The 144,179-nt window shown below is 42.9% G+C and overlaps 3 protein-coding genes across 4 annotated transcripts; 1 reads left to right on the top strand and 2 right to left on the bottom strand.

The window, feature by feature from the left end:
• Positions 1 to 43,678: 43,678 nt before the first annotated feature.
• Positions 43,679 to 54,578, top strand: LOC311231860 (prostaglandin E2 receptor EP4 subtype-like; the record flags this gene model as incomplete). Its single annotated transcript, XM_084318482.1, has 2 exons — positions 43,679 to 44,442; positions 54,231 to 54,578. Exons 1-2 carry the CDS (start codon positions 43,729 to 43,731, stop codon positions 54,576 to 54,578), a joined length of 1,062 nt encoding a protein of 353 aa, XP_084174608.1. The 5' UTR covers positions 43,679 to 43,728.
• A 3,171-nt stretch (positions 54,579 to 57,749) lies between these two features.
• slc35e1 (solute carrier family 35 member E1) lies at positions 57,750 to 124,182 on the bottom strand. The gene is made up of 6 exons (XM_084319331.1): positions 123,835 to 124,182; positions 120,365 to 120,435; positions 109,235 to 109,372; positions 73,783 to 73,908; positions 69,192 to 69,437; positions 57,750 to 61,404 (listed from the first exon to the last, which is right to left on the bottom strand). Exons 1-6 carry the CDS (start codon positions 124,163 to 124,165, stop codon positions 61,168 to 61,170), a joined length of 1,149 nt encoding a protein of 382 aa, XP_084175457.1. The 5' UTR covers positions 124,166 to 124,182; the 3' UTR covers positions 57,750 to 61,167.
• A 5,073-nt stretch (positions 124,183 to 129,255) lies between these two features.
• LOC311232661 (mediator of RNA polymerase II transcription subunit 26) lies at positions 129,256 to 135,810 on the bottom strand. 2 transcript variants are annotated; one of them, XM_084319524.1, is made up of 3 exons: positions 135,530 to 135,810; positions 131,296 to 131,373; positions 129,256 to 131,179 (listed from the first exon to the last, which is right to left on the bottom strand). In XM_084319524.1, exons 1-3 carry the CDS (start codon positions 135,599 to 135,601, stop codon positions 129,353 to 129,355), a joined length of 1,977 nt encoding a protein of 658 aa, XP_084175650.1. In that variant the 5' UTR covers positions 135,602 to 135,810; the 3' UTR covers positions 129,256 to 129,352. The 2 variants fall into 2 exon arrangements, with proteins under 2 accessions (XP_084175650.1, XP_084175651.1); XM_084319525.1 differs by having other exon boundaries at positions 131,296 to 131,370.
• Positions 135,811 to 144,179: the final 8,369 nt, after the last annotated feature.

Genomic DNA, 144,179 nt, shown 5'->3' with positions numbered 1-144,179 from the left:
CAGACGTAGCTGACCTCGAACCCAGCACCCCAAGCGACTCCTTGATGGGGCGGCCGGAACCGGCCCCTCCTCAGACGGGGTACAGACCAAACAAGAGAAACAGATGGAGGAGGTGGAGGCACAGCCAAGCACAGATCAAAGCAGTCTCAGGCCCGCTTCCTCCTAACCCCCCTACCACCCCTTCCAGCCCGTCAGAAGCGAGTCAAGGACGGGGACAACTAAAAAGTGGACACAATCGTCATGATCATAGACCAGTCACCACCCGAGCTGCGTGGCCGGCCGGCCGCGTAAGCAAAGTGATCACTGGTGCCGACGGAAAGGTCAGAGCGGCAGAAGTGCTCGTCCAGGGACGGACATACACCCGACCCGTGGCGAGGCTGATAGAGTTGCCAAGGCTCCCCGACTCGCTTAATGACGACCATGACCCACTGACTTTGTGAATTGCCCTACTCCTCACAACGGACATTGAGTAGTGGACAAGACGGTTAATCTGTCTCTGCTTATCTAATTAGGTGCGGACTAATTAGGAGGCGGCTGTTACAAAGGGTCAGATTAAACCGAATATATATATTTATTGCCTGAGATCCCATGTATAATATTTGTATATCGTTTGATATCCCTTGTATATTCTTTGTACATATACACGGAATATCCCTTTACCTGGTACAGGACAGACCATAATATTCATTCTCCTATTGGAAGCGATCCCCTAGGCGCCACGGCCATACCCCCCAATGCCGAGTTCAAAGCCACCGCCAAGGCTTGTCTCAACATGCCCAGTTTTGCGCAGGAATACGAGACAGAAATGAGGTTGGCACTAGATTATTCACTGTACGTATAAATACGGCGCAGGTGGATACAGCAGCACTTAGCCTAAAGTCAAGTTACCCTCAAACGAGTTAACCCAACAAGTTGAAGCCTTCATCACGAGTCAACGACCAAGTGAAGTGAGCAACCTTGCGTCTAAATAGAGCAATTATAACCGCGTGCGAATAGGATAGTAAAAGTGTCAGAGCTTAGTGAAATAACGTCAAGTTCGACCTAGTTAAATGTGAAGTACCGTGCACCGGAGAATCTACACCGGTGAATGCAGAGCCTTTTCCGGCTGGATTATTGCTTTGGTACTGTGGCTGCTGGAGCATAGAACCGTCTACCCCGCTGCTGTGTGGGATTTACCCGTGAGGAGCATCACTCGAGCCCGTCTCTAGGAGAGGCTGGCTGGCTTTCACCTATGCTGTCGCGCATACTTGGATTATAGCTGCTGCTTTCGTCTGCCGATCAAGGGAGTAATGTACCGCCTCCCGTAGCTGGAGCTTATTGATTCCCCGTTGATCCAGACTTTTGCATTCGAACATTCCTCCCCCCTGCTGGCTTACAACCGGAGGGAACCCCCTTAGTATCTCCAGCTGACCTACTAGTGTACCATATATAATTCTTATGTTACAGGTGGTATTAATTACCCCCTGCGTAATATGCTCATGGACTTACGCTCTTGACCTATTCATGCACATTCTTCGCCTTACAAGCGCAACTCTCAATCTTGATAAGTAATGTAAGATAATCTTGGTGCTCTTCTAATAAATATTATTCTAAACAGTATTTTCTTGTGAAGCCGTGTTATTGTGGGGGTGTTCATCACATATACCTGTGTACTGTATGGCCAGTAGTAATGTACATAACGCAGTAGTGGTTTAATGATACCATACTTATTCAATACAGTCAGGGAATTGTACCCCTCAGTTACACTTACTCTGGAGAAGAAAGTAAGCGCATTTTCCGTAATGTTGGCACGCTCCTCTAAGTACATGACAAGGATGTTCCACAGTTGGAGCCAGGTATCAAGCGTGAAGTGTGTGGGTCGGACGGTTGGAGCCAGGTATCAAGCATGAAGTGTGTGGGTCGGACGGTTGGAGCCAGGTATCAAGCATGAAGTGTGTGGGTCGGACGGTTGGAGCCAGGTATCAAGCATGAAGTGTGTGGGTCGGACGGTTGGAGCCAGGTATCAAGCATGAAGTGTGTGGGTTGGACGGTTGGAGCCAGGTATCAAGCATGAAGTGTGTGGGTCGGACTGTTGGAGCCAGGTATCAAGCATGAAGTGTGTGGGTCGGACGGTTGGAGCCAGGTATCAAGCATGAAGTGTGTGGGTCGGACGGTTGGAGCCAGGTATCAAGCATGAAGTGTGTGGGTCGGACGGTTGGAGCCAGGTATCAAGCATGAAGTGTGTGGGTCGGACGGTTGGAGCCAGGTATCAAGCATGAAGTGTGTGGGTCGGACGGTTGGAGCCAGGTATCAAGCATGAAGTGTGTGGGTCGGACGGTTGGAGCCAGGTATCAAGCATGAAGTGTGTGGGTCGGACGGTTGGAGCCAGGTATCAAGCATGAAGTGTGTGGGTCGGACGGACACAGTGCCGCCTATTCTCGGTCCTTCCCCCACAATGGTGGAACGAACGTCCCACCACAGTTAGGACAGCCCAAACCTAATATATATATAATAACAATAACCCTAACTAACCTTACTGTCATGCACTTGTCCTAATATACTAACCTGTAACACTCAACACTTTGATGAACATTGTTACTCAGTTGATAGAGTTGTGCCCTTCCTGATGACTTGTCGTACAGAACTTGTAAGTCACTTTGCATAAAAGCGTCAGCTAAATGACTAAATGTAAATGTAAATATATCGTCAGAGCCTTTGGGATTAAGGGCTTATAAGTATATATGTTTGTTTACATTTGTAATGTTTATAAATCTGTATTTTGAGTATCGAGGGGCTTATTTTCCATCTACAAATAAAACATAGGCGACATTTACATTTAGTCCTTCAGCTGATGCCTTTATCCAAAGCGACTTACACATTGTGTACGGCAAGTCAAGTCAGCAGGGGGGGGGGGCGGGGGTACACATCTGCCGGCTGAGGAATATATCTACATGGCCAATTCAATTGCGGGTTGTATCTTTAATTTCGTGGAGAATGTGTTGTGCAAACGCTGGAGGCTGCTGTCTGAGGTTATTACACTGACATACTGTAATGGAGGACACCGAGATCCAACACATCTGGTATGGTCGTCTCTGTCTCCTGTCCTTGTCTATACCTCCCTGTGAATATTAGGGTTAAAGGACTTTGTTGTAGCAATGTAGAAACGATTTTTGGAGAAGAGCATCATAAGTTATACCACATGTGGAAATTAACTGTTTTTCTTGTCCCATATAAAACCTGATGAACATTAGCTCACTTCTCTTCACTTCTTCTCTTTACTATCTTTCCTGATGCTTATTCTAGTTGTAGTGGGCCTAGTACTAATAAACATCTGTGTTGAACTATAGTCAATGCCTCCTGGTTATTACATATTGTGATTAAATAATCCTTTTTTTGGCCAGGCGTTGTGGCGTGAGGACGTGTTTCACAAAGTCCGTTCAGCGGTTCTCGAGTTACATGGCCATATGTGAGGCGTGCGCCAAAGTACACGGCAGACTTAATTATTTCTTTTAATACCACAGCGACTCCCGAGGCTCTAGCTCAGTCAATCATTTGGCGATCTCGAAGATTATTGGACAGGTTTGTAACCAATGACCCAGTGTGTTTTTCAGCCATACCAATTTCTTGGGAAATATACTTTTGTATATTGCAACTACTACAGAAAAACGTGAGTACACAAGTTCAAGTTCAACTCAAGTTCAGACCTATGTTACTCTATTTCATTAGCACTAAAAGCACTTCTTTCAATCTTTCAAAAGAGACCAGGCCCATGCATGTGCTATAAGTATAAAGTATAGTATTTTGGTTTGCAAAAAAAGAATGCAGTCCTCAAGTTCAAGTTTAAAATGGCCACTTTTCTGGGCACTTGTTAAGAGGTTAAGGTCATTAGAAGATTGTTTTTGATCATATGTTTTGCAGGAGCCGGATCTGTCCATCTTGTAGTCCCAGCACGCATTGAAATCACCACTCACTATGAAAGCATATTCATTAAGTTTATTAACATAATTTTGGTGATTGTTTTGTAGAACACTGCATCAAATGTATTAGGGGCATATAATGCGATTAGTGCTATTTTCCTGTGAGAATATTCAACCTTTGCCATTGTTATCCTCCCCCCGTGTCCGACCATACATAAGACCCTGATATCTAGATTGCGTCTCGTCACTATAGCGACTCCTTTTGTTTTGTTGTTGGCAGAGGATGAGGAAATTACATGATATTGGCGGTTCGCCAGCCTCGCTACGTCAGCTGACAATAAATGTGTCTCACTGAGAAGAGCTATGTCAATTTTCCTTCTTTTTAATAAGCAAAGGACACTGGTATGCTTATGTGGTGTGTTCAGCCCCCCTGTGTTCCATATTAAAGTGTTTAATTTAGCCATGGTTGTACTTGTTTATGTGTTTAAAAACATACCAATGCAGCCAGGAGAGAGCCGGGGAACACTGGTCCCGAGGAGTCCAGACGGTCAGCCTCATCAGTTTGGTGGAGGAACAATTACACAAACACAGGACAACAACACAGAAAACACAGAAACATGCAACAGTAATACCCTGACCCCCCCCCCCCCTTACTATTCTGTCATTCACTAAGACTAGCCCATCCCCGCTCCCCCTTAATTAAGTTACGATTAAACCCCCCATTAGTCTTGAAGTATAACATTTAAATTAAAATAAAATTAAATGGTCAGTACATTCTTCAGTACGTTCTCTGATTAAAGTGAATAAGGTCAATCGAGCATCTCACAGTCCATCTGTCACATTGGTTGGAGATAACAGTAATCCCACAACAGCTGACCGCCTAGCCCCACAACAGCTGGTGGATGAGACCCCCCGGGCTGACCGCCTAGCCCCACAACAGCTGGTGGATGAGACCCCCCGGGCTGACCGCCTAGCCCCACAACAGCTGGTGGATGAGACCCCCCGGGCTGACCGCCTAGCCCCACAGCAGCTGGTGGATGAGACCCCCCGGGCTGACCGCCTAGCCCCACAGCAGCTGGTGAATGAGACCCCCCGGGCTGACCGCCTAGCCCCACAACAGCTGGTGGATGAGACCCCCCGGGCTGACCGCCTAGCCCCACAACAGCTGGTGGATGAGACCCCCCGGGCTGACCGCCTAGCCCCACAACAGCTGGTGGATGAGACCCCCCGGGCTTCAGGAACACATACACCATGAACTAAATCAATCGACCTATTTGATAAATGTAATTGTAATTGCGTCCGATGGCGGTATATCCACAGGCAATAACAAAGTGTTCCCTCCACCCCCACCGACCGCCCGGCCAACCCTTTAACATCCAACCATTAAGATCAATAGTTCAAAAACCATGAACGCTATAGGCTTATGGTCGGTTAACAACCAGCCACACATAATAACAATACATTGAATACAAAATAATACCGATCTACCATCGGCGCTACCAGCATATTAACATAAACATAATTGTGGACCCACATTAAACATAGGCTAATTGCCAAACATTCTCAACCTTCAATCACTACACCATCCTGAGATAACAACACCGGTCGGTGTCTAGTGCAACCATAGCTTATATATGCTCATATACAAATAAATTAATTGAATCAGTTGAAATTGTAAACATGCCAACAGGGTCCCCTGTCGCTACAGCCGGCCGTCCCACAGGGAATCAAACAGCAACCACGGTCACGCTGTTCCATGTGGTCCGAACATCACACATCCCACACAGCTATTCATTTAGGCATGAGCTGGCCTCAGCTGAAACATTGTAGAAAGATATTGATCAAGCAGCAAAAAAATTAAACAGAATAAATCTAAACATTAACAGTCACAGTCAATAGGCTTGTAGCCGGTATGTCAGGCCAAATTGCACTAGTTGCGTCAATTCAATGTCAATTCACGGGCCTGCCCAGTCAGGGCGGTAGGCCAGCTAGCTTGAATAAGCACGTGTAGTCCTGTGCGCATGTCCAGCAGTGGGGATGCTGCATACAAGAACCTTGGGCTAACGTCAAAGAGATAGCCTCTCTCACTGGGGAAGCCTCGAGACAGAGCGACCGGCTGCGGCGCCTGGAAGGGGCCCTGTCCGACAAACAGACAGAGTTGACCAGAATGCAGGTCAGAATCAGCGAGATACAATCTCGGGAGAGACGCCTCAATATAAGAATAGTTGGAATCCCTGAGGGCTCTGAGGGGAACCGTTCTTCAGACTTCATACCCGGCTTACTGGTCAAAGATGTTCTTTCTAAACCACCGGAATGTGATGTAGCACATAGAGCTAACCTAGGGAGGCCCGGTAAGGATCAAAGACCAAGACCCATTATTGTAAAACTCCACAGACTGCAGACGAAGGAGCTAATCGTCCGAGCAGCCCACTCCAGGAGGGGAGATCTACATTTTAGAGACCACAAAGTTGCCATCTTTGAGGATTATACCCCTGAAGTGTTGGCGCAGAGAGGGGAATATTGAGACACCATGTCCAGTCTATGGAAGCCAGGTTGCCGACCAATGTTGCTTTTCCCAGCCAGATTGTCCATGAAGCTGAAAGATGATGAACGGAGGACGTTTTGGTCGCTTGCCTTGGCCAAAGAATATCTGAAGAAAGAGAACCTAGACATCTTAACCTGGAGAATGGCCGAGAGTGATTGCTACCGCCGTGGGTATGGAACCGGCTATGGAACCGGCTATGGAACCGGCTATGGCCGGGCTGAGCGGAGCTAGGTTGGCTAACAAACCTTGAACTTTTGTCATGCTAAGCTAAGCTAGGCTTAGTTTACATAAGCTATTTGGCGATCACACAAGCTAACCTCGTGCTCATTTAAACTAGATGGCTTTTAACTCATCCTTGTTAAAAAACTAAGACTTCTGTACAAAATTCTGAGAAAAACTAACATTTTTGAGGATTACCATTGGTGGTACATTTACATTTACATTTAGTCATTTAGCTGACGCTTTTATCCAAAGCGACTTACAAGTTCTGTACGACAAGTCAATCACAACTACTGGTACGGTGGAAGACCCTAGAGTCCTGTGGAATACAGTAAAGGGCTTTGTTAGAAGTCATGTCACACTTTTCGCTTCCAACTTCCAAAAAAAACTAGAAATATATATCATTATTACCGGCATCCATACAACAAAAAATAATCATTCTGGCGGGTGTCACTGCAGCCAAGAAGATGATAGCCATGAGGTGGAAAGAACCTGAGAAGCTCACAATGATTAATTGGTCTCTGACACTACTGGATGTCATTTATATGGAAATCTCTACTGCACGTGTAATTGGGGTTGGACAGGCCAGTATTGAGCTGTGGGTCTCAGCAGCCGAGAAGGTTAAAGGTCATGTGTCTTATAAATTGCCTTTTCCAGTGTTTAGCATTGTTTTCTAGCAATGGGGGTTTGTATCAATGGGGTCTGTGTCTCTAATTGGCTCATCAGTCTAGTCTCGAATTCACGAGATCCTCCCTCACTGAACTAAGCCATTCTGATTTGACTGTTTTGCTGACGTGAGTAAGGCACTGGTTGTAGTCACCGCCCACAATCAACAATTCGCTCAACAGAGCGAGTGGAAATACTGACACTTCCTCAAATGGGTTGACATGCGCGGGTGCCGACAGAGACAGCAGAGAACGAGCGAGCGAGAGAGAGGGAGAGGGAGAGAGATAGAGGGAGAGAGAGAGAGGGAGAGAGAGAGAGAGGGAGAGAGAGAGGGAGAGAGAGAGATAGAGAGAGAGAGAGAGAGAGAGAGAGAGAGGGAGGGACACGGAGCATTTACACAACCTCCCGACCGCGCCTCAAGCTGCCTCACGCTACGGAAACAGGAAATAGGCTCCTGCCCCATGTGCCGTTACGGCTCAAGAACCATTGTTTTTTTTTTTTTTTTTTTTTTTTAACCTTACAGATGTGTTTCATAGACTCACAGGAATTGTGTAAAGTTGCCCAAATAGTGAAAGGAATAGCAAGACATGTCCCCTTTAAAGCCACTATCTAGCAGCGGAGCGGGGTTGGGGTGTTGGTCCCGGGGTCCTGGGGTGGGGGGGCGGGAGTGGGTTTGTGATCTTTTTATGTTCTGTATTTATTATTTTTGTTATTTCTATTATAATTTCTATTGTCATTATTGTTATTGTTAGTATTATTATTGTCCTGTGAAGTCATGTCTATTATTATTATTGTATTATGTGCTGTCATGTTTTGTTTTATATTCCATGTATAAAAAAAAAGAGAAAGAAAATAAGATTTGATCACAAAAAAATATTCATTTTTTTATATTATCATCATCCACATTCAAGAAAAGCATCATAACACATTCTCACAAATTGCAATGGAAATCAGTGTGTTCTATTAACTCATTATGTTTATCAAAATGTCAGCGCTAACATTTCACAATGCTTCAAATCAATAAACGATAGTGTATATTGTAGATGATAACAAAGCAGTCCAAACAAATAACACATAATGTGTCTATCATACGTTACAAGGGTAATAATAATAACAGCTGCAGTAAACTACACAGGCCAAATATTTGAAAACTCACGGCACAGAGATCCCTGGGAAGCTATCAGCCGCCTGGCCAGAAAGAGGAGCAGCAGGGGAATCCCTTCATGCACTAAAGTAACTCTTTACATAATAGGTCAAGTACGTCATTTCTCAGTCCATAATGTAACGGTTTCACTAAGAGAGCCAAAACACAGGTGCAGACACAAACAAGCAGAGACTGTGTGGAATCAGAGTATAACCCAAATGTCGGGTGTATTTAACACAATCCCGCCCAACAACGTATATATCCGTGTTTCGAATCCATGCTTAAAGGACCGACCACGGATATATCCGTGGCAAGTTGTTTTGGCTTTTATTCCATTTTAATAACCTATTCAAGGTCGCCGAGCTGCACTGCAGATGTACCCTACACTTTGAATTCGAGAAAGTGCATTACCGGCCAGATCCTCTTAGGGGCGCTATCTCGATAATGCAGTGTTCCCTGTGGCAGAAGCTGTCGTTTTTTTTTTGGATCTCTAATGTAGTTTTCTACTGACCTGAAGCGATCGCTATTGTCTGTTGCACGGAATACGTTTTGGATCGCGGATTTCAGTGTGCAGTAAGGGGATTTATCATCAGCCAATGGACATATCGATCTACCAGATGGCGATTGATAACGGGGAAATGCTCGGGTGGATCCAACCGGCTCATGGTAAGATCTTTTTCACGTAAATTACATGCTGATCAGGCATTGTTATGATACTCAACCAGGCGATCAGCGTATGTGGCTACTTAGACGAACACGGTTATTGGTAATCAATAATAAGAAACGACGCCCCCCCCCCCCCCCCCCCCATTTCATGCATACATGCTTGAGGATCGTACCGATCATATGCAGTTTGAGTTTTAACTGTAGCTTCTGTATAACGGAAATGCCATTGGATATAACGTTAGTAGCTATTAGCCCTTTATCCAGCCTTCCAGGAAATATACTAGACCAAATCCCGTATAACGCTTATATTCACGGTAGGGCTGGGCGATAAAACGATAACGATAACTATCGCGATAAATTATTTCCTCGAAATAAACATGAAACGTGGTCGCAAAGTTTCGATATATCGATTTTCCAAGCTTGGATATGAGCACACGCACTAACAACCAGTGAAGGAGATGGCCGACAGCGGAAGGAGACGTAGAGCTCAAGTAGCAAACGAGGCTGGCTAGGATAATTAGCTTGCACGGCGCTATTTTATAGTTTACCTGCCGAGTTGGTGTGTGTTTTGAATTCTGAGGGTAACTGTTATAGTAGTGTGGGGTATACGGTGGACGTCGTTGCAATGTATTGGGGCGGAACAGAGTATTTTATGGTCATATTTAGTACATTGTCATGGAATACACCGCTTGGAAACGAGGCTGGCTAGGATAATTAGCTTGCACAGCGCTATTTTACAGTTTACCTGCCGAGTTGGTGTGTGTTTTGAATTCTGAGGGTAACTGTTATAGTAGTGTGGGGTATACGGTGGACGTCGTTGCAATGTATTGGGGCGGAACAGAGTATTTTAGGGTCATATTTAGTACATTGTCATGAGATACTCTGCTTGCTCTGGCTAACTGCTAACGTGCGCGGACTGATGACGACATCAACTCGACTCTCGAGACATTCGCAGCAGCAAAACAAGTCTATTAATAGCCCGTCCATCGGCGCCGGGCATAAGAAGTTAATTAAACTTGACAGACATTATATCGACGATAATTATCGATATCGAGTTATATGAAAATAATTTTATAATTTTATCGCGATAACGTTTTTGGCCATATCGCCCAGCCCTAATTCACGGCGCTATAAAATGAGAACGTATTGATGAAAGAATTATTTCTTTAAGCCATTTTGAAGGGACGGTTTATGGTCTCAATTGACAATGAGAATGGACAGATAGCAATACTATAAAGTATAGATTTAGCTCTACAAACAGCCCCACGGACTGTGCAAGTCTGTTTACATATGCTGGTCGTCTAGAGGGATATTAGATGCATCCCAGTGGCCGCCAATGTGTTAATGAGAAAAGAAGAGTAACAGAATCCAGTCGCTAGACAGTCCAGGGAGTGAGTGGGTACAGGGGGCAGTCAGTCCAGGGAGTGAGCGGGTACAGGGGGCAGTCAGTCAGTCCAGGGAGTGAGCGGGTACAGAGGGCAGACAGTCCAGGGAGTGAGCGGGTACAGGGGGCAGTCAGTCCAGGGAGTGAGCGGGTACAGGGGGCAGTCAGACAGTCCAGGGAGGGAGCGGGTACAGGGGGCAGTCAGACAGTCCAGGGAGGGAGCGGGTACAGGGGGCAGACAGACAGTCCAGGGAGTGAGCGGGTACAGGGGGCAGTCAGTCCAGGGAGTGAGCGGGTACAGGGGGCAGTCAGTCCAGGGAGTGAGCGGGTACAGGGGGCAGTCAGTCCAGGGAGTGAGCGGGTACAGGGGGCAGTCAGTCCAGGGAGTGAGCGGGTACAGGGGGCAGTCAGTCCAGGGAGTGAGCGGGTACAGGGGGCAGTCAGACAGTCCAGGGAGGGAGCGGGTACAGGGGGCAGTCAGTCCAGGGAGTGAGAGGGTACAGGGGGCAGACAGACAGTCCAGGGAGGGAGCGGGTACAGGGGGCAGTCAGACAGTCCAGGGAGTGAGCGGGTACAGGGGGCAGTCAGTCCAGGGAGGGAGCGGGTACAGGGGGCAGACAGACAGTCCAGGGAGTGAGCGGGTACAGGGGGCAGTCAGACAGTCCAGGGAGTGAGCGGGTACAGGGGGCAGTCAGACAGTCCAGGGAGGGAGCGGGTACAGGGGGCAGTCAGTCCAGGGAGTGAGCGGGTACAGGGGGCAGTCAGTCCAGGGAGTGAGAGGGTACAGGGGGCAGTCAGTCCAGGGAGTGAGCGGGTACAGGGGGCAGTCAGACAGTCCAGGGAGTGAGAGGGTACAGGGGGCAGTCAGACAGTCCAGGGAGTGAGAGGGTACAGGGGGCAGTCAGACAGTCCAGGGAGTGAGAGGGTACAGGGGGCAGACAGACAGTCCAGGGAGTGAGCGGGTACAGGGGGCAGTCAGACAGTCCAGGGAGTGAGCGGGTACAGGGGGCAGTCAGTCCAGGGAGTGAGCGGGTACAGGGGGCAGTCAGACAGTCCAGGGAGGGAGCGGGTACAGGGGGCAGTCAGACAGTCCAGGGAGGGAGCGGGTACAGGGGGCAGTCAGACAGTCCAGGGAGGGAGCGGGTACAGGGGGCAGTCAGACAGTCCAGGGAGTGAGAGGGTACAGGGGGCAGTCAGTCAGTCCAGGGAGTGAGCGGGTACAGGGGGCAGTCAGTCCAGGGAGTGAGCGGGTATAGGGGGCAGTCAGTCCAGGGAGTGAGCGGGTACAGGGGGCAGTCAGTCCAGGGAGTGAGCGGGTACAGGGGGCAGTCAGTCCAGGGAGTGAGCGGGTACAGGGGGCAGTCAGACAGTCCAGGGAGTGAGCGGGTACAGGGGGCAGTCAGACAGTCCAGGGAGTGAGCGGGTACAGGGGGCAGTCAGTCAGTCCAGGGAGTGAGCGGGTACAGGGGGCAGTCAGACAGTCCAGGGAGTGAGCGGGTACAGGGGGCAGTCAGACAGTCCAGGGAGGGAGCGGGTACAGGGGGCAGTCAGACAGTCCAGGGAGTGAGCGGGTACAGGGGGCAGTCAGACAGTCCAGGGAGGGAGCGGGTACAGGGGGCAGTCAGACAGTCCAGGGAGTGAGCGGGTACAGGGTAGTCGTAGCGAGGGGGTCGTAGCCAGGAGAGGGTCCTCATACAGTCCAGGGAGTGAGCGGGTACAGGGGGCAGACAGACAGTCCAGGGAGTGAGCGGGTACAGGGGGCAGACAGACAGTCCAGGGAGTGAGAGGGTACAGGGTAGTCAGAAGAGCGGGGGGGGTCGTAGCCAGGAGAGGGTCCTCATACAGTCCAGGGATGTTCACGGAGAGAGTGGTCAGGCAGGCAGAGGTCATTCATGGGAATCCAAGACGGGGGAAACAGGGAGTGGAGCCAGGAAGGAACTGTGAGCAAAAGGAGGACAAGGACGTTAGAAGCACAACAGAACACGGACTGATTGATAGAACAACAAGGCACGAGAATACGGACTGACTGGAAATAAGGAGCTAGGATCTGGCAGCCTCATGACATCTGGGGCCAGGTCTAAGTAGGGTTGGTAATCAGCTGCTCCTCCGGATGACACACACACACACACCTGCACCCCATCCTGTAATCAGAGACAGAGGGAGAGGAAGAGAGGGCGAGTAGCTAGGTCGGGATAGAGTGGGAGAACCGAGGGTATTAGAGGATGGGACGCCTGGAGGACTGGAGGGGCATGACACATAAGTTCCAGGAAGTGAAGGCATTGGAGTTATTCCATTGAGATACTGTGTGCATTTAAACATAACTGATTGACTTGCATGAACAGGGCCCTCTCTCACTTTATCAGTGCATGACAGTCGGTGTAATACGTTTTACTACTTTTTGAATCAAGTTTGCAAATATTTTATCCTGGGACAGGAGTTAACTCACAGCAAAATTATTTATTAAATATTGCAGTAAAAGTGCCAAATGGTCATTAACACATTGGTTGCCGTTCACGTAGAGCTACGTTTCTGTGGCCCAGCGGTTGAGTGCCGGAAACGTAGATCTATGTTTTTTTGGTCTCAGTTTTCCTTTTATTCGCTATTGCCATTCATAATCCATCAAGGCACCTTGTGCATGCTGTACTGAATGTGTCTGAGATCGCAGACGGTTTGGGATTACTCAGAATCACTCAAACTATACTCATATTCACCACGGTATAAAACGGAAATGTATAAATGAAAAAATTGTCGGTTTTTTGCATGTTGACCGGAAGAAACCCACTGACAATCGACAGCGTTATTAGATCCATAGCTATAATATAAAATATAGGTTTAGCTCTACAAACAAGGTGAGCGCTTACATGGGGTTAATGGGCGGCAAGGCCTATGCACTTCCCGGAAGGGGCGTGGCACCCAATGTGTTAATGCATTTGCGCCCTTAAATAACATTCCTATTTGTTATATATATATTGTATATTATACGGAAAAGTCTATATAGATATTTTTTTCCTTTTTCTTTTTACTAATACTTCACATTTCAAAGGTTCCACCATGCCTTTCTGTGCAAGGCACACCAATCACTATGTTCAATAATTCCACAATCACAAAAGTGACTCAAGTAGATTTCTCAACACTTGCACTGATTATATGGCAAGCTTTTGCCAAAATTATGCCTGATGTATCACCACCTTTAGAATAATAATGACCTTTTTAGGATGAAAACGAAGACAAGTTCTGGGCTCATATTATAGCTTGGCTGGAGAGTGGCCACGACAAACAACAGAACAGAACACAGAACATGAACTGGTTGAGGTTCATTTCTACGGGGGAAGGGATGGGGACATTATACAGATCCCATACGGTTCTCTCTCTTATACTGTTTATACAGATCCCATACGGTTCTCTCTCTTATACTGTTTATACAGATCCCATACGGTTCTCTTATACTGTTTATACAGATCCCATACGGTTCTCTCTCTTATACTGTTTATACAGATCCCATACGGTTCTCTTATACTGTTTATACAGATCCCATACGGTTCTCTCTCTTATACTGTTTATACAGATCCCATACGGTTCTCTTATACTGTTTATACAGATCCCATACGGTTCTGTCTCTTATACTGTTTATACAGATCCCATACGGTTCTGTCTCTTATACTGTTTATACAGATCCCATACGGTTCTCTTATACTGTTTATACAGATCCCATACGGTTCTCTCTCTTATACTGTTTATACAGATCCCATACGGTTCTGTCTTATACTGTTTATACAGATCCCATACGGTTCTCTCTCTTATACTGTTTATACAGATCCCATACGGTTCTCTCTCTTATACTGTTTATACAGATCCCATACGGTTCTCTCTCTTATACTGTTTATACAGATCCCATACGGTTCTCTCTCTTATACTGTTTATACAGATCCCATACGGTTCTCTCTCTTATACTGTTTATACAGATCCCATACGGTTCTCTGTCTTATACTGTTTATACAGATCCCATACGGTTCTCTCTCTTATACTGTTTATACAGATCCCATACGGTTCTCTCTCTTATACTGTTTATACAGATCCCATACGGTTCTCTCTCTTATACTGTTTATACAGATCCCATACGGTTCTCTCTCTTATACTGTTTATACAGATCCCATACGGTTCTCTCTTATACTGTTTATACAGATCCCATACGGTTCTCTCTTATACTGTTTATACAGATCCCATACGGTTCTCTCTCTTATACTGTTTATACAGATCCCATACGGTTCTGTCTTATACTGTTTATACAGATCCCATACGGTTCTCTCTCTTATACTGTTTATACAGATCCCATACGGTTCTCTCTCTTATACTGTTTATACAGATCCCATACGGTTCTCTCTCTTATACTGTTTATACAGATCCCATACGGTTCTCTCTCTTATACTGTTTATACAGATCCCATACGGTTCTCTTATACTGTTTATACAGATCCCATACGGTTCTCTTATAGTGTTTATACAGATCCCATACGGTTCTCTCTCTTATACTGTTTATACAGATCCCATACGGTTCTCTCTCTTATACTGTTTATACAGATCCCATACGGTTCTCTTTCTTATACTGTTTATACAGATCCCATACGGTTCTCTCTCTTATAGTGTTTATACAGATCCCATACGGTTCTCTCTCTTATACTGTTTATACAGATCCCATACGGTTCTCTTATACTGTTTATACAGATCCCATACGGTTCTCTCTCTTATACTGTTTATACAGATCCCATACGGTTCTCTCTCTTATACTGTTTATACAGATCCCATACGGTTCTCTTATACTGTTTATACAGATCCCATACGGTTCTCTCTCTTATACTGTTTATACAGATCCCATACGGTTCTGTCTTATACTGTTTATACAGATCCCATACGGTTCTGTCTCTTATACTGTTTATACAGATCCCATACGGTTCTCTCTTATACTGTTTATACAGATCCCATACGGTTCTCTCTCTTATACTGTTTATACAGATCCCATACGGTTCTCTCTCTTATACTGTTTATACAGATCCCATACGGTTCTCTCTCTTATACTGTTTATACAGATCCCATACGGTTCTCTTATACTGTTTATACAGATCCCATATGGTTCTCTCTCTTATACTGTTTATACAGATCCCATACGGTTCTCTCTTATACTGTTTATACAGATCCCATACGGTTCTCTTATACTGTTTATACAGATCCCATACGGTTCTCTTATACTGTTTATACAGATCCCATACGGTTCTCTCTCTTATACTGTTTATACAGATCCCATACGGTTCTCTCTCTTATACTGTTTATACAGATCCCATACGGTTCTCTCTCTTATACTGTTTATACAGATCCCATACGGTTCTGTCTCTTATACTGTTTATACAGATCCCATACGGTTCTCTCTCTTATACTGTTTATACAGATCCCATACGGTTCTCTTATACTGTTTATACAGATCCCATACGGTTCTCTCTCTTATACTGTTTATACAGATCCCATACGGTTCTGTCTCTTATACTGTTTATACAGATCCCATACGGTTCTGTCTTATACTGTTTATACAGATCCCATACGGTTTTCTCTTATACTGTTTATACAGATCCCATACGGTTCTCTCTCTTATACTGTTTATACAGATCCCATACGGTTCTCTTATACTGTTTATACAGATCCCATACGGTTCTCTCTCTTATACTGTTTATACAGATCCCATACGGTTCTCTCTCTTATACTGTTTATACAGATCCCATACGGTTCTCTCTCTTATACTGTTTATACAGATCCCATACGGTTCTCTCTCTTATACTGTTTATACAGATCCCATACAGTTCTGTCTTATACTGTTTATACAGATCCCATACGGTTCTCTCTCTTATACTGTTTATACAGATCCCATACGGTTCTCTCTCTTATACTGTTTATACAGATCCCATACGGTTCTCTTATACTGTTTATACAGATCCCATATGGTTCTGTCTCTTATACTGTTTATACAGATCCCATACGGTTCTCTTATACTGTTTATACAGATCCCATACGGTTCTCTCTCTTATACTGTTTATACAGATCCCATACGGTTCTCTTATACTGTTTATACAGATCCCATACGGTTCTCTCTTATACTGTTTATACAGATCCCATACGGTTCTCTCTCTTATACTGTTTATACAGATCCCATACGGTTCTGTCTTATACTGTTTATACAGATCCCATACGGTTCCCTCTCGTATACTGTTTATACAGATCCCATACGGTTCTCTCTCTTATACTGTTTATACAGATCCCATACGGTTCTCTCTCTTATACTGTTTATACAGATCCCATACGGTTCTCTCTCTTATACTGTTTATACAGATCCCATACGGTTCTCTCTTATACTGTTTATACAGATCCCATACGGTTCTCTCTCTTATACTGTTTATACAGATCCCATACGGTTCTCTTATACTGTTTATACAGATCCCATACGGTTCTCTTATAGTGTTTATACAGATCCCATACGGTTCTCTCTCTTATACTGTTTATACAGATCCCATACGGTTCTCTCTCTTATACTGTTTATACAGATCCCATACGGTTCTCTCTCTTATACTGTTTATACAGATCCCATACGGTTCTCTCTCTTATAGTGTTTATACAGATCCCATACGGTTCTCTCTCTTATACTGTTTATACAGATCCCATACGGTTCTCTTATACTGTTTATACAGATCCCATACGGTTCTCTCTCTTATACTGTTTATACAGATCCCATACGGTTCTCTTATACTGTTTATACAGATCCCATACGGTTCTGTCTCTTATACTGTTTATACAGATCCCATACGGTTCTCTCTCTTATACTGTTTATACAGATCCCATACGGTTCTCTCTCTTATACTGTTTGTACAGATCCCATACGGTTCTGTCTTATACTGTTTATACAGATCCCATACGGTTCTCTTATACTGTTTATACAGATCCCATACGGTTCTGTCTTATACTGTTTATACAGATCCCATACGGTTCTCTTATACTGTTTATACAGATCCCATACGGTTCTCTCTCTTATACTGTTTATACAGATCCCATACGGTTCTGTCTTATACTGTTTATACAGATCCCATACGGTTCTCTCTCTTATACTGTTTATACAGATCCCATACGGTTCTGTCTTATACTGTTTATACAGATCCCATACGGTTCTCTTATACTGTTTATACAGATCCCATACGGTTCTGTCTTATACTGTTTATACAGATCCCATACGGTTCTCTCTCTTATACTGTTTATACAGATCCCATACGGTTCTCTCTCTTATACTGTTTATACAGATCCCATACGGTTCTCTCTCTTATACTGTTTATACAGATCCCATACGGTTCTCTCTCGTATACTGTTTATACAGATCCCATACGGTTCTCTCTCTCTTATAGTGTTTATACAGATCCCATACGGTTCTGTCTTATACTGTTTATACAGATCCCATACGGTTCTCTCTCTTATACTGTTTATACAGATCCCATACGGTTCTCTTATACTGTTTATACAGATCCCATACGGTTCTCTTATACTGTTTATACAGATCCCATACGGTTCTGTCTTATACTGTTTATACAGATCCCATACGGTTCTCTTATACTGTTTATACAGATCCCATACGGTTCTCTCTTATACTGTTTATACAGATCCCATACGGTTCTGTCTTATACTGTTTATACAGATCCCATACGGTTCTCTCTCTTATACTGTTTATACAGATCCCATACGGTTCTCTCTCTTATACTGTTTATACAGATCCCATACGGTTCTCTCTCTTATACTGTTTATACAGATCCCATACGGTTCTCTCTCTTATACTGTTTATACAGATCCCATACGGTTCTCTCTTATACTGTTTATACAGATCCCATACGGTTCTGTCTTATACTGTTTATACAGATCCCATACGGTTCTCTTATACTGTTTATACAGATCCCATACGGTTCTCTCTCTTATACTGTTTATACAGATCCCATACGGTTCTCTCTCTTATACTGTTTATACAGATCCCATACGGTTCTCTCTCTTATAGTGTTTATACAGATCCCATACGGTTCTCTCTCTTATAGTGTTTATACAGATCCCATACGGTTCTCTCTCTTATACTGTTTATACAGATCCCATACGGTTCTCTCTCTTATACTGTTTATACAGATCCCATACGGTTCTCTCTCTTATACTGTTTATACAGATCCCATACGGTTCTCTTATACTGTTTATACAGATCCCATACGGTTCTCTCTCTTATAGTGTTTATACAGATCCCATACGGTTCTCTCTCTTATACTGTTTATACAGATCCCATACGGTTCTCTCTCTTATACTGTTTATACAGATCCCATACGGTTCTGTCTTATACTGTTTATACAGATCCCATACGGTTCTCTCTCTTATACTGTTTATACAGATCCCATACGGTTCTCTCTCTTATACTGTTTATACAGATCCCATACGGTTCTCTCTCTTATACTGTTTATACAGATCCCATACGGTTCTCTCTCTTATACTGTTTATACAGATCCCATACGGTTCTCTCTCTTATACTGTTTATACAGATCCCATACGGTTCTCTCTCTTATACTGTTTATACAGATCCCATACGGTTCTCTCTCTTATACTGTTTATACAGATCCCATACGGTTCTCTCTCTTATACTGTTTATACAGATCCCATACGGTTCTCTCTCTTATACTGTTTATACAGATCCCATACGGTTCTGTCTCTTATACTGTTTATACAGATCCCATACGGTTCTCTCTCTTATACTGTTTATACAGATCCCATACGGTTCTCTTATACTGTTTATACAGATCCCATACGGTTCTGTCTCTTATACTGTTTATACAGATCCCATACGGTTCTCTCTCTTATACTGTTTATACAGATCCCATACGGTTCTCTCTCTTATACTGTTTATACAGATCCCATACGGTTCTCTTATACTGTTTATACAGATCCCATACGGTTCTCTTACACTGTTTATACAGATCCCATACGGTTCTCTCTCTTATACTGTTTATACAGATCCCATACGGTTCTCTTATACTGTTTATACAGATCCCATACGGTTCTCTTATACTGTTTATACAGATCCCATACGGTTCTCTCTCTTATACTGTTTATACAGATCCCATACGGTTCTCTTATACTGTTTATACAGATCCCATATGGTTCTCTCTTATACTGTTTATACAGATCCCATACGGTTCTGTCTCTTATACTGTTTATACAGATCCCATACGGTTCTCTCTCTTATACTGTTTATACAGATCCCATACGGTTCTCTCTCTTATACTGTTTATACAGATCCCATACGGTTCTCTCTCTTATACTGTTTATACAGATCCCATACGGTTCTGTCTTATACTGTTTATACAGATCCCATACGGTTCTCTTATACTGTTTATACAGATCCCATACGGTTCTCTCTCTTATACTGTTTATACAGATCCCATACGGTTCTCTTATACTGTTTATACAGATCCCATACGGTTCTCTCTCTTATACTGTTTATACAGATCCCATACGGTTCTCTTATACTGTTTATACAGATCCCATACGGTTCTCTTATACTGTTTATACAGATCCCATACGGTTCTCTCTCTTATACTGTTTATACAGATCCCATACGGTTCTCTTATACTGTTTATACAGATCCCATACGGTTCTCTTATACTGTTTATACAGATCCCATACGGTTCTCTCTCTTATACTGTTTATACAGATCCCATACGGTTCTCTTATACTGTTTATACAGATCCCATACGGTTCTCTTATACTGTTTATACAGATCCCATACGGTTCTCTCTCTTATACTGTTTATACAGATCCCATACGGTTCTCTTATACTGTTTATACAGATCCCATATGGTTCTCTCTTATACTGTTTATACAGATCCCATACGGTTCTGTCTCTTATACTGTTTATACAGATCCCATACGGTTCTCTCTCTTATACTGTTTATACAGATCCCATACGGTTCTCTTACACTGTTTATACAGATCCCATACGGTTCTCTCTCTTATACTGTTTATACAGATCCCATACGGTTCTCTCTCTTATAGTGTTTATACAGATCCCATACGGTTCTCTCTCTTATACTGTTTATACAGATCCCATACGGTTCTCTCTCTTATACTGTTTATACAGATCCCATACGGTTCTCTCTCTTATACTGTTTATACAGATCCCATACGGTTCTCTCTCTTATACTGTTTATACAGATCCCATACAGTTCTCTCTCTTATACTGTTTATACAGATCCCATACGGTTCTCTCTCTTATAGTGTTTATACAGATCCCATACGGTTCTCTCTCTTATACTGTTTATACAGATCCCATACGGTTCTCTGTCTTATACTGTTTATACAGATCCCATACGGTTCTCTCTCTTATACTGTTTATACAGATCCCATACGGTTCTCTCTCTTATACTGTTTATACAGATCCCATACGGTTCTCTTATACTGTTTATACAGATCCCATACGGTTCTCTTATACTGTTTATACAGATCCCATACGGTTCTCTCTCTTATACTGTTTATACAGATCCCATACGGTTCTCTCTCTTATACTGTTTATACAGATCCCATACGGTTCTCTCTCTTATACTGTTTATACAGATCCCATACGGTTCTCTCTCTTATACTGTTTATACAGATCCCATACGGTTCTCTCTCTTATACTGTTTATACAGATCCCATACGGTTCTCTTATACTGTTTATACAGATCCCATACGGTTCTCTCTCTTATACTGTTTATACAGATCCCATACGGTTCTCTCTCTTATACTGTTTATACAGATCCCATACGGTTCTCTCTTATACTGTTTATACAGATCCCATACGGTTCTCTCTCTTATACTGTTTATACAGATCCCATACGGTTCTCTCTCTTATACTGTTTATACAGATCCCATACGGTTCTCTCTCTTATACTGTTTATACAGATCCCATACGGTTCTCTCTCTTATACTGTTTATACAGATCCCATACGGTTCTCTCTCTTATACTGTTTATACAGATCCCATATGGTTCTCTCTCTTATAGTGTTTATACAGATCCCATACGGTTCTCTCTCTTATACTGTTTATACAGATCCCATATGGTTCTCTCTCTTATACTGTTTATACAGATCCCATACGGTTCTCTTATACTGTTTATACAGATCCCATACGGTTCTGTCTCTTATACTGTTTATACAGATCCCATACGGTTCTCTCTCTTATACTGTTTATACAGATCCCATACGGTTCTCTTATACTGTTTATACAGATCCCATACGGTTCTCTCTCTTATACTGTTTATACAGATCCCATACGGTTCTCTCTCTTATACTGTTTATACAGATCCCATACGGTTCTCTTATACTGTTTATACAGATCCCATACGGTTCTCTCTCTTATACTGTTTATACAGATCCCATACGGTTCTGTCTCTTATACTGTTTATACAGATCCCATACGGTTCTCTGTCTTATACTGTTTATACAGATCCCATACGGTTCTCTCTCTTATACTGTTTATACAGATCCCATACGGTTCTCTGTCTTATACTGTTTATACAGATCCCATACGGTTCTCTCTCTTATACTGTTTATACAGATCCCATACGGTTCTCTCTCTTATAGTGTTTATACAGATCCCATACGGTTCTCTCTCTTATACTGTTTATACAGATCCCATACGGTTCTCTGTCTTATACTGTTTATACAGATCCCATACGGTTCTCTTATACTGTTTATACAGATCCCATACGGTTCTCTTATACTGTTTATACAGATCCCATACGGTTCTCTCTCTTATACTGTTTATACAGATCCCATACGGTTCTCTCTCTTATACTGTTTATACAGATCCCATACGGTTCTCTCTCTTATACTGTTTATACAGATCCCATACGGTTCTCTCTCTTATAGTGTTTATACAGATCCCATACGGTTCTCTCTCTTATACTGTTTATACAGATCCCATACGGTTCTCTCTCTTATACTGTTTATACAGATCCCATACGGTTCTCTTATACTGTTTATACAGATCCCATACGGTTCTCTTATACTGTTTATACAGATCCCATACGGTTCTCTTATACTGTTTATACAGATCCCATACGGTTCTCTCTCTTATACTGTTTATACAGATCCCATACGGTTCTCTCTCTTATACTGTTTATACAGATCCCATACGGTTCTCTCTCTTATACTGTTTATACAGATCCCATACGGTTCTCTCTCTTATACTGTTTATACAGATCCCATACGGTTCTCTCTCTTATACTGTTTATACAGATCCCATACGGTTCTCTTATACTGTTTATACAGATCCCATACGGTTCTCTCTCTTATACTGTTTATACAGATCCCATACGGTTCTCTCTCTTATACTGTTTATACAGATCCCATACGGTTCTCTCTCTTATACTGTTTATACAGATCCCATACGGTTCTCTCTCTTATACTGTTTATACAGATCCCATACGGTTCTCTCTCTTATACTGTTTATACAGATCCCATACGGTTCTGTCTCTTATACTGTTTATACAGATCCCATACGGTTCTGTCTCTTATACTGTTTATACAGATCCCATACGGTTCTCTCTCTTATACTGTTTATACAGATCCCATACGGTTCTGTCTCTTATACTGTTTATACAGATCCCATACGGTTCTCTCTCTTATACTGTTTATACAGATCCCATACGGTTCTCTCTCTTATACTGTTTATACAGATCCCATACGGTTCTCTCTCTTATACTGTTTATACAGATCCCATACGGTTCTCTCTCTTATACTGTTTATACAGATCCCATACGGTTCTCTCTCTTATACTGTTTATACAGATCCCATATGGTTCTCTCTCTTATAGTGTTTATACAGATCCCATACGGTTCTCTCTCTTATACTGTTTATACAGATCCCATATGGTTCTCTCTCTTATACTGTTTATACAGATCCCATACGGTTCTCTTATACTGTTTATACAGATCCCATACGGTTCTGTCTCTTATACTGTTTATACAGATCCCATACGGTTCTCTCTCTTATACTGTTTATACAGATCCCATACGGTTCTCTTATACTGTTTATACAGATCCCATACGGTTCTCTCTCTTATACTGTTTATACAGATCCCATACGGTTCTCTCTCTTATACTGTTTATACAGATCCCATACGGTTCTCTTATACTGTTTATACAGATCCCATACGGTTCTCTCTCTTATACTGTTTATACAGATCCCATACGGTTCTGTCTCTTATACTGTTTATACAGATCCCATACGGTTCTCTGTCTTATACTGTTTATACAGATCCCATACGGTTCTCTCTCTTATACTGTTTATACAGATCCCATACGGTTCTCTGTCTTATACTGTTTATACAGATCCCATACGGTTCTCTCTCTTATACTGTTTATACAGATCCCATACGGTTCTCTCTCTTATAGTGTTTATACAGATCCCATACGGTTCTCTCTCTTATACTGTTTATACAGATCCCATACGGTTCTCTGTCTTATACTGTTTATACAGATCCCATACGGTTCTCTTATACTGTTTATACAGATCCCATACGGTTCTCTTATACTGTTTATACAGATCCCATACGGTTCTCTCTCTTATACTGTTTATACAGATCCCATACGGTTCTCTCTCTTATACTGTTTATACAGATCCCATACGGTTCTCTCTCTTATACTGTTTATACAGATCCCATACGGTTCTCTCTCTTATACTGTTTATACAGATCCCATACGGTTCTCTCTCTTATACTGTTTATACAGATCCCATACGGTTCTCTCTCTTATACTGTTTATACAGATCCCATACGGTTCTCTCTCTTATAGTGTTTATACAGATCCCATACGGTTCTCTCTCTTATACTGTTTATACAGATCCCATACGGTTCTCTCTCTTATACTGTTTATACAGATCCCATACGGTTCTCTTATACTGTTTATACAGATCCCATACGGTTCTCTCTCTTATACTGTTTATACAGATCCCATACGGTTCTCTCTCTTATACTGTTTATACAGATCCCATACGGTTCTCTGTCTTATACTGTTTATACAGATCCCATACGGTTCTCTTATACTGTTTATACAGATCCCATACGGTTCTCTCTCTTATACTGTTTATACAGATCCCATACGGTTCTCTCTCTTATACTGTTTATACAGATCCCATACGGTTCTCTCTCTTATACTGTTTATACAGATCCCATACGGTTCTCTCTCTTATACTGTTTATACAGATCCCATACGGTTCTCTCTCTTATACTGTTTATACAGATCCCATACGGTTCTCTCTCTTATACTGTTTATACAGATCCCATACGGTTCTCTTATACTGTTTATACAGATCCCATACGGTTCTCTCTCTTATACTGTTTATACAGATCCCATACGGTTCTCTCTCTTATACTGTTTATACAGATCCCATACGGTTCTCTCTCTTATACTGTTTATACAGATCCCATACGGTTCTCTCTCTTATACTGTTTATACAGATCCCATACGGTTCTGTCTTATACTGTTTATACAGATCCCATACGGTTCTGTCTCTTATACTGTTTATACAGATCCCATATGGTTCTCTCTCTTATACTGTTTATACAGATCCCATACGGTTCTCTGTCTTATACTGTTTATACAGATCCCATACGGTTCTCTCTCTTATACTGTTTATACAGATCCCATACGGTTCTGTCTCTTATACTGTTTATACAGATCCCATACGGTTCTCTCTCTTATACTGTTTATACAGATCCCATACGGTTCTCTCTCTTATAGTGTTTATACAGATCCCATACGGTTCTCTCTCTTATACTGTTTATACAGATCCCATACGGTTCTCTTATACTGTTTATACAGATCCCATATGGTTCTCTCTCTTATACTGTTTATACAGATCCCATACGGTTCTCTCTCTTATACTGTTTATACAGATCCCATACGGTTCTCTCTCTTATACTGTTTATACAGATCCCATACGGTTCTCTCTCTTATACTGTTTATACAGATCCCATACGGTTCTGTCTCTTATACTGTTTATACAGATCCCATACGGTTCTCTCTCTTATACTGTTTATACAGATCCCATACGGTTCCCTCTCTTATACTGTTTATACAGATCCCATACGGTTCTGTCTCTTATACTGTTTATACAGATCCCATACGGTTCTCTCTCTTATACTGTTTATACAGATCCCATACGGTTCCCTCTCTTATACTGTTTATACAGATCCCATATGGTTCTCTCTCTTATACTGTTTATACAGATCCCATACGGTTCTCTCTCTTATACTGTTTATACAGATCCCATACGGTTCTCTCTCTTATACTGTTTATACAGATCCCATACGGTTCTCTCTCTTATACTGTTTATACAGATCCCATACGGTTCTCTCTCTTATACTGTTTATACAGATCCCATACGGTTCTCTCTCTTATACTGTTTATACAGATCCCATACGGTTCTCTCTCTTATACTGTTTATACAGATCCCATACGGTTCTCTTATACTGTTTATACAGATCCCATACGGTTCTCTCTCTTATACTGTTTATACAGATCCCATACGGTTCTCTCTCTTATACTGTTTATACAGATCCCATACGGTTCTCTCTCTTATACTGTTTATACAGATCCCATACGGTTCTCTCTCTTATACTGTTTATACAGATCCCATACGGTTCTCTCTCTTATACTGTTTATACAGATCCCATACGGTTCTCTCTCTTATACTGTTTATACAGATCCCATACGGTTCTCTCTCTTATACTGTTTATACAGATCCCATACGGTTCTCTTATACTGTTTATACAGATCCCATACGGTTCTGTCTTATACTGTTTATACAGATCCCATACGGTTCTCTCTCTCTTATACTGTTTATACAGATCCCATACGGTTCTGTCTCTTATACTGTTTATACAGATCCCATACGGTTCTCTCTCTTATACTGTTTATACAGATCCCATACGGTTCTCTTATACTGTTTATACAGATCCCATACGGTTCTCTCTCTTATACTGTTTATACAGATCCCATACGGTTCTCTCTCTTATACTGTTTATACAGATCCCATACGGTTCTCTCTCTTATACTGTTTATACAGATCCCATACGGTTCTCTGTCTTATACTGTTTATACAGATCCCATACGGTTCTCTCTCTTATACTGTTTATACAGATCCCATACGGTTCTCTTATACTGTTTATACAGATCCCATACGGTTCTCTCTCTTATACTGTTTATACAGATCCCATACGGTTCTCTCTCTTATACTGTTTATACAGATCCCATACGGTTCTCTTATACTGTTTATACAGATCCCATACGGTTCTCTTATACTGTTTATACAGATCCCATACGGTTCTCTCTCTTATACTGTTTATACAGATCCCATACGGTTCTCTTATACTGTTTATACAGATCCCATACGGTTCTCTCTCTTATACTGTTTATACAGATCCCATACGGTTCTCTTATACTGTTTATACAGATCCCATATGGTTCTCTCTTATACTGTTTATACAGATCCCATACGGTTCTGTCTCTTATACTGTTTATACAGATCCCATACCGTTCTCTCTCTTATACTGTTTATACAGATCCCATACGGTTCTGTCTTATACTGTTTATACAGATCCCATACGGTTCTCTCTCTTATACTGTTTATACAGATCCCATACGGTTCTCTCTCTTATAGTGTTTATACAGATCCCATACGGTTCTCTCTCTTATACTGTTTATACAGATCCCATACGGTTCTCTCTCTTTTTTTTTTTTTTTGATCAAATTTTTTTTATTATTATTAATTACATGAAACAGGACAACACAATAACCACAGTAACAAAAAACATAACTTCACAGGAGAATAACAAACAATAATAATACAGAATAATAAATTATAAGACAAAAAGAAAAAGAAACAGCGTCCAACCTATCAAATATAGGTGGCTACTTCAATAACAAAAAGGGGTCTTCAAGACATGGCAACCTTTCCCCACCTTTACAAAGTGGAGTGACTTAAAAGATTGTTTATGAGAGTGTTGTCGCAGATTTACTGTAGATAGCCTAGGTCCCTTACACATGTTCAAGACTGCCAAACTCGCAGACGGTAAAGTGTAAGAAGAAAGAAATTCCTCTTCCAAGTTGGTTGACAGGTCAATCAGTCTGCCAATATTAGTCCCTTGGGGAGATGGCATGTGAATTGACATATAGCGCAGAATAGCTAAATACCAACCCCCCCTAAAATCCCCCCAGCCAAAGTTAAGAAGGACAAGACAAAAACCAAGACAGACAAGACATTTCCTCCTCCCCCTCCCCAGAGACCGCCGGACCCCCCCGATCAAGCGCCCCAACCCCGCTCAGCCGCACACGGCGGTCTTTACCTTCTCAGCTGCTGCGAACCACAGGTCAATGCCAGCCTGCCCTACCCCAATCACCCGAGCCGTGGAAATCTCAAGATAAATCACATCCAATAGAGTTAGGGACCAGTTGATCATTGTCAGCTTCTCAGGCTCCTTCCATCTCATTGCTATAAGCTTCTTCGCTGCTGTGACGCCCGCTAGGACAACCCTTTTCAGTTGTACGGACGCGGGTAGTGTCGTTATATCGTTCAGGAGTAGCGTAACAGCTGTGAATGGGATAGTTAAGCCACACAGATCTGAAAGTTTGTCCGTTATTGACCTCCAGAAACGGGCCACTGGTGGGCAATCCCAATACATATGCATATAAGTGCCAGTGGCCTTTTGAGAGCACAAAGTGCACCGAGAGTCGGTTATCAGTCCCATAGCAAATAGCTTCCTAGGTGTAAGATAGGTCCTATGAATATAATTAAAATTAATTTGCTGGTGATTGGGGTTGCGGGAAGATAATGCCACATTTGCCCAAACATCATCCCAGTCAAACTCGGGGTCCAACTCCGGGATATCCACACGCCAGATTGTATCCAATGATAAATTTTTATACGTGGATTGAATTAAGAGCGTATAAAAGTCTGAGACAAACCCTCTGGATGTCGTTCTGTCCACTATGAGCCTGAGGAAGGGGTGTGGTTGCAAAGCTTGAGCCCACGGTACGCCATGCGCCCTCAGTGCTGACCTTAGTTGAAGGTAAAGAAAGAAGGACTCGCCGGGAAGATCATAAAATTCTCTTAAGTCCTGAAACGCACGGAGGCCGTTCTTATCATAAATATCCTCCAGAGTATGCACTCCCCTCCTTTGCCATTGAGGAATATTAACCGGCTTGTGTCCAACAAGTAATTGCTGGTTATTAAAAATTGGAGAGTCCAGGTGCCAAGGGCATTTAACCCCACACGACCTCTGTACATTACGCCACGTTTGGATCACGTGAGTTATGATCGGTCCATACCTCAGCCGGCATTTCGCAATAGAGACAGTGGAGTACACTACATCCTGCAATCTTAGCGGAGACACCGCCGCCGCTTCTAAGGAGCGCCACGATACAGCCTCTACAGGGTCTAGCCAGCACATCAGAGGTCTCAGTGAAAAGGACCAGAAATAAAGTTTAAAATCAGGGATTGCGAGGCCCCCATCTTGTTTCCTACGTTGAGTAGTAGCCCTTTTGATTCTCGGGCGTTTGTTATTCCAGACAAACTTAGATACCATCGATTGTACCTTGCGCCAGTGGTCTATTGGAGGGGGCAGGGGGAGCATTGAGCTAATAAAATTTATCCTAGGCAGGATGTTCATTTTGATTATGGAAGCCCGGGCTTGTAAGGAGTTAGGAAGGGACGACCACCTGTCTAGATCCTGGCGTATTTTATCATAAGTACCCGTGAAGTTGTACTTAGTAGTTTGGTTCAGCGTGGGGAATATCTCTATGCCCAGGTATTTAAAATGTTCTACTATGGGGATATCAGCTGGTAGTCGTACCGCCTTGGCCAGTTCATTAAGAGGTAGGCAGGCTGATTTGTTCCAGTTAATCTTAAAACCTGACAATTTACCAAAGTCGTCGATTATCCTCAATAATTTTGTGGCCGACCGGGAGGGGTCGTCCATGAAAATCAGCAGGTCATCCGCATAGAGAGCAATTTTGTGTGGAGTATTGTTGACCATTATGGGGACGATGTCCTCCGATTGCCTAATAAATTGAGCCAAAGGTTCGAGGGAAAGCGCGAACAGTCCCGGGCTCAGAGGGCAACCCTGTCTAGAAGATCTGGAGACTGGAAAGAGTGTGGAACAGTTTTTGCCTGTCAGTATCATCGCAGACGGCGAGGCATACAGGACTTTAATCATATGAATAAAACTCTTTCCAAGACCCATGACCTCAAGTACCTTCCACAGGTATGACCACTCAAGTCTGTCAAACGCCTTCATGGCATCCAAAGACAGAACTGTGGATGGAGTTGTATTGTCTTTACTGTTATCGATTACATGCAACAGCCTCCTAAGATTATCTGCAGCCAGACGCCCCGGGATAAAACCAGTTTGATCGCAGTGTACCAATACAGACATAAATCTCTGCAGGCGACGGGCCAGCACCTTGGCAAACACCTTTAAATCGGCCCCGAGAAGACTCAAGGGTCTATAGCTACCACAATCATTGGGATCTTTGTCCTTTTTGAGAAGTAAAGAAATCAACGCCATATTGACATCTCTTGAGAACTCCCCTTGTTCGATAGCGTAATTGATCATATCGAGCATCAATGGACCCAGTTGGTCCCAGAAAGCTAAATACACTTCGGGTAGAATACCATCCCAGCCTGGCGCCTTACCCCCCTGCATTTCAACAATAGTCTCCCTCAATTCTACGAGAGTAATCGGTCTCCCCAGTTCCTTGGCCTCTTCCTCAGAAATGTGGGGTATCTCAAGCCCGCCAATGAACGATTCAAATCTAGAGTCATCCAGATTACCCTCTGAGCTATATAACTGTGAGTAAAACTCTTTAAAAGTGTCATTGATCTTTTTCGAATCAGTAGTGACTGCACCCTGGCTCGTCCTAATCGAGGGGATATCTGAGAAATGATCATTTGAGCGTATTTTCATTGCCAATAGATGGCTAGGTCTGGAGCCGTGAAAATAGTAATTTTGTCTTGTCCTATGTATTAAGAACTCAGACTGTTGTTTAAGTATGGAGTTTATTTCTTTTTTGACTATCTTACGTTGTGTGTTTAGTCGTTCATTATAGTCAGATTGCAAGGATGCGTATAGGTCCGCATATAATGATTCCAGTCCTTCTAGCTTTTTTGACCGGGATTTTCGCAAATTGGAGGCAAATAGTGTGACATGACCCCTGATGAATCCTTTCAATGCGTTCCACAGGACCCTAGGGTCTTCTACCGTGCCAACGTTGATCTGCAAAAATTCAGCTAGTTTACTCCTGAACTCAGAACAGAAGTCATCGTTCCTTAGCAAGGTCGAATTAAAACGCCATCTGGGAGCTCTTGCGGAGAGCCTGCCAAAGGTTGCCGTAAGGAAAATCCCCTTGTGGTCTGAGAGAGCCAAGGGAACCAATGAGACATCGAAACTATCAAACATATTAGGGGACGCGAATGCATAGTCAATTCGAGAGAAGCTTTTGTGTCTGGCTGACAGGTGAGAGTAATCTCTGAGGGTGGGGTTGCATAAGCGCCAGAGGTCTGTGAGCCCCGTGTCTTTGGCCCACATCCTGAGGGCCTTAGAGGCCCGTTTCTGGTCGCTCGTTTCAGAGGGCCCGGACCTATCCATCTCCGCATCCCAGCACGCATTAAAATCGCCACCCACAATGAGAGCGTATCCATTAAGTTCCAACATATTCTTCGTGATTGTATTATAGAACGCTGAATCAAATGTGTTAGGAGCATACAATGCTATTATAGCCATCTTCCTATGCAAGAATTCAACTTTTGCTATAGTAATCCTTCCCTCCGTGTCCGACCATACATCCAAGATTTTGATATCAAGGTTACGTCTTGTAACTATGACTACTCCTTTCGTCTTATCATCGGCTGAGGATGAGGAGATAACGTGATATTGCCGATTTGCCAGTCTTGACACGTCACCTACCATTAAATGCGTCTCACTAAGGAGAGCAAGGTCAATATTTCTCCTCTTCAATAGCCAAAGGACACTGGCACGCTTGTGTGGGGCGTTAAGCCCTCCTGCGTTCCAAATTAAAATATTCAATTTAGCCATGGTCGAGCTTGTATAAGTGCGTAGAGAACATACCCGTGCAGCCAGGCTGAGTACAGAGGTGCCGATCCCGGCGGGCCCGGACGGTCAATCCCAGGAGTTCAGAGGAGGAACACTTACACATATATAAGACAACAGTACATAGAACACATAAAAATACCACCCCAGCTACAGCCCCCCCTCCTTCTACTCTACACCCTAACCCACCCGTCCTACTATAAGTTCCTCTATACCCACTCTCCAATCCCCACCCTATGCCCCATCCACTGAGGATGGTCATCTTCCTATCACTTCCCACTAGAGACATGGATCAATAAGACGCTTCCCACTCCCACCCCCCTCTAGATAAACCCCTGAGTAAACCCCCACTAGTCCAATAAACACAAATAATAATAAAATAAAATTCAATAAAGATATCGGTCGAAACCCACCTGAGCCCTGGCCCCAACATGAGACAACCATAATGGTAAAAATAGCCATTATTAAATAATAACTCCGCATCAACCTGCAGCCCTCTATTTCCGAATCTGCGCTTCAGCATCACATTGTTATAGCCCAAAAAGGTATAGGAAAATTCAAAACAAAATTAAATTAAAGCATCCCAGCCGATAGTCTAAGGCAGGTTCGGGTCACAGGTTAATTGTGCAAAATTGTGTGAACAGTGTCAATTAAACAATGACAAAAAAAAAGGAGGAAGGGGAAAAAAAAAAAGTTATGGTCAAAGTGCACCCCTTTAGCCGTCCCTCTGAACAGGCACAACGGCTGAATTGACCTAACCTATGTAAGAATAGAATTAAACACAATCATTCATTAATCAATCCGGGGATGGTAATAGGCAACACCTGACACCACCTGTCATCATACATTGTTTCAATAAAGATATCGGTCGGAGCAGTTAGTCCAAGGTAGGATCGAATCACAGTTAAATTGCTCATTCAAATGCCCTTAAAACAGCGACACTAATTATTATACAATTACTCAGCATCAACCCTGTAACCAACTACCCTGGAGTCTGCATATTAATGTCGCAACGTTATAGCATAAGTGGATCACGGAAAATTCAAAACACATTTAAGGCCGATTAGCAGTTAGTCCAAGGTAGGATCGGATCACAGTTAAATTGCTCATTCAATTGCCATTAAAACAGCGACAATAATTATTATATAATTACTCAGCATCAACCTGTAACCATCTACCCTGGAGTCTGCATATTAATGTATCAACGTTATAGCATAAGTGCCCCACGGAAAATTCAAAACAAAATTAAGGCGAGTCAGCAGTTAGTCCAAGGTAGAACCGGATCACATTTAAATCGCGCATATAGATGACATAAAAACTGCGACAATAGGAAAGAAAAAAGAAAGGAAAAGAGGGTAATGGCTAGAGTGCAAGCCATATAACCATATAGCCATGAAGTGCAAGCCATACCCGACCCAACCTGTTATCAAATATTGTATATGCATATTCAACCGACCTTGGCATCTACTTTGGATCACCAAAGCTCAAAACAACCTGGATATAAAAATAAAAAGCATACCAGAAGTTAGTTAGGGACTCGGTCACTCTTGAACTGTGCAAACCAATGTCCCTTTGAACAGCAACAGCGACCAAAATACGTAACCATTAACGGGTCTCGAATGTCTCGGCGCAGACCATAGTCGAAGCCCGCTGGCTAGCCCGAGGCTAGCGCGTAAGCTAGTGACGAATCCGGATAGCACGTTAGCCTACTATGTACATTGTTCAGCTAGCTCGTTAGCTTCCAAAGAGGCGATACACAAGTACGACCATGAGGTCAGCTTTAGCAAGTAACAGAAGTCATTGGGAAGCCCCGCTAGTTGGATGGGCAGAGGACAGTTAGCATGTCTGGGCATGACAGCAAGTGTTTGTGAATAGTCGACCTAATCAATGTATATAGGCCCAAACCGCCAAGTCACTCACCCTCCATAGATATCAAGCAACAGACTCGGGTGTCTCCGCGAGATATTCCTTCGCTTTAGCCAACGACCAAAACAAACGCTGACCACCGACCTTCTCCAACACAGATAGTTTCGCGGGAGCGAATAACGTGGGCCTCAGGCCTAGTTTCCATAGCTTAGTCAGGACCACCTTGTACTCGGCTCTCTGAGCTTGAACCTCCGGTGTAAAGTCCTCGAAAATGGCCACTTTGTGATCGCCAAGCCTCAGAGTACCCCTTCTGGTACGAGCCGACCGCATGATGATTTCTCTCTGTTGGAGTCTGTTCAGCTTGACTATGATGGGCCTCGGTTCTTTGTTCACGCCGGGAGAAAACCTGCCCGCTCTGTAGGCCGACTCACAGATAGGAGGCGAGGGGAGGACGTCCGTCCCTAGTATCTTCTGCAGCAGTTCGGGCATGGTCTCAGAGAGACGGCCTTCACCGCTGGTCTCCGGTACTCCAACAATCCTGACGTTGTGGCGTCTATCCCGGGACTGCATCTCCTCCATCGCCGACTGTAGTTTGTTGACTTCAGCCTGCCTAGCCAGCAGGGCGGATTCAAGACCCGCCATCTTCTCACACTGTGATGATACCTCCGTCGTTAGCATGGCTAGTTCGTTAGCATTAGCCGAAGAGGCAGCGTGTATCGTCTCCATCTTGTCTGTCAGCGGGACTACCGCCAGCCGTATTTCTTCTGATATCTCACGACGGAGGCTGATACAGAAATCCGCCAACACTTTCTTCTGTGCTTCAGCGATGCGTGCCTCAGAGTCTGCGTGTACTCTCTTCTGTGCTTCAGCGATGCGTGTCTCAGAGTCTGCGTGTAGCTTGGTCATGACCAAGAGCACAGCTTCGCTTAACTCCCCGACAGCGGGAGACGGTGCGGCCATGCTCGGCGGCGCCGGTGTCGTGCCTAATTCTTTCATGGCTCTGGTTTCCACCCCCGCCATCGTAGAAAGTCGAAAAAAGTTGATGAATGTATACTAAACACGACGACCTAGCAAACAGATAAAAAACAAATAAAAATAAAATAAAGACTAATGGGGAGAAACGTATATTCAGCACGGTAGAAGGGAGCTCATGTGAAACACGTCTACTCCATGATCGCTCAGCTCCGCCCCCCTCACGGTTCTCTCTCTTATACTGTTTATACAGATCCCATACGGTTCTCTCTCTTATACTGTTTATACAGATCCCATACGGTTCTCTCTCTTATACTGTTTATACAGATCCCATACGGTTCTCTTATACTGTTTATACAGATCCCATACGGTTCTCTCTCTTATACTGTTTATACAGATCCCATACGGTTCTCTCTCTTATACTGTTTATACAGATCCCATACGGTTCTCTCTCTTATACTGTTTATACAGATCCCATACGGTTCTCTTATACTGTTTATACAGATCCCATACGGTTCTCTCTCTTATACTGTTTATACAGATCCCATACGGTTCTCTTATACTGTTTATACAGATCCCATACGGTTCTCTTATACTGTTTATACAGATCCCATACGGTTCTCTCTCTTATACTGTTTATACAGATCCCATACGGTTCTCTTATACTGTTTATACAGATCCCATACGGTTCTCTCTCTTATACTGTTTATACAGATCCCATACGGTTCTCTTATACTGTTTATACAGATCCCATATGGTTCTCTCTTATACTGTTTATACAGATCCCATACGGTTCTGTCTCTTATACTGTTTATACAGATCCCATACGGTTCTCTCTCTTATACTGTTTATACAGATCCCATACGGTTCTGTCTTATACTGTTTATACAGATCCCATACGGTTCTCTCTCTTATACTGTTTATACAGATCCCATACGGTTCTCTCTCTTATAGTGTTTATACAGATCCCATACGGTTCTCTCTCTTATACTGTTTATACAGATCCCATACGGTTCTCTCTCTTATACTGTTTATACAGATCCCATACGGTTCTCTCTCTTATACTGTTTATACAGATCCCATACGGTTCTCTCTCTTATACTGTTTATACAGATCCCATACGGTTCTCTGTCTTATACTGTTTATACAGATCCCATACGGTTCTCTCTCTTATACTGTTTATACAGATCCCATACGGTTCTCTCTCTTATACTGTTTATACAGATCCCATACGGTTCTCTCTCTTATACTGTTTATACAGATCCCATACGGTTCTCTCTCTTATACTGTTTATACAGATCCCATACGGTTCTCTTATACTGTTTATACAGATCCCATACGGTTCTCTTATACTGTTTATACAGATCCCATACGGTTCTCTTATACTGTTTATACAGATCCCATACGGTTCTCTCTCTTATACTGTTTATACAGATCCCATACGGTTCTGTCTCTTATACTGTTTATACAGATCCCATACGGTTCTCTCTCTTATACTGTTTATACAGATCCCATACGGTTCTCTCTCTTATACTGTTTATACAGATCCCATACGGTTCTGTCTCTTATACTGTTTATACAGATCCCATACGGTTCTCTCTCTTATACTGTTTATACTGATCCCATACGGTTCTCTCTCTTATACTGTTTATACAGATCCCATACGGTTCTCTTATACTGTTTATACAGATCCCATACGGTTCTCTCTCTTATATTGTTTATACAGATCCCATACGGTTCTGTCTCTTATACTGTTTATACAGATCCCATACGGTTCTCTCTCTTATACTGTTTATACAGATCCCATACGGTTCTCTCTCTTATACTGTTTATACAGATCCCATACGGTTCTGTCTTATACTGTTTATACAGATCCCATACGGTTCTGTCTCTTATACTGTTTATACAGATCCCATACGGTTCTCTCTCTTATACTGTTTATACAGATCCCATACGGTTCTCTTATACTGTTTATACAGATCCCATACGGTTCTCTCTCTTATACTGTTTATACAGATCCCATACGGTTCTCTTATACTGTTTATACAGATCCCATACGGTTCTCTTATACTGTTTATACAGATCCCATACGGTTCTGTCTCTTATACTGTTTATACAGATCCCATACGGTTCTCTCTCTTATACTGTTTATACAGATCCCATACGGTTCTCTCTCTTATACTGTTTATACAGATCCCATACGGTTCTCTCTCTTATACTGTTTATACAGATCCCATACGGTTCTCTCTCTTATACTGTTTATACAGATCCCATACGGTTCTCTCTCTTATACTGTTTATACAGATCCCATACGGTTCTCTCTCTTATACTGTTTATACAGATCCCATACGGTTCTCTCTCTTATACTGTTTATACAGATCCCATACGGTTCTCTTATACTGTTTATACAGATCCCATACGGTTCTCTCTCTTATACTGTTTATACAGATCCCATACGGTTCTCTCTTATACTGTTTATACAGATCCCATACGGTTCTCTTATACTGTTTATACAGATCCCATACGGTTCTGTCTCTTATACTGTTTATACAGATCCCATACGGTTCTCTCTCTTATACTGTTTATACAGATCCCATACGGTTCTCTTATACTGTTTATACAGATCCCATACGGTTCTCTCTCTTATACTGTTTATACAGATCCCATACGGTTCTCTCTCTTATACTGTTTATACAGATCCCATACGGTTCTCTCTCTTATACTGTTTATACAGATCCCATACGGTTCTCTCTCTTATACTGTTTATACAGATCCCATACGGTTCTCTCTTATACTGTTTATACAGATCCCATACGGTTCTGTCTCTTATACTGTTTATACAGATCCCATACGGTTCTGTCTCTTATACTGTTTATACAGATCCCATACGGTTCTCTCTCTTATACTGTTTATACAGATCCCATACGGTTCTCTTATACTGTTTATACAGATCCCATACGGTTCTCTGTCTTATACTGTTTATACAGATCCCATACGGTTCTCTCTCTTATACTGTTTATACAGATCCCATACGGTTCTCTCTCTTATACTGTTTATACAGATCCCATACGGTTCTCTCTCTTATACTGTTTATACAGATCCCATACGGTTCTCTCTCTTATACTGTTTATACAGATCCCATACGGTTCTCTCTCTTATACTGTTTATACAGATCCCATACGGTTCTGTCTTATACTGTTTATACAGATCCCATACGGTTCTGTCTCTTATACTGTTTATACAGATCCCATACGGTTCTCTCTCTTATACTGTTTATACAGATCCCATACGGTTCTCTCTCTTATACTGTTTATACAGATCCCATACGGTTCTGTCTTATACTGTTTATACAGATCCCATACGGTTCTGTCTTATACTGTTTATACAGATCCCATACGGTTCTCTCTCTCTTATACTGTTTATACAGATCCCATACGGTTCTCTCTCTTATACTGTTTATACAGATCCCATACGGTTCTCTCTCTTATACTGTTTATACAGATCCCATACGGTTCTCTCTCTTATACTGTTTATACAGATCCCATACGGTTCTGTCTTATACTGTTTATACAGATCCCATACGGTTCTCTCTCTTATACTGTTTATACAGATCCCATACGGTTCTGTCTTATACTGTTTATACAGATCCCATACGGTTCTCTCTCTTATACTGTTTATACAGATCCCATACGGTTCTCTCTCTTATACAGTTTATACAGATCCCATACGGTTCTCTCTCTTATACTGTTTATACAGATCCCATACGGTTCTCTCTCTTATACTGTTTATACAGATCCCATACGGTTCTCTCTCTTATACAGTTTATACAGATCCCATACGGTTCTCTCTCTTATACTGTTTATACAGATCCCATACGGTTCTCTCTCTTATACAGTTTATACAGATCCCATACGGTTCTGTCTCTTATACTGTTTATACAGATCCCATACGGTTCTCTCTTATACTGTTTATACAGATCCCATACGGTTCTCTCTCTTATACTGTTTATACAGATCCCATACGGTTCTCTTATACTGTTTATACAGATCCCATACGGTTCTCTCTCTTATACTGTTTATACAGATCCCATACGGTTCTCTTATACTGTTTATACAGATCCCATACGGTTCTCTTATACTGTTTATACAGATCCCATACGGTTCTGTCTCTTATACTGTTTATACAGATCCCATACGGTTCTCTCTCTTATACTGTTTATACAGATCCCATACGGTTCTCTCTCTTATACTGTTTATACAGATCCCATACGGTTCTCTCTCTTATACTGTTTATACAGATCCCATACGGTTCTCTCTCTTATACTGTTTATACAGATCCCATACGGTTCTCTTATACTGTTTATACAGATCCCATACGGTTCTCTCTCTTATACTGTTTATACAGATCCCATACGGTTCTCTCTTATACTGTTTATACAGATCCCATACGGTTCTCTTATACTGTTTATACAGATCCCATACGGTTCTGTCTCTTATACTGTTTATACAGATCCCATACGGTTCTCTCTCTTATACTGTTTATACAGATCCCATACGGTTCTCTTATACTGTTTATACAGATCCCATACGGTTCTCTCTCTTATACTGTTTATACAGATCCCATACGGTTCTCTCTCTTATACTGTTTATACAGATCCCATACGGTTCTCTCTCTTATACTGTTTATACAGATCCCATACGGTTCTCTCTCTTATACTGTTTATACAGATCCCATACGGTTCTCTCTTATACTGTTTATACAGATCCCATACGGTTCTGTCTCTTATACTGTTTATACAGATCCCATACGGTTCTGTCTCTTATACTGTTTATACAGATCCCATACGGTTCTCTCTCTTATACTGTTTATACAGATCCCATACGGTTCTCTTATACTGTTTATACAGATCCCATACGGTTCTCTGTCTTATACTGTTTATACAGATCCCATACGGTTCTCTCTCTTATACTGTTTATACAGATCCCATACGGTTCTCTCTCTTATACTGTTTATACAGATCCCATACGGTTCTCTCTCTTATACTGTTTATACAGATCCCATACGGTTCTCTCTCTTATACTGTTTATACAGATCCCATACGGTTCTCTCTCTTATACTGTTTATACAGATCCCATACGGTTCTGTCTTATACTGTTTATACAGATCCCATACGGTTCTGTCTCTTATACTGTTTATACAGATCCCATACGGTTCTCTCTCTTATACTGTTTATACAGATCCCATACGGTTCTCTCTCTTATACTGTTTATACAGATCCCATACGGTTCTGTCTTATACTGTTTATACAGATCCCATACGGTTCTGTCTTATACTGTTTATACAGATCCCATACGGTTCTCTCTCTCTTATACTGTTTATACAGATCCCATACGGTTCTCTCTCTTATACTGTTTATACAGATCCCATACGGTTCTCTCTCTTATACTGTTTATACAGATCCCATACGGTTCTCTCTCTTATACTGTTTATACAGATCCCATACGGTTCTGTCTTATACTGTTTATACAGATCCCATACGGTTCTGTCTCTTATACTGTTTATACAGATCCCATACGGTTCTCTCTCTTATACTGTTTATACAGATCCCATACGGTTCTGTCTCTTATACTGTTTATACAGATCCCATACGGTTCTCTCTCTTATACTGTTTATACAGATCCCATACGGTTCTCTCTCTTATACTGTTTATACAGATCCCATACGGTTCTCTCTCTTATACTGTTTATACAGATCCCATACGATTCTCTCTCTTATACTGTTTATACAGATCCCATACGGTTCTCTCTCTTATACTGTTTATACAGATCCCATACGGTTCTCTTATACTGTTTATACAGATCCCATACGGTTCTCTCTTATACTGTTTATACAGATCCCATACGGTTCTCTCTCTTATACTGTTTATACAGATCCCATACGGTTCTCTCTCTTATACTGTTTATACAGATCCCATACGGTTCTCTCTCTTATACTGTTTATACAGATCCCATACGGTTCTCTCTCTTATACTGTTTATACAGATCCCATACGGTTCTCTCTCTTATACTGTTTATACAGATCCCATACGGTTCTCTCTCTTATACTGTTTATACAGATCCCATACGGTTCTCTCTCTTATACTGTTTATACAGATCCCATACGGTTCTGTCTCTTATACTGTTTATACAGATCCCATACGGTTCTGTCTCTTATACTGTTTATACAGATCCCATACGGTTCGCATTGCGTTCACCATACGCTTGGTAATCCACGGTTTATATCCCCAGAGGTTAATCCACGGTTTATATCCCCAGAGGTTAATCCACGGTTTATATCCCCAGAGGTTAATCCACAGTCTATATAATATATTTCCAACAGTTAGCCTGGGGGCCCGGCCCTCAGCGCCCTGTCTGTCAACCTGTGATGCTGCCAATTGAATTACAAAGTCCTGGGAATCACAGAGTGGTTCGCAGATGTTTTACGAGATGTTTTACGAGAGCTCCCCTTTTGTTTTGAACAGAGCGGTGAATAGAAGTCTACCTTGGATTGGGTTTTTGATGAGGCTGCAAACTTCGAGCTGGTCCTGAATGTAAACATCCTGTGTAATTAAGGTCTCTGGCGTCCTTCATGTCCCTCTCTCTCGCCCTCCATCAAGTGGGTCCTGTTCTCACAGCCACGTCCTTCATGTCCCTCTCTCTCGCCCTCCATCAAGTGGGTCCTGTTCTCACAGCCACGTCCTTCATGTCCCTCTCTCTCGCCCTCCATCAAGTGGGTCCTGTTCTCACAGCCACGTCCTTCATGTCCCTCTCTCTCGCCCTCCATCAAGTGGGTCCTGTTCTCACAGCCACGTCCTTCATGTCCCTCTCTCTCGCCCTCCATCAAGTGGGTCCTGTTCTCACAGCCACGTCCTTCATGTCCCTCTCTCTCGCCCTCCATCAAGTGGGTCCTGTTCTCACAGCCACGTACAGCTCTGTGTTTGGAACACAGCTCTAGAGTGTTCTCTGGATAGACTGTCTGTGTCACTGGGAAAGTATGCTCCACAACGATATGGCAGCTCTTCCTATTGTATTGCTATTATATTGTACAGTTGAAATGTGAGCTGCATATGGGTTGACCAATTTGATGTATGCTAACAGATTAAATGTTGTATGTTTGACTGTATAACGCCTCACTGCCTCACTGAGCACAGAGTAACAATATCTATCAATGCGATTTTTTTCTGCACCGCAGTTTTTTTTGCACCGGACTGTATAAATCCCTGTATATATTCCTGTACATTTTACTGTACATTTTGGACTGTATATTTTAGAACTTTAGAATGTATATCTTTGACTGTGTATTCTTATTTTTGAAGTTGTTTATTGTGACTTGTGAGTGATGATCTGTGTTGCTGAATTTCCCTCTGGATTAATAAAGTACTTCTATTCTATTCTATTGTGTCATTTTCATTTGAATAAAAGGGGTAACTGCTGCTCGTCAGAAGTCGATAAGGTGGTAGTGTGTTGGGAAGTCTCTATCGTTTCTGTGTGTTGACCTTCGACAGCAGCGCCGCGCATCAGGGGCGACATTTTGGTATGGCAAGGTATGGCACTCGCCATACCTTGGCAAATAAAAATATATATATATATTTATAATTACATTTTATTTTTTACTTTCTCCCTGTCCCAATTAGTCATTGTGCCAATTCCCCCCCTCCCCTAACTGGCTGCTGTATGCATGTTCTCCTATGAGTCGGTACAAGGGCGTCCCGAGTCGATCGCACGCTTCCTCCGATACGTGCGGCGACAGCCAGTGACGTCTTTTCACTTGGCAGCGAGGACTCTCATTGGTGAAGTGTAACACGTGGGAGGGCACGCTATCTCCACCAAGTCCTGCCCCCGCTGAGCAAGCACCGAGACCTGACCTGTAGGCGTCGCTGTCCACAACGCCAGATTCCCACCCACCAGCTTCCCCACCCCCTAATACTGCCAATTGTATTAGTATGAACGACCAGCCAAGCTGGTAACAACGCCGAGAGCTGGGCACGAACTCAGCGTCTCCTGCATTGGTGACAAGCGCAATCTCCGCTACGCCACCTGACCGCCCTATAATTACAATTTTTTATGTTGATTTAGAATTCGAATGTCAACATTATGAACGAAGCTTCGAACTATTCGGTACAGCCCTAGCATGTTTTGATATTGTCAATTATCTCACTTTTACTAGGTGACTTTTACTGTGACTAACTGAAATATGGGAAGTTTTTTAATCAGAGGGCAGCAGAGACCAGTGATACAGGGACACAGGTAAGGTCTGGCTTAGTGATTATAACAGTGCAGTTCAGCATTCAGTAACCCATACTTTTTGTGAACGTGTTTTTGATACTACATTCTGTTGAACACACACCTCAGAACCGTACCTAAGGAAAATTGGCTCAATTGCAAGAAAAATAATAGACAGTTATGATATTACATTCTGCATAATTTGTATGCAAAATATTGTGGTTCCCTGCTTTAGTCTGTTGACACATTTCTATACTAAAAATGCTTGTGTAGTCCTGTGTCATACCTGAATGTCATATAACTGAATTGTATAGAAACAACTCACCAAAAGTGACTATTGCACAACTGATTTGGAAACCCCCCCTATCCCCCCCCCCCCTCCCTCCTCGCCATACCTTGGCTTTTACTGAAATGACGCCACTGCCGCGCACATTACGCACGCGTCTGGTGACGCCATCGGCTGCTGATGAGAAACGAACAGGAATCCCGCTTGTTTCCTCCCCTCCTCTGTGGCTCCTCCGACCCTCCGTGAGGAGGATCCCTCCTTCAAGAGGAGTCTGGCCGCGGGGCCGCACGCTGAGCATCAGCAGCCGCGTCCGCGTTCAGGGACCGCGCGTAACGGGCGCCTCTGTGTCTGTGTCGCTCTATTGACAACAACAACTTGGAAAGCGCGTGGATTTGAACGGCAGTTTTTATTTTCTTTACCAAGAAAGTTATTCTTTCTTTCTTTCTTATGTTACCTGCTGAAGTGATCAACTGACTGGACTCGGAAACGAGCACTGGGACAAACATCGGACAATGGACACGTTTATGATGGAACATAGTGTGAACTTTACGCACGGCTCTACCTCTATGACCGAGGCACAGAACGCGTCCTCGTCGCCCAGAGAGGACATCGCCCTGCCGGCCTTCATGTTCGCCGGCGGGGCCGTCGGGAACATCATCGCAATAGTGGTTCTTTCGATGTCGAGGCAACAGCGCAAGTCGTCCGCGTTCTACACGCTGCTGTGCGGCCTGGCGGTCACCGACCTGCTGGGCACGCTCCTCGCCAGTCCGCCGACCATCGCCAACTACCTGGACGTGCACGTGCTCACGGACACCACGCTGTGCGAGTTCCACTCCTTCGTGCTGCTGTTCTTTGGCGTCGCGGGACTCAGCATCATCTGCGCCATGTCTGCGGAGAGATACTTGGCCATATGCTGCCCTTACGCTTATCAGAGGTGGGGCGTGGGCCGACGGTTCGCACAGAGGTTCTTGTTGCTCATCTACGTCAGCGACGTGTTGTTCTGCTGCCTCCCGGTGATGGGCATGGTGCGCAGCGAGCTGCAGCCCTCCCTCACCTGGTGCTTCATCGACTGGCGGGCGCAGGAGCCGCTGCCCGCGGGGTACTCGCTCCTCTACGGGGCCGTCAGCGTGCTGCTGATCCTGGGCACCGTGGTGCTCAACTGCGCGGTGTGCGGCGCGCTGCTGCTGATGCGCCGCAGGACCGCGCTGCGCCCGGCGGGGACCCGGGGCGGCTCCGTGAGGGACCGCTGGAGGGCGCTGTCCTCGGCCGCGGAGACCCAGATGATCGCCGTTCTCGTGACGACGTCCATCGCGGTTTTAGGATGCTCGGCGCCGTTAGTGGTAGGTGACGTTTCTTTTATCTTGATTTCTATTATTATTATTATTATTATTATTATTATTATTATTATTATTATTATTATTATTATTATTATTATTATTATTAATTATTATTATTATTATTATTATTATTATTATTATTATTATTATTATAAAAAATTGAGCGATGAATAATATCTTTCAGAATGGTTCGGTCGTCTTTTTTGGACAAAAGTACAAATTGTATTTGTATTCTTTATTGTCTTCTGTTATTTTCTTACTGTTACTGTCTTATTTAGCTATTTTTACTCTCTTATCTAATTGTTTTATTACCATTTTTATCATTTTAATGTCTTGTCATTTCCATCCTTATTTTATGAGTGTTTATAATTATTTTCTTTATTTTGTATCCAGAGCTGCAATCTGTATGAATGGTGCTATATAAATAAAGTTATTATTATATAAATAAAGTTATTATTATTATTAACACTTTGAGTGCCGACGACGCTAATTGTCGTTTAATTTTTTTATTCGCGATCTGAATTCATATTTCATCAACCGAATCTCCCGTTGGTACAGCAGACCCTCTAGGAGCTCAGATGGGAAAATACCGCCCCCTATCGTCATTGTCGAAACGGATAGTTTTTTTTTAATCGGTTCATTTCCGTTTTATAGCATTTTGAAAAGCCCTAGTTTTTCAGGAAAATATATAGATTCTGTGATAATCTGCATTTACTGGAATATTCTGGCATACACAAAAACTGTCATTTTTCTGCCTATTTATGAATCATTTTCAAATAAACGCTAGATTATCGATAGTATATGTGTACTTATGCACGCTATAGAAGCGGGCTGAAATATGGTTATCTTATTTCCTGAACAGCGCGCACACACACACACATATGGGACACGTTGATATCTCTGTGAAAAAATATCTGATTATCCTAAGACTGGTCAAATAGATTCCTTACCTCAGATGAGATGTTCTCCAAAAAGATTATTCCAATTCCTGATCGACATTCCAAATATTGATCGCGTTTATTAATTCAGCGTTGGGTACTGTAAATATATATTCCACGTGTTTTCCGGGCCGGCGATCAACTTGGGTCTCTTCAGTTGGCTTGACAGAAAAGTAAAATGAGGAAACTGACCACCCCCCCTTCATCAGTGTAATGTAATGGGGTGCAGTTACACAGGGAGAGACGATAGGGGGCGGTATCTTCCCAATTGAGCTCAGAGAGACTCTGCAACACTAGCGTGAGGCTCGATTGATGAAACATGAATTAAAATCGCCAATAAAAAAAAATACGACAAACAAACGCTATATGTCGTTGGCGGCACTCAACTGGCGGCATGAACTAACGACAAAACGCGTCGTTGGCATCCAAAGTGTTAAGAGTCTAACTGTATGAATGGTGCTATATAAATAAAGTTATTATTATTATTAACACATCCTGCGCCATAAACGTCATACAACGTGATTCAAGTTCATACTAATTCTGCCATTCCACGGCGTACGACGTTATTGAGATCATATTTAATTTTTTCGCCATGTTATTCATAATTCCCTCACGGAGCCTGGTCTGATGCAGTGGGAGCCTGCACAACTCTGCAACGCTTCAATACTGCCGCCTGGTGGATGACCGGCGAGTTACAACCGGAAATGGATCTCACGTGATCTCGGTGCGTCTGGGAAATGCGTCCGGCACTCACATAATGTTGCGGGACTACAGACACACACTGGCGTGCATGGATCGCTGCCATAACTCTAAGCCACTAAAACTCTAAGCCACTAAAACACTAAGCCTCTTCAACTCATTCAGAACGCAGCGGCCCGCCTGATCTCAAACCTACCGAAGTCGGCCCATGTCACCCCACTTCTTAGGGACCTGCACTGGCTCCCCATTGCTGCACGAATCCGCTTCAAGGCCCTCGACCTGGCATACCGTGCGGCAAAGGGAACCGCTCCCGCCTACCTCCGGTCAATGGTCTCTAACTACACACCCTCAAGACCCCTACGCTCTGCATCTTCTGGCCGCCTCAGACCTACTCCTATCCAAGCTCCCGGAGGGACAGGGTCATCAAAGAGAAGCCGCCTATTCTCAGTCCTTGCTCCACAATGGTGGAATGAACTACCCACCCCAGTTAGGACAGCCGAAACACGTCCAATCTTTCGCCGTCGACTAAAGACGCACTTCTTCAACCATTATCTGAATAAAAAAATTTAAAAAAGATCTAACCCTGACTAACCTTACTGTCATGCACTTGTCCTAATAAACTAACCTACACTGTAGCACTCAACACTTGATGAACATTGTTACTCAGCTGATAGAGTTGTGCCCTTCCTTCCTGATGACTTGTCGTACAGAACTTGTAAGTCGCTTTGGATAAAAGCGTCAGCTAAATGACTAAATGTAAATGTATAACTCAATAATCGACATGATTTGGGCGTTTATTATCATTATACAAACCGGAAATGGATCGAGTCGATCGCCGTCAAATAAGTGGGATATTTTTTATCCAGTCTCGTTGATGAACAGTAAGAGGACGCTGACGTCATTTTCAAGGCAATTGTACATTTCTTTGTTTACAAACCAACTGATCAATAAATCAACCCATACTACATAAAGCATTTACTGACGGTCACGGAATTATAAACGACCCCCCCCCCCCCCCCCCCCCCCCGTTCATCCGCGCATGATGAGTCATAACGTTTAGGATCGTATTCAGTTGGATTTTTTAATATAGCGTGTATCACGAATAAACTGCAATCGATAATCTATATTATGCATTTAGGCCTATAACTAGCGTTCTAGGAATTACTGCAGAAAACGATAAAAACATATTTATATTCTAGGCGGTATTTTCGTATGAATCTATGAATGAAAAGGTACAACGTTCCTACATCCTGAACGATAGATACTTGATGTTGAATGGGCCATAGTAATGTCAATTTAACAATACAATTTAAAAAGTTATAGCCCTGCAAAGAAGGTGAACATCTCCATAGACTTATAGCGCTGGCAGAGATCATACATTGATGGATAGAAGCGTGGCAGGGAATGTGTTAAGAGTCTAACTGGTATCTGTATGAATGGTGCTATATAAATAAAGTTATTATTATTAAGTCTAACTGGTATCTGTATGAATGGTGCTATATAAATAAAGTTATTATTATTAAGTCTAACTGGTATCTGTATGAATGGTGCTATATAAAGTTATTATTATTATTAACCCTTTCAGTGCCACGGATGACATATCTCATTTTATCAGCCCCCCCATTGAGTGCCCACGACGACAAATATAGTTTTATTTTTTTATTAGCGATCTGAATTCATATTTCATCAACCGAGTGTCCCGTTGGTACACCTGCCCCTACAGAAGCTCAGATTGGAAAAAAGCGCCCCCTATCGTCTATCCCTGTGTAACTGCAGGTCAGTCGCTTAGACTGACCTGGGATCTGTAGATATGTAGGGGTGGAGCCAACTGGCTCCTTGTGCTGGCGAGCAGTCTGCTCAAGAGGGATCTGATCGCGGGACAGAAATCGGCCGGGAATATATATTTACAGCAGCCAATAATCAATCAATAAGCGTGATCGATATTTGGAATGGCGATCAGGAATTGGAATAATCTTTTTGGAGAACATCCGAGTCTAAGGAATCTATTTTACCAGTCTTAGGATAATCAGACCCGTTTTCACGGAGATTTCAGCTTTTGCCCTATGTGTGATGTGGCTGTTTGGCTGTGATCGCTGATGAGGAAATAAGAGAATCGATTTTTCAGCTTGCGTCTATAGCGTGCATACGTACACATATACTATCGATAATCTAGCGTTTATTTGAAAACGATTCATGAATAGGCCGAAAAATTACAACGTTTTTGTGTATTCTAGAATATTCCAGTAAATGTCTTTTATCATGGAATCTTTATATTTTCCTTGAAAACGAGGGCTTTTCAAAATGCTATAAAACGAAAATGAACCGATAAAAAAAAATTCGTTTCGACAATGTTGACTGGAAACGAGTCATTGATAAGCGACGGGCAGATTAGACACATAGCCATAATTTAGACAGAGATTATGCGTTCACAACGCTATCATTGAAGTGGGTGGTGGCATTTAACGGGTAAATCAAGGTCAATCAAAGGCACTGAAAGTGTTAAGAGTCTAACTGGTATCTGTATGAATGGTGCTATATAAATAAAGTTATTATTAAGAGTCTAACTGGTATCTGTATGAATGGTGCTATATAAATAAAGTTATTATTAAGAGTCTAACTGGTATCTGTATGAATGGTGCTATATAAATAAAGTTATTATTATTAAGTCTAACTGGTATCTGTATGAATGGTGCTATATAAATAAAGTTATTATTATTAAGTCTAACTGGTATCTGTATGAATGGTGCTATATAAATAAAGTTATTATTATTATTAACCCTTTCAGTGCCACGGATGACATATCTCATTTTATCAGCCCCCCCATTGAGTGCCCACGACGACAAATATAGTTTTATTTTTTTATTAGCGATCTGAATTCATATTTCATCAACCATATTTCATCAACTATTGTGGACTTCAGGAGGTCGGGGGTCAAGGACTACAGCCCCCTCAGCATCGACGGGGCACCGGTTGAGAGAGTCAACAGCTTTAAGTACCTCGGAGCCTACATATCCGAGGACTTGACATGGACCACACACATTGACAGTGTTGTGAAGAAGGCACGACAACGCCTCTACTTCCTCAGGCGCCTAAGGAAGTTCCAAGTCAGTCAGAAGATCCTTAAGAACTTCTACTCATGTACAATAGAGAGCATCTTGACCGGCAACATCACCTCCTGGTTTGGGAATAGCACTGCACAAGACCGAAGCAGACTACAAAGAGTGACACGTTCAGCCGAACGCACAATTGGAGGGGGGCTCCCCACCCTCCAGAACATTTACAACAAGCGTTGCACGGGCAAGGCTAAGAGAATCATTAAAGACTCCAGTCACCCGAACAACTGCCTCTTTGAACTGCTGCGGTCAGGCAAGCGATACCGGAGTCTCAAGGAGAGCACAGAAAGACTCAGAAGAAGCTTCTATCCCCAGGCCATCAGGCTGCTAAACGAACAATGAATGAACACTACACAACAACAACCACCAAACGCACATAGCACACACATCCACACGCACACAGCACACACATCCACACGCACACACTCACTTTAAACAAACACACTGTAGCACCCACTCCACACACTTTATAGCACACACCCACTTTAAACAAACACACTGTAGCACCCACTCCCCACACTTTATATTTATTGATGAAGGATTGCACTACAACTCGTACACCTTACTGTAAATTGTACCTAAAATTGTACCTCATCCCATTTCTGCTTTGCACTAGATAGTACTGTACATTAGTACACTGCATAGTATTGTATATTATATGGTAACTCAGTTACGTCTATTCTGCATCGAACATTGTACATATGTCTATACCGAACACTGTGACCTCATTTTTCTTCTTCTAAATTACATGCTATATTATGTTATTTGATACTATCTTGTCTAGCACAGTCTCTGGAGCGTAACAGTAAGAAGCATTTTGTATGAAAGTATTCTGTACTTCTGTATGACAACTATTAAAGAACTTGAACTTGAACTTGGTATCTGTATGAATGGTGCTATATAAATAAAGTTATTATTAAGAGTCTAACTGGTATCTGTATGAATGGTGCTATATAAATAAAGTTATTATTATTATTAAGAGTCTAACTGGTATCTGTATGAATGGTGCTATATAAATAAAGTTATTATTATTATTAAGAGTCTAACTGGTATCTGTATGAATGGTGCTATATAAATAAAGTTATTATTATTACTAAGAGTCTAACTGGTATCTGTATGAATGGTGCTATATAAATAAAGTTATTATTATTAAGAGTCTAACTGGTATCTGTATGAATGGTGCTATATAAATAAAGTTATTATTATTATTAAGAGTCTAACTGGTATCTGTATGAATGGTGCTATATAAATAAAGTTATTATTAAGAGTCTAACTGGTATCTGTATGAATGGTGCTATATAAATAAAGTTATTATTATTATTAAGAGTCTAACTGGTATCTGTATGAATGGTGCTATATAAATAAAGTTATTATTATTAAGAGTCTAACTGGTATCTGTATGAATGGTGCTATATAAATAAAGTTATTATTATTATTATTATTAAGAGTCTAACTGGTATCTGTATGAATGGTGCTATATAAATAAAGTTATTATTATTAAGAGTCTAACTGGTATCTGTATGAATGGTGCTATATAAATAAAGTTATTATTATTAAGAGTCTAACTGGTATCTGTATGAATGGTGCTATATAAATAAAGTTATTATTATTATTATTAAGAGTCTAACTGGTATCTGTATGAATGGTGCTATATAAATAAAGTTATTATTATTAAGAGTCTAACTGGTATCTGTATGAATGGTGCTATATAAATAAAGTTATTATTATTAAGAGTCTAACTGGTATCTGTATGAATGGTGCTATATAAATAAAGTTATTATTATTATTAAGTCTAACTGGTATCTGTATGAATGGTGCTATATAAATAAAGTTATTATTATTAAGAGTCTAACTGGTATCTGTATGAATGGTGCTATATAAATAAAGTTATTATTATTATTAAGAGTCTAACTGGTATCTTGTATGAATGGTGCTATATAAATAAAGTTATTATTATTAAGAGTCTAACTGGTATCTGTATGAATGGTGCTATATAAATAAAGTTATTATTATTATTAAGAGTCTAACTGGTATCTGTATGAATGGTGCTATATAAATAAAGTTATTATTATTATTAAGAGTCTAACTGGTATCTGTATGAATGGTGCTATATAAATAAAGTTATTATTATTAAGAGTCTAACTGGTATCTGTATGAATGATGCTATATAAATAAAGTTATTATTATTATTAAGAGTCTAACTGGTATCTGTATGAATGGTGCTATATAAATAAAGTTATTATTATTAAGAGTCTAACTGGTATCTGTATGAATGGTGCTATATAAATAAAGTTATTATTATTATTAAGAGTCTAACTGGTATCTGTATGAATGGTGCTATATAAATAAAGTTATTATTATTATTAAGAGTCTAACTGGTATCTGTATGAATGGTGCTATATAAATAAAGTTATTATTATTATTAAGAGTCTAACTGGTATCTGTATGAATGGTGCTATATAAATAAAGTTATTATTAAGAGTCTAACTGGTATCTGTATGAATGGTGCTATATAAATAAAGTTATTATTATTAAGAGTCTAACTGGTATCTGTATGAATGGTGCTATATAAATAAAGTTATTATTATTATTAAGAGTCTAACTGGTATCTGTATGAATGGTGCTATATAAATAAAGTTATTATTAAGAGTCTAACTGGTATCTGTATGAATGGTGCTATATAAATAAAGTTATTATTATTATTAAGAGTCTAACTGGTATCTGTATGAATGGTGCTATATAAATAAAGTTATTATTATTATTAAGAGTCTAACTGGTATCTGTATGAATGGTGCTATATAAATAAAGTTATTATTATTAAGAGTCTAACTGGTATCTGTATGAATGGTGCTATATAAATAAAGTTATTATTATTATTAAGAGTCTAACTGGTATCTGTATGAATGGTGCTATATAAATAAAGTTATTATTATTAAGAGTCTAACTGGTATCTGTATGAATGGTGCTATATAAATAAAGTTATTATTATTATTAAGAGTCTAACTGGTATCTGTATGAATGGTGCTATATAAATAAAGTTATTATTATTATTAAGAGTCTAACTGGTATCTGTATGAATGGTGCTATATAAATAAAGTTATTATTATTATTAAGAGTCTAACTGGTATCTGTATGAATGGTGCTATATAAATAAAGTTATTATTATTATTAAGAGTCTAACTGGTATCTGTATGAATGGTGCTATATAAATAAAGTTATTATTATTATTAAGAGTCTAACTGGTATCTGTATGAATGGTGCTATATAAATAAAGTTATTATTAAGAGTCTAACTGGTATCTGTATGAATGGTGCTATATAAATAAAGTTATTATTATTATTAAGAGTCTAACTGGTATCTGTATGAATGGTGCTATATAAATAAAGTTATTATTATTAAGAGTCTAACTGGTATCTGTATGAATGGTGCTATATAAATAAAGTTATTATTATTACTAAGAGTCTAACTGGTATCTGTATGAATGGTGCTATATAAATAAAGTTATTATTATTATTAAGAGTCTAACTGGTATCTGTATGAATGGTGCTATATAAATAAAGTTATTATTATTATTAAGAGTCTAACTGGTATCTGTATGAATGGTGCTATATAAATAAAGTTATTATTATTACTAAGAGTCTAACTGGTATCTGTATGAATGGTGCTATATAAATAAAGTTATTATTATTATTAAGAGTCTAACTGGTATCTGTATGAATGGTGCTATATAAATAGTTATTATTATTATTATTATTATTAAGAGTCTAACTGGTATCTGTATGAATGGTGCTATATAAATAAAGTTATTATTATTATTAAGAGTCTAACTGGTATCTGTATGAATGGTGCTATATAAATAAAGTTATTATTATTATTAAGAGTCTAACTGGTATCTGTATGAATGGTGCTATATAAATAAAGTTATTATTATTATTAAGAGTCTAACTGGTATCTGTATGAATGGTGCTATATAAATAAAGTTATTATTATTATTAAGAGTCTAACTGGTATCTGTATGAATGGTGCTATATAAATAAAGTTATTATTATTATTAAGAGTCTAACTGGTATCTGTATGAATGGTGCTATATAAATAGTTATTATTATTATTATTATTAAGAGTCTAACTGGTATCTGTATGAATGGTGCTATATAAATAAAGTTATTATTATTATTAAGAGTCTAACTGGTATCTGTATGAATGGTGCTATATAAATAAAGATATTATTATTATTAAGAGTCTAACTGGTATCTGTATGAATGGTGCTATATAAATAAAGTTATTATTAAGAGTCTAACTGGTATCTGTATGAATGGTGCTATATAAATAAAGTTATTATTAAGAGTCTAACTGGTATCTGTATGAATGGTGCTATATAAATAAAGTTATTATTAAGAGTCTAACTGGTATCTGTATGAATGGTGCTATATAAATAAAGTTATTATTAAGAGTCTAACTGGTATCTGTATGAATGGTGCTATATAAATAAAGTTATTATTATTATTAAGAGTCTAACTGGTATCTGTATGAATGGTGCTATATAAATAAAGTTATTATTAAGAGTCTAACTGGTATCTGTATGAATGGTGCTATATAAATAGTTATTATTATTATTATTATTAAGAGTCTAACTGGTATCTGTATGAATGGTGCTATATAAATAAAGTTATTATTAAGAGTCTAACTGGTATCTGTATGAATGGTGCTATATAAATAAAGTTATTATTATTATTAAGAGTCTAACTGGTATCTGTATGAATGGTGCTATATAAATAAAGTTATTATTATTATTAAGAGTCTAACTGGTATCTGTATGAATGGTGCTATATAAATAAAGTTATTATTAAGAGTCTAACTGGTATCTGTATGAATGGTGCTATATAAATAAAGTTATTATTAAGAGTCTAACTGGTATCTGTATGAATGGTGCTATATAAATAAAGTTATTATTAAGAGTCTAACTGGTATCTGTATGAATGGTGCTATATAAATAAAGTTATTATTATTATTAAGAGTCTAACTGGCTGTTGTTTTACTGCAGGTGCGTGTGTTTTCCAACCACGTGACACGCGAACACGACTACAAAGCCGATCTGGCGGCGATCCGGATCGCGTCCGTCAACCCCATCCTGGACCCGTGGATCTACATCCTGCTGAGGAGGTCCCTGTTCTGGCGGATACTGAGTTTGTCCAAAACTATTTACAACGGTCGCAAAAGAACCCCGTTACCCACCGCACCACGGACACTGCGTTACCATGGAGATGGGCCTACAACAGACAATCATGTGTTCACGCAACTTTTGTGCAACACCAACGTCATCACTCACCTCCCTGCCAGCAGGGAGACCTTCACTCTGTGTGACGGTCCCAGAGAACCTGCAGTAACATGAACTCCCACTGGCCGTCTAGAAGCCAACATTAATGGACACATGAGTCACGACACTGTGAATGAACAAGCCTGTCTTTTGTTTTTACCTACTTTTTCTTTCTCCTCCTTTTTCTGTGATTTCTTCTCCCATCCCAATTTCCTCTCGTGCCAATTCTCCCTCCCCTGTCCTGATCGTTGCTCGCATGTGCCCCCCACTGGCCAGTTGTAGGGAGGATAGAAGCCCATCACATGTCCCCTCCGATACATGAGGAGGCAGCCAGCCACATCTTTTCACCTGCCAGCGCGGACTCTCATTGGCGAGGAGTAACGTGTGGGAGGCTCACACTACCCCTCGCCATTTCCTGTCTCTGCTGTGCAGGCGTCCCCCAACCGACCTGTAGGGGTCACTGTCCACAACGTCCAGATTACCACCCATCGACTCCTCCCCCGCTGACTCTGCCAATTGAGTCAGTATGACGGCCGGCCCAAGCCGGAGGCAACGGCGACAGCAGGATTCGATACCGGTGTCTATTGCGTTGGTGACGAGCGCAATGTCCGCTGCGCCACCCAGGCGCAAGAACAAGCCTGTCTGGAGTCAACCGTTCTGGGTTCACTTTCCATAAAAACCTCTTTCATGACAAATTTGATCTTTGGCCTGGACTGAAGCATGCAGGCCATTAACTGATTTATTTAACAAGCTAAATGTCAATGATAGATGGGTTTAGTAAAGCTTTTCTCTATTTATTTTTTTACACCGAGACCTTCAAATCTCACAAGTGTTTTCAATTCAACCTGTGCAATTACATTTACTATTTGAATAAAATGCTCTAAATAAAAGCCCATTCCGTTTTTTTTGTTTCTTAGGGGCAAAAGCACCTATGGCATTCTTTGACCATTTTACAAGAAATATGCAGGCTACTGTCTATAATGACGGTCCTAAAAGGGTTAATCGATTGGTCTGGAGTGTTCCTTGTAAGATCCATGTCCCTGTGATCCTAGAGAACAGGAGGAGCGCCCTCTGCTGGTAGTTCTGTTGCACTTCACTCCTTGAACATCTCAAGCTTCGAGTCAATAATTGAAACATATACTTATTTTCAAAGAAAAGATGTAGCCCTTTGTGGGGTTATGGGAGACGATGTGCCATCAGCGCTCAGCCACTGCAATGCAGCTTTGCTCTACGCTAGCTTTCTGTTTATATAGAATGTTCTCAGAAGTTAGCTTGTGATTGGAAGGTTGGAGGTTGGATCCCCAGACCAGCAGGAGATCTGGGCGGCTGGACGTGTGGTGCACACTGCACCAGTAATGCTGCCCTCCCTCACCAGGCAGCTGGACGTGTGGTGCACACTGCACCAGTAATGCTGCCCTCCCTCACCAGGCAGCTGGACGTGTGGTGCACACTGCACCAGTAATGCTGCCCTCCCTCACCAGGCAGCTGGACGTGTGGTGCACACTGCACCAGTAATGCTGCCCTCCCTCACCAGGCAGCTGGACGTGTGGTGCACACTGCACCAGTAATGCTGCCCTCCCTCACCAGGCAGCTGGACGTGTGGTGCACACTGCACCAGTAATGCTGCCCTCCCTCACCAACTACTGCTTTGCCTTAACACATTGGGCGCCGGGGGTTGTGCCCATCTTATACCACTCTCTGCCACCGTTGAAAGCCTATGGAGATGTTTACCTTCTTTGCAGGGCTATAACTTTTTAAATTGTATTGCTATATTGACATTACTATGGCCCATTCAACATCGATTATCTATCGTTCAGGATGTGGGAACGTTATATTTTTTCATTCATTAATACCTTCAAGAATATAAGTGTTTTTAATCTTTTCTGCTGTAATTCCAAAAACAGTAGTTATAGGCCCTGAAGCATAATAGATTATTGATTGGCGTTTCTTTCCCATACAGGCTATATAATTTTTTTTTAATGTATATGATCGGTATACATTATGCTTCATCATGCGTGAAGGAAAGGGGGGGGGGGGTCGTTTATAATTCCTTGATCGTCAGTAACGGCTTTATTTAGTATGGGTTGATATATTGATCAGACTGTTTGCAAACAAGGAAATGCACAATCGGGCTGTAAATAACGTTACTGTTCTCTTACTGTGCGCCGATGAGACTGGATGAGAAAGATCCCAATTATTCGACGCCGATCACCTAGATCCATTTCCGTTTTGTATGGCGCATTAAACGCAGAAATCATATCGATTATTGCGTTATGGCAGCGATCCATATGCACTATTGTGTCCGTCTGTCTGGACCCACAGAGAGATGTGACTGGCGGAGGAATTTCCTCGACGCACCGATGACACTTTCCGGTGTAACTCGCCCGACCATCCACCAGGCGGCGGTATTGAGGAGTTGCAGTCCCATCTAGGGTCCCGCTGCAGCACCGGAGGTTGGGTGGATGAATTATGAATGCCATGGCGCTAAAAATTATATATTGATCTAAAAAAAAAACGCTGTACAGCGATGTTGGCGGTCAATGCATGGCTGCCAATATCGCTGGACAGCGTTTTTGCCGCTGGATGTGTTAATGTGCCCTTCAGCAAGGCACTGAACGCCAAATTACCCACCCCCCCCCCGCTACGACTCCCCCAGTAGTTATTGTAAATAATTGTGTGTATAATCCCCCCCCCCTCAACTTGCCTGGTTAAATAAGGGGTTAACATGCAGCCTGTGTTCACAGTGGGGCATGGTGGCCGCACCAACATGTAGTTTGAGCAACTCGCTTTTGGTCGCTTTAAAGCATCATTAAAGAAGTGGGGCCTGGCAGACAGCGCTGCATGTGAGTGTGGAGACCCTGAGCAGACTGTTGACCACATCCTGACCATCTGCCCCCTATACAGAGCACCCTCGGAAGCCAGCCTCTTTGACGTGGGACCAGAGTTAAGGGCATGGCTACAAGATACGGAGTTGGACCTCTGACGTTACACGAAAGAAGATGGTCATTATTCCACAATGCATTTATTTTTTTCTTCTGACATTTAAAAATAGTATTTACTAAACATAAGCAGACAAGACTGTGCATAGTTGCACTTCTGTACACTGTTTTTTGTACCTTGACACCATAAATAAAAATCTATAAACACTTGCTCAGTAAAAATTCTGTTTCAAGATCCTTACACACAAAATAATTGAATTTGTACAACTTTTACAAAGTGGCCCCGCCCACTCCCACCCCACCCACACAGATTTACATTCCAGTTAATCGTCTTACAGCAAAACATCCCAAATGGATCCGACTCCAGAGGTTCCACACTCGGCCTGTTGCCGGTTAGCTCACTGTACACAGAACCCGCTCACGGTTAGCTCACGGTACACGGAACCCGCTCACGGTTAGCTCACTGTACACAGAACCCGCTCACGGTTAGCTCACTGTACACAGAACCCGCTCACGGTTAGCTCACTGTACACAGACCCCGCTCAGCGTCAGAGGAAAACACAACACACATGGGATTCTCTTACACTGTGCTGCTACTGCATCAAACAAGGCTCAGATGAATACTGTGTTGTGTTTTAAACAGGTGGATCAAACTATTTGGCAACATGAGTCCGGACACAATGCAATGAATTCCTTAGGACAGAAACGTATGTATACATCTAAATAAAAACGAGAAAAAAAAAACACATACACTTCAGTATTCGATAGTGTTACACCACACTGGCTACATGTGAATGCACTCTTACAGCCTCACAAATGTCCAACAGAATCTCCAGCATAAGGCCCGATTCATTTAGAAATTACTTTTAATTTGAAGTAGACCCCCCTGGTTGGGTTCCTGTGGCGCTGGTCTCCAGACTGCAGGCCCTGGCAGCAGTGTTACTGGCTTCAGCGTTTAGCAGAATCTGAAAAGCTAAAAAAAAAAAAAAAAAAAAAGACAAGAGGATGGACCTTTTTCTCTCCTCTTTCTCAGATATGAGATGGACCCATCGGACAACATAGGAAAGAAGTAGAAATGATATCATTTAGCAAAAATAGCACACATTTATTGCTCTAAAATCTTTTACTGTTGCAATGATATATGGAGATGCTTAAGAGTGCAATAAGTTACTTTGTAAACGGTTACTAAACCCTACAAGCAGAAAGTGGCTGATTCTATTAGGCTTAATTATTTTGACGAGAGATAATTTCAAAAGCCCCCCCCCCCCCCCCCCCCCTTTAATCCCAGTGGGACATTAAGAGGGCAGGTCTTTCTAGTCCCATCTCCAATTAGTGTCAAATCCTTTAACGCTCACAAATCATCACTTCTGCGCCCAAGTCTCGCCTCAAATCCAGCCGATAGAAATACAAACGCAAACCTTATTGTGTGCAAAAATGGGACGACATCGTTCCACAAAGCCACTGGAAGAGACGGACAGTCGGACACAGTACCTGCGTCACATGATGTTTATGTTTTTGATTCATAGTGGGGGGGGGGGGGGGACCTCTGAGCCGGACGTAATATACAGGCGTCGCCCCCAAACACATCTGGCTCACTGTTTTAAGTGACAACAGAGGGAATGACCCCACAATCTTAAACAATGCACATACATTTCTTGTAAAAAAGAAAAAAAATAAAAGGCTAAAGAATACATCCAAACAAGGAATATAAGTAGGGCTGCAACGATTAGTCGACATAATCGACGACGTGGATCATAAAAACTTGTCGACGACGAATTTTTGCGTCGATGCGTCGTATACATTTTTTTAACTTTTTTTTGCACCACCTATCTTTGTGAAAGTGGCTTCTCAGCTCTGGTCCAGCTGAAGACGGAGCAGAGGAACAGATTGGACATTGAGCATGACCTCAGAGTTGCTTTGTCTACCATCACCCCAGACTCTTGTCAGGAGCAAACAACATCCCCAGTTATCCCATTAGTTCCCTGGGATGTTAAGCTAAGAAGTCTGCTAAGAAGGATATATTATTTATTATTATTATTATTATTATTATTATTATTATTATTATTATTATTATTATTATTATTCTTTTATTTTATTTCATTTTGTTTTTAGCCCTAGTTGCACTTTTGTTGCAACCCCAGTTATCCCATTAGTTCCCCCAAACTTACTGTAGGTCTTTTATGTTAAGCTAAGAAGTCTGCTAAGAGCCCGGAAAAGGAGCCGCGCCCACAGGAAGCAGAGGTGGAGGGTGTGACAGAAATAATCGTTAGATTAGTTGACTAATCGAAAAAATTATCAACAGATTAGTCGACTACCAAAATAATCGTTAGTTGCAGCCCTAAATATAAGCATGATTTTTTTTTCTTCTTTTCTTCCCCTAGAACTAGTATCACTATATCCATATCTCTAGGAGGTGCGTGCCTTCACACGGAAACCAAAGGCCCTGTTTCCTGAAGCCTACAAACATGCGTTATTTGGAAAAGCCAGTTCCAAAAAAAAGCATCTTTATTTGACGTGGCACTTAAAAAAAAAAAGAAAAAAAAAAAAAAAAAAAAAAATCACAAGCTGATAACAAGTCTCAATCAATCAATCAATCATCCTGTGGACTTTACCCTCAAACTTGAGCATGACGGTTTCGAAGTGCGTTTGGCCTTTTTGACGAAATACAGTAAATGTTACGTTTGGTTCTTTAGAAGGTGTATGGTGCGGTTGTGGTTTTCCCACGCCAGTAACAATTACAACCATTAACCCCGTCTTCTAACGCAACTCACAACAGTCATTCGTGGCTCGATGCCAAGACAAAATTCATCAGCCATTATCAGATGGTAAGGTGCATGTCATTTCTGTAAAAAAAAAGAAAAAAGAGAATAATACACCAATATTAAATGCAATAGCCGCATTTAGAGGATATGGTTTAATCCACCAACACCCCTGCAATTAGAGGATATGGTTTAATCCACCAACACCCCTGCATTTAGAGGATATGGTTTAATCCACCAACACCCCTGCAATTAGAGGATATGGTTTAATCCACCAACACCCCTGCATTTAGAGGATATGGTTTAATCCACCAACACCCCTGCAATTAGAGGATATGGTTTAATCCACCAACACCAGAAAATGACTGCTTTAGTTCAATCCATCCCATACAGTCTGTAGCAAAGTAATAAATAAACAAAGATACGCAGCTAAGCTGTTAGAAAGCGACATTTAGGGAGATAGAGGTAAGGTGCATGTCATTTCTGTAAAAAAAAAGAAAAAATAGAATAATACACCAATATTAAATGCAATAGCCGCATTTAGAGGATATGGTTTAATCCACCAACACCCCTGCAATTAGAGGATATGGTTTAATCCACCAACACCCCTGCATTTAGAGGATATGGTTTAATCCACCAACACCCCTGCAATTAGAGGATATGGTTTAATCCACCAACACCAGAAAATGACTGCTTTAGTTCAATCCATCCCATACAGTCTGTAGCAAAGTAATAAATAAACAAAGATACGCAGCTAAGCTGTTAGAAAGCGACATTTAGGGAGATAGAGAGAGAGGGGGGGGTGGGGGGGGGTCGTGAGTCGGTCAAGACACTGGCCTTTTCATGATTGCAGCGTCTCGCATCTCAATCCTGCAACAGCAGCACCTGTCTTCAGTCTCTTTAGCTCGTAGTGCGCTTTGAAGAAGTGCTGCAGGGGGGGAGGGGCCTGGGGGGGAGGGGCGGAGTCTAGACCACATACTGGTGGTTCCCGCCGTAGTTCGTGGTGTAGGCCTGCCGGCTGTACTGGAAGTGGTCGGTGAGGACACTGTTCCTGGCCAGCTGTGGCTGCGGCTCCGAGTCGTGGGAGAAAGGCACTGAACCGTTGGGCTGCTGAGTCTTCTCCAGGCCAGGGCTCTCGAAGGACATCAGGTCCTGCTTGGAGCTGGGCAGCAGCTTGGCCTCCTTGTTGTCATCGTACTTCGCCTGTTAGAGGAGAGACACGGGTTTAGAGGAGAGACACAGGTTTAGAGGAGAGACACAGGTTTAGAGGAGAGAGACAGGTTTAGAGGAGAGACACAGGTTTAGAGGAGAGACACGGGTTTAGAGGAGAGACACAGGTTTAGAGGAGAGACACAGGTTTAGAGGAGAGACACATGTTTAGAGGAGAGACACAGGTTTAGAGGAGAGACACATGTTTAGAGGAGAGACACAGGTTTAGAGAGACACAGGTTTAGAGGAGAGACACAGGTTTAGAGGAGAGACACAGGTTTAGAGGAGAGACACAGGTTTAGAGGAGAGACACAGGTTTAGAGGAGAGAGACAGGTTTAGAGGAGAGACACAGGTTTAGAGGAGAGACAGGTTTAGAGGAGAGAGACAGGTTTAGAGGAGAGAGACAGGTTTAGAGGAGAGACACAGGTTTAGAGGAGAGACACAGGTTTAGAGGAGAGACAGGTTTAGAGGAGATACAGGTTTAGAGGAGAGACTGGTTTAGAGGAGAGAGACAGGTTTAGAGGAGAGAGACAGGTTTAGAGGAGAGAGACAGGTTTAGAGGAGATACAGGTTTAGAGGAGAGACTGGTTTAGAGGAGAGACACAGGTTTAGAGGAGAGAGACAGGTTTAGAGGAGAGACACGGGTTTAGAGGAGAGACAGGTTTAGAGGAGAGACAGGTTTAGAGGAGAGACAGGTTTAGAGGAGAGACACAGGTTTAGAGGAGACACAGGTTTAGAGGAGAGACACAGGTTTAGAGGAGACACAGGTTTAGAGGAGAGAAAGGTTTAGAGGAGAGACACAGGTTTAGAGGAGAGACACAGGTTTAGAGGAGAGACACAGGTTTAGAGGAGAGACACAGGTTTAGAGGAGAGACACAGGTTTAGAGGAGAGACACAGGTTTAGAGGAGAGACACAGGTTTAGAGGAGAGACACAGGTTTAGAGGAGAGACACAGGTTTAGAGGAGAGACACAGGTTTAGAGGAGACACAGGTTTAGAGGAGAGACACAGGTTTAGAGGAGAGACACAGGTTTAGAGGAGAGACACAGGTTTAGAGGAGAGACACAGGTTTAGAGGAGAGACACAGGTTTAGAGGAGAGACACAGGTTTAGAGGAGAGACACAGGTTTAGAGGAGAGACACAGGTTTAGAGGAGAGACACAGGTTTAGAGGAGAGACACAGGTTTAGAGGAGAGACACAGGTTTAGAGGAGAGACACAGGTTTAGAGGAGAGAGACAGGTTTAGAGGAGAGACACAGGTTTAGAGGAGAGACACAGGTTTAGAGGAGAGACACAGGTTTAGAGGAGAGACACAGGTTTAGAGGAGAGACACAGGTTTAGAGGAGAGACAGGTTTAGAGGAGAGACACAGGTTTAGAGGAGAGACACAGGTTTAGAGGAGAGACACAGGTTTAGAGGAGAGACACAGGTTTAGAGGAGAGACAGGTTTAGAGGAGAGACAGGTTTAGAGGAGAGACACAGGTTTAGAGGAGAGACACAGGTTTAGAGGAGAGAGACAGGTTTAGAGGAGACAGGTTTAGAGGAGACACAGGTTTAGAGGAGAGAGACAGGTTTAGAGGAGAGACACAGGTTTAGAGGAGAGACACAGGTTTAGAGGAGAGACACAGGTTTAGAGGAGAGACTGGTTTAGAGGAGAGACACAGGTTTAGAGGAGAGACACAGGTTTAGAGGAGAGAGACAGGTTTAGAGGAGAGACACAGGTTTAGAGGAGAGACACAGGTTTAGAGGAGAGACACAGGTTTAGAGGAGAGACACAGGTTTAGAGGAGAGACACAGGTTTAGAGGAGACACAGGTTTAGAGGAGAGAGACAGGTTTAGAGGAGAGAGACAGGTTTAGAGGAGAGACAGGTTTAGAGGAGAGACACAGGTTTAGAGGAGAGACACAGGTTTAGAGGAGAGAGACAGGTTTAGAGGAGAGAGACAGGTTTAGAGGAGAGACACAGGTTTAGAGGAGAGACACAGGTTTAGAGGAGAGACACAGGTTTAGAGGAGAGACACAGGTTTAGAGGAGAGAGACAGGTTTAGAGGAGAGAGACAGGTTTAGAGGAGAGAGACAGGTTTAGAGGAGAGAGACAGGTTTAGAGGAGAGACACAGGTTTAGAGGAGAGAGACAGGTTTAGAGGAGAGACACAGGTTTAGAGGAGAGACACAGGTTTAGAGGAGAGACAGGTTTAGAGGAGAGACACAGGTTTAGAGGAGAGACACAGGTTTAGAGGAGAGACACAGGTTTAGAGGAGACAGGTTTAGAGGAGAGACACAGGTTTAGAGGAGAGACACAGGTTTAGAGGAGAGACACAGGTTTAGAGGAGAGACAGGTTTAGAGGAGAGACACAGGTTTAGAGGAGAGACACAGGTTTAGAGGAGAGACACAGGTTTAGAGGAGAGACTGGTTTAGAGGAGAGAGACAGGTTTAGAGGAGAGACACAGGTTTAGAGGAGAGAGACAGGTTTAGAGGAGAGAGACAGGTTTAGAGGAGAGAGACAGGTTTAGAGGAGAGAGACAGGTTTAGAGGAGAGAGACAGGTTTAGAGGAGAGACAGGTTTAGAGGAGAGAGACACAGGTTTAGAGGAGAGAGACAGGTTTAGAGGAGAGAGACAAGTTTAGAGGAGAGACACAGGTTTAGAGGAGAGACAGGTTTAGAGGAGACACAGGTTTAGAGGAGAGACACAGGTTTAGAGGAGAGACACAGGTTTAGAGGAGAGACAGGTTTAGAGGAGACACAGGTTTAGAGGAGAGACACAGGTTTAGAGGAGAGACAGGTTTAGAGGAGAGAGACAGGTTTAGAGGAGAGAGACAGGTTTAGAGGAGAGACACAGGTTTAGAGGAGAGACACAGGTTTAGAGGAGAGACACAGGTTTAGAGGAGAGAGACAGGTTTAGAGGAGAGACACAGGTTTAGAGGAGAGACACAGGTTTAGAGGAGAGACACAGGTTTAGAGGAGAGACAGGTTTAGAGGAGACACAGGTTTAGAGGAGACACAGGTTTAGAGGAGAGACACAGGTTTAGAGGAGAGACACAGGTTTAGAGGAGAGACACAGGTTTAGAGGAGAGACACAGGTTTAGAGGAGAGAGACAGGTTTAGAGGAGAGAGACAGGTTTAGAGGAGAGAGACAGGTTTAGAGGAGACACAGGTTTAGAGGAGAGACACAGGTTTAGAGGAGAGACACAGGTTTAGAGGAGAGACACAGGTTTAGAGGAGAGACACAGGTTTAGAGGAGAGACACAGGTTTAGAGGAGAGACACAGGTTTAGAGGAGAGACACAGGTTTAGAGGAGAGACACAGGTTTAGAGGAGAGACAGGTTTAGAGGAGAGACAGGTTTAGAGGAGAGAGACACAGGTTTAGAGGAGAGAGACAGGTTTAGAGGAGAGAGACAAGTTTAGAGGAGAGACACAGGTTTAGAGGAGAGACAGGTTTAGAGGAGACACAGGTTTAGAGGAGAGACACAGGTTTAGAGGAGAGACACAGGTTTAGAGGAGAGACAGGTTTAGAGGAGAGACACAGGTTTAGAGGAGAGACACAGGTTTAGAGGAGAGACACAGGTTTAGAGGAGAGACTGGTTTAGAGGAGAGAGACAGGTTTAGAGGAGAGACACAGGTTTAGAGGAGAGACACAGGTTTAGAGGAGAGACACAGGTTTAGAGGAGAGACACAGGTTTAGAGGAGAGACACAGGTTTAGAGGAGAGACACAGGTTTAGAGGAGACACAGGTTTAGAGGAGAGAGACAGGTTTAGAGGAGAGAGACAGGTTTAGAGGAGAGACAGGTTTAGAGGAGAGACACAGGTTTAGAGGAGAGACACAGGTTTAGAGGAGAGAGACAGGTTTAGAGGAGAGAGACAGGTTTAGAGGAGAGACACAGGTTTAGAGGAGAGACACAGGTTTAGAGGAGAGACACAGGTTTAGAGGAGAGACACAGGTTTAGAGGAGAGACACAGGTTTAGAGGAGAGAGACAGGTTTAGAGGAGAGAGACAGGTTTAGAGGAGAGAGACAGGTTTAGAGGAGAGAGACAGGTTTAGAGGAGAGACACAGGTTTAGAGGAGAGAGACAGGTTTAGAGGAGAGACACAGGTTTAGAGGAGAGACACAGGTTTAGAGGAGAGACAGGTTTAGAGGAGAGACACAGGTTTAGAGGAGAGACACAGGTTTAGAGGAGAGACACAGGTTTAGAGGAGAGACAGGTTTAGAGGAGAGACACAGGTTTAGAGGAGAGACACAGGTTTAGAGGAGAGACACAGGTTTAGAGGAGAGACAGGTTTAGAGGAGAGACACAGGTTTAGAGGAGAGACACAGGTTTAGAGGAGAGACACAGGTTTAGAGGAGAGACTGGTTTAGAGGAGAGAGACAGGTTTAGAGGAGAGACACAGGTTTAGAGGAGAGAGACAGGTTTAGAGGAGAGAGACAGGTTTAGAGGAGAGAGACAGGTTTAGAGGAGAGAGACAGGTTTAGAGGAGAGACACAGGTTTAGAGGAGAGAGACAGGTTTAGAGGAGAGACAGGTTTAGAGGAGAGAGACACAGGTTTAGAGGAGAGAGACAGGTTTAGAGGAGAGAGACAAGTTTAGAGGAGAGACACAGGTTTAGAGGAGAGACAGGTTTAGAGGAGACACAGGTTTAGAGGAGAGACACAGGTTTAGAGGAGAGACACAGGTTTAGAGGAGAGACAGGTTTAGAGGAGACACAGGTTTAGAGGAGAGACACAGGTTTAGAGGAGAGACAGGTTTAGAGGAGAGAGACAGGTTTAGAGGAGAGACACAGGTTTAGAGGAGAGACACAGGTTTAGAGGAGAGACACAGGTTTAGAGGAGAGAGACAGGTTTAGAGGAGAGACACAGGTTTAGAGGAGAGACACAGGTTTAGAGGAGAGACACAGGTTTAGAGGAGAGACAGGTTTAGAGGAGACACAGGTTTAGAGGAGACACAGGTTTAGAGGAGAGACACAGGTTTAGAGGAGAGACACAGGTTTAGAGGAGAGACACAGGTTTAGAGGAGAGACACAGGTTTAGAGGAGAGAGACAGGTTTAGAGGAGAGAGACAGGTTTAGAGGAGAGAGACAGGTTTAGAGGAGACACAGGTTTAGAGGAGAGACACAGGTTTAGAGGAGAGACACAGGTTTAGAGGAGAGACACAGGTTTAGAGGAGAGACACAGGTTTAGAGGAGAGACACAGGTTTAGAGGAGAGACACAGGTTTAGAGGAGAGACACAGGTTTAGAGGAGAGACACAGGTTTAGAGGAGACACAGGTTTAGAGGAGACACACAGGTTTAGAGGAGACACAGGTTTAGAGGAGAGACACAGGTTTAGAGGAGAGACAGGTTTAGAGGAGAGACACAGGTTTAGAGGAGACACAGGTTTAGAGGAGAGACACAGGTTTAGAGGAGAGACACAGGTTTAGAGGAGAGACACAGGTTTAGAGGAGAGACACAGGTTTAGAGGAGAGACACAGGTTTAGAGGAGAGACACAGGTTTAGAGGAGAGACACAGGTTTAGAGGAGAGACACAGGTTTAGAGGAGAGACACAGGTTTAGAGGAGAGACACAGGTTTAGAGGAGAGACACAGGTTTAGAGGAGAGACACAGGTTTAGAGGAGAGACAGGTTTAGAGGAGAGACACAGGTTTAGAGGAGAGACACAGGTTTAGAGGAGAGACACAGGTTTAGAGGAGAGACACAGGTTTAGAGGAGAGACACAGGTTTAGAGGAGAGAGACAGGTTTAGAGGAGAGAGACACAGGTTTAGAGGAGAGAGACAGGTTTAGAGGAGAGACACAGGTTTAGAGGAGAGACAGGTTTAGAGGAGAGACACAGGTTTAGAGGAGAGACACAGGTTTAGAGGAGAGACACAGGTTTAGAGGAGAGACACAGGTTTAGAGGAGACACAGGTTTAGAGGAGAGACACAGGTTTAGAGAGACACAGGTTTAGAGGAGAGACACAGGTTTAGAGGAGAGACACAGGTTTAGAGGAGAGACAGGTTTAGAGGAGAGACACAGGTTTAGAGGAGAGACACAGGTTTAGAGGAGAGACACAGGTTTAGAGGAGAGACACAGGTTTAGAGGAGAGACACAGGTTTAGAGGAGAGACACAGGTTTAGAGGAGAGACACAGGTTTAGAGGAGAGACACAGGTTTAGAGGAGAGACACAGGTTTAGAGGAGAGACACAGGTTTAGAGGAGAGAGACGGGTTTAGAGGAGAGACAGGTTTAGAGGAGACAGGTTTAGAGAGACACAGGTTTAGAGGAGAGACACAGGTTTAGAGGAGAGACACAGGTTTAGAGGAGAGACACAGGTTTAGAGGAGAGACACAGGTTTAGAGGAGAGAGACAGGTTTAGAGGAGACAGGTTTAGAGAGACACAAGTTTAGAGGAGAGACACAGGTTTAGAGGAGAGAGACACAGGTTTAGAGGAGAGACACAGGTTTAGAGGAGAGAGACAGGTTTAGAGGAGAGACAGGTTTAGAGGAGAGACACAGGTTTAGAGGAGAGACACAGGTTTAGAGGAGAGACACAGGTTTAGAGGAGAGACACAGGTTTAGAGGAGAGACACAGGTTTAGAGCAGAAACAACACGTGGGATTGCTATTTTCTTCCCCCCCCCCCCCCCCCCCCCCACTTTTTCCTCCTCTTTTTACATTTTTCTCCAATCCCAATTTACTCTCGTGCCAATTCTCCCCTCCCCTGTCTTGAACGTTGCTCGCATATGCCCCACACTGGCCGGTTGTAGGGAGGATAGAAGCCTTGCATCACGTGTCCCCTCCGATACACGAGGAGGCAGCCTGTCACATCTTTTCACCTGCCAGCGCGGACTCTCATTGGCGAGGTGTAACGTGTGGGAGGCTCACACTACCCCCGCCATTTCCTGTCTCTGCTGTGCAGGCGCCCCCCAACCTACCTGTAGGGGTCGCTGTCCACAACGTCCAGATTACCACCCACCGACTTCCACCCGCTGACTCTGCCAATTGAGTTGGTATGACGGCCGGCCCAAGCCGGAGGCAACGCAGACTGGGATTGCTATTTTCTTGACCCATTTATTTATTTTTGACCTGCTGATTCCGATAAGGACTATAATTGACAACATGCACAAACCTTTTTGCTGACTACTAAATTGCTAGAGGGCTTTTAATTTGAAATGGACACCGGAAGTGGTGACTCGTTCTTTTACAGACCGGACGTCTCATTGTCGTTATAAATGCACTTTGCATCGAAAAACAGAGTGCAAGACACGGAGTTTAAGTAAGCACACGAAAACTCTACCAGAACCTCAAATATGATCCTGGGTAAAATAATTATAGCGCTATACTACATCACAGCGTTAAGAAAAACACGGCAACATAATGCGAGTTGCACTGACTGTCTTCTCCAGAGTCAGCCAAGAAGATAAGACTCTTCCTCTCTGTGCGTTCAGTACAAAGCTATCCGGCTGCAAGTTAGACTAGCTTAGCACAAATTAATGGAAGCAAATCTGGACCACTAGCTTAGCTTAAAACTCGGGGAGAAATGTTTTTGGCCAACAGCGAGGCTAGCTGGTCCATATCCGGTGCCATTGATTTATTCTGAGCTAGGCTAGCTGGCAGCCGGATAGCTTTCTACTGAGGAGGAGGGAATCGGTATCAATCTTCTTGTCTGATTGTAGAGAAGACAGTAGGCGCATTTCCCATAATGTTGGCATGTTCCTTTAACACCAACCAGCTCATGAACTGGCACTATGGTCTATAAGGAGCCACCAGGGACCTTGTTGTACAAGAAGACTGGTCTATAAGGAGCCACCAGGGCTTACCTTGTTGTAGAGGAAGACTCCCACGATGGCCGTCATCATGCCCATCACGTTGGTGGAGGAGACAGGGTTGCGCAGCATCAGCAGCGAGATGCTGATGACCATGATCCTCTTGGTGGCGTTGGCCACGGCGTAGCTGAGCGGGCTGACCAGGTTGAGGACGCTGAAGGCGATGACGTTCTGGGCGAAGTTACAGAAGCCGCTGATCAAGAGCAGGAAGAAGGTGGAGGTCCAGCCGGTCATGTCTGACTGGTGAGAGGACAGGAGAACAGACACACAGTCAGGTGTGTTGAGGTGAACACACTACAGACACCATGTCTGACTGGTGAGAGGAGACAGGAGAACAGACACACAGTCAGGTGTGTTGAGGTGAACACACTACAGACATCATGTCTGACTGGTGAGAGGAGACAGGAGAACAGACACACAGTCAGGTGTGTTGAGGTGAACACACTACAGACATCATGTCTGACTGGTGAGAGGACAGGAGAACAGACACACAGTCAGGTGTGTTGAGGTGAACACACTACAGACATCATGTCTGACTGGTGAGAGGAGACAGGAGAACAGACACACAGTCAGGTGTGTTGAGGTGAACACACTACAGACATCATGTCTGACTGGTGAGAGGAGACAGGAGAACAGACACACAGTCAGGTGTGTTGAGGTGAACACACTACAGACATCATGTCTGACTGGTGAGAGGACAGGAGAACAGACACACAGTCAGGTGTGTTGAGGTGAACACACTACAGACATCATGTCTGACTGGTGAGAGGACAGGAGAACAGACACACAGTCAGGTGTGTTGAGGTGAACACACTACAGACATCATGTCTGACTGGTGAGAGGAGACAGGAGAACAGACACACAGTCAGGTGTGTTGAGGTGAACACACTACAGACATCATGTCTGACTGGTGAGAGGAGACAGGAGAACAGACACACAGTCAGGTGTGTTGAGGTGAACACACTACAGACACCATGTCTGACTGGTGAGAGGAGACAGGAGAACAGACACACAGTCAGGTGTGTTGAGGTGAACACACTACAGACATCATGTCTGACTGGTGAGAGGACAGGAGAACAGACACACAGTCAGGTGTGTTGAGGTGAACACACTACAGACATCATGTCTGACTGGTGAGAGGAGACAGGAGAACAGACACACAGTCAGGTGTGTTGAGGTGAACACACTACAGACATCATGTCTGACTGGTGAGAGGAGACAGGAGAACAGACACACAGTCAGGTGTGTTGAGGTGAACACACTACAGACATCATGTCTGACTGGTGAGAGGAGACAGGAGAACAGACACACAGTCAGGTGTGTTGAGGTGAACACACTACAGACATCATGTCTGACTGGTGAGAGGAGACAGGAGAACAGACACACAGTCAGGTGTGTTGAGGTGAACACACTACAGACATCATGTCTGACTGGTGAGAGGACAGGAGAACAGACACACAGTCAGGTGTGTTGAGGTGAACACACTACAGACATCATGTCTGACTGGTGAGAGGAGACAGGAGAACAGACACACAGTCAGGTGTGTTGAGGTGAACACACTACAGACATCATGTCTGACTGGTGAGAGGAGACAGGAGAACAGACACACAGTCAGGTGTGTTGAGGTGAACACACTACAGACATCATGTCTGACTGGTGAGAGGAGACAGGAGAACAGACACACAGTCAGGTGTGTTGAGGTGAACACACTACAGACATCATGTCTGACTGGTGAGAGGAGACAGGAGAACAGACACACAGTCAGGTGTGTTGAGGTGAACACACTACAGACATCATGTCTGACTGGTGAGAGGAGACAGGAGAACAGACACACAGTCAGGTGTGTTGAGGTGAACACACTACAGACACCATGTCTGACTGGTGAGAGGACAGGAGAACAGACACACAGTCAGGTGTGTTGAGGTGAACACACTACAGACACCATGTCTGACTGGTGAGAGGAGACAGGAGAACAGACACACAGTCAGGTGTGTTGAGGTGAACACACTACAGACATCATGTCTGACTGGTGAGAGGACAGGAGAACAGACACACAGTCAGGTGTGTTGAGGTGAACACACTACAGACATCATGTCTGACTGGTGAGAGGAGACAGGAGAACAGACACACAGTCAGGTGTGTTGAGGTGAACACACTACAGACATCATGTCTGACTGGTGAGAGGACAGGAGAACAGACACACAGTCAGGTGTGTTGAGGTGAACACACTACAGACACCATGTCTGACTGGTGAGAGGACAGGAGAACAGACACACAGTCAGGTGTGTTGAGGTGAACACACTACAGACATCATGTCTGACTGGTGAGAGGAGACAGGAGAACAGACACACAGTCAGGTGTGTTGAGGTGAACACACTACAGACACCATGTCTGACTGGTGAGAGGAGACAGGAGAACAGACACACAGTCAGGTGTGTTGAGGTGAACACACTACAGACATCATGTCTGACTGGTGAGAGGACAGGAGAACAGACACACAGTCAGGTGTGTTGAGGTGAACACACTACAGACACCATGTCTGACTGGTGAGAGGAGACAGGAGAACAGACACACAGTCAGGTGTGTTGAGGTGAACACACTACAGACATCATGTCTGACTGGTGAGAGGAGACAGGAGAACAGACACACAGTCAGGTGTGTTGAGGTGAACACACTACAGACATCATGTCTGACTGGTGAGAGGAGACAGGAGAACAGACACACAGTCAGGTGTGTTGAGGTGAACACACTACAGACATCATGTCTGACTGGTGAGAGGAGACAGGAGAACAGACACACAGTCAGGTGTGTTGAGGTGAACACACTACAGACATCATGTCTGACTGGTGAGAGGAGACAGGAGAACAGACACACAGTCAGGTGTGTTGAGGTGAACACACTACAGACATCATGTCTGACTGGTGAGAGGAGACAGGAGAACAGACACACAGTCAGGTGTGTTGAGGTGAACACACTACAGACATCATGTCTGACTGGTGAGAGGACAGGAGAACAGACACACAGTCAGGTGTGTTGAGGTGAACACACTACAGACATCATGTCTGACTGGTGAGAGGACAGGAGAACAGACACACAGTCAGGTGTGTTGAGGTGAACACACTACAGACATCATGTCTGACTGGTGAGAGGAGACAGGAGAACAGACACACAGTCAGGTGTGTTGAGGTGAACACACTACAGACATCATGTCTGACTGGTGAGAGGACAGGAGAACAGACACACAGTCAGGTGTGTTGAGGTGAACACACTACAGACATCATGTCTGACTGGTGAGAGGAGACAGGAGAACAGACACACAGTCAGGTGTGTTGAGGTGAACACACTACAGACATCATGTCTGACTGGTGAGAGGAGACAGGAGAACAGACACACAGTCAGGTGTGTTGAGGTGAACACACTACAGACATCATGTCTGACTGGTGAGAGGAGACAGGAGAACAGACACACAGTCAGGTGTGTTGAGGTGAACACACTACAGACATCATGTCTGACTGGTGAGAGGAGACAGGAGAACAGACACACAGTCAGGTGTGTTGAGGTGAACACACTACAGACATCATGTCTGACTGGTGAGAGGACAGGAGAACAGACACACAGTCAGGTGTGTTGAGGTGAACACACTACAGACATCATGTCTGACTGGTGAGAGGAGACAGGAGAACAGACACACAGTCAGGTGTGTTGAGGTGAACACACTACAGACATCATGTCTGACTGGTGAGAGGAGACAGGAGAACAGACACACAGTCAGGTGTGTTGAGGTGAACACACTACAGACATCATGTCTGACTGGTGAGAGGAGACAGGAGAACAGACACACAGTCAGGTGTGTTGAGGTGAACACACTACAGACATCATGTCTGACTGGTGAGAGGACAGGAGAACAGACACACAGTCAGGTGTGTTGAGGTGAACACACTACAGACATCATGTCTGACTGGTGAGAGGAGACAGGAGAACAGACACACAGTCAGGTGTGTTGAGGTGAACACACTACAGACATCATGTCTGACTGGTGAGAGGAGACAGGAGAACAGACACACAGTCAGGTGTGTTGAGGTGAACACACTACAGACACCATGTCTGACTGGTGAGAGGACAGGAGAACAGACACACAGTCAGGTGTGTTGAGGTGAACACACTACAGACATCATGTCTGACTGGTGAGAGGACAGGAGAACAGACACACAGTCAGGTGTGTTGAGGTGAACACACTACAGACATCATGTCTGACTGGTGAGAGGAGACAGGAGAACAGACACACAGTCAGGTGTGTTGAGGTGAACACACTACAGACATCATGTCTGACTGGTGAGAGGACAGGAGAACAGACACACAGTCAGGTGTGTTGAGGTGAACACACTACAGACATCATGTCTGACTGGTGAGAGGAGACAGGAGAACAGACACACAGTCAGGTGGGTTGAGGTGAATGTAACACCGATTGATCTACCGTAAATCGATACTTGGTAGTACCGACGTAATTCGGTCGGCACCCTTAGAAGTCGAGAGTTGGTACCCAACCCGAATGATGGCTGGCTCCCTTTGACCCAGGTCTACTCACCATATCTCCAGCCACCAGGAAGGAGGACAGGTCCACCAGAATCCAGGTCGGCACCATGAAGATCACGGCGTTGAAGCCCAGGATGTTGAGGAGCCTCAGGTGGTGGATCCTGGTGTCTCGCAACACCTTTCAAAAAGGGGAAAAAACCACATCATCACTATTTTGCACCGTGACCCTTTAACCCTTTCACTGCCACACGACACAGCCGGTTAACCCTTTCACTGTGACAATACACAGAAGGTTAGCCCTTTACTATCACACAACCGACGGCGATGCTCCATCATTAGCAATGATGGAGCATCGCAGTGGGTTGTGTGATAGTAAAGGGTTAACCTTCTGTCGTGTGGCAGTGAAAGGGTTAAAACGGATAAGAGCAGTATCATTTGACCTAAACAGATATCTGGATAAGAGCAGTATCATTTTACCTAAACAGATATCTGGATAAGAGCAGTATCATTTGACCTAAAGGGATATCTGGATAAGAGCCGTATCATTTGACCTAAAGGGATATCTGGATAAGAGCAGTATCATTTTACCTAAAGGGATATCTGGATAAGAGCAGTATCATTTGACCTAAAGGGATATCTGGATAAGAGCCGTATCATTTGACCTAAACAGATATCTGGATAAGAGCAGTATCATTTGACCTAAAGGGATATCTGGATAAGAGCCGTATCATTTGACCTAAAGGGATATCTGGATAAGAGCAGTATCATTTGACCTATACAGATATCTGGATAAGAGCAGTATTGTAACTGAGGGGTACAATTCCCTGACTGTATTAATCAAGTATGGTATCATTAAACCACTACCGTCTTATGTACATTATACTGGCCATACCGTACACAAGTATATGATGAGAACTCCTCCACAATGATACGGTTTCCACACAAAGTTGTCTTTAAGTATTTATTGCAGCAAAAGGTACATAATATACTTTACTCTAGATGCGCTTATAAGGCAAAGGAATGTGCGTAGGCAAATCAATAATGAATGTCCATTCTCTGGTTACGCATGAAATAAGAATACAACCTGAATATTAGGAATTATATCTAGGGGATACTGGTAGGGGGGTTCCACCGGTTGTAAGCCAGCAGGGGGAGGCAATGCTCTAATGCAGTCGTGCCCAACCAGTCGATCGTGATCGACCGGTAGGTCGCGCGCTGGTTTCAAGTAGGCCGCGAGATTATTTTGGAAAATCATTTAATTTGATTTGATTTGGAGGGGAGGACAATACACGTTCGAGCAGTCCTGTGTATAAAAGGCAGCCTGCGCCAATCGATACCGTCTACATTCCGGACAGCGAGCTTCACCATAGGGATGCAAATTGATGCCTTTGTTTTCATGGAGTGGCATGAGTGGGGGTCGGGCCCATCACCTGGCAGGTACAGTATAAACGTGGCTCTGAGACCAGTCACTCGAAACTGCAAGATGAATGGAACACCACCAGCTAAAAAGAGGTTCATTCAGAGGACGCTCGTTTTCAACAACGCAAGCAAGACTTCACTGCCGCCGCCGCCAGGACCCTCCGACGAGCTGCGCCTGCCACCGCCGCCGCCAGGGAGCAGCTCCAACGCCGCCTCCGATGAGCTGCCGGATAGCACCAGCGTCAGCGCCGCAAGCAGAACCGGAGCAGCCAAAAGACCAAAAACATATCATTTCCATGAAGAGTGGGAGGAGGCTTACTTTTTTGTTTATTTCAACGCAAAGTCAGTATGTCTGATTTGTAAACAAACTGTGGCTGTGCCGAAAAAGGGTAATTTGGAGCGGCATTATACAACGATGCACAAGAAACACCGCGCGGATTTTCCTCCAAAAACAGTACTACGAAGAACAGCACTCCAGCAGCTGAAGTCTTCACTAGTGGGACAACAGTCCACTTTTACGAAGCCCAGCACCAAGGCAAAAGCTGCAACAATTGCTTCTTATCGTGTCAGTCACATTCTCGCTAAAAAGAAAAAATCCTTTAAAGACGGCGAATGTGTAAAAGAGGCATTGACTGCCGCTGCCGATTCACTCTTCGGTAATTCCAAGTATCACACAGAGATTATGGATGCTGTTAAAGACCTTCAGCTGTCACGTAATACTGTGACCCGGCGCTGTGAGGAAATGTCCCAAGATGTCCACCAGCAACTCATGAGGGACATTAATACATGCGAGTGTTATTCCCTGCAGTTCGATGAATCGACTGATATGGTAGATGTGGCACAGCTATGTATTTACATTAGAATGGCCTTTGACGACATGAGCGCAAAAGAAGAGCTGCTCACCATATTGCCTCTTAAAGGATACACTAAAGGTGAAGACATCTTTCAAGCCTTCATGGAGTTCGCTAAGCAGAGCAACCTACCCCTCCATAAACTCATCTCTATTACAACCGATGGGGCACCAGCCATGGTTGGCTGTAATAATGGGTTCATCGGACTGTGCAAAAAAAGCGACGCTTTCCCGGACTTCCTTAATTACCACTGCATAATTCACCAACAAGTGCTGTGTGCAAAGATTTTAAATATGAAGGACGTTATGGATATCGCTATGAAGATTGTGTGCTCTGTCAGGGCAAGGAGCCTACAGAGGAGGCTATTTCGTGCACATATGGAGGAGACGGGGGCGGAGCACACAGACCTGCTGCTGCACACAGATGTAAGGTGGCTGAGCAGAGGTAAATTTCTGGAGAGATTCAGCGAGTTGCTGCCTGAAATTAAAGAGTTTCTCAAGCTTGCTAAACATGCCGAATATACACATCTAGAGGACAACAACTGGCTTTTGAATTTGGCATTCATAACCGATATCACTGGCATGCTGAATAACCTGAATTTAGAGCTGCAGGGAAAGGATAAATGTGTAATAAACATGATCAGCTCAGTGAATGCTTTTAAAAGCAAGCTCACCATGTGGGCGAGAAGGCTGCAACGCAGTGACCTACGCGACTTTCCTCACATGCAAGCAGAACTTCAACGTCAGGGTGAGGACACCGCACAGTTTGATTGCACACATTATGAGGAGCAAGTTCAAAGCATCTTGTCAGAGTTTGATAAGCGCTTCACAGACTTTTCAATACTTGAACCTGTTGCAAGCTACATGTGTTTTCCATTTGGAACTGTAGATGTGGATGACATCACATCCAAAGTGGCCACACTGTTTAATCTGGACAGCCATGCTGTGGAGAACGAGATCCTCACACTTCAAACTGACATTGAGATTAAAGCCAGGGCAACACAAGGGATGAAGGCAGAGTTCTGGGAGCTACTGCTGCCTGAGAAGTACCCCAATCTCAGGAGATGTGCCATGAACTTAACAGCATGTTTTGGATCAACCTACCTGTGTGAGTCTGCTTTCTCTCACATGAAGATCATCAAGTCCAAGTACAGAACCACATTAACAGATGACCATCTTGTGGACTGCCTGAGGCTTGCAACCAGCTCCTACAACCCAGACATTGAAAAACTAGCTACCTCTTCCCAGTGCCAGCGTTCTCACTAAGGTAGAGACATTAAAAAAAAAAAAACAGATAAAGGAGAACTATCAGTGACTGTTGACAGACCTTTTTGTGGAATTGTTTTTTGATTGTATTCCATTTTGCAATGTGACAGCTCTGTTTACACATCATTCCTATTCCTTTTTTTATTGTACATATATTTTTATTGTATTGTTCCACTTTTGCTTTGGCAATGTAAACACATGTTTTCTCATGCCCATTGAACTGAGTGTGTGTGTTGTCAGTGTGTATGCAGAGTGTGAAATAAACTTGAGAAGTTACAGTTACAGTCTTGTCATTCTTGTAAGTCCTACACTACACTGTTACAATGATATATAAAATAGCATATTATATTATATACCCATTCAATATGCACATGACAGAAAATATTATATGCCATATAATATTTTCTGTCATGTGCATATTGAATGGGTAATACTATTACTACTAATACTAGCCTTATGCACCTTATGACACTGAATACTGTGAATATATTTTTCAGTTAGTTAGAATCTAACTAACTGAAAAATATATTCACAGTGTCATAAGGTGCATAAGGCTAGTATTAGTAGTAATAGTATTACCCATTCAATATGCACATGACCGAAAATATTATATGGCATATAATATTTTCTGTCATGTGCATATTGAATGGGTAATACTATTACTACTAATACTAGCCTTATGCACCTTATGACACTGAATACTGTGAATATATTTTTCAGTTAGTTAGAATCTAACTAACTGAAAAATATATTCACAGTGTCATAAGGTGCATAAGGCTAGTATTAGTAGTAATAGTATTACCCATTCAATATGCACATGACCGAAAATATTATATGGCATATAATATTTTCTGTCATGTGCATATTGAATGGGTAATACTATTACTACTAATACTAGCCTTATGCACCTTATGACACTGAATATATTTTTCAGTTAGTTAGATAGTAAATTATATTGACATTTGTGTTGTTTTTACTACCTGTACCCCCTCCCCCCCCCCCTTCCCCCATGCTGCTATTATGCCTGAATTTCCCCAAGGGGATCAATAAAGGAATATCTTATCTTATCTTAGCCGAGAGTAGGACAAATTTGGGCTGGTAGCTCTCGGCTAGGTGGCAAATTAAAAAGTAGATCTTGGTTCAAAAAAGGTTGGGCACCCCTGCTCTAATGCAAGGTCTGGGTCAGCGGGGATTCAATAGGCTCCTGGAGGCGGTATATTACTCCCTGCTCGGCAGACGAAAGACAGCTGTAATCCCAGTGTGCGTGCCGCACAGGTGGAAGCCGGTCAGCCTCTCCAATAGAGACGGGCTCGAGTGATGTCCTCACGGGCAGGTCCCACAGCAGTGGGTGTAGACGATTCTTCTCCGCTCCAACAGCATGGTTAAAAGCAATAAGAATAATAATCCAGCCGGAGAGGGGGTCTGCATTCCCCGGTGTAGATCCTCCGGTGCGCGGTACTCCACACCAACCAAGTTGAACTTGACGTTACTCAACCAAGCTCTGATACTCCACTATCCTATTCGCACTATCCTATAAGTGCTCTATTTAGACACACAATTGCTCACTTCACTTGGTCTTTGACTCGTGATGAAGGCTTACTAGTAAGGAGCGAACGATACGTTGAACAAACGTATTAGGATAAACAAGACTCTATTTTGGGGCAATACGAGCCCTACTTCACCGCACGTTGCATAGTGGGTGAGGCTTCACTTGGGTAACTCGAACTCGAACTGAACTGCGGACTGAACTACTTCTGTATTCACCTGCGCCATATTTATATGTTGGGCGAACAAACTAGTACCAGCCCCACCTCTGTCTCGTAGTCCTGGGCAGAACCGGGCATGTTGAGACAAGCCTTGACAGTAGCTTTGAACTCGACTCTGGGGGTAAGACACTGGCGCTGGTGGCACGCTATCCAATAAGAGAACGAAATATTATGGTCTGTAGGCTACTAGGTTAAAGGGATATTCCGTGTATATGTACAAAGAATACACAAGGGATATCAAACGATATACAAATATTATGCAATATATATCAATCAATAAATACATATATTCGGTTTAATCTGACCCTTTGTAACAAGTATCATTTGACCTAAACAGATATCTGGATAAGAGCAGTATCATTTGACCTAAACAGATATCTGGATAAGAGCAGTATCATTTGACCTAAACAGATATCTGGATAAGAGCAGTATCATTTGACCTAAAGGGATATCTGGATAAGAGCTGTATCATTTGACCTAAAGGGATATCTGGATAAGAGCAATATCATTTGACCTAAACAGATATCTGGATAAGAGCAGTATCATTTGACCTAAAGGGATATCTGGATAAGAGCAGTATCATTTGACCTAAACAGATATCTGGATAAGAGCAGTATCATTTTACCTAAAGGGATATCTGGATAAGAGCAGTATCATTTGACCTAAACAGATATCTGGATAAGAGCAGTATCATTTGACCTAAACAGATATCTGGATAAGAGCAGTATCATTTTACCTAAAGGGATATCTGGATAAGAGCAGTATCATTTTACCTAAAGGGATATCTGGATAAGAGCAGTATCATTTGACCTAAAGGGATATCTGGATAAGAGCCGTATCATTTGACCTAAACAGATATCTGGATAAGAGCAGTATCATTTGACCTAAAGGGATATCTGGATAAGAGCCGTATCATTTGACCTAAAGGGATATCTGGATAAGAGCAGTATCATTTGACCTAAAGGGATATCTGGATAAGAGCCGTATCATTTGACCTAAACAGATATCTGGATAAGAGCAGTATCATTTGACCTAAACAGATATCTGGATAAGAGCAGTATCATTTGACCTAAACAGATATCTGGATAAGAGCAGTATCATTTGACCTTTGGCTCCTAGCCAGCGTCAGACCACCAGTGATCGCTCTGTCCTCTGTGTGTGTGTGTGTGTGTGTGTGTGTGTGTGTGTGCGCGCATGTTTTCGTGTTCAATGTTAAACTAATTAAATAAATATAACTTTATAAGTTACCCTTGTCACCTTGTGTTTGCCATTTTATTGAAATTATGAAGGAAGAAGGAAATTACAGCAAATTGATTGCAAAATGTTAGGCCCCCTCCAGACCACCCCCTCCAGCACAGCCCCCCTCCAGACCACCCCCTCCAGCACAGCCCCCCTCCAGACCACGCCCCAGTTGAGGCACAGCCCCCCTCCAGACCAGCCCCTAGTTGAGGCACAGCCCCCCTCCAGACCAGCCCCTAGTTGAGGCACAGCCCCCCTCCAGACCAGCCCCTAGTTGAGGCACAGCCCCCCTCCAGACCAGCCCCTAGTTGAGGCACAGCCCCCCTCCAGACCAGCCCCTAGTTGAGGCACAGCCCCCCTCCAGACCAGCCCCTAGTTGAGGCACAGCCCCCTTCCAGAGACACTGCCTAGTTGATAGATTTTAATATCCTATTCCATGTCAGGGACCTGTATGTTGCTGTTAAAAGGCATACTGGGACTCCGAAGGTGCAGTACCGGCCAGATCCTGCTAGTAGGCAGTATCGAGAGTGCAGTAAACCCTGTTCCAGACCGGGTGCTACACTCAAATGTCTCCGGACGGACTTTTCTAGTAATGGGAAACCTAGGGCTTCACTCGGTCGCATTGAATCGTTTTCGGGACCCCCGATCCATATGTTGTGGTGGGTTATGTCGTGGACCAGATGGGCATAGGATGGACCAGATGGCAATCAAATAATTGGAATATTATTTTTGGAATACCACCGACCACAGGTAAGGACAATCTGACGTCAATTTCAGCTTGATCATAGGGCTGGGCGATATGGAAAAAAAATCATATCGCGATAACGATATGATAATGTTATCATATTTCTCGATATCGATAATTATCGAATTGTTACAAGTATATAAAAAAAATAAAAATTAACAACAGATGTATGTTTATTTTGCAGCAATTCTTTGTCATTGCCGCCATCTTTAGTGTTACAGCCCCTCACACTCCAGTTCTCAGGCTGCAGCTGGTTTAAAAGCAAAAGTAAACCGGCTTCTCTGCTGGCTGTGGCTCCAGGGGAGTTGAACAGTTCTGGCTCTGCTAGTTTATTTTCGATCTTTTGGCGCTTTTTTGGTGGACAAACCACCGCACATGTGCACCGTGACTCGTGACTGGAGTCTAGTTCTGCTAGCACACATAGCCTACTGTGTACAGACGGTTTCAAACTGTATTTTAAATTAGAAAGCAAACAAAATAAATGGACAAGAGAAAAATAAATCTCAATTTGGTCAGTATTGTCATTTGGACAAGCAAAGCCATTACTTTAAGTTGCAGGCAAGAAAGACAAGTCTGTCCACTGTCTCTGGTTTTAAAACTGCCCTGTTGCAGGTAAAAAATAAATAAAAAAAAGAGAAATATAAAAAAAAATGATTTTTCGATTTTTTTTTAATTTTGATATTCAATATCGATTATTAAAATATATCACGATATTTATCGTTATATCGCCCAGCCCTACTTGATCATGCATGGTTTTCATACCTATCCCGCTGATCGCCGTGTGTTGTGGTAATAACGAATGCCATTATTGCCAATCAATTAATCAGAAACGACCCCCCCCCCCCCCCCTTTCATGCATTCATGATGAAACATAATACCCATCATATTAGGGCTGGGCGATATAGTCAAAAACGTTATCGCGATAAAATTATAAAATTATTTTCATATAACTCGATATCGATAATTATCGTCGATATAATGTCTGTCAAGTTTAATTAACTTATTATGCCCGGCGCCGATGGACTTGTTTTTCTGCTGCGAATGTCTCGAGTTGATGTCGTCATCAGTCCGCGCACGTTAGCAGTTAGCCAGAGCGAGACAATCCCATGACAATGTACTAGTAAATATCCCTAAAATACTGTTCCGCCCCAATAAATTGCAACGACGTCCACCGTATACCACGCACTACTATAACCGTGGCATCAGAATTCACGCCACATACATACTCTGCACGTAAATATATAAAATCGCGCCGTGCAAGCTAATTATCCTAGCCACGCATGTATCCAAATGTCCTAAATATCCCTAAAATACTCTGTTCCGCCAGAATACATTGCAACGACTTCCACCGTATACCACACACTACTATAACCGTGGCATCAGAATTCACGTCACACGCATACACGGCACGTAAATATATAACATAGCGCCGTGCAAGCTAATTATCCTAGCGCCAGCCTTGAGTCCTAAACCAAAACAGTGGCGCATCTGGAGCTGTGGTGCGTAAGCACGTCATCACGTAACGTTGGTTGTTGTTAGTGAGTGTGTTGAGCCGAGGCTGAGCGGAGCCAAACTTGGAAAATCGATATATCAAAACTTTGCGACCACGTTTCATGTTTATTTCGAGGAAATAATTTATCGCGATATTTATCGTTATAGTTTTATCGCCCAGCCATATGCATTTGATAATAGTAGCGGGTCCAGGGATGAAATGCCAATGGTTTAAGTAGAATTCACGTTGCGCCCTATAGCCAGCCAGGAATTAGCCCGGATCATTCTGAAATTATACTCATATTCACCACGGAATAACACATGAACGTATTCATGAAAAAAAAAACGGAAGATAGGTACTGTCAAATGACCATGGTATTGTATCCATAGCTATAATATAAAATATAGATTTAGTTCTACAAACGTGACGCACAGTGAAACTATGTAATGAAAACCTGGCCGTGCTATAGCTAGATGGGGAAATCGAATGGCCCCGAATGTGTTAAGGGCATGCTGCGTTTGATAAATGCTTCAGCATATTGCTAGTATTTCCCCCCTTGGTTGAAATTGACATTTTGGAAATACTACAACTTGCACTGTTTTCATCTACTTTTGTGAAATGCAGCCACGCTTTTGAGCGTTTCTTTCTGCCCGCCATGGCTCTGTCTGGTCCCAAACAAACTGAAACATACAGCCATGGCTCTGTCTGGTCCCAAACAAACTGAAACATACAGCCATGGCTCTGTCTGGTCCCAAACAAACTGAAACATACAGCCATGGCTCTGTCTGGTCCCAAACAAACTGAAACATACAGCCATGGCTCTGTCTGGTCCCAAACAAACTGAAACATACAGCCATGGCTCTGTCTGGTCCCAAACAAACTGAAACATACAGCCATGGCTCTGTCTGGTCCCAAACAAACTGAAACATACAGCCATGGCTCTGTCCGGTCCCAAACAAACTGAAACATACAGCCATGGCTCTGTCTGGTCCCAAACAAACTGAAACATACAGCCATGGCTCTGTCTGGTCCCAAACAAACTGAAACATACAGCCATGGCTCTGTCTGGTCCCAAACAAGCTGAAACATACAGCCATGGCTCTGTCTGGTCCCAAACAAACTGAAACATACAGCCATGGCTCTGTCTGGTCCCAAACAAACTGAAACATACAGCCATGGCTCTGTCTGGTCCCAAACAAACTGAAACATACAGCCATGGCTCTGTCTGGTCCCAAACAAACTGAAACATACAGCCATGGCTCTGTCCGGTCCCAAACAAACTGAAACATACAGCCATGGCTCTGTCTGGTCCCAAACAAACTGAAACATACAGCCATGGCTCTGTCTGGTCCCAAACAAACTGAAACATACAGCCATGGCTCTGTCTGGTCCCAAACAAACTGAAACATACAGCCATGGCTCTGTCTGGTCCCAAACAAACTGAAACATACAGCCATGGCTCTGTCCGGTCCCAAACAAACTGAAACATACAGCCATGGCTCTGTCCGGTCCCAAACAAACTGAAACATACAGCATGAGTTCTCTACGGCGTTACGTCATTGTTTTACAACGCGCAACTGTCGGAAAAACATGGCATCGATAAGAGGAATCGGACGGTTCCCAACGGGAACCGGTTCTCGATACCCATCCCTAGGCGCTAGGGCTGCACGATTAATCGATTTTAAATCAAAATATCGCAAATATATATATATATATATATTTTTTTAACCAGGAAGTCCCATTGAGATACAAGATCGGTTTTAGATTGTGTGTTGTGAAGTTTAGACTTCAGAGAGGGAGAGTAAAGTACAGAAAAAAAGGTACCGCCGTTGGGTACCGGTATCGATTCCCAGATAAAAATAAACATTTTCAGGCTCGGTGTCCCGAACAGACCCAACGCGTAGGCCAGATGCAAGACACCTTTTACAATAAACCTCTAAACTAGGCGCCACTAGGGCTGCCGCATTATCGCGGTATCGCCATCACGTCACGCCCACCGCAGAGTCAAGCTGATTACCGCATCACCGGCTGTGTTATTTCTTTTTTCTTTATAATAATAATAATTATTATTATAGTTGTGTATTAGCCTATTTTCTTCACGCCATGTGTTCGAAAGTTTCCACTCACAGTTGCGCAGTTAACATTCTGATCGAACTCCAGAACTTGTTTTGCTGCTACGGAAAGTTTTCGCTTTGAATCTGCTAAAAACATGGATCTTGAAGCGAAACCCAATCGAAGGGCATTCGGATGCCGTAAATGCTGCCGTTTTGATCCCGAAAGAAGACTGAGTGGTCACAGTTAGCGAGGACAGGTCAGTTCTGGTTCTGTTCTGGAGCAGTAGATATGCCATATTGTGTGTGTGTGTGTAGGTGTGTGTGTGTGTGTGTGTGTGTAGGTGTGTAGGTGTGTAGGTGTGTAGGTGTGTAGGTGTGTGTGTGTGTGTGTGTGTGTGTGTGTGTGTGTGTGTGTGTGTGTGTGTGTGTGTGTGTGTGTGTGTGTGTGTGTGTGTGTGTGTGTGTGTGTGTGTGTGTGTGTGTGTGTGTGCGCGTGTTGAGCGCAGTTGCCTAAGTTAACGTTAGCACGTTAGCTCCGTTTATTTGCTGGGTATATAAACTCGGGTCTGTAACAGGTTGGTAGAAAGCGGCACCTGGTAGAATAAGCTGAAATGTACTCCTGGGCCGTGTTATGGTATGTGTTGAAGGATAGCCAGCTACACATGACGTTAGAGATTAAACTGTTGGCTATCTAATGTAACAATAGGGCTGAGTGAGCAGTTTAACTCTTGATTAAGCCCCATGTAATAACCGCAGCTGGTGTCAATTCACTGGCCACTGGGTTGAACAAACAATTCCATGATGTTATTATCTGTTATGCAGATAGCATAGGACAGTCAATTCATTCCTAGTTGGTTATTGAACCAAGCGTTTGGTTAACGTTAGCTACCGCGGGTCGCGACCAGCAGTTTCAAGAACAGGCTGAACAGCCAGCTGTTTTCAATCAATATTCCTGCTGCAAAGTTGTCCTCTTTAATGACAACACTGGAATAAAGATAAGACATTTAACGTTAAGACTAGAGCAGGGGTTGGCAACAATCAGCTGCGGCTCCTTGGCCCCCCAAAAAACTTTAAACTTTTTTTACTCTCTTATTTTGGAGATCGATGTCATACTGCGACACTGAAATGAAAAAATATTTCATCAACTAAGATATTTAGTCAACTAAAGGCTTACCTGTATGCCTGATATGTGGTGTGAAATTTGCATAGTTTTATTTCAAAGTAGGTCTACAGATGGTAGTCTTTTTTCAAAGTGGACTACTTTTTATTTTATAAATGTTCCACAAATAAGGGAAGGACTCAAATATACCTGAATAGTTCTGTGTTTTATTTAAAAGTAGGTCTACAGACACCAGTGTTGTGTCTCCTCTTCTGTGTTTTATTTAAAAATACGTCTACACAGCCAGTATTTGTTCTCCTCTTCATAAGAGTTTGAGGTTTTCCTTTGTTATAACAGGTAAAAACAGCAATAAAAGTCAAACATTTTCTTTTTGTCGCTTTATAATTCCATGAATGCAACAAACTGTGTGCTATAAGTATAAAGTATAATAAATCGCAAATTACTTTGGGTATGCAATTGTCAGGCGTTTTATGCTAAATGTGGGGTATGCTTGGGGATATATAAAACGTTATACACTGTGTTATCTTCATTTTAAGGGTAAATAGGTTGTGCGGCTCCCTGAGCATTTTATTTTGTGGGACGGGGGAAAAGTGGCTCTTTTGATAGTAAAGGTTGCTGACCCCTGCACTAGAGGCTATATAGAATAGACTACTACAGAAATAAATGCATTCGAAAAGTTTATTTAGGAACCAATTATTTTAACATCACATTTAAAAAGAATTATTGCGGTTACCGCGGCGGTTTGAATGGCTTCGCTAATTTGTGCGTTAAGGAAAAAATCAATACCACCGCAGCCCTAGACGCCACACTAGTTTATTACAGGTGAAGATGTTGGCAGAATGGTGAAAACGGGTGAGTAGGGGAATGGTGATGGCTTTAAAAGACTGGTCTGATGCTAAGAACAGAGATGAAAGTGGGTCAAGGAGTGCAGGGTAGGTGTAAATTAAACAAATTGAGAGAAAAACCGACAAGCCCAACTGGGATTGAGTTTTCCACCTGGAAGCGGTTTGTATTTGCCATGTCTCGCCCCTTCATCAACGGAGGCCGACACAGTATTCCAATACATATCTCACTACATCCTGCGCAATGCACATTAGGCTTGGGCGGCATCACTTTTTTCATACCGTTATACCTTGATTATATAATACCGCGGTGTACGGTATTGAACGGTATGACTTTCATTTTCATCAGCGGGGGGGGGGGGGGGGGGGGGCAACCCGTGGCAACCCGTGTTACCAAGTAAACAAGTCGCGGAGATGGCCAGTTAGCCTGCAGCATCCGAGTGCTACTATCATTAGCTCTCAGAATGGAGCCACTAGCCAGAAGCCCGCAGCATCCTAGTAATACTAACGTTAACTCTCAGAATGGAGCCACTAGCCAGAAGCCCGCAGCATCCTAGTAATACTAACGTTAACTCTCAGAATGGTAGCCAGGAGCCCCGCAGCACCCTAGTACTAGTAACGTTAGTATTGTGTATTCAAAAACACACCGGACTGCGACGTAACGTTTTACCGTTTATTTGCTTGTTCCACCAGTCCACAACAACACACACTCGTTACCACAACGTTTTACGGTATTTTCACAGCACTGTCGCAACATTACCGTAAAGCGTGACCACCGTTGTGATACACATACACAACAGTTAGCTCTCAGAACAGCCAGTTGGCCCGCAGCACCAGGCAGCAACGGTAAGCGTGTCTCGACTCTCATTTAATTTCCAGTGAAGCGGGGTTTCCCCATCTCCTCCTGTGTATAGAGAACCAGCTGCCTCGCTCCACTAGTGACTCGAGGACTGGTCTCGCCCTCTGCTGGCGCGTGTGTGCAGTGCACTACAACCAACCACTATTAAAACTAGAGTTGTTCCGATACCGATACCAGTATCGGAAAAGCCGCCGATACTGGCTAAAATGCTGGTATCGGTATCGGCGAGTACCCTCTAATGCTGCGCTCCGATACCATATGACGTAATTTATCAACAACACTGTGGTCTGTTGAGTAAGCATTATAAAACAAACGTGTGCTTAATCGATTAAAGTGTCAATGCCATTTGTCATTTTAACAGCAGATACTTTCTTAAATGTCATCGTCCCGACAGAGCGGTGTTGACGGGGAGCTCATGGGTTCGCTTGGTGGCTGGTGTTATTAGCATTGAACAGCTAACCGAAAGCTAGCTTTAACATTACCTTGGCTAAAGTTGGGGCTATTCATATAATCCAGCAATAATGGCTGCAGACCTGCAAGCAAAGTACAGCAAGTTGGCAAAGGAGTATTCCAAGTTAAATCACAATGTCACCAGTAACGTTACAGTCTTCTATGGTCTTCCCATATACCGGTAGCTCATGCTAGCTAACTGTAACGTCGTCATTGCACAATTGCACGTCGCGTACACAATTAATGACATGTTGCGGACAGCCATATCGGCGACAATGTTTAGCTTTTAGTGCCAAATGATAAGAGTCTGAGGCGGAGTCTCAAAAGAGAATGTTGAATATTTATTGTGCAAAAATCACAACAGATCCGACTGCTACTGAAACGGAGCCTTGTAGACAGACTGTGAGTAGGGTATATCTGCAGAGCCAGTGGGTAGCGAGTGCAGCAACGTATAATGTCCGTGTGGATCATTGGAGTAGGGTATATCTGCAGTGCTGCAGCCCCACTCATTGATTAATGATACTAATACAAATATATACAATCACCTGTTGTTGAATAAATACCATTACTTTCTAGTTATTACTAAAAAACAGTATATATAAAACAGTATTTGTTAAAAAAAATAAAATAATTATATTTATAAAAAATTTATATAATATCGTTTTTTTTTTTTTTTTTTTTTATGTATGCACTGGTATCGGATAAGTATCGGTATCGGCCGATACCCAAAGCTTAGGTATCGGAATCGGATCGGAAAGGAAAAAATGGTATCGGAACATCTCTAATTAAAACAACGTTTCACTGTAATATAAACTGAAATGTATCTGTGATTTTGACGGTATTGATTTTCGATACCGTCGGTATCTCTAAATACCCCGGTATACATTAATACCGTCATACCGCCCATGCCTAATGCACACGTATAATTGCGGAGACCACGTCTCGTCTTGTGTGTGTAACCTTGACACCCTAACCCTAACCCTAACCCTAACCTTGACACCCTAACCCTAACCCTAACCCTAACCTTGACACCAATGTATAGGTTTGTTGTCAGAAGGCCAGAGAAGTGTCACCTTGACACCAATGTATAGGTTTGTTGTCAGAAGGCCAGAGAAGTGTCACCTTGACACCAATGTAGAGGTTTGTTGTCAGAAGGCCAGAGAAGTGTCACCTTGACACCAATGTAGAGGTTTGTTGTCAGAAGGCCAGAGAAGTGTCACCTTGACACCAATGTAGAGGTTTGTTGTCAGAAGGCCAGAGAAGTGTAACCTTGACACCAATGTAGAGGTTTGTTGTCAGAAGGCCAGAGAAGTGTCACCTTGACACCAATGTAGAGGTTTGTTGTCAGAAGGCCAGAGAAGTGTCACCTTGACACCAATGTAGAGGTTTGTTGTCAGAAGGCCAGAGAAGTGTCACCTTGACACCAATGTAGAGGTTTGTTGTCAGAAGGCCAGAGAAGTGTCACCTTGACACCAATGTAGAGGTTTGTTGTCAGAAGGCCAGAGAAGTGTCACCTTGACACCAATGTAGAGGTTTGTTGTCAGAAGGCCAGAGAAGTGTCACCTTGACACCAATGTATAGGTCTGTTGTCAGAAGGCCAGAGAAGTGTCACCTTGACACCAATGTAGAGGTTTGTTGTCAGAAGGCCAGAGAAGTGTCACCTTGACACCAATGTAGAGGTTTGTTGTCAGAAGGCCAGAGAAGTGTCACCTTGACACCAATGTAGAGGTTTGTTGTCAGAAGGCCAGAGAAGTGTCACCTTGACACCAATGTAGAGGTTTGTTGTCAGAAGGCCAGAGAAGTGTCACCTTGACACCAATGTAGAGGTTTGTTGTCAGAAGGCCAGAGAAGTGTCACCTTGACACCAATGTATAGGTTTGTTGTCAGAAGCGCGGCGAGAGAAGAAGCGCGGATTTTCCTTGCAGACAAAAACAACCCATTGGCAGAGAAATGTGCTGATAATGAATGGCTGAATGAATGCAACACCCTTCCCATTAACACATTGGTCGCCAAAATCGCTTTTCAGCGTTATTGCCCGCCATGCGTTGAACGCCAACATCGCTGTACAGCGTTTTTTAGATCAATATTAATTTTTTTTTTGCCATGGCATTCATAATTCATCCACCCAACCCCCGATGCCCTAGCGGGACCCTAGATGGGACTGCAACGGCTCAATACCGGCGCCTGGTGGATGGTCGGGCGAGTTACACTCGCAAAAACCGGAAGTGTCATCGGTGCATCGAGGAAATTCTTCCGGCAGTCACATCTCGCTACGGGACTCCTGACAGACACTATAGTTAGGGATGCCCCCGGACCCCGGTTTTGAACGGGAACCGGTACTATATTAGAAAATACCGGAGTATTTATAAGCTCCGACGTCCTCGGTACTGCTATCGATACTCTAGAGAAATTATTATTATTATTGTTATTATTATTTAAAAGTTGCGAACGATCCTCTCTCTGTCTCTGCACGAGAAGCGAGCCGCAGCGAGTCATTATTATTACACACACTCCTCGCGAGTCGCTCGCTAGTGCTACACAGACATACGGGTACTTCTACATACGGGTACTCCTTAATGAAAGTGCTGTCCCCGACGCGTGTAGCTTAATGCCAGCGGAAGAGTGCAAGAGCGCTTCCGCATTGTTCGCCGCGCATGAGGTCCTCGCTTAGTTCAGACGCCCCATTCAACACGGTGAATCCCAAACTCGAAACTCCGTTAAGCTCCAGAGAGAGAGGCTGAAAACCGCCAGTTCTTGCCCGACGGATGGGAGCCGAAAGCGGATCCGAGTTTTCTGATGAATAGCCCCAAAACATGGAGGTCACGAACGGCGCCGGCTTCGCTGACCAGAGCTCTCTCAGATTCAAAGTTTTAATCGCAGCCTGGAACATACATGTTTCGGAACCAATGTGTAACTAGACAGTTACAATATAACATTTATATTAATTAACCCAGTTAATGCCTTAAGAGAAGAGTCTGGTGGTCAATTACTATGGAAATGTTGTGTCTTACTAATAATAACTAATTCCGCGGTCAATAGAAGACTTATATTGACCGCGGAATTAGTTATTATTCGTTTTATATTATATTATAAATATAATAATATATATATTATATTATTAATATAAATGTTATATTGTAACTGTCTAGTTACACATTGGTTCCGAAACATGTATGTTCCAGGCTGCGATTAAAACTTTGAATCTGAGAGAGCTCTGGTCAGCGAAGCCGGCGCCGTTCGTGACCTCCATGTTTTGGGGCTATTCATCAGAAAACTCGGATCCGCTTTCGGCTCCCATCCGTCGGGCAAGAACTGGCGGTTTTCAGCCTCTCTCTCTGGAGCTTAACGGAGTTTCGAGTTTGGGATTCACCGTGTTGAATGGGGCGTCTGAACTAAGCGAGGACCTCATGCGCATGCGCGGCGAAGAATGCGGAAGCGCTCTTGCACTCTTCCGCTGGCATTAAGCTACACGCGTCCCCGACGCGTGAATATTAAAGGCAACCAACTTGTGTTCGGCTTTTCTCTGATTGGCCGCGCCCCCACGTGCAGGCAAGCGCAGCCGTCCCATGTCCCAAATTAAATCCAAAGAGCAAGCGCGGCAGCGCGGGCAACCAACTTGTGTAGTGTTGGGCTGCTGTTCCAACGCACTTGTGTTGGGCTGCGGTAGCAGTGGAGCGCTGCTGACTGATTATTATGTTTCGCGTTTTTAACAACCAACGGTAGATTCACTCGTCACTGTACATGTATAAACAAAGCCCATACAGTTATGAAATAATAAACACTGTTAGGACTCTTAATAATAAACACTGTTACGACTATCTGACTCGAGTCTTAATAATAAACACTGTTAGGACTATCTGACTCTTACTAATAAACACTGTTAGGACTATAAACACTGTTAGGACTATCTGACTCTTAATAATAACCACTGTTACAGTGTTAGGACTATCTCGATTCACGCGTCACTACTGTAACTAGAAACTCTGGGTGTCACTGTACATCAGTAACGTTATTTCGCGTTTTTAACGTCAGCGGGGCGATGCGGTGGTTTGTCCCCGGCTTCCGTGCACCGCCGCCGGCTCTACTCGGTCCAGCTCCAGCAGCAGCAGCGGCCGTTCCTCCGTTGTAGAACGAAGCCCTTCAATGACAGAGCTCTCATATTTTGCGAATGCATAAACTATATCTTAAATTATGGCTATGTGTCTAATATGGCTGTCGCTTATCAATGACTTCGCGACAGCCATATTAGACACATAGCCATAATTTAAGATATAGTTTATGCATTCGCAAATATGAGAGCTCTGTCATTGAAGTGGGTGGTGGCAGTGTAACAGCGTTCACCCTGATGTAAAGTAGCGATTTTTATTGTTTTGTCATGAAAACCCAATTACATAATCCAACATATGTGTAAAGAAACAACATATTCCAGTTAACGGTATATTTTTTAATGATTCATTACGGTATAAATTAGGTTAACTGGAGCTGTGGAGGCTGCTTGCTGAAGAGCCAGCGGGGCGACGCGGTTGTTTTTTTCCCGGCTTCCGTGTGCCGCCCGCGGCTTGACTCGGTTCAGCTCCAGCAGCAGCAGCGGCCGTTCCTCCGTTGTAGGAAGCCCTTCAATGACAGAGCTCTCATATTTTGCGAATGCATAAACTATATCTTAAATCATGGCTATGTGTCTAATATGGCTGTCGCTTATCAATGACTTCGCGACAGCCATATTAGACACATCGCCATAATTTAAGATATAGTTTATGCATTCGCAAATATGAGAGCTCCGTCATTGAAGTGGGTGGTGGCAGCTTACTAACAGTAGCGATTTTTATTGTTTTGTCATGACCAAACATAATCCCAACATAGATAGGAGGTGTACTGTATGTCAAATGTCGGTCATGTGGTGGAAGAGTTTAGTACAGTTACACAACAGAACACCGCTGTAGTACAGTCATCACACAACAGAACACCGCTGGTTCGACCAGCGATTTTGCCGCGTCTCTCTTGCCGCAAGGGCGTGTGCTAGTGGATTGATTGATTGGCCGTGTGGCCAATCAGAGAAACGCTGAACGAAAAGCTGAACACAAGTTGGTTGCCTTTAATATTCACGCGTCCCCGACGCCCCGTGCTGAAGCGCGCTGCACACAGACAGCAGCTCTGCATGCACTGAGTCGTGATCATGGCGGATAGAGCGAAGCGTTCTAAAGTATGGATATACTTTACAAGGGTCAATGCCGACAACGCACGTTGCCACAAGTGCAACAAAACATTTGCCAGTAAGGGTGGCAATACGAGCAATCAAAATATTTGTTGGCAAAACATGATATTAGCGTGCAGAAATGCGCCGTATTCGACTGCCTTGCGCGCAGTGGTCCATCTGCATCCACGTCCACTGCAGCCGGTAAGCCAAGATACGGAGTTTCCTAGGCTAATAACGAATTATTACAAATAGGCTAATAAACAAAATAATTGTTTAGCTACAAATACTACAATCTAAAAACTTTTTATAGATCGTCAAGCTGAGGCGTCAGCCACCAATGTGTCCCAGGCCAGTGAGCCCACCACACATCCTCCCTCTACCTCCACCACCCAAAGTCCTTTCACCCTAGCAGCTAGAGGAAGGATGACAGAGGATAGGGTGAACGAGTGTCACAGGGCTGTGACAAAGTTTGTTGTCAAAGGCCTGCACCCCTTCTCTACAGTGGAGTCCAAGGGCTTTAGGTAACAACTAATCATTCAGTGTATATCGTTTTTTTTGTATACATAGTTGTCTAACTTGTTTGTTGTTGTTGTTATAATATAAGTTATTATTGAAGCAGCTATTCCCACCACTCCACACAAATTTACAATAATTCAATCATTTCTAATCTTTACTGTAGGGAGATGACCAATGCTCTCAACTGCAAATATAAAAATCATAAAAAAATAATCAAAAAGAACCGATAAGAGTATCGATAAAGTACCGAACCGTTAAGCAGTATCGATAAGAGTAGTAGTATCGATAAAATCCTAACGATACCCATCCCTGACTATAGTACATATGGATCGCTTTCTAAACTAATAATCGATATAATTTCGGCGTTTATTGCGCCATACAAACCGGAAATGGACCTAGGCGATCGCCGTCGAATAATTGGGATCTTTCACCGCCAGTCTCACCGGCCCACGGTAAGAGAACAGTAACGTTATTTTCAGCCCGATTGTTTATTCATTTCACTGCAAACCATCTGATCAATATATCACCCACACTACATAAAGCCGTTACTGATGATCAAGAAATTATAAACGACCCCCCCCCCCCTTTCCTCCACGCATAATGTATACCGATCATATACATTTGAATTTTTTAATATAGCGTGTATGGGAAAGAAACGCCAATCGATAATCTATCATATGCGTTTGGGCCTATAACTAGCGTTTTTGGAATTACAGCAGAAAAGATTAAAAACATACTTATATTCTCGAAGGTATTAACACACACAATGTATGAATGAAAAAGTATAACGTTCCCACATCCTGAACGATAGATAATCGATGTTGAATGGGCCATAGTAATGTCAATATAGCAATACAATTTAAAAAGTTATAGCCCTGCAAAGAAGGTAAACATCTCCATAGGCTTTTAACGGTGGCAGAGAGGGGTATAAGATGGGCACAACCCCCGGCGGTCAATGTGTTAAGTCTAGTTTTTTTTATTCTTGAAAAGCACACGTGAACACATTTTCTTTTCTTTTTTTATGTTCTGGCAACATATTTGGGCTAAATATGCCTAGTTTTATAAATGTGTATACAGAAACAATTCCGTTGCTTTTGTTGATAATATTCATTAATTTCATTGATAACAGTGCTGTAATTTCATTTTCTAATAAATATACATGATCATGGGGCGCATTGGGGCGGCTACGTGGCGTAGTGGGCAAGGCGCTCGCCACGAATGCGGAGACGCTGGGCTCGTCTGTTCGAGCCCAGCGCTCCACATTGCTTTCAGTTTAGCTGGTCGTTCATACTAATACACATTGGCCGTATTAGGGGGTGGGAAACTGATGGGTGGGGATCGGGCGTTGTGGTTGGTGCGCCTGTGCAGTAGAATCAGGAAGTGTCGGGGGCAGCGTGAGCCTCCCACGCGTTACTCCTCGCCACAGAGATCGAGCTGCGCAGGTGAAAAGATGCGACTGCTGTTACCTCAAGTACCGGAGGGGACTTGTGCTATGTATGACTTATTGCAGCCGGCTTGTGGGAGGCAAGAAACAGCGTTCGTGACAGGGGAGGGTTGAATTGGATGATACGAAATTGGGATGGGAGAAAAAAATAGAAAAATGGGAGAAAAAGTGGATAAGACAATATATATATACATGATCAAGTTCAACAACGTGTAGTTTTTTTTTATATTCCTTATTACCATGTTGAAATTACGTGATACATAAAGTGTGGGGTCGCCAAAAAAAATCCTAAATAAAATGGGGTCGTGGTATAAAAAAGTTTGAGAACCCCTGTTCTAATGTGACTGTATGTGACTGTATGTGAAGGGGCATCTCTTCTAATGTGACTGTATGTGAAGGGGCATCTCTTCTAATGTGACTGTATGTGAAGGGGCATCTCTTCTAATGTGACTGTATGTGAAGGGGCATCTCTTCTAATGTGACTGTATGTGAAGGGGCATCTCTTCTAATGTGACTGTATGTGAAGGGGCATCTCTTCTAATGTGACTGTATGTGAAGGGGCATCTCTTCTAATGTGACTGTGTGTGAAGGGGCATCTCTTCTAATGTGACTGTATGTGAAGGGGCATCTCTTCTAATGTGACTGTATGTGAAGGGGCATCTCTTCTAATGTGACTGTATGTGAAGGGGCATCTCTTCTAATGTGACTGTATGTGAAGGGGCATCTCTTCTAATGTGACTGTATGTGAAGGGGCATCTCTTCTAATGTGACTGTATGTGAAGGGGCATCTCTTCTAATGTGACTGTGTGTGAAGGGGCATCTCTTCTAATGTGACTGTGTGTGAAGGGGCATCTCTTCTAATGTGACTGTATGTGAAGGGGCATCTCTTCTAATGTGACTGTATGTGAAGGGGCATCTCTTCTAATGTGACTGTATGTGAAGGGGCATCTCTTCTAATGTGACTGTATGTGAAGGGGCATCTCTTCTAATGTGACTGTATGTGAAGGGGCATCTCTTCTAATGTGACTGTATGTGAAGGGGCATCTCTTCTAATGTGACTGTATGTGAAGGGGCATCTCTTCTAATGTGACTGTATGTGAAGGGGCATCTCTTCTAATGTGACTGTATGTGAAGGGGCATCATTCTGACTTCAGGTTCTCAGTTTTCCGCCTCTCGTCCAACTCTCCATAACCATCTCTAGGACCTCCTCTGATGAATGTTTATGCTCCTCCTGCACATCTTTGTTAACAGCTACCGTCTTTCCTCCATCATGCTTTGTCTTCTGTAACTTTTTTTTTTATTTTCATTTTTTTTTTTTTATTATTATTTATTTTCTCCCAATGTTAATAGTCCAGTCATTATAGGCCAGAATTAGGCTAAACCTAGGACAAATTGCAACATTAGCAAACTCAACTGATTTTGTATCCTCAATATGTCTTTAGTGAGAGAAAAAAAGTCCCAAGGAATCCCATCATGGGAAATGTGTTTTCTTTCAATGTACTTGATTGCTGGCAGGATCACTGACGACACTGTCTTTCAGAGATTGTGACGCGTTCAAATTTTGAGGTAGCTCAAAAGTAAAGATACCATTTGATTCTAGACAACCTCGGGTTTCCAATGAGACCAACCATGTCATGTTACCTCATTGGAAAGGGGGCTACATACCTAATTATTCAAAGTTAAGACGATTTTTTGGGGAGGGAAATATGGCCATCACCATTTTTCAAATGGTCCCTTGGCCTTCTACCTCAATATATGTTAATGACAATGGGTTACATGGGTACCTACAAGCCTCCCCTATACAGACATACCAAATGTATGTTAAGCCCATGTAGTGTTTTGCATGCTGTACAAATATGTAATTTCCGCCTATTGTAAAAAAAAAAAAAAAAAAATCTCCATGGACCTATCCCCACGGACATAAACCCTTGAGCCCCATCCTCGTGGACTGAGCTCCACAGAGCCTATCTACTAATATTCCAAGAAGAAAAAAATGTCTTTATCAAATGTTTTGATTAGTTCTGGCGTGTATGCTAATTGGTGCATATCAAATAAGATAATGTGTGATTTGCATGAGTAAACAGAATAATTCAATGAAGTTGTGATTGACTTTTTTTCTTGTCTTTGTGTGTGTAATCAGCGTGTGAGTTTTTATAGTGATATCTAAAAGTAAAATTTTCACCACTATGTTATAACAGGCATTTTTCGATATGAATATATATAGGTCGTTTTCAAAACTTTCCCATGATGGGATTCCTTGGGACTTTTTTTCCCTCACTAAGGACATAATGAGGATACAAAATCAGTTGAGTTTGCTACTGTTGCAATTTGTCCTAGGTTTTTTCATATAATGACTGGACTATAAGTCGTTATGCCAATTCCCAATCCCCTTCCTGGTTGCTGCACACTCTACCCCCCCTACCGTCGGTCTGGGAGGGCGGAGACTATCACATGCTTCCTCCGACACATGTGTACCCAGCCCACCGCTTCTTTTCACCTGGCAGCGCGGACTCTCACTGGTGTAACGTGTGGAAGGTAACCCTACCTCTCCCAGATCCTTCCCTCGCTGTGCAGGCGCCCCGACCGAACTGTAGGAGTCGCTGTTTTTTTTTTTTTTACAACGACCAGGACCCACCCTCGCCGGCTTTCCCACCCGCTGACACTGCCAATTGTGTTAGTGTGGACGGTCAGCCAAGCCGGAAGCACCACAGCTGGATTCGATCCCACTGTCTCTGTGGTGGTAGACAGACACTTAGTCTGCTGCGCTACCCGGTCACGCCTGTTTTCTGTAACTTTTTGACTTCGCTGACGTCAGGGAACAAAATAAGCACCCGCCAAACGCCAATGGCGTGTAGATTTCCTCTTTGGCTGGTAAATTACAGAGGCTACTCAGCCACTCTGGCGTGTAAAATAATTGGGAGCCATATGAGCATATTAGAGTATTCTATCAGGGCTATACAGTGCAAGCATTTCACTCGCATTTGCCTCTAAAAATAGATTCAAAACTATTACAGTTTGTCTTGTTTGCTGATGATACCAATTTTTTTTGCTCTGGAAATAATTTAAAGGAACTAGCTGAATATATTGTGTATGAAATGACAAAGCTAAAGAAATGGTTTGATGTAAATAAGCTATCACTGAATCTGAAAAAAAAACGAAATTTATGATTTTTGGCAATCGAAAACTAGATGAAAATATACTACTGACAATAGATGGAGTTGATATAGAGTTAATGAATTTCGTTTTCTTGGTGATTATGGATGATAAATTAACATGGAAATCGCACATAGCACACGTTAAAAAAAAGATGTCCAAGAGTATTTTTGTTATGAATAAAGTAAAGGATGTGTTAAGAGTATGAGGCAATGAGAACACTCTACTGTTCACTCATCTCACCTTATATCAGTTATTGTGTTGAAGTATGGGGGAATACTTATGGGACCAATATAAAACCATAATATACTACACATACTGTTTGATAACCTGGTCCAATTCACATTCCACCATTCTGAAACCACTTCAATCACTTTACAAACAAGCAATAAAAATTCTAGACAAGAAACCATTCAGGTACCATCATTGTCACATTCTAAAAAAATATAATCTACTCAGTTGGGAAAACCTGACCCTATATCAAAACGTCTGTCTAGTTTTTAAAATAAAGTGTGGATTGGCTCCTCCTCCTTTGTCCGGTTTCATCAACCTCAAGTCTGCCTCAACCAGGAACACTAGAGGTGCGGCAAGGGGGGACTGTACAATCCCTTTAAAAAAAAAAGTGTATTTGGCCAGGCCGTCTTCTCATACAGAGCATCCCACCAATGGAACTCAATTCCTCAAACAATTAGAGTGTCCACATCATACCATTCATTCAAGTGCAGGGTTAGGGAATGGCTCATTGATAACCAGAACTGTCAACACTGAGGTGTCTGTGTGTATATGTGTGTGTGGATATGGATATGGTGCGTCTGTCTATGTCTGGGTCTCTTAATATGTCATGATGTGCTCTGTCCTTGTGTCCATGACTGTATTGTGACCTGTATCCCTACTATGTCTATGTGCTTTTGTTGTGTTTTTATTCTAATGTATTTATCTTGATTTTATTCTGTTTTTATTGCTAACCCTTTTTTTACACAGGATTTTAGCCTGTACCTTCTGGCAGGGGGACTACCAATGGAAATTAGCCTTTTGGCTAAAATTGGGTGCATTTACATTTGTAAAATGTTTTATTAATGTACACTGTCCCCCTTGAACAAATAAAGTAAACCTAAACCTACAGAAGAGGGCCATAAGAATCACACATAAAGTGAGTTATCGAGAACACACAAATACATTATTTATTAAATCTAGAATAATTAAACTTGAAGACATGGTTAAGTTTCAAACAATGTTAATTATATTTAGGGCAAGAAATAATACACTGCCAGAAAAAGTACAAAATCTTTTTCTTTTAGAAAGTGAGTTTAGTAGGAGAAAATACAATTTTAAACATCAGTTTGCACGTACCACTTAAACAGATGTGTCCTTCAGTTATTGGTGTAAAGTTGTGGAATGCTCTCCATAGCGAGCTTAAGGGGTGTAATAGTGTTTATCAATTCAAAAAAAATTATAAAAAAAAAATATTTAGTCAGTATGAAAATCAAATGTGATCTGAATAGAGAGATATTTTCTTTTTTTCTCTTTCTTTTATTCTTTATTATTATTATTATCATTATTTAATTTTTTTCTTGTTTAACTGTGGATTGTGAGTTTCTTGTATAATGGTATAAATGATTATTTGTGTAAATTAGGTTGTACGACGACCATTAAGTAAATACTTGTTTAGTTTAGGAATAAGGGGCAGGTAACTATAAGATTTATTCTTCTTCCTGCTCCTTTTGTCCATGGAATAATATTTATGATTGTGTAATGAAGAAACTCTGATTGTATGATTCCATGTGGCAAATAAAAACTCTGAACTGAACTGAATTTGTGCAAACCGGAAAAATCATTTAGGAGCACAGTGTGCGAGTAATCGTCTTGCGTAGTGGGCGTGTCAACTGCGCAATTGTCATTTCATAATAGACACGGAGCAGCGTGGACCAGCTCTGTAACAACTCATCTCGAGTCACGCTGCTTCTATGTGCAACGAAAACTCTGCGAGCAGCAGTTCCAATTGTCTAACATGCTTTGCATCCTCGCCAGTTATACCCACATTGCGCTAAAAAACAATAACTACTGTAATGTTATCTGCTAACTGAGTACTCCAACTAAGCTAACCTGCTAACTAGGGCTGCAACGATTAGTCGACATAATCGACGACGTCGATCATAAAAACTCGTCGACGCAGAATATTTGCGTCGATTAGTCCTATAAATTCACTATCTATCTTTGTGAAAGTGGCTTCTCAGCTCTGGTCCAGCTGAAGACAAAGCAGAGGAACAGATTGGACATTGAGCATGACCTCAGAGTTGCTTTGTCTACCATCACCCCAGATTTGAGACTCTTGTCAGGAGCAAACAACATCCCCAGTTATCCCATTAGTTCCCTGGGATGTTAAGCTAAGAAGTCTGCTATATATTTTTTGTTTGTTATTTAAACACTTCCACTTTAATTTGTATTATTTAATTTATTTATCTTGTTATGAGTGATTGTTGTATTGTTCAAATACATTTTGATTTAAAGTTGCTTAAGATCCAAATTAAAATGTTTCATGAGTCATTATTTTAATTTGCTATGGGATCATCATGTTATGTTAAGTTAACTGTTAAGGCAGAGGGACTGGACAACAGGGTGACCTTCACAGGTGTACAGACTTGAGCATGTGAGGTAAAACATGCATTGGAGAAGGAGCCATGCCCACAGGAAGCAGAGATTGAGGGTGTGACAAAAATAATCGTTAGATTAGTCGACTAATCGAATGAAAAAAAATAATCGTTAGATTAGTAGACTAATCGAAAAAATAATCGACAGATTAGTCGATTACCAAAATAATCGTTAGTTGCAGCCCTACTGCTAACACTAACTACTGCTAACGCTAATCACTGGGGACGCTCAGAGGCATAGTGGGGGAAGGGAGGGCTGAGAATCTGTCTCTGTGTGTGTGTGTGTGTGTGTGTGTGTGTGTGTGTGTGTGTGTGTGTGTGTGTGTGTGTGTGTGTGTGGTGTGGTGTGTGTGTCTCTCTCCCTCTCCCTCTCCATCTCTCTCCTGAACCCATTTAATTCAAAAGGAAGATATTGATGGACAGTAGCTATAGTATATAGCTCAGTAGCTGTAACAGAATAATTGTATTAATTACTATTGATTAACTATTATTCAATAGCGTTTAAATTATAATGAATTAAATAATTGTATAAAGAATTTTCCATGTTCTGTCATCTAATAATATATTCCATTACCTTTCCTATCTGTATAGAAGTCAAAATGTTGGTATCGTGACAACAGTACATCATACAAAAGCAGCTTGACAACAGATATCCTTTGTGTCTAGGAGGCATGGGCCAATGAGTGATTTTGGTGATATGTGCTATTGCACAGATGTTGACCCTTAGTATGCACCAGGGTTTCCGTTAGAATTTTTTTTTGCAGGTCTGAGTGTCCGGTAGATTTCAATCTACCGGACAAATGGGATAAATTCCGGTCAGAGTTTATTGAGCTTAAAAACAATTGATAGACCTATATAAAGAATGACATCATCAAGGCATTTATAATATTTTAACTTAAAACTAGGCTACTTTTGCGTATCAGTCATTAATATATTCCAAATAAAATAAGTCCCTCGAGACTTCGTGCTGCTGCTGCCGACTTGAGGTGTCGGTGGGCAGTCTGCCCGACCTTAATAAACAGCAGTCTGTTATAATCACATTTTTATGAGCTAACTAATTCCGTTATATTGGACATTTGTATTAATTATATCAAGCGAAGAACTGAGAAATTTGGCACCGCTGTGTCAGCGCGAGCTGGCTGCTGATATATTTACGTGAAGCATGGAGCACTTGGAGCAGGCAGAGCAGAGCAGTGGTGTCAGCAGCGCCCCCACCCAACAGCTGAATTGCCAATGGCTGAATTGGAGTACTGCACCCTGCCAAGCCATGCTTCACGTAAATATATCAGCAGCCAGCTCGCGCTGACAGCAGGATGTCATTATTAGACCGGCTGCTTGGTGAGATTGTTTCGTTCATCGCATAGGCTATATAATTTTAGCCTATTTTAATACAATTCAAATAATCTAATTGTGTTTAGAGGGAATTATTTTCACCGGACATTATGACCGGAGAGATTAAATATGTCGGACTTCAACAGATTTTGCCAGTCAAATACCGGTAATTACCGGCTAACGGAAACGCTGGTATGCACACGGACACATACTGGGGAAAAGGTTCGCGTAGAGCCCTGTATATAGTAATAATAATAATAACACATGGCGATATACTAATATTTTTTTTCCCCTCCATTTTCCTCCGATTTTCTCCCATCCCAATGTTAGTCGTTATGCCAATTCCGAATCCCCATCCTGGTCGCTGCGCACCTACCCCCCCCAGTCGGTCTGGGAGAGTGGAGGCTACCACGTGCTTCCTCCGACACACGTCCAGCCAATCAACCGCTTCTTTTCACCTGGCAGCGCGGATTCTCATTGAGAGGGCGTAGCGTGTGGAAGGATCACACTATCCCACTCAAGTCCTATCCGCGCTTAGCAGGCACCCCGACCGAACTGTAGGAGTCGCTGTTTACAACGACCCGGACCCACCCCGCCAGCTTTCCCACCCTCTAATACTGCCAATTGTATTAGTGTGAACGGCCAGCCAAGCTGGTGACAACCCCGGAGCTGTGAGCTGGATTCGAACAGGCGAATCTAGCCGCTCCGGGGTTCTAAAAAGTTATTTCTAATTTTTGGCTGGTAAAAAATCTGCCTGGCTGGTAGTTTTTTTTAATCTACCAGCCACCTTGGCTGGTAAGCCAAAAAGAAAATTTTGTTCCCTGGCTGACGTACTGTATTTCTCCATTCTGACCTGTTAGTTTAGTCATGTTAGTACTCTCCTTTTTCCTCAGAAACCTGCCATAGGCCTATAATTGCATTCAATGATTAGTTCAGCTCAGCTGATCGAAACAACAACAGCCGTGCTCAAGTTCAAGTTCCTTTATTAGTTGTCACAGAAATACAGAATACTTTGCATGAAATGCTTCTTTCTGTTTTGCTCCCGAGTGTGCTAGATCAGGGGTTCCCAAACTTTTCAGGCCACGACCCCCAAATAACGGTGTCAGATAGCCGCAACCCCCACTATTATAGGAGGTAAAAAAAAAAGTTAAAAGAAAAAAGAAGTATTATATATATATATATTTATATATATTTGTTATATATATATGGAAATGTTTGATTACCACTGGTGAACATGGTAAAACCCTGTTGAATGCCAGCACCCACTTCAATGATAGCGTTGTGAACGCATATTCTCGCTCTTAAATTATGGCTATGTGTCTAATCTGCCTGTCGTTTATCAATGACTTGTTTGCAGTCAACATTGTCGAAACGGATTGTTTTATCGGCTCATTTTCGTTTTTTATAGCATTTTGAAAAGCCCTCGTTTAAGGAAAATATAAAGATTCCGTGATAAAAGGCTTTTTACTGGAATATTCTAGAATACACAAAAACGTTGTCATTTTTCGGCCTATTTATGAACAGTTTTCAAATAAACGCTAGATTATCGATAGTATATATGTGTACTTATGCACACTATAGAGGCGGGCTGAAAAATATATTCTCTCATTTCCTCATCAGCGATCACAGCCACACACACAGGATAATCAGACCTGTTTTCACGGAGATATAAGCTTTTTCCCTAAGACTGGTCAAATAGATTCCTTACCTGAGATCAGATGTTATCCAAAAAGATTATTCCAATTCCTGATCGCCATTCCAAATATCGATCACGCTTATTGATTACAGTGTTGAGTCCTGTAAATATATAATCCACGCGTTTACCGGGCCGGTGAGCACAATCGATCCTTTCAGATGCCTTGACAGAAAAGTAAAATGAGGAAACTGACCACACCCCCTTCAGCAGTGTAATGTAATGGGGAGCAGTTACACAGGGAGAGACGATAGGGGGCGGTATCTTCCCAATTGAGCTCAGAGAGACTCTGCAGCACTAACACGAGGCTCGATTGATGAAATATGAATTAAAATAGAAAATTCACGTCGTCAGCATTCAAAGTGTTAAGCAGGGGGTCTGGGGTCCCCCACCAGGAAATGTTTTGTTACAAAGACTTAATTTCCTGCATTATGGTGCAGGAATTTTTTTCAGTTGCCTGACTGCATAAAAAAAAGTTTTTTTGTTTTTATTTTTTTTATATATATATTATCATCTGGCGATCTGAATTCATATTTCATCAATCTAGTCTCACGTTAGTGCTGCAAACTATCTCTGAGCTCCATTGAGAAAATACCGCCCCCCATCGTCTCTCCCTGTTGTACTGCACCCCATTGGATTAGACTGAATGAAACACATGGGGGGGGAAATCCAGCTTCCTCGTTTTACTTCTCCGGCAAGCCATCCGAGAGGATCCAAGTCATTGCAGAGCCGCAAAACTGCGTGGAATACATATTTCCAGTACCCAGCGCTGGATCAATAAACGCGATTGATATTTGGAATGGCGATCAGGAATTGGAATAATCTTTTTGGAGAACATCTGATCTGAGTTAAGGAATCTATTTGACCAGTCTTACTGTAGGATAGGTCTAACCCCTGCCAATGAAGATAAAATTACCTTTTTGATTTGATTAATTAGGCCTATAGCTCCGGCATAAGACTGTACCACATAATAGACAAATAATATAATAATTTGATTAATAGTAGGTCTGGACTAATGGCCAAGCTAAATACTAGGTTAGTTTGATAACAAAGAAACACTCAGGAGTCATGCTCAATTCAGTCAAAATGTCCATGTATTGGATATTAGTCAAAATAATAAGAAAACATTTTAGAACACAAAACAATTCATTTTCAGACCAGTCCGTTCACGCAGTTCAGTGCATTGGGTGAACAGGTATAGGCATTTGCCAATAGTTCCAACTGTCAAGAGTTCGTGATGACCGCAACGCAACTGTGTGAATGAACAAAAAAATAGAAAGTCTCTAAAGAAAATATGTGTGTGTGTGTGTGTGTGATGCGAGAGTAGGGGAAAGAGAGGGGCGTTGGACTTGGGGCTGGACGCTGGAGGGTAGAGAGAGATGTTTGGCTTGGGCTGGAGGTTGCAGAGAGAGATATAGAGGCGCGTTTGGCCTGGGCTATGTGTCGCCGTCGTTAGGAAGCTTGGAGAGGGGAATGTTTGAGTCGGAGACGCTTGCGTCACAGCCTCGGAACAGGAGCGCAACCAACAGTGCAGCGTGTACCCTACCGCACCGAAGTCCGCGTTGGGTGAAGATGATCAGGTCGTAGACGTCCGGACTATCCACGTTGGTCATCCATCCCGTGTCAGGTAATGTTTACTTGCGCGTTTTCAACTTATCGAACTACGGTTCACGTTCTCCTTGCTCTTTAGTTCGGCTGCACGTCTTCCTTCAGTGAAACAACATTCAAACTCGCCGCTCTCACTTCCGCGTCATGACTTCGCACGTCTCCTGTCTCACAAGGCCAACCCACCACCGTCTGACGTCTCACCTCTTATCCGCTATCAGATCCCAGATGAGCGCATCCGTAATTGACAGCCATAAAGGGACAGGCGCACTTTTACCAGGCAGGTTAAAGCCGCTCTGTTACAATGTGTATGTGCGATCAGGAAATAGGAGATTCGATTTTTCAGCCCGCTTATATAGCGTGCATAAGTACACATATACTATCGATAATCTAGCGTTTATTTGAAAACGATTCATAAATAAGCAAAAAAATTACAATGTTTTTTGTGTATTCCAGAATATTCCAGTAAAGGGCGATTATCACAGAATCTTTATATTTTCCTGAAACATAAGAAACCGAGGGTTTTTCAAAATGGTATAAAACGGAAATGAACCGATTAAAAAACAATCCGTTTCGACAATGTTGACTGCAAACAAGTCATTGATAAGCGACGGCCAGATTAGACACATAGCCATAATTTAAGACAAAAATATGAGAGCACTATCATTGAAGTGGGTGGTGGCATTCAAGGGGGGTAAGGGGCACCGCATGGCCGGCATTGAAAGTGTTAACAGACAGACAACGTGCGTTTTTGGCCGTTACAGCTACTAAACACTTGACGTTAACATTACAGCTAGCGGTGCACCGATATGAAAATTTGCCGCCGATACCGATAGTTCAACTAACACAATCGGCCGATACCGATATTTGTGGAATTTTTTATATATATATATGATTTTTTTTAAACTACTGTATATGTGCACGAGCACCCTTTTGGCGGTGCGTGACATGAAAAGGCTAATCGCAGTGCTATGGTGTTATTTTACTAATAAATATAACTAATAGTAATCTGTTTCTGAGCCTATGCATGTAATTCTCATTTTGTTCTTTCGTGTGGTGAAGTATTTTATTTGTTGCAATTTGAGTAAAATGACTGGAGTTACCAACATTTTAGTTAATAACTGCTGCTTATTGATATAGCTGGTTAATTGTTGTGTGCTTGCTAAGGCGAGGATAATGTTTACTTGGTTTCATATTAAAAAAAAAGTTTGGGAACCACTGCTCTAAATGTTTTGATGAATTGAAAATAGGACCTTATGTAAATAAGCTGAAAGTATTTAGCTGGTCTTCATCCTCCAGTCTTAGTCTTAGCAGTTGTATTGAGCTGTACTGTATTGTACCCATTCTGCAATCTGTTAATAAAGTTTTCAATCAATCAGACAAATCATTTTATTTTATAATGCTCATGAGTCATACAATACTCACTGGCTTTCATAACCTTACAGACTAACTTCTTGTCTTGCTCAAGACTTGTTTATGACTTATGAGTTTTAATAAGAGAGCACCATCTCTCTCAACCAAAGCAATGCATGGTGATGGCAACAGAACAATCTTTATTGACAGTCGATTCTGCCAATTACGTCACACCGCTAGCACCCACCTCCTGCTGTTCTTACCACCAATCGGCAAGCGTTTATTCGTTTTTTACTTCCAGGAATTCCGCCATTGATCTGCTTGCACGAACCACAACAAAGCTTCCCGCCGGCCACAAGTAGATTACCAGCGCTCCGCAGAATGACCAAACGAGGCATAATGATTTTACTGCAACGAATGTTATAATAAAAGCTTTGTTTTCTATACATTTGTCTGATTGAAAACTTTATTAACAGATTGCAGAATGGGTACAACTCAGTACGGGCTCTATGAGCAACGGAAGGAACTGAGCTATGAATGAGTAATGCTTGCTTGCTATGTTCGGGTAAATAATATGCTGATGTTATTGAACGTGTAACACTAACTATATAATGTTAATGCCACAAAACGAATGCCTTTGTTAATCATAAGTAGTAACTTTGATGCAGTAGCTTGTGTGGGGGCGGCGTTGTGCAGGTCGCTTGACTGAACTTTTTTTGCCTTTTGACGAGACACAAATTGATGGATATTTATCGGCTACTGCCATCGGCACATTTGAGCTTATCGGCCGATAGGCCGATTGCAGTCAACAAGGCACTTATCGGCCGATACCGATACCCGACCGATACATCGGTGCACCCCTAATTACAGCTAATGCTAGCTAGGATTCTACCCAGCGTGTGCTGCATTGCACTGAAGGGTAGACTAGTAGCACTGAATGGCAACAAAGTAGTTTTACCTAGTTAACATTACTGTACGAGAGCACGTCACACTACATTTGGCTAATTAACATTACTGTACGAGATGTAGGGGTGTAACAATGCATCGATGCATCGCAATTCATCGATCCTAAGGTGACGATTCAACTGCATCTATTTAAAAATGTTAGAAGAATCTATTAGAATTGTTTATATATATATATATATATATTATGTCGGTTTTTTATTGACCTATAGTCCATTCATGCTGAGTGAATCAGTTCCGCCAGCCACATTTGTGTATTAATTTTTTTTTTGGGGAATTAACTGATTGAGAATTAATCTAATCGCGGTCAAATGAAGAGATTTCATGATGCATTGAATCGTTGCCTGAAGAATGGTAATCGAATCTAATCGTTGTGGGGTAAAATATTTACACCCCTAACGAGATGTTAATGTTATGCTACCCTATCAACGGCCTCCCTCTGTGCTGACAGGGATGGTGTTAATGTTATGCTACCCTATCAACGGCCTCCCTCTGTGCTGACAGGGATGGTGTTAATGTTATGCTACCCTATCAACGGCCTCCCTCTGTGCTGACAGGGATGGTGTTAATGTTATGCTACCCTATCAACGGCCTCCCTCTGTGCTGACAGGGATGGTGTTAATGTTATGCTACCCTATCAACGGCCTCCCTCTGTGCTGACAGGGATGGTGTTAATGTTATGCTACCCTATCAACGGCCTCCCTCTGTGCTGACAGGGATGGTGTTAATGTTATGCTACCCTATCAACGGCCTCCCTCTGTGCTGACAGGGATGGTGTTAATGTTATGCTACCCTATCAACGGCCTCCCTCTCTGCTGACAGGGATGGTGTTAAATGGTACATTTCCTTTTGGTTGATTGAAGTTGCCATGTTTTAAATCAAACACCCGCCACCACAGACAGTCGAGAGCATGTTGTTCGCTCATCAGCTGAACTTCCCACAGTGATTGATGTTTTATCCGTCATGCTACTTCAGGGCAGCCATTACCTTTATGAGTCTAATGTTATGTTACGGCAATGTCTACAGTTTATGCTTATGAACCCCCCCCCCCCCCCTTCCGTCAGGTGGGGACAGACATTCTTGGATTATTTCCTAGCTGGGGAACTCATTTCTAAGTGATTGGATACTTTTTGACAGATGACCTAATGAAAGATTGATATCAGTCCGGCGGGACCAGTAATATAAAAGTAATTTGATTAAAACACACAGCCAGGAGGTGGAAGCTTCAGCGCTGAATAAATCCATGCTCAAAAAGAAGCTCACTTATGTACTCGGCAATGAGGCTGGATATCACGGCCTGGAACCATAGGAACAGAGCAGATGCATTCAAAACATTTCTTCCTTTCTGGAGATCCTCCAATAAGCTCCTAATTGCAAACGTGAGATGTCCACTGAAGCCTGCCACGTTAAATCAAGTTACCTTCTTTAATGTGGTTTGAGGCTGTTCCCTGACCCTGAAAGCGTGGGTCCATGTGATCCGCAGCAGTGTGTGACCGCCTACCTTTTTGGAGAAGATGTTTTGCAGGGAGAAGCACAGCGTCGCAGCCAGGGCGCTGATGAGGCCCGACATGTCGAAGGACATCTCTGTGGCCGTGGCCAGGAGCACGCCTCCGATGATGGGGATGAGAGACACGTACACCTGAGGCACACGGAGGCGAGAGGAGGCCAACGTCAGCACGCGGCAATGAGACAGACAGTGTTTCCACGTTAAGTGAGCTAAATTTAATGCATACACCTTTAGTAGAGTGGCCTTCACATTTCAGTACAACAACAATGCAGATTTTAATTTTTCTTTCTTTTTTGTAATCGTCCTAAATCATGAATTCGAATGAATCAATCAAATTGATTAATCGAATTAATGCATTGGGTTGTACAGAGGGTGGAACACGAAAAACGGCAATGACGTAACCACTACACCTCCCTATTTCCAGGTAACAAACGAGTCTAAAGCAGGTTAGGCCTGAATATCAGTCCCACTGATTACATTCTTATATTCAGAGAATCTGGTCACCACAGACAAAAGATCCTGAAGACGGCAGTAATACGAGATGACATACCGTCTCATGTTATGCCACATCACCCTTGCTCACTCTAAAACAGTCTCAGTATTACGTCAGTTCTGCCTGTGTAGAAGTGACATGGTAATATTAATATATAGGCCCTACAGCCTTCATCAACTACGCCCCAAAACTACTAAACAAACTACCCAAAAACATCAGGGAAGCCAACTCGCTAGATAATATATCTTCAAAAGACAGCTTAGAACAACCCATCTCTTTGCTCAGGCATTTAAATGAAACATCTGGGAGACTTGATATCTTGACACAAATTGTATTTTACCTGCGCTATTCTTATTCTCCAACACCACTATTCTTAGTCTCCAACACCATCACCCTGAGAATCGGGTCCCCCCAGGGCTGTGTTCTGAGCCCCCTGCTGTACTCACTATACAGTACACACACATGACTGTGTGGCCAAGTTCAGCTCCAACTCCATAGTGAAGTTTGCGTACGACAGAGTGGTGGTGGGGCTGATCTCGGACAACGACGAGAAGGAACGCTGGTGCCAGGACAACAGCCTGCTCCTGAACATTGGTAAAACCAAGGAGCTGATCGTGGATTTTAGGAGAAGACAGCAGGGGACACACACACCACTGAGGATAAACGGGGCCACCGGGGACAGGGTGAGCAGCTTTAAGTACCTGGGGGTCCACATCTCAGAGGATCTGACATGGACAACACACATAGACTCAGTCGTAAAGAAAGCGAAGCAGCGCCTCTACCACCTGAGACAGTTAAGGAAGTTCAGAGTATCTGGGAAGATACTCCAGTCCTTCTACTCAGGAGCTGTAGAGAGCATCTTGACTGGAAACATCACTGCCTGGTATGGGAACAGCACGGCACAGGACAAGGCCCTACAGAGAGTGGTGCGCTCAGCCGAGCGTACCACGGGTATTGCACTACCACCCCTGCAGGTTCTATACAACAAGAGGTGCAAATCCAGAGCCTGCAGAATAATGAAAGACCCCCACCACCCCAATAACAGCCTGTTCCAGCTGCTGCGGTCAGGCAGACGCCTGCGAACCCCAGCTACTAGGACAGAGAGACTTCGGCTCAGCTTCTTCCCCCAGGCCATCAGAGCCTTGAACACTGAACTCTCCACACACAAGCACACACACAACACAACACACACACTGTACACGCTCACACACTAGCAGCCACTTTAACATGAGCACACACACACTCATGCTGCACACGCTCACACTTATGGTCACTTTACAAAAGGAAAGGTCACTTTAAGAATAGTATAGTATAACTAGAGATTGTATAATATAGCATTGTATAGCAGTGTCAGGGTACAAAATAGTCACACGCCCACCGCCACAGGCTTGTATAGGCCTGCCACGATAACACATTTTGCTGGGCGATTAATTGCCCCCGAAAATATCGCGATAAGCGATATTATTGCGACCGGTTAGAGAATTTTTTTTTGGAGAAATTTATTTCCCAAAACTTTTATTTTGAAGCCCACCGCTCCGTCTTTTCCGGTGTTTAAGACTTTTATTTTGAAGCCCACCGACCGGACCGGAAGTATTGTTGTGATTTTATCAGGTACTTTTTGGGTACCATAAAAGTCACGTGAAACACTGCAGACCACTGAATAGAGACGCGTCTCTAGGATTTCATAATCATTATGTTTGCAGCAGGCACAAGTGCGATAAACAAAGGATACAGTCACTGTGTATTCTGCCTCATTTATTGATTAAACAAAACCGACATCAACACAATTTGCCACCGAGCGGAGAGTTTAGTCTCGCAAAAAGATCGCTGACTTGTTAAGGCTTGTTGTTAGGTTAGGTGCTAATGTTGTGCTAGCGTTTTAGCATGGCTATCGTACATAGCGTGATCAATATAACTCGCTATTGATTGTTTGTATGAGTAACGTTAATGCTAGTAGAATAGACACAACGTGAGGTAATCACCATCCATTTTAAACCGGTTATTACCTAATGCTAACGTTAGCAAATAGACGCGACTGGTAACGTTACAGCTTGTTAGCCTAATGCTCGTTAACGTTAGCATAGACAGCCTAGCTAACGTTAACGCTTTTAGAATAGACACAGAGGTAACGTTAGCGTTAGCAGAATAGACACAACGAGGGTCTCGTTAATGTTGTTATTGATTGATTGATTGAAAACTGTGTTTACTCTGTATGAGTAACGTTAATGCTAGTAGAATAGACACATTGTGACTGACAAGGGGCACTGGGTCCGCCTCATTAAAACAAACGCGCAAATAGCAATTAATCGCGCCCGTCAAAATCATTGCATTCATTTTAATTATCGCAGCAATTAATCGATTTATTGCTTATCGCGGCAGGCCTAGGCTTGTAGATTTAATGTTTGGCCGTCATAAATTAAGGCCTGGGCGCCATCTGGCGGCCAACAAAATCCACTGCATGCGTCGGCTAGAGCTGCGGCTGAATACTGCGTCACCGCTGTTTTTTATCATAATAATAAAGTTGGCTTGCGGCTCTGCAGATATACCCTACTCGGTTCCAAGCGACCCTATTGGTCCAGCCTGGCTCTGCGGCTCTGCAGATACCCCCTACTCGACGCGTCACACTTTGTAGCCTCTGAACGAAAACAGAACGCCGCGCCGCCATCTTTACTGCCTCGCTAAGGATGCATTTCATTCAGGATTTGTTTGCGACAGAACCAAGTGCAATAAACAAAAAATAATGGATTCACTGTGTATTCTGCCTTATTTATTGATGAAACAAAACCGACATCAACCCAATTTACCACCGAGCGGAGAGTTTAGTGTCACAACAAGATCGCTGATGTGTTAAGTTTGTTGTTGTTATTACTACAGTCAGCCGATATACTATTGGATATACACGAGAGAGGTAACGTTAAACTCGGGTTTGCTTGGTAGAATACACAATGAGAGGTAACGTTAGCGTTGGCAGAATAGACTCAACGAGAGTCTGGTTAATGTTGTTATTGATTGATTGATTGAAACTGTTAAACTCTGGCTTGCTGCAAGCCCTCGGACATCTATGCCCACGGTCGGAGCTTTCAGTGTACACAAGCGAGCGGCGGCGGCCCCGCCTGCATCCCCATTCCCCACACGGAGACAAACGGAGTAGTAGTACCTGGCTGCAGTGGAAAAGGAACAAAGTACCAGGTGCCTAAAGCGGGTCGAGTCGAGTAGGTACTATGCAGTGGAAAAGCGCCATTAGACTAGAGGCAGGCTATAAGAGTAGACTACTAAAAAAAAAAAATGCATTCAAACTTTTTTTTTTTTTGTGCGCACTGTACGGATATTTAATTTTGCATTTGATTTGACCAAATATGTGGAGGCATATTTTGTACCCTGGTTATTTCGCGTTTGTAACGTCATAACATCAGTGGAGGCTGCTGACTGATTAATAATAAGCTCTCTTTATTTCGCGGAGCATAATGTATAATGTTATTTCGCGTTTGTAACGTCATAACATCAGTGGAGGCTGCTGACTGATTAACTCGTAACGTCATAAACCAACTACCAGATTCACTCGTCACTGTACATCAGTGGAGGCTGCGTAACTGACTAACTGATTAACTAGAAACTGCACATTGAGGGGGTTTGAATCACGCTACATCAGTGGAGGCTGCTGACCAGATTATTATTATATTATATTAGGGGTGGACGGTATTATTATTATTATCTATTATTATATTATTATTCCATACAAGGCTGGATGCATTACAGACTCCGCTAACATCCCTTGTTGCCTTGTAGGTGGCAAGTATGGATTTGTTTATCTTGTTTGAAGTTGTTTTAATATGTTCTTTAATTCTTTTGCTTCCATATTGTAAATAAATTCGCAATAAATTATTTGCATTTAAAACTATTAACGCTGACTCATTCCTTCAGTCCACTCAAAATTATGCTAATATTCCTTATGTTGTTTATGATATTAATTGAAAATAGCATACGAGAGTATTATATAGTAATAATAACACATGGCGATATACTAAAAAGCTATTTATAATTTTTGGCTGGTAAAAAATCTGGATGGCTGGTAGTTTTTAAAATCTACCAGCCAAATGGCTGGTAAGTCAAAAAGTTAAGTTTGTTCCCTGAGCAGTGTACATAAAGACCCAGTGCCTCATCCGTAGCTAACAGTGTATTGCACTACCACAGGACCTAGCATGTCCTACCATGCTCTGTAAATAACTCATGTACAGATACCGATATGCCCTACTTTGAACTTTGATTACTTGTATTATTGCACAATGTCATTCTATTGGATTCTTATTATTATTATTGTATTATGCACAATCGTTGCGGGCAAGACCCCCCGCATTTCATTGTATACTTGTATGCTGTGATAAATAAAACTCTTGACTTGACTTCTGCCTACTTTCATGCATTTCCTATCAAATTCATGTGTCAGTTCTATGCTAATTTTATCTCACTACCTCCTATGCACTGTAATTTAGTTAAGAGCGATGCACTGCTCTGTTGTTCTAGTAAGTGTTATGAGCGATGCACTTCTCTGTTGTAAATGTTATTGTATCTTATTATTTTATTGAACAATTTTATCGCACTACAGTACTGCATAATTTTACTGTCTTTTCTATTTTACTGATTTTTTTTTGTCTATTCTATTATTTTTATTACTGCCTATTTTCAAACTGAATCAAACCATAAACAGAGAGGCCTATTGGGATGTTAGATACTAAGGCCTGGTTCCGGTTGCCGACCGACCCTTCCGATTTAGGTGCGACCCAATTTATTTTATGATTTATATATAAAAAATAATAATTACAATAAAGTTTCATAAAAATCTTAGTCAAACCTTTAGTATTATGGATATTAAACATGCTGGCAGAGTACATGCATCCATGTTGTTGTGAACATTTTAATTAAATAAAGAAATTCCCTATCCATAGTCGCCGTGGGGGGGGGGGAAATATAATAAAATAAAATAAATTCCCTACCTACCCATGGCCTTAACTGACAACCAACAGGAACCAAACAATATTTTCTTTTATGCCTAATGTGAAAAACTGTGATTACCTTGCTGCTACCTTTTTTATGCTTGCTTTATACGTCTGTAACAAATTATGTTTTACATGTCTGCACTTTATGCCTGTATTTTTACTGATGTGAATCACTTTGAACTGCAATTGCTGTGAATCACTTTGAACTGAAATTTCTGTATGAAAAGTGCTATATAAATAAAGTTATTATTATTACTTAACAGTCCCTGTACTACATGTTAGTTCTGTCTGTGTAGAAGTGACAGTAATACAGTGTTACTTAACACAGTCCCTGTACTACATATGTTAGTTCTGTCTGTGTAGAAGTGACAGTAATAGTGTTACTTAACACAGTCCCTGTACTACATATGTTAGTTCTGTCTGTGTAGAAGTGACAGTAATACAGTGTTACTTAACACAGTCCCTGTACTACATGTGTTAGTTCTGTCTGTGTAGAAGTGACAGTAACACAGTGTTACTTAACACAGTCCCTGTACTACATATGTTAGTTCTGTCTGTGTAGAAGTGACAGTAACACAGTGTTACTTAACACAGTCCCTGTACTACATGTGTTAGTTCTGTCTGTGTAGAAGTGACAGTAATACAGTGTTACTTAACACAGTCCCTGTACTACATATGTTAGTTCTGTCTGTGTAGAAGTGACAGTAACACAGTGTTACTTAACACAGTCCCTGTACTACATGTGTTAGTTCTGTCTGTGTAGAAGTGACAGTAATACAGTGTTACTTAACACAGTCCCTGTACTACATATGTTAGTTCTGTCTGTGTAGAAGTGACAGTAACAGTGTTACTTAACACAGTCCCTGTACTACATGTGTTAGTTCTGTCTGTGTAGAAGTGACAGTAATACAGTGTTACTTAACACAGTCCCTGTACTACATGTGTTAGTTCTGTCTGTGTAGAAGTGACAGTAACACAGTGTTACTTAACACAGTCCCTGTACTACATGTGTTAGTTCTGTCTGTGTAGAAGTGACAGTAACACAGTGTTACTTAACACAGTCCCTGTACTACATGTGTTAGTTCTGTCTGTGTAGAAGTGACAGTAATACAGTGTTACTTAACACAGTCCCTGTACTACATGTGTTAGTTCTGTCTGTGTAGAAGTGACAGTAACAGTGTTACTTAACACAGTCCCTGTACTACATGTGTTAGTTCTGTCTGTGTAGAAGTGACAGTAATACAGTGTTACTTAACACAGTCCCTGTACTACATATGTTAGTTCTGTCTGTGTAGAAGTGACAGTAATACAGTGTTACTTAACACAGTCCCTGTACTACATATGTTAGTTCTGTCTGTGTAGAAGTGACAGTAATACAGTGTTACTTAACACAGTCCCTGTACTACATGTGTTAGTTCTGTCTGTGTAGAAGTGACAGTAACACAGTGTTACTTAACACAGTCCCTGTACTACATGTGTTAGTTCTGTCTGTGTAGAAGTGACAGTAACACAGTGTTACTTAACACAGTCCCTGTACTACATATGTTAGTTCTGTCTGTGTAGAAGTGACAGTAACACAGTGTTACTTAACACAGTCCCTGTACTACATATGTTAGTTCTGTCTGTGTAGAAGTGACAGTAACAGTGTTACTTAACACAGTCCCTGTACTACATGTGTTAGTTCTGTCTGTGTAGAAGTGACAGTAACACAGTGTTACTTAACACAGTCCCTGTACTACATGTGTTAGTTCTGTCTGTGTAGAAGTGACAGTAACACAGTGTTACTTAACACAGTCCCTGTACTACATGTGTTAGTTCTGTCTGTGTAGAAGTGACAGTAATACAGTGTTACTTAACACAGTCCCTGTACTACATATGTTAGTTCTGTCTGTGTAGAAGTGACAGTAACACAGTGTTACTTAACACAGTCCCTGTACTACATATGTTAGTTCTGTCTGTGTAGAAGTGACAGTAACACAGTGTTACTTAACACAGTCCCTGTACTACATATGTTAGTTCTGTCTGTGTAGAAGTGACAGTAATACAGTGTTACTTAACACAGTCCCTGTACTACATGTGTTAGTTCTGTCTGTGTAGAAGTGACAGTAACACAGTGTTACTTAACACAGTCCCTGTACTACATGTTAGTTCTGTCTGTGTAGAAGTGACAGTAACACAGTGTTACTTAACACAGTCCCTGTACTACATATGTTAGTTCTGTCTGTGTAGAAGTGACAGTAACACAGTGTTACTTAACACAGTCCCTGTACTACATATGTTAGTTCTGTCTGTGTAGAAGTGACAGTAACACAGTGTTACTTAACACAGTCCCTGTACTACATATGTTAGTTCTGTCTGTGTAGAAGTGACAGTAATACAGTGTTACTTAACACAGTCCCTGTACTACATGTTAGTTCTGTCTGTGTAGAAGTGACAGTAATACAGTGTTACTTAACACAGTCCCTGTACTACATGTGTTAGTTCTGTCTGTGTAGAAGTGACAGTAATACAGTGTTACTTAACACAGTCCCTGTACTACATGTGTTAGTTCTGTCTGTGTAGAAGTGACAGTAATACAGTGTTACTTAACACAGTCCCTGTACTACATATGTTAGTTCTGTCTGTGTAGAAGTGACAGTAACACAGTGTTACTTAACACAGTCCCTGTACTACATATGTTAGTTCTGTCTGTGTAGAAGTGACAGTAACACAGTGTTACTTAACACAGTCCCTGTACTACATGTGTTAGTTCTGTCTGTGTAGAAGTGACAGTAATACAGTGTTACTTAACACAGTCCCTGTACTACATATGTTAGTTCTGTCTGTGTAGAAGTGACAGTAACACAGTGTTACTTAACACAGTCCCTGTACTACATGTGTTAGTTATGTCTGTGTAGAAGTGACAGTAATACAGTGTTACTTAACACAGTCCCTGTACTACATATGTTAGTTCTGTCTGTGTAGAAGTGACAGTAATAGTGTTACTTAACACAGTCCCTGTACTACATATGTTAGTTCTGTCTGTGTAGAAGTGACAGTAACACAGTGTTACTTAACACAGTCCCTGTACTACATATGTTAGTTCTGTCTGTGTAGAAGTGACAGTAATACAGTGTTACTTAACACAGTCCCTGTACTACATATGTTAGTTCTGTCTGTGTAGAAGTGACAGTAACACAGTGTTACTTAACACAGTCCCTGTACTACATGTGTTAGTTCTGTCTGTGTAGAAGTGACAGTAATACAGTGTTACTTAACACAGTCCCTGTACTACATATGTTAGTTCTGTCTGTGTAGAAGTGACAGTAATACAGTGTTACTTAACACAGTCCCTGTACTACATGTGTTAGTTCTGTCTGTGTAGAAGTGACAGTAACACAGTGTTACTTAACACAGTCCCTGTACTACATGTGTTAGTTCTGTCTGTGTAGAAGTGACAGTAACACAGTGTTACTTAACACAGTCCCTGTACTACATGTGTTAGTTATGTCTGTGTAGAAGTGACAGTAATACAGTGTTACTTAACACAGTCCCTGTACTACATATGTTAGTTCTGTCTGTGTAGAAGTGACAGTAATACAGTGTTACTTAACACAGTCCCTGTACTACATATGTTAGTTCTGTCTGTGTAGAAGTGACAGTAACACAGTGTTACTTAACACAGTCCCTGTACTACATGTGTTAGTTCTGTCTGTGTAGAAGTGACAGTAATACAGTGTTACTTAACACAGTCCCTGTACTACATGTGTTAGTTCTGTCTGTGTAGAAGTGACAGTAACACAGTGTTACTTAACACAGTCCCTGTACTACATATGTTAGTTCTGTCTGTGTAGAAGTGACAGTAACACAGTGTTACTTAACACAGTCCCTGTACTACATATGTTAGTTCTGTCTGTGTAGAAGTGACAGTAATACAGTGTTACTTAACACAGTCCCTGTACTACATGTTAGTTCTGTCTGTGTAGAAGTGACAGTAATACAGTGTTACTTAACACAGTCCCTGTACTACATGTGTTAGTTCTGTCTATGTAGAAGTGACAGTAACACAGTGTTACTTAACACAGTCCCTGTACTACATGTGTTAGTTCTGTCTGTGTAGAAGTGACAGTAACACAGTGTTACTTAACACAGTCCCTGTACTACATGTGTTAGTTCTGTCTGTGTAGAAGTGACAGTAATACAGTGTTACTTAACACAGTCCCTGTACTACATATGTTAGTTCTGTCTGTGTAGAAGTGACAGTAACACAGTGTTACTTAACACAGTCCCTGTACTACATGTGTTAGTTCTGTCTGTGTAGAAGTGACAGTAACACAGTATTACTTAACACAGTCCCTGTACTACATGTTAGTTCTGTCTGTGTAGAAGTGACAGTAATACAGTGTTACTTAACACAGTCCCTGTACTACATATGTTAGTTCTGTCTGTGTAGAAGTGACAGTAACACAGTGTTACTTAACACAGTCCCTGTACTACATGTGTTAGTTCTGTCTGTGTAGAAGTGACAGTAATACAGTGTTACTTAACACAGTCCCTGTACTACATATGTTAGTTCTGTCTGTGTAGAAGTGACAGTAACACAGTGTTACTTAACACAGTCCCTGTACTACATATGTTAGTTCTGTCTGTGTAGAAGTGACAGTAATACAGTGTTACTTAACACAGTCCCTGTACTACATGTGTTAGTTCTGTCTGTGTAGAAGTGACAGTAACACAGTGTTACTTAACACAGTCCCTGTACTACATATGTTAGTTCTGTCTGTGTAGAAGTGACAGTAACACAGTGTTACTTAACACAGTCCCTGTACTACATATGTTAGTTCTGTCTGTGTAGAAGTGACAGTAATACAGTGTTACTTAACACAGTCCCTGTACTACATGTGTTAGTTCTGTCTGTGTAGAAGTGACAGTAACACAGTGTTACTTAACACAGTCCCTGTACTACATGTGTTAGTTCTGTCTGTGTAGAAGTGACAGTAACACAGTGTTACTTAACACAGTCCCTGTACTACATGTGTTAGTTCTGTCTGTGTAGAAGTGACAGTAATACAGTGTTACTTAACACAGTCCCTGTACTACATGTGTTAGTTCTGTCTGTGTAGAAGTGACAGTAACACAGTGTTACTTAACACAGTCCCTGTACTACATATGTTAGTTCTGTCTGTGTAGAAGTGACAGTAATACAGTGTTACTTAACACAGTCCCTGTACTACATATGTTAGTTCTGTCTGTGTAGAAGTGACAGTAACACAGTGTTACTTAACACAGTCCCTGTACTACATGTGTTAGTTCTGTCTGTGTAGAAGTGACAGTAATACAGTGTTACTTAACACAGTCCCTGTACTACATGTGTTAGTTCTGTCTGTGTAGAAGTGACAGTAACACAGTGTTACTTAACACAGTCCCTGTACTACATATGTTAGTTCTGTCTGTGTAGAAGTGACAGTAATACAGTGTTACTTAACACAGTCCCTGTACTACATATGTTAGTTCTGTCTGTGTAGAAGTGACAGTAATACAGTGTTACTTAACACAGTCCCTGTACTACATATGTTAGTTCTGTCTGTGTAGAAGTGACAGTAATACAGTGTTACTTAACACAGTCCCTGTACTACGTCAGTTCTCTGTGTTACTCACCTTTGTTGTCTGTTTCTCCTTCATGATAATTCTTGATAACAGCACCACCCAGATTGGCATCGTGGCTTTGACTGCAGGATGACAGGGAAAAGGACACAAGATTTATTTTCTTGACTTTACATGCAATACAAGTGAACGGGATGAGGGGATATAAACGGTTGTACACACACATAACTATATAAAACAAAAAAAAAACTGTATAAATAGTTTACAGCCTAGTCCTCCTGCGTCAGAAACACAGACACGCCGCCTTAGTCAAACACTACATCTATGTCAGACTCTCTCTGTTGACTAATGTGTCACTTACCGTTTGTGTGTGCGTTATGGATAAGAATCTGAAGTTATATAATTAGCTTTGCTAAACATCACGAAATGTCTGTAGCAAGTACTGGGTGAAAAGGATGTAGCTGTAGCTACAGGGACTGTAGCTCTCACCTCCATAGCCATGAAGTGCTTTGAGAAGCTAGTAAAGGGCTACATCTGTTCCTCCCTCCCCATCAACCTGGACCCCCTGCAATTTGCATATCACCCAACAGGTCCACGGAGGACGCCATAGCCCATGTGCTGCACACAGCAGCATCACACCTGGACAAGAGGCAGGGGAACTATGTGAGAATGCTGTTCATCGACTACAGCTCAGCATTCAATACCATAGTCCCCTCCAAACTCATAGCCAAGCTCAGGGACCTGGGCTTGAACTATGACCTCTGCCAGTGGGTCTTGGACTTCCTGACGGGCAGACCCCAGGTGGTGAGAGCAGGCAACTGCACCTCCTCATCCATCACCCTCAACATAGGGGCCCCCCAGGGCTGTGTTCTGAGCCCCCTCCTCTACTCCCTGTACACACATGACTGTGTGGCTCAGCGGAGCAACAACACAATCATCAAATTTGCTGACGACACAGTAGTGGTGGGCCTGATCTCTGCAAACAACGAGAGGGCCTACCTGGAAGAGGTCAAGGTCCTGGCGGGATGGTGCCAGGAGAACAGACTCTCCCTGAACGTCAGCAAAACAAAGGAGATGATTGTGGACTTTAGGAGGTCGGGGGTCAGGGACTACAGCCCCCTCAGCATCGACGGGGCACCGGTTGAGAGAGTGAACCGTTTTAAGTACCTCGGAGTCCACATTTCCGAGGACTTGACATGGACCACACACATTGACAGTGTTGTGAAGAAGGCACGACAACGCCTCTACTTCCTCAGGCGCCTAAGGAAGTTCCAAGTCAGTCAGAAGATCCTTAAGAACTTCTACTCATGTACAATAGAGAGCATCTTGACCGGCAACATCACCTCCTGGTTTGGGAATAGCACTGCACAAGACCGAAGCAGACTACAAAGAGTGACACGTTCAGCCGAACGCACAATTGGAGGGGGGCTTCCCACCCTCCAGAACATTTACAACAAGCGGTGCAGGGGTAAGGCTAAGAGAATCATCAAGGACTCCAGCCACCCAAACAACTGCCTCTTTGAACTGCTGCGGTCAGGCAAGCGATACCGGAGTCTCATGGCGAGCACAGAAAGACTCAGAAGAAGCTTCTATCCCCAGGCCATCAGGCTGCTCAACGAACAATAAACACTATGCAACAACCATCAAATGCACACAGCACACACATCCACACGCACACACTCACTTTAAACAAACAACACACTGCAGCACCCACTCTCCACACTTTAGATCACACAAACACATAGAGCTGCCGCGATAACCGCATTACCGCGGTATCGCTGTTGCATCACGCTCACCGCAGAGTTAGGCTGAATACCGCGTCACCGCTGTTTTTTATCATAATAATAAAGTTGGCTTGCGGCTTGCGGCTCTGCAGATATACCCTACTCGGTTCCAAGCGACCCTATTGGTCCAGCCTGGCTCTGCGGCTCTGCAGATACCCCCTACTCGACGCCTCTGAACGAAAACAGAACGCCGCCATCTTTACTGCCTCGCTAAGGATGCATTTCATTCAGGATTTGTTTGCGACAGAACCAAGTGCAATAAACAAAAAAGAATGGATTCACTGTGTATTCTGCCTTATTTATTGATGAAACAAAACCGACATCAACCCAATTTACCACCGAGCGGAGAGTTTAGTGTCACAACAAGATCGCTGATGTGTTAAGTTTGTTGTTGTTATCCGATATACACGAGAGGTAACGTTAAACCCGGGTTTGCTTGGTAGAATACACAATGAGAGGTAACGTTAGCTTTGGCAGAATAGACGCAACGAGAGTCTGGTTAATGTTGTTATTGATTGATTGATTGAAACTGTGTTAAACTCTGGCTTGCTGCAAGCCCTCGGACATCTATGCCCACGGAGCTTTCAGTGTACACAAGCGAGCGGCGGCGGCCCTGCCTGCATCCCCATTCCCCAAACGGAGTAGTACCTGGCTGCAGTGGAAAAGGAACGAAGTACCAGGTGCCTAAAGCGGGTCGAGTCGAGTAGGTAATATGCAGTGGAAAAGCGCCATTAGACTAGAGGCAGGCTATAAGAGTAGACTACTAAAAAAAAAAATGCATTCAAACTTTTTTTTTTTTTTGTGCGCACTGTGCGGTAATTACCGCGGCGGTAGGAAATATTGCGCAAATTCGTGCGGTAAGGAAAATATCAATACCGCGGCAGCTCTACAAACACACTTTATATTTATTGGCAAAGGATTTGCACTACAACTCGTACACCTTACTGTAAATTGTACCTAAATTGTACCTCATCCCATTTCTGCTTTGCACTATATAGTATTGTATATTAGTACATTGCATAGTATAATGTATATTATATGGTAACTCAGTTACTTCTATTCTGCATCGAACATTGTACATATGTCTATACTGAACACTGACTTCTACTTTTACTTCTATTACATGCTATACTATTTTATTTTATTTCATACTCATCTTGTCTAGCACAGTCTCTGGAGCGTAACAGTAAGAAACATTTTGTATAAAAATATTCTGTACTTCTGTATGACAACTATTAAAGAAACTTGAGAAACTTGGGATGTCATTATGAAAACTGTATTGACTGTATGTCATAAATGTGCTGATGAATTGGAAATGGGGGGCCTCGGCCACAAGTGAAACGCCGACACGTCTCCGAGTGACAGCAGTGTTTACTGGAGGAGTGGACTAAACAGACACAGACCCTCCCCCTGGTGTCAGCTAGCTAGTAGTAGCATCCCCAGCTAGTTAGCCTACAGGGAACCACAACAACAAGCTAGGTGTCTAGTGACGTTCTAGAGTTAATTGAAGTCCACGCAGGGGCACTTATATCAAAGTATGTCTCGGATTATCCACCAGAGTGGATGATCTGTGGTGACGCCACGACAACAGGGTTGGTGGCAGCAGCTAGCTTGTTGTGTTGTTAGCTCAGCTCAGCAACAACAACTCAGGCGCGTTTGGAACAACAAGACATACCGGCCTGATAATGTTAGATATATAGTATAGTATTATTAAACACGCGGGTCTGTGGTCCTCCTCACCGGTGTGCGCGTACGACACGGGCACCTTCCAGATGCTGAAGTGCGCCGACACGGAGGCGAAGTACTTCCCGAAGGCCAGCGGCAGGATGGCCCAGCGGTAGACGCGCGGCGGCAGCTCCGCCCCCGGGACGCCCCACGCGCGCAGCAGCGGCGGCAGGAACAGCACGATGCTGAAGATGTGGAACAGCGACACGGTGACGGGGTACGGGAAGCCGTTGAGGATGATCTTGTTCACCACGTTGCCCCCCGAGCTGACGGTGTACCAGCACGCACACAGCACGGCTATCCGGACGCCTTCCCTGACCGGGGGCCGCTGCTCCACCACCGCCATCTTCCTTCCTCCTCCAGTCACTTCTGGAGTGGAGTCTGGCTGCGACGTCACCACGGAGAGAGACGTGGAGGGGCGTGCTGCTGCCCTGCGTCACTTCCGCCGTCCAGAGAGAGATGACGCGTTCTTTCCGTAGCCGCATTTCTGCAGGACGCTCTCTGATTGGCCGACGCCAGTTTCTATACTGGTTATCTTTCGAAGTTGGTTAAGGCGAGACACTGCAGGTGAATAGTCAAATATACTTTTTTTGTTGATTTTTGAGATTTTGTTATATTTTGCTTCCTAAACATGTCTTCTATGAAACTAGTGACAATAAAACGTCAATAACACACATTTAGTTGTTTATTTTACATCATTTTGCCTTATTGCATCCATAAATGTGCACATATTTAATGGGGAAGTGCCTCATTTGCATATATAAACATACATTTCAGAAAACTTGCAATATATTTTTTTTTAGTTTATATGTACATAACAAATTGGGAAAGTTTCATAGTGATATCTATTCAAATATTTTTTGCCTATTAGGGGGTACTACACTGTACTACACTGTTTGTAGCCTGTGTGTAGTTCTGTTCAGTTCAATAACATCATTATTATTCAGTTATCAGGCATGTGTTTAGGTTGTCTATTACTAATGGTTTGATTAGGTATTGTGTTTGTAAATATCTGTTTAAAAAAAAAAAGTATGGCATTTTACAATACAGAACTTTGAAGGCGTTTTCCCAAAAATGAGTTTTAAGAGTTTTTCCTCATACTCTGAGCCAGAAATCTCCACTTCAGTAGCACTGAAGGTTCTGAAGGTATTTACAGAAGGGTTTATTGATATCGCATTCATACCCTGATTTATATCACATTTTATTCCTAAAAACATGGCGAAATATGGAATTTTACCATAAAAATGGACTGAATGGAGTATTTTCTGATGTATGGAGTGATAAAAAGAGATATCCAAAATCCCCTCTGTAATAACCTTTGGCTCTAATATGTCAACAAAATGAAACTATAATTTTGAAAATGGCTTTATCCAATGTTCAGATTTCTGTCCTGGAATTATATGCAAATTAGTGCATATTTAAGTAGATCATGCCTCATTTGCATATTTAAACATACAATTTCAGAAAACTTGTAATACAAAAAAGTCTTGTCTTAATATAAGTAATCAACTGGGGAAGTTTCATTGTGATATCTATTAGTTAATTTGTTTACCCTATTCACCTGCAGTGTCTCCCCTTAAGGTTAGTTTGTCTTAGAGCATGGCGATAGAACGCCAGGTAGTTTGCAGGCTGTTCGACGCGGAAATTGGCAAAGACACAGCTCGTCACGCGATTGGGCAAACATGTCAGTGGCCAATCAGAGAGCATCAGTCAGTGGCCAATCAGAGAGCGTCCTGCAGAAATGCGGCTACGGAAAGTATAGACGCTTCAGAGCAGCGGTTCGCGTGTATGCCTTCGACAACGAAACTGCATTTCCGCGTTCGAGTTTTGCGCTCCTCTGATTGGCCAGGTCATGTGACATGTGCGCCAATCGTGGGACAGCAAGTTATATTCCGGGTCTAACAGCCTGCAAACTACCTGGCGTTCTATCGCCCTGCTCTAAGACAAACTCTAACCTTAACCAACTTCGAAAGAGCGCCTAAGCTTAACCAGTGTAGAAACTTGCGGTCCCACGATTGGGCGTACATGTCACATGACCAGAAATGACCTGGCCAATCAGAGACGCGGAAATGCAGTTATGTTGTAGAAGGCATTCAGGCCAGCGGTTCAGCGCAGACGTACTTCTTCGAGATACTTCCGTAGTTTTCCGCCAATCAGCGCGCGTCCTGTGGCTGCCACAGGATTCTCCGGGGCTACAGCTGGACCCTATTGGCGGCGTGCTTACGAAACCAAGCTGCATTTCTCGGAGACGCTCTCTGATTGGCACTGACTGACGCTCTCTGATTGGCCACTGACGCGTTTGCCCAATCCGTGACGAGCTGTGTCTTTGCCCATTTCCACGCCAAACAGCCTGCGTTTCTACGTCAAATGTATATACACTCTTTTTCTGGACACTTTTTGTATCACAAACTACTGTATTTGCAAATCTGATATGTCATAAATGTATAGATGTAGCAGTACTGTCTATCTGTATGTCATGTATGTCATATCCTGATGAATTGAAAATGGGGGACCCTGATGTAAACAAGACGAAAGTCTTTCTCTGGTCTGCATCCCCTTAACAATTGTATGTATTGAGCTGTACTGTACTGTACCCATTCTGCAATCTGTTAATAAAGTTTTCAATCAATCAATCAGGTTGTAGCAGCCGTAGCTGTCAATGCTCTAATCAACATTCATTCATTATCGCCTCACGCTCCACCTCACAAGCTCCATGTAACGCGGAAGTGCAGTGGGCTATGGGGTAAACAGCGTGATTACGAAACCTAGCCGCATTTCTCGGAGACGCTCTCTGATTGGCCGACGCCTGTTTCTACACTGGTTAAGCTTAGGCACTCTTCGAAGTTGGTTAAGGTTAGAGTTTGTCTTAGAGCAGGGCGATAGAACGCCAGGTAGTTTGCAGGCTGTTCGACGTGGAAATGGGCAAAAACACAGCTCGTCACGGATTGGGCAAACGCGTCAGTGGCCAATCAGAGAGCGTCAGTCAGTGCCAATCAGAGAGTGTCTCCGAGAAATGCGGCTAGGTTTCGTAATCACGCGGGTAAATGCGGTAACAGTTCCGGTCTCCAACATGGGCGGGACTTTTACACTGGCGCTATCCCCATTGGTGAGATCGCGATGGTTGGAGGGGCAGTTAAACCAGCCAATGCCGCGCCATGTGTAGCTCACGTGATGAATCACAGGAAATTATGTCGTCTCTCTTTCTTACTCGTCTCTCCGTTCGCGTGAATACTTTCCCCAAGGTGGTTGTCGTTCCGCGTTCGGTTTGTGCCGCCCGATTGGCCACTGACGCTTCTCTCAGCGCCCAATCGCATTACTCCTAACGCTCGCTCCTAACTTTCAGAACTTCTCTCAGTTCCACAAGTCCTCAATGCACTAACTACTACCGCCGTGCATCAATATACTGCTACCGCCGTGCAATATACTGAAAACAATACGTTATTTATATTGATGTGATGTCGATTGATATGAATAGCGCGTTACGTTAATATAGAAACGAAAACAATACGTTATTTATATTGATGTGATGTCGATTGATATGAATAGCGCGTTACGTTAATATAGAGATGAAAACAATACGAGGAAATGGGCTACGTTAATATAGAGAGATGAAAACAATACGAGGAAATGGGCTGTGGAACTGAAAGCTAGGCGCAACACGATTGGGCGCCGAGAGAAGCGTCAGTGGCCAATCAGGCCGCGCAAACCGAACGCGGAAGGACAACCACCTTGGGGAAAGTATTAACGCTGTACGGCCATAGGTAGAATTACTAGGAAACATTAAATAAAATGCGTGGGTTTCTCAACCCTCTGCGTAATTTTTTGACGTTATTTCAACATGGCCACTCACATTGTATACAATGAGAAAAAATTTAGAAGATTGTATTAAAGACATTTTCAACATTAGTAACAAGTATACCTTCAGACAAATCCGCATTCCAATACAGTAATTGGTTAAACATCCATGTTTTTCAAACTTTGTAGCCTGAACACTTAGGTCACCTCACTATGAATTGAAAATGGGGGACCCTGATGTAAACAAGACAAAAGTCTTTCTCTGGTCTGCATCCCCTTAACAATTGTGTGTATTGAGGTGTACTGTATTGTACCCATTCTGCAATCTGTTAAATAAATATTTCATTCATTCACCTCCAGCCATAAACAAACGGAGCATAGGATCACAGGTAGGGAGCGATGCCCTTGTTGGGGGGGGGGGGGGGGGGGGGGGCAAATCTTTTTTAAATGCAATCAAATTGTAACTGCATGTGTCATACTCCCAATGTTCGACACGATAATGACAAATCACATCTTCTCAATGTAACCCTCCTTGCCCACGGTAGGTGGGAGTGGCCCAGGTACCAAACCTTATGAGAAAGAGCCAAATGTCTCTGCTAACCGCTGATGTTTGATTTATTTAATATTATTTGAGCTGTATAGTCATAACTGAAATGAAAGGGAGTGGTGTGCTGGGACCTGTAGAACCACATGATTATAGTGGTGTACGGCTGAGTGGCTAGTTGCACAAAAGACAACACAGACCGCGGTAGTTTAAGCGATAGAGATGCGTGTATGATTGATTGATATGCACGCCGAAAGAGATTCCGCAATCACAATTTCTGCATTTTTTTTATTAACACATATCAACATGTCCACTTAAAAGGACTAAGTAGTAAATATTCTCTTCTGCATTCAACTGAACACAAAAGGCTAATTTCTGTACATTCACTAAGGCTGTTTTTAAGGAAAACACAGGTTTCCATAAGGCAAACAATATCTAAAGGAATGGTAATAAGTACATTTTCCAGCATGTTCATTTATTTTAAATTTTGTCCTCAAAAAGTACAAAGATGCAATGTTGTTAGCATCATTTGCTTTGCCGTTTTAATTATTATTTTACAACCTAAATACATGGGAAAAGGAAGGCAGAAGGAAAAAAAAGTCTAGAAATTCACATTATAAAAATGTGTCATTTTGCAGATAGTTTCCCTGTGTAAGATAGGAGGTCGGTGTGCGTCTGCCAGGAGACGCTTTGGAATGTTACTGTTGCATCGTCTAACCAAATTTCAGAACATGACAGGTTTATTACATCCGACAAACGGAACAGATTGCATGTATGCAATAGCAAAATTAAGAGAATATGCAAACTCAAGATAAATAAATTCATACATGACGACCACACTTCTCTCACCAGCCTGTGTTGTTCCTGCTTGCCAAACTCACTCCTTAAACACCAGTTACTCGACACCCATTGGCAGATTATGCACCATAGCCTTTCCCCTTTTGTCCTCGGCGTGTTCGAGAAATCCAGTGACGGTACAGCTAAGCTATCTCCCATCAAAACACTTGTTTTTAAAACAGGCGGCACATTTCGCTTTTAGGCCTCTTTAACGCAAAAAAAAAAAAAAAAAAAAAAAAAAAGGGAGCAGAGTGGGTTTTTCTTAATTAACAGCCGAAACTTGCACCTCTCACAGAGAAAAAGCAAGGAGGAGGAAGGCTACTCGCGCCTCCGATATTCAGAAACGATGAGCGGGTCTCAGTCGAGACAGACGTAGGGCAGTATGTTTAACCGGCTCTCGTCTCCGTGTGGGTCCAGGGAGATGCACTCTGTCCAATCATACCAGTTGTCCTTGGTGTCGCGGCAGCCGTTCACTCCGTGCCAGTGGTCGCCGTGTAACCTGCCGAGCTCCTCGGCCGTGACCTCTCTGCCGACCCCCGGTGGTGAGTCCGCGGCCGGGAGACTTGGTGCCAACACGTGAGTTGGTGCCAACACGTGAGCCTGGACACCGCGCTCCCCGCGCTCCTCTTGTCTCAAGTACTGGTTCATAAAAAAGTGCGCCCCGGAGGTCTGGGCCCCAGACGACGTGAGAACGTTGCTCTGCTGGCTAAGGTACGCCTGGATGATTTGGTTCCTCGACAACTCCTTCCAGTTCGTCTGCTGGAAGGGGCTGGGAGGAACCGGGGGGTTCTGCTGGAAGGGGCTGGGAGGAACCGGGGGGTTCTGCTGGAAGGGGCTGGGAGGAACCGGGGGGTTCTGCTGGAAGGGGCTGGGAGGAACCGGGGGGTTCTGCTGGGAGGAACCGGGAGGAACCGGGGGGTTCTGCTGGGAGGAACCGGGAGGAACCGGTGGGTTCTGCTGCTGCTTCGGCAGCTCTGTCCGTTGGAGATCCGATGTGACGGGAAGACCCGGCTTGCCCTCCCCCTCCTGGCAAGACTCCTTGTGAACCGAGGGTTTGACCTGCAGCTTCCGCGTTACCGCGTCGAACGTCAGTCTCCGATCTTTTAACCGGACCGGCTTGGTGTCGTCCTCTACAGTCTGTCCGTCTAAATTCACTGTGTAGTCTCTGGGCCTGTATTTCTTTCGCTTCTTTCTCCCCGTGTTGCCGCCGGCGCCGTGGCCCTCCAGACTGACCGCCTCTGCGAGGGAGGAGGCGTTCGAGTTGTGCAGAGAGTTGCCGGGAGGCCTGGACGTCGAGTTGCTCCGAGAGTCCGAGTCCGCCTGACCGTCCCGACGCAGGGTGGACTCGGCGGCACCGGCGCTGTGCAAACCTTGAACACAAGCGGGTGAAGGCTGTGGAGAAGGCAAAGGCCCCAGCGCAGAACCGTCCACAGACCTGGGGCTCTGGCTGGGGCTGGAAAGAGTTGATATTTTTGGTGCAGGTTGTTTAACAGTTGGAGGAGTGTGCGTGGAGCAGCGGGGGCTCTTGGGCTGACACTGCCCCCCTGAGGCCGCCTGCTCCAGCCGGGCGTGCTGCTGCAACAGTGACGTTTTCAACAGCGAGGAAGTGCTGGGAGGTTTGCTGCTGAATCCTGGGGAACTTGGGTGAGGTCTGACAGCGTTGACAGGGATCTTATTGAGCCTGTCGTGGTCTGGAAGCTCGGAGTTCTCCCTGTCTGAAGGCTGATGCACCCGAGGATCCAACGTGTCCGTAAAAGGTTCAGGCCCGGCTCCGATCCCGTTCGTCGGCAGGCGTGAGTGCTGGGTTTTGTCGTAGGCGTTTGTTTTGGATATCTTCGCTGGTAAGTGCTGTCCTTCCTTCTGCTCCCCTTTACGTTTCCTCGTGCCCGTTTTCTCAACCTTCGGGGAGTAACAGTTGTTGAAGTCATTTCTGTTCTTTAGCTCCGGGACCGTTTTACCCGACGCCGGTGTGGCGGCCGGGGCGGAGAGGTCCGTCCGGCAGGGATGAGTGCCGCCGTTGGAGGAACTCGACGTGCCGGTGTGACCCTTGGACAACAACACCTCGCTCTGCCCCGGCTCAATCAGCTTCTGCCAGGTACGCAGGAGCTTCTTGGCCCTCTTAGCGAGGTCCTCGTCCTTGGTTTTCTTCCGCACATCGTTTATCAGCTTGCCAAGACGGGTTTCCTGAAAGAAGACAAGGACATTATGAGGGCTGCCTGCCACAGCTTGAAGAGCTAGGATGAAGTATATTCTGAGCTGGATTCTTTTGAAGAAAAAAAATAAAGAAAAGAAAAAACTACCTCAAGAGCCTCTTTGGTGATGGGGTATTTCTCCAGAAAGGAGATCACTTCCATAACTGCCACCATGTTGGAGATCTGCTGAAAATACACAATGCAAGACATTAAACCATACATAGAAAAACATAAACCTAAAAGATGAGTCAACTTTCTCCAGTATGATAAATTACAGCATAATGCACATCACATTGAAAACGTGGCCAATAGGGGGGCGGTCAGGTGGCCTAGCGGAGATTGCGTTCGTCACCAACACCGGAGACGCTGGATTCGCCTGTTCGAATCCAGCTCACAGCTCCGGGGTTGTCACCAGCTTGGCTGGCCGTTCACACTAATACAATTGGCAGTATTAGAGGGTGGGAAAGCTGGCGGGGTGGGTCCGGGTCGTTGTAAACAGCGACTCCTACAGTTCGGTCGGGGCGCCTGCTCAGCGCGGATAGGATCTAAGGGGGATAGTGTGATCCTTCCACACGCTACACGCTCTCAGTGAGAGTCTGCGCTGCCAGGTGAAAAGAAGCGGTTGATTGGCTAGACGTGTGTCGGAGGAAGCACGTGATAGCCTCCACTCTCCCAGACCGACTGTGGGGGGTAAGTGCGCAGCGACCAGGAAGGGGATTGGGAATTGGCATAACGACTAACATTGGGATGGGAGAAAATCGGAGGAAAAAAGAGGGGGAAAAAGATTAAAAAAAAAATAAAAAATAAACGTGGCCAATAAGCTGTGGCATTGCGCCATATTGTATAGCAAAACACATCATGAGAATACTATAAATAGGCAACAGCCACATATAAATATGTCACATCCACAATACCAGGACCCATTGCCCTGAAACACCTGGAGTGGGGTCATAATTAATGTTATTAATTACACCCGTGTTTACATGTCAATTTCTGCTGTGAAAAAGATTATTGTGCACAAACATTAGTTTCACCAGACATGGGAGACCAATAAGAAGGGGCCAGGGCAAATTTTTATGAACTTTCAAAAGTTCTGTATGTCCAGGCTCAGTATGACAAACGGACTGCATGCACTGGGGCTCAACCAGACCGGACTCTACAAGCATGACATGAATTAAAACATCCCATCTAACCTGACACTGAATTTGACCAAATGTTTGCATTTTGTACTTTAGTATATTGTAGGCCTATATTTTGTATAGTGTTTGGTCTTCATTCGTTTTTCTTTTAGTGTATGAAGCACAATCCCAGGGGGCTCACACAGAACCAAGCATTTCACTGTAACGTACATACACTGTGTATATGTGACTGACAGATGAAACTAACTACATGCACTGTGTATATGTGACTGACAGATGAAACTAACTACATGCACTGTGTATATGTGACTGACAGATGAAACTAACTACATGCACTGTGTATATGTGACAGATACAACTAACTACATGCACTGTGTATATGTGACAGATACAACTAACTACATGCACCGTGTATATGTGACAGATACAACTAACTACATGCACTGTGTATATGTGACAGATACAACTAACTACATGCACTGTGTATATGTGACAGATGAAACTAACTACATGCACTGTGTATATGTGACTGACAGATGAAACTAACTACATGCACTGTGTATATGTGACTGACAGATGAAACTAACTACATGCACTGTGTATATGTGACTGACAGATGAAACTAACTACATGCACTGTGTATATGTGACTGACAGATGAAACTAACTACATGCACTGTGTATATGTGACAGATGAAACTAACTACATGCACTGTGTATATGTGACTGACAGATGAAACTAACTACATGCACTGTGTATATGTGACAGATACAACTAACTACATGCACTGTGTATGTGACAGATACAACTAACTACATGCACTGTGTATGTGACAGATACAACTAACTACATGCACTGTGTATATGTGACAGATACAACTAACTACATGCACCGTGTATATGTGACAGATACAACTAACTACATGCACTGTGTATATGTGACAGATACAACTAACTACATGCACCGTGTATATGTGACAGATACAACTAACTACATGCACTGTGTATATGTGACTGACAGATGAAACTAACTACATGCACTGTGTATATGTGACAGATACAACTAACTACATGCACCGTGTATATGTGACAGATACAACTAACTACATGCACCGTGTATATGTGACAGATACAACTAACTACATGCACTGTGTATATGTGACAGATACAACCAACTACATGCACCGTGTATATGTGACTGATACAACTAACTACATGCACTGTGTATATGTGACAGATACAACTAACTACATGCACTGTGTATATGTGACAGATACAACTAACTACATGCACCGTGTATATGTGACAGATACAACTAACTACATGCACTGTGTATATGTGACAGATACAACTAACTACATGCACTGTGTATATGTGACAGATACAACTAACTACATGCACCGTGTATATGTGACAGATACAACTAACTACATGCACCGTGTATATGTGACAGATACAACTAACTACATGCACTGTGTATATGTGACAGATACAACTAACTACATGCACCGTGTATATGTGACAGATACAACTAACTACATGCACTGTGTATATGTGACAGATACAACTAACTACATGCACCGTGTATATGTGACTGACAGATGAAACTAACTACATGCACCGTGTATATGTGACTGACATATACAACTAACTACATGCACTGTGTATATGTGACTGACAGATGAAACTAACTACATGCACTGTGTATATGTGACAGATACAACTAACTACATGCACCGTGTATATGTGACAGATACAACTAACTACATGCACTGTGTATATGTGACAGATGAAACTAACTACATGCACTGTGTATATGTGACTGACAGATGAAACTAACTACATGCACTGTGTATATGTGACAGATACAACTAACTACATGCACCGTGTATATGTGACAGATACAACTAACTACATGCACCGTGTATATGTGACAGATACAACTAACTACATGCACCGTGTATATGTGACAGATACAACCAACTACATGCACTGTGTATATGTGACAGATACAACTAACTACATGCACTGTGTATGTGACAGATACAACTAACTACATGCACCGTGTATATGTGACAGATACAACTAACTACATGCACTGTGTATATGTGACAGATACAACTAACTACATGCACTGTGTATATGTGACAGATACAACTAACTACATGCACCGTGTATATGTGACAGATACAACTAACTACATGCACCGTGTATATGTGACAGATACAACTAACTACATGCCTCACACTCAGATGGGTCGATTTTGTAAATTTCATAGATAGAATAATCACATAGTCAGGTCCAAACACGAATAAATGTCGAATAAAACGTACCAGTCGTGTAGTAAGGATTGAGATAGGTGAAAAGGCAACATTGCACAGCAGAGGCCAACTCATCACATAAGCAGTTTGCTAGGAATTTGAACAAACCCTAAATAGCCAAAAAGCTCGACTACATAATAGAAACATTTGCCATCTAACAGACTACTAGGTAACGTAGCTAATACAGGTCAGAATAATGAAGTGAATAGTTTACGTCGTTATTAATCAGGCTATCCAGTTTACAATTGACATGATTTTTTTTTTTTATATATATAAAGCTTGGCTATACCTATGGTGCTCCAAGCTAGACTATAGCCAGTATCTAGCATAACAGTATTTAATAAACACGTTGTGATTAATGCGCGTATCGTCAAAACGACGTTAGCTTACAACCTTAATAAGAGCTTAAGACTTATGTCAGGTAACGTTGCGAAATTGTCATTCGCATATAGCAATGTTTGTTTACTTATAATAATACCAGTAAACAGCTAACGTTAAGCTGGCTAACCAGCTCGTTAGCCACAGTGATTTAATGCCCGTGTACCTGGTGAACTATATTATTATGTATTACCGTTAGCTGGCAAGTTAACCCTTTCACTGTGACAATACAGAAGGTTAGCCCTTTCTTTACTATCACACAACATCCAGGGAGCTAATGATGCTAATGATGGAGCATCGCCGTCGGTTTGTGTGATAGTAAAGGGTTAACCGTCTCTGTATTGTCACAGTTGAAAGGGTTAACCGGCTGCCGTGGTTGTTGTGCCACCACCACTATCGGCATGTCGGGCAGAGCCTGTGGGCAGAAGGTGAGGTGAGTGTCCCCGGGCTCCCCCCTCTCCTCCAGCGGAGCCTCCAGAGCTCCGGCAGCAGCGGTGTTACTCACATTGCTCTGGCCGTCGATGGCCTGCAGCAGCCGGTCTCTCATCTGCTGCGGAGTCGCGGCGGCTGCTGTCATGTCCTGGCGGGGAGCGGGGACCGGGGTGAGGGACGAGACGGGGAGACACTGGGGGGGGGACCTGCGACCCTGCGACCCTCACAGGCCGGCCAGGAGGTGCACTAAGAGACGCATGGTGACGCTACCTTCGTCCTATTCTATTCCCTTGTCACGTATTTAGTCCAATGTAAACGTCAAACCCAGGTATGTCTCTGGCTCGGCTCGGCCACCATGTTCCCAGGCCTTCCACTCGGGCTTCTCTGAAGCGCTCTCCTCCTTTCACGCTGCTGCTGCATGATGGGAAATGATGCGTAATGACGTCACCGCGTTTTCCCCCACACAACGCACGCACGCACGCGTTGACAAATATTTAAATAGTGAGATATTTTTTTTTCTTTATTATTATTATTATAATTTAATTTCTTATTGTTTAATCTGTGGATTGTTTGTTTCTTTGTATATGGTATACATTATTATTTTGTGTAAATTAGGTTGTACGCCGAGTCGCCGACCATCAAGTCAGACAAAGCTTTCCAAAAGCTCAAACAGTGAACTCCAAGCCCACGTGGTTGAACTAAAAATCCAAAGAAACAGACTAAGAAATGACGTAAACACCATGATCAGAACCGCAAAAAGAAATTTCATCAACGACAAAACTGAGGAAAACAAAAACAAACCCTGCGAACTTTGGAAATTACTCAATAATCAACTAGGCTGCAGTAAAAAACTTAAAACCAGATTCTCAAACATAAACATAAAGACGGACAACACGCTCATCACAGACAAGCTGGATGTAGCCAATTACTTAAACATCTTCTTCACAAACATAGCCACAACACTGGTAAACAAACTACCCTCCCACTCAGGGCTTTATGGGGTAGAACACATAGTAGCTTACTACAAAAACCTAGGGGTCCACAAAGACGACTTCAAACTTGAAATGGTAACAACCGATGAGGTACTCAAAAAATTGAGCGCCCTCCAACCTAACAAGGCCACTGGCCATGACAACATCCCCTCCAAATTCCTCAGAGACGCAGCAGCCGCCATCACCCCAGTCATCACACACATAATAAACCTCTCTATAAAACAGGGACACGTCCCCAAGGACTTCAAAATTGCGAGAGTGACCCCTCTACACAAAAAGGGCAGCAAATTAGACCCAGGCAACTACCGCCCTGTTTCTATTCTTACCTCCATCTCGAAAGTCATGGAGAAAATAGTCTACGAACAGGTCGAAAAGTACCTCGCGGAAAAAAACCTAATCTACGAATTCCAATCTGGCTTCAGAACGTCCCACTCCACTGACACATGCCTCCTCTATTTGAACGACCACATCAAACAAGAGGTGGACGCTGGCAAATACTGCGGCATGGTCATGCTGGACCTACAAAAGGCCTTCGACACTGTCAATCACTCCATTCTAATGGACAAGCTAAAAGCAATTGGTTTTGATAGCCTATCAGTGAGCTGGATGCAATCCTACCTGGAGGGGAGAGAACAGATGGTAGAGGTAAACGGTACTCTATCCCCCCCCCTCACAGTGAGCTGTGGTGTTCCACAAGGAAGCATACTAGGACCGCTACTCTTCCTAATTTATGCAAATGACATGTCGTCAGCCTGTGACTGCAACTTGTTCCTGTTTGCGGACGACTCAGCCCTGCTGGTCTCTGACAAGAACAAATTGCAGGTTGAAAAAACCCTCAGCACGGAACTAGGCAGAATCTGCATATGGCTCGCTGATAACAAACTATCATTACACATGGGCAAAACAGAGTCCATTCTCTTCGGTTCAAATAACAAACTCAGCAAGACCGACGGATTCTCAGTTACAGTGGGTGACAATATTGTCACAAGGAAAGACGAAATTACCTACCTGGGTTCCATCCTAGAGGCAAATCTTTCCTGTGACAAAATGGCATCCAATGTAATAAAAAAAGTCAACCAACGAACTAGATTCTTGTACCGGATCTCCTCTCTGGTAAACAAGAATACCCTGAAGACTCTGGCAGGAGCACTCATTCAAGGGTACTATGACTATGCGTGCACCTCATGGTACCAAAGCGCTTAAAACAAAATTACAAACATCACAAAACAAACTGGTCAGACTACTACTTGACCTGAACCCCAGAACCCACCTCACCCCTGCCCACTTTGCCAACCTAGGATGGCTTAGAGTAGACGACAGAGTACAGCAACTTGCAATGGGCCTGGTCTACAAGATACACTATACGACCGGGGTGCCCATGTACATGTCAAAATACTTCCCAAAGGTCAGTGAATACCACAACCACTACACCAGAGGAAGCTCAACAAATCATGTTAAACCCAGATTCGGCTCAAACAAGGGACTAAACACGTTTCGCAATTATGCCACAACAATGTGGAACGCCCTACCCAAAGCTGTAAAGGAATGTGAATCCCTGCCCACATTCAAAACCGCCCTTAAAGAGCACCTACGGGAGGCTGCAATTCGAAACTGGCCACCGTAAATGCCCAAAACCCCCACCACCTCCTAATAGACAGTCTCCTCCCCACCGCATGTATATATTCCCTCCCCGCCGTATGTATATTTCCCTCCCACCCACCCACCCCCTCCTAATGTACAGTCCCCTCCCCATCATATGTATATACTCTGTCAGGATCTAGGGGTAACAGTACTGTATATTTGAATACCGCCTATGTCACAAATGTATCAGTACTAAATACCTATATGTCCCTATGCCATAAATGTCATGTATGTTGTGTATGTCATAAATGTCTATATGAATTGAAAATGGGGGACCCTGATGGAAACAAGACAAACGTCTTTCTCAGGTCTGCATCCCCTTAACAATTGTATGTATTGAGCCGTACTGTATTGTACCCATTCTGCAATCTGTTAAATAAAGTTTTCATTCATTCATTCATTCATTCATTCATTCATTCATTCATTCATTCATTCATTCATTCAAGTAATACATGTTTAGTTTAGGAATAAGGGGGGGACAGGTAACTATAAGATTTATTCTTCTTCCTGCTCCTTTTGTCCATGGTATGGTATTTATGATTTTGTATGAAAAAAACTCTATGTTTGTATTAGTGCTGTCAGGCGATACAAATTTGTAGGATTTATAATTAATTAATCTAATTAATCGCATTTTAATCGCATAACCATTTTATGCCTGATATTCTATATTCTATAATCATAGTTCAGTACTGTATCTACAAACCTTCTGTTTAATCATCTTCCATCTATTAATTTGCTTCAATTTTTCAGGTCTGGTCAATTTGAGCATGGTGTTATTCACAGTCAAAGATAACGTTTTTTTTATTGATATTCTCATTTGGTTAATTACAATTTACTCAAGCCTAGTAACAGACACAGTATTTCTGACACTGGGAATACATTCCCTGAGATCCATATATTTCCCTAGAATCAGATACCAAGAACATTTAATGGACCATATTAAAAAAAAGTCTGTAAATGTGTATTCTACGTTCTTATGGAATGAATGAGATAAAAAAAAAACATTGTAATTAATTTTGAGTAAATTTTCATAACGCGATAATTTGCTGTGTAATTAATTTATCTAATTAACGCGATAAACTGACAGCCCTGTTGACATTACACACACTTTTGCAGTCAACTGTCAACCTGAATTAACATTCAGTATTCAATATGGTCTGATAACATTCAGTATTCAATATTGTCTGATTCAATATTAACATTCAGTATTCAATATGGTCTGATAACATTCAGTATTCAATATTGTCTGATTCAATATTAACATTCAGTATTCAAGTAGAACAGCTAGCTAGCCGTTGTGGACACTCACCTTTCCACAGCAAAACGGTCGGCAAGGTACCTTGGTTGAGAAATGCAGGATTCAGTTTATGTGTTGTTTAGTTCAGTCCTGTCTCAAGATGCACAATGAGATCTTCTTCTTCTTCTTCTTCTTTAGAATTTCCGGCAGTGTAGACGCATCGTGGCGTATGGTATTACTGCCCTCCGCAATTATTTTGATGGTCTCTTCTTCTTCTTCTTCTTCTTCTTCTTCTTCTTCTTCTTCTTCTTCTTCTTCTTCTTCTTCTTCTTCTTCTTCTTTCTTGGCGTATTTCTTCCCTCCTCAGTTCTTATACTACACTAGTGGTGTGCCATATTTAGGCCTCTTCAACTCACACTTTCTCCTTCTTCTCTGCTCCTCTTGCCTGTCCAATACTAATAAATACACTAACGCTATATCCTCTGGTACAACTCTGAAGCATGCAGAAATGTCAGCACTGCCTCTGTGATCAGCTGGTGGTTCTCATTATCCATGTCAAAGAATGATTTAAGAGAGAAGGAAGAGACTCCCAACTCTACCAGACTATTGAACACAAATGTTCTAGAATGTCTATTATGACATCGTACTGTGACATCACAAATGTTCTAGAATGTTCTATTATGACATCATACTGTGACATCACAAATGTTCTAGAATGTTCTATTATGACATCATACTGTGACATCACAAATGTTCTAGAAGGTTCTATTATGACATCATACTGTGACATCACAAATGTTCTAGAATGTTCTATTAGGAAGAGTGTCGCTGCTTTCTCTAGTCGGGTCCCAGCTGCAAAACTGCAGAGTTACTGTATTGCCCTGTATTTTACTGTCGTACACTTTTACTGTTATGTAGACTGTTCTGTTTTGTGTTTTTATGTTTACGTGTGATGTATTGTGTATTGTGTACATGCACTTTTATTATGTTCTTGTGTGATGTACCGCACATTTTATTGCTGTCTGATGTTTTCGGGTGTTATTGCTGTCATCTTGGCCAGGTCTCCCTTGCAAAAGAGATCTTGTATCTCAATGGGACTTCCTGGTTAAATAAAGGTTAAATAAAAAATAAAAAAAATTATGACATCATACTGTGACATCACAAATGTTCTATTATGACATCATACTGTGACATCACAAATGTTATAGAATGATCTATTATGACATCATACTGTGCCATCACAACGTGAGTTCCATTTTAATAATATAAATAATATAATAATATGGTATGGCTGTCCCCAAAGCCTGTTTTTGGGATTCAAACTTAGTCAGGGTTCTTCGACGTTCGGACCTTTATTTATTACCTTTATAGAACCTTTATAGTTACTTATTATTTTTTTAATTATTTTTATTATATATCCTCAAACTAATCCTCAATTTGAAGTCTGTAAATGTGTATTCTACGTTATTATGGAATGAATGAGATTAAAAAAAAGTATAAAAAAAATATATTTTTTGTAATACATTTTGAGTTAATTTTCATAACGCGATAATTTGCTGTGTAATTAATTAATCTAATTAACGCGATAAACTGACAGCCCTGTTGACAGCCCTAGTTTGTATTGTTTCCATGTGGCAAATAAAACTCTGAATCTGAATATAGACCACCGCAACACTTCCGGTATTTTGAGCTCATGGGAGTTGTGGAGAGCCTAACCCCCCCTCCCCCCACGAGCTCCATTTAACGCGGAAGTGCAGTAGTCTATCGCTCCATGTAACGCGGAAGTGCAGTGGCCATGCGAACGTCCTGAAAAAAGATGGCGGAAATAAATCAACAACAAACTTGGCTAACTCTCGACCTCTACTAGCTAATTATTCAAACTTTGAGGTAACGTTTTACAATGTATTATTTGTTCTTCTGCAGTCCACGTGGATAACATTAAGCTACGGTATATACAGGGTATTATTATATCCTATATATACGTTACATAGCTATATAATATAATATATATTTAGCAAACATGTCGGACATTACCACTTTGAACAAAGCCGTATCGAAAATACTTAAGGCACTAGTGGAATCTGCTGCCAAAGAGATTTCCACCTTGGTGCAGGACAATTATGCGACGTTATGCCTGGAACTGTACCAAAGCAAGGGAGAAATAAACAAGTTAAAGAAGAGTCTTGCACTAGCAGAGTCAACGACGGAGACCATTCATAATGTTACATATTCACAAAGAAATGTCAGCGATATGGAATATGAAGATGAGCATAATGGCCGTGGATGTGATGTGACTGCGGCCGCATCAGCAACGGGTATCAAAGTACTAGTTCCAATGGCGACAGACATGAAGAGTATGATATCCTTGGGCCCCCAGACCCCAGCTGCTTTAAATAAGCTCAAAACACACCTAACTTGTTTCCCCAAGGTAGAACAATGCACTCAGCCGGTCTCTGCTCATCCTCCACCCTCTACACCACCACCTCCACCGGGCTCATCCCATCCTCTGGACAGTCCTTCCTTCAAACACCCCCACTCCCCTCCCACACAACATCCTCCAAACAATCAAAATACCTCCCAGACGCCTGACAACTCCTCTCCACCAGAATACAGCGGCGAGAAAGCGCATGCCGGGCGAGAATCTGATCTCGTTCACATTGCAGGCAGTCTGAGTTTATGGGGGGCTGTTGCCACGTCAGCGACAGTGGGGATCCAAGTGCTGGTTCCAGTGGGGGGGCCCGACACGATTAAGAGTCAGACGTCGGTGGGGCCCCGGACTACAGTCGCTTCAAATAAGCTCAAAACACACGTGACCTGTTTCCCCGTTGGCGAGTGTCCCAAGGTGGAGCGATGCACCTCGTGTTGCGACCTGTACCACTGCCCTTTCTGCCAGCCCTCCGTGTTCAAGCCAAGGGAGTACCACCGGATCGTCCCTCACTTGCAGATCCACTTACACCAAGCGATCAGGACCAACGAGTTTGTTATCTGCAAGTGTCGGCTGGCGTGCAGAGAGCCGCCTCACTTCCACTGCTGCTACTGCCAGCACACCCAGATCAGAAGGTCGGGCATCGTGAAGCACATCTCAAACTGTCAGAGGCTGTCAAAGAGGCGCCCTCCGCCCGCCTCTGCCCAGGGAGGCCCTCCTCCGCCTCCACATCCTTCACCCTCTAGTACACCACCTCCTGGCTCTCCCCGCCCTCTCGACAGTGGAGCTCCTTCCTCCTCGCTCGTCCACCCTCCGGCACAACATCCTACAAACAATCAAAATACCACTCGTAACTCCGACTCCTCTCCAAGCCTCCTCCCATGTGACGCTTCATCCACCCAGAGCACAGGCTCTTCTCCCCGCCAGCCCTCGGGAGCCCATTGGACTTGGGACGAGGTTCCTGGAATGGATTTTGAATTGAATTTGGTGTCGCTGGAACCCTCAAGTTGTCCCCCAACGACTCGTTACATGGCGGCGAGCCCGACTCTCTGTCCATCCCCGTCTCCATTACCTCTCCAACATGTTAATGAAACCTCCCCACTCCCACTTCATCCCCTCACCGCGCCCGCTCAGGGGACCAGGCGACACATGTTACCCCAAGGTACAGGAGAACCCGTCGCCTCCCAACGGTTTAAAGAGGGCAGTGCGAGAGAAGGTAAATCCACGACGACAAACGTGATGTGCAACCTGCTCTGTGGGATTGTCCCGCGTAGGAAGAACCACAAGGTACATCTGATGAGGAGGCATGAGGAGGAGTTTCAAGCGATGGAGGAAGAGGAGGCCTGGTTGAAAGAGGGGGATTTTAAGGTGCCCAGGGTCCTTTCTCTGTGTCACGTGTGGGGCATGCTCTTGCTGAAGCACAACCACAAGATTCACCTGCAGAGGTGGCACCAGGAAGAGTTTAACCTGGCCGCTTGTCGCATAACTCTGAAGAAGGGCTTAAACCATACCCGCTGTCGTTGTTGTGGCGTGTTAGTAAAAATGCAGGAATTGAGGAAACACATGAGGACTAAACATCAGTGCCCGGTTGTATAAACTACTTAACGTTTCTAATGAATGAGAATCCTCTGGAGACATCCGTCTCTGGTCTGTAAAACATTCCGTTATAAAGAAATATGCCTTTGGACAAACATCCTGATAGGAACCAGTACAAGCAGAATTCTATAGTACTAATTGTTTACTGCAGTGGTGTAGTTGACACAAGTCAACATATAGTATACCCATCTATCCACCATGTGCTGTTGAAATACATATCACAGTATCACCACCTGAACTACCACTGCAATACTGGTTTACGCCACCTATCAAAAGGGATATTATAGTTTTGCATTTTTTTTTCTTCAGTTAATTTCAGAATAGGTTGGCTAGTTTTATATTTGTTTGGAACACCATTGTGTGCATTTCCTACTGTATTGTTTCTCACATCCCTTTTTAATTATTTGCCTTTAGGGGATTTGTTGAATTGTACAAACTGATTTCTTTCATCAATAAAATAACCGTGTGACAGTTTGGTTTGTCATGTCGTTGCTAATCTGGAATTTCTGTCAAGTATTTCACTTTCAAGTTGGTACACTACTGTCAGATGAAGCTGTTACTTTACACTTGTCTTCAAGTTGGTACACTGCTGTCAGATGAAGCTGTTACTTTACACTTGTCTTCAAGTTGGTACACTGCTGTCAGATGAAGCTGTTACTTTACACTTGTCTTCAAGTTGGTACACTGCTGTCAGATGAAGCTGTTACTTTACACTTGTCTTCAAGTTGGTACACTACTGTCAGATGAAGCTGTTACTTTACACTTGTCTTCAAGTTGGTACACTGCTGTCAGATGAAGCTGTTACTTTACACTTGTCTTCAAGTTGGTACAC

Source organism: Notolepis coatsorum (genome assembly GCF_963971535.1).
Source record: "Notolepis coatsorum genome assembly, chromosome: 7".
Classification (NCBI taxonomy): domain Eukaryota; kingdom Metazoa; phylum Chordata; class Actinopteri; order Aulopiformes; family Paralepididae; genus Notolepis; species Notolepis coatsorum.
This window is presented reverse-complemented; position numbering and strand designations above follow the sequence as displayed.

Excerpts from the sequence above, each read along its gene's own strand:
- LOC311232661 (XM_084319524.1), bottom strand. The coding sequence starts at position 135,601 with ATGACAGCAGCCGCCGCGACTCCGCAGCAGATGAGAGACCGGCTGCTG. Across the intron at positions 131,374-135,529 it reads CCATCGACGGCCAGAGCAAT|CAGATCTCCAACATGGTGGC; the intron begins GTGAGTAACACC and ends GTGTATTTTCAG. Across the intron at positions 131,180-131,295 it reads TCACCAAAGAGGCTCTTGAG|GAAACCCGTCTTGGCAAGCT; the intron begins GTAGTTTTTTCT and ends GTCTTCTTTCAG.
- slc35e1 (XM_084319331.1), bottom strand. The coding sequence starts at position 124,165 with ATGGCGGTGGTGGAGCAGCGGCCCCCGGTCAGGGAAGGCGTCCGGATA. Across the intron at positions 120,436-123,834 it reads CGTGTCGTACGCGCACACCG|TCAAAGCCACGATGCCAATC; the intron begins GTGAGGAGGACC and ends GTCATCCTGCAG. Across the intron at positions 73,909-109,234 it reads AAAACATCTTCTCCAAAAAG|GTGTTGCGAGACACCAGGAT; the intron begins GTAGGCGGTCAC and ends CCTTTTTGAAAG.